We start from the raw sequence: 144,179 nt of genomic DNA on the forward strand, positions 1-144,179 counted from the left end.
TTCCCAATCATTGATCAAGTATCTCAGTATATAAATATATATATATGTATATTATAGCCCTATACATACATACATATTAAACTGTGGTAAATAAAACGGACTTGTTTGAACTTTAATGTTGGGGGGAAGTAGGTGATCTCTTTGGCCCTTTTTTTTTTAACTTTACTTATTGTAGTATCAAAACCTTGTATCTAAATCCAAAATTGTCCATTTTATTTATCTCATTCAAAATAACCATATAAAAATATTTATCCATTTGGGATAAGCCCCTTACCTTTCTTTATTTTCATTAAGAAAAAATTGAAATTTTTACAATCCTTTTTCCAGTTATTCAACCTAATTAATATTAATTGTTCTAAGTTTTTATTAGCATCTCTAAAACCATTGATGGGAAAGGAAAAACACAAATGTAGCTTTTCAAACCAGTTTTTTTTTTTTTAACTAAGTTCTTAGGTTAACCATTAGATATATTTTTCTCCTTTAAACTTGATTTTAATACGTACCAAGAAAAGAGCTGTTTATATTGAGAGCTCTTCAACTTTCACCAATTTAAAAGTTTTTCCAAATTAAAGGATCCAACATATGGCCATCAATTTATATATATATCTAAACCAAAAAGATGAAGAGGCTTTTCCACATGAGAGTGGGGGTGTTGCCTAAATAAAATTCAAAAGTTTACTCTCCAAAAGCTAAAGGCCTTTGTGGTCCAGGCTGATGCAAAAAAGGTTAAGATCGCAAAATGTCTGAAAAATTGTACAATCAAAGGATTGTTGAGAATCTCAATTTATTTGCATGGCCACCATATGTGCACAATACTTGTACCTTTTGCATGGCAGAGTCCAAGGTTTCCTTTAAAAAAAAAGGAAACATATATACATACATACACACACATAAAATACCCAGAGAAATATAAAACGTTTATATTACAAGGACACAGGAAGAGAAATCCAAGTTCCCCCTAAAGGGGTTTTGTTTTTATAAGTTCAGAATTCCAAAAAATGTTTTTATCAGGCCTGGTTAGTTACTTTCAGAGTGAGATTATTTTTTCTAGTTCCCAATTAAAGTTGTAAGTTTTCTAGGTATATAATCCTGGTTGGGATATTATTTGGAGGCTGGCAATCTGTCATTACTTTCTCTATTATTTTCTTTTTTTTTTTTTTAAAGTTCTATGACCCTTTCTAAGGCCGGGTTGTCAGAATAAAATTGCTAGTAAGATTTCCCGCAGGGACAACTCTGTGGCATGAAGTCTTTGCCTCTACCACTCCTGCAAATTTCTCTGTTACCCGAGAAAGCTGTTATCAGCCAGGAGGAGGGTCCCATTTTTGGAGTTGAAAGGTTCCTCATAAGAGTTTTACTTTTATCCCGAAAAATTCAATGGAGATAACCAAATTGAAGAAAGCATTAGGGCAGCCTCTTACCTAACCACTCAGTCCTGGACCCAGTGTCTTTCAACTTGGACCCAATCGGGAGGTCTCCACTGGGTGAGTATTTTCCAGGTGTCTTTCCCACCAGCCCCACCTCGGATGTCTCCTCAAGGTAGGTATTTCCTGTTACCTTTCAACAAGGCCTCACCCAGCATGTCTCCACTGGGTGGGTAATTCCCCCCAGTCTCTTTCAACTGGAGGGCCAGGTACCTGGATACACTGCCAAATAAAACTCAGGAACATCAATCAATATGGGAGATCCGAGAACCAGGAGAGACTCAACCAAATTCATCTGGACTCCCTGAGGAGACGGATGGTCACAAAGGGCCACGGATGGTACCAAGGCCCCAGTTACTCGGAGAGTCCAGGTGGAGAGAAGTCTGCTCTGGGTCCCTTCATGGTGTCCAAAACTGTTGACTGAAATACATGTTCAGCCTAAAAGTTAAGACTTATGTTTTATTTGGCGGGAGAACTCAAGCCGGGATGACAACCACTCAGATCGCTCTGACGGACAGCTCAGAAGAGGTTGAGAAGAGCTAGGATATATATGAGCTTTACAACAAAGACCAGGTAGTTGGAACAATAAAACATTGCTTGTTATCTAAAGAAAGCTAATTATCTCAAGTTCAAGAATTTAGTGCTTTTCAATATATGGGAGGAAGCAAACATTTGGGTTCACTGAATATATTCTTGAGACAAGCACCTAGCTATCTAGGGCCAGTAATCTGTCCTTTCTTACTCTGCGTCTGCTCAGAGGGCACCGTTGTGAGTGGCTGCAGGCCTGTCTTCACTGGGGGGTGGCGGCAGCGCTGATGACTTGGTTTCAGAATTCTATGTTTAGTGACATGGTTGCAGTAGTTTCATTCACATTGTAGTATTTTCGTTCACAGAAAATTATGATATTACCCTGATTATGGATAATCTGGAATCTTGGAAAGAACCGAGATGGAATTACTGCAGGTACCTTCTACATTAAAAAGCAGGGTGCAAACATAAACACGGAGGAAGCATACAAAAGGATTCGGTGGTGAATGGGAAGGGTTTCTGCACATTACAGGAGAAGGCAAGGCAAAATTCCTCTTCTTTGTGGGCAGGGACGTGAGTCCAACTTTCTTTTCTGAAGTGCTTTCTGAGAACTGTTTATGGTAATTAACGAACATTGACAAACGGTGGCACACATTGCATTTAAGAGCTGGACGGCTGCAAACTTGGGTATTGAACAGGTGGATTTCATAGGCAAGTGGTCAGGAGGATGGGAGAGAGATGGAGCCAAGGCCTGGACCCATATTCAGGTTGAAATCGCCATTTCCTCACCATAGGGCCTTGGACTAGAATGTAACCTCTCTTAATCTGTTGGTGAATCTGTGAAATGGGTATGATAATACTCGTTTCTTCCTCGGATTGTTGTAAGTTCTAAAGAGTATTATAGCACACATGAAGCACTTAATACACTGGCATTTAGCAGTGTTCACTTTGTGCGGCCACCACGCTTGGCGTGTGTCAGAGCCGTAAAGACAGTATTTATCTGTTGAGGATGCAATGGTAGCCCCTTGGCTAGGTTGTGAATTTGGTGATTTCCTTTAATCCTTGTAACTCTGTGTGCCATGGGTACTTATTTTCATGGACAGAAGAGGAATCTCAGGGTAAAGAAGACTGTGCAATTTGCCTAAAGTCAGACCATAATTTTGGGTGCAGGGGCCTCGGTTCAGCATGGGCCCCTGGGCCTTCTGGCCTCTCCGTTCAGCACCAGAGCCAAATGTGGGGTCGGCTGTTTCCCAGCCCAGAATATCCGGCAGGCCGCAAGACACACCTGGCCCTGCGCTGCTTGAGCAAAATCTCCGGAGGAGAGGCAGTTACAAAAGGGATAAACATAAAAACAGACGACTGCAAACTGTGATCAGCTCTGAGAAGGAAAGGAACACGTCTCGCCGTGCAGAGCTGGAAGCATTCCCGTCGGGGCTGCTCTGGGGGCGTTCATCTCAGCTAAACAAACTCTGCTGCTGCACCAAGGCAGGAAGGCAGGGCGCGTGTTGCCAGGTAGACTGGGCCTCGTTGATCATACTCATTCCCCATTAAGCGGCAGCTGTCACGGGCACTTTCCTAGTAAACAGATGTCGGCCATAATCATCACGTACATTTTTGGTTGTTTTATTGGCCCCAGCTTTGAGATGAGGTCATTGAAGCTGGGGAGTTTGCTGCATGCCCATTTATACCTTGGAAATACTCCCACTGGTCTTTCAACCTACACTGGTGTGTCTGTCATGTCCCAGCCCTTTGAATGTCATCCTGTAGCTTCTCCCAAGCAGCCCAAATGACTGACATTGATATTCTTAATTCATAGGAAATGGTATGTGACAATAAGAGAAAAAGGTAGTAAGAAATTGTTTGGAAAACTAGAAAAATATTCAATTCTTCCCCAGCTGGGGGAGCGTACCCTGTGTCACTCACCCACTCACTGCCTGTCACCTCCTCCCTGCCAACTCCGCGTTCAGAAGCCACTCTGAGCCTTTGAGGAACATTTTGCCTCATGACACTGTTGACTAGGACCTGCGACCTCTCTGTCCCTGGTTAACTCTCTCTTGAAAGCCATTTAAATTTTATGCAGGCTCCTCCGCTCTGATGTAAGAATAGCCTCCTTAATTTCTTGATGCAACTCGTTAATGAAGATCTTGCGAAGGAAACCTAGCCAAAACCTGGGAGGTGTGCACATAGTGACTGTAACCTCAGCACTTTGTGAAGTTCAGCATCAGAGTGGTGGGAGTCTCAGGAAAGGCTTTTTTAAGGTAACAAGGGGAAAGTGAAAGGACGCAGGCTGTGTGAGAAAGAAATATGTCGGTCCCAGCCAGCAGGGCACCCGCGTTCAGGATGGTGTGTGGAGAGTGCAGATTTCTCACAAAGAAAGAAGTGGTGGGACGGGAGGGAGGACAGTTGGGTACTTTACTGGGGAGGGGAAAAAGTGGGCTGAGCATTTCCTGGTTGAACAATAAGATTGTGGCATGTTGTGCTTGTATTTTGGAGAGAAGGGTTTTGTGGAGACAGGCCTAGGAGAAAGCTCTCTGGCTGGGGAGTCAGCACAACAGGGAACAACAGAGAACCGGGCAGACCCCAAGGCCCTTGCTGGGGGAGAGGCTGCCCGCCAATTGGAGCCCTGGAGGCTGCTTCTGTCCCTTAGCTGGGGCTTCGGAGCTCCCTTCACAACCCAGTCCTATTGATACAAGAAATAAAATGTTGGGCATGAGAAGGGCTGTGTCCCAGGCTTTGGTTGGGCCCCTGGGATTTGCCCCACTAGATTTTGTTCCTTGGCTTTATGCAGTAAAGAATTCAAGAGCAAGCCAGTGTTGAGTAAAGGTAGATTTATTCAGAGAGATACATTGAAAGGCAAGAGAAATGTTACGACGTGTGGGGGTTTGATGCTCAGATTAAAAGTAGGTACACACTCCACAGACTGAGTGTGGGCCTTCTCCGAAGAGGGAGAGAGAGTGGTGACCGCGAGGTGGCGCTGTGTTGGTGGTTTTCTTGGGCTTGGTGGTTTCATATGCTCATAAGTAGAAGGACCAGCCTTAGGGCAAGGGGCTGGGATTCCCAGGGAGTTGGCCATTTCCCACCCTGTGACCTTTTGTGGCTAGCCTTGGGACTGCCATGGTGCCTGGGGGCGTGTTATTCACCATGTTACTATTACAATGGGTGTTTAATGAAGCTCAAGATCTGCTAGGAGTAAAACATTTTCATCCTGAGCCTCAAGGCCTATAGGGAGTTGAATCCTTCACCATTTTGATGATAATTGCTGTGGCCTTCCTAGAATGGCTCTGCTCTGCCCCCTTCCATCCTGTCTCACTGTGATGACATAGAGAAAGCAAAGGCCGGGCTCTACCTGTGCTCCTGCATTTAACACCGGGAAGTGTAGGGTGGGCTGAGGATGACTCTGAGTGTTGAGAAGGATGTTTCAGATTTTCCCATTTGAGACATGGGGACCTGCCAGCAGCCACCGCAGATTTATTTCACGGGCATTACCGCTTGTGTTGTTACGGAAACAACAGGCCGGCCAAGAAACAAGCACCAGTCAAAGGGTGGGAGTACTGAGATTTATTACGCAGGCGGGCTCTGAGGGGCTTCTGTTCTGAAGCTCTGAGCACCTCCAAGACGTGCACATGAGGTTTTATAGGGTTAATTACAAGTATGGGGCTATTAGCCAATAAGGCTCAAACAACAAAAAGCAAGGAATCAGTACACTGAAGCTTATCAATTTGGGACAGATCACGTTACTGACAATTGTTGACCTTGGGTAATGAGTTAGCTTATTAGTCCAGTAAATTGACTCTAAACTTCAGATTTACCAGTTAGCCCAGCAAAACTTAGATAAGTAAACCGACAATTATCACACTTAGATATGTGACTCAGCTTGTTAGCCCAGCTGGGCTTTTCCTTCACAGTGTCACTTATCTTTTCTATTTTATTTTTAAGTATTTAATCCAAATTTAATATCAAGGTTTTTTGGGAAAGAAATTTCTCTTTTTCTTTTCTTTGGAGCTCTTTTGGGGGGGTAGGTAATTAGGTGTATTTATCTGTTAGTGGAGGCCCTGGGGCTTGAACCCAGGACCCCGTGCACGTTAAGCACACGCTCTACCACCCGCCCCATCGTCTTTTTCTTTTTGCTTTAGCTGCCAAGGATCTTACAGCTGAATTCCTAGTCGGCCTTTAACACTTGCCGTGACTTCATGGAATCCATTTTTATGACTTTATCTCCCCCTGGTTTCATTTAAATATTGAATCCCCATTTTCTCTTCACTCTCAGTTTTGCCTTTTTGTTGTTATTGTTGTTAAGCTGTATTGAAAAAAATTGTTTAATTTCTCTTTTAGCAGGAGGCTGAAAGTAAATAAATATGTAAACAAACAGCACAATTAAATGCTTTTATATATTCTAAGCTGTTTAGTAGTTAAAAACCGAATTGAATAGTAAAGTGATAACATTTTTAAATTATTTTTAAATATTTTATAAAGATATAACTGATATAAAATATGATATGTTTCCGATGTACAGTAGATGCTCCATTTATAGTTACTGTAAAACATTGGCTGTATTCCCTGTGTTGTAAGATACATCCCTCTAGCGTGTTTACATTACATGTTGCAGTTTGTATAAGAAAGTTGGTTAATGCAGAACCTGAGACGTGGCTATGTCTGACCCAGGTTCACGCAAACCCTGCCTGTCAAAGCTCAGGCCCTCACAACTGTCTGCAGGGGAGCGAGGGGAGGCAGCTCTCATCAGCGCTGGCACTGCCCTCTGAGTGGCAGTGACAGCAGTGACTGTGTGTGGACGTGCAAAGTGTTGTTCCAAGAGCTTTCCATGCATTTCTGCATTTAATAAATAAGCCCTCCAGTGAGGAAGCGTTTTATGTATTTAATGAATAATACATTTTATTTTGATATTGATAGACTTCAAACCTACGGAAAATTTACAGGAGTAGTACAATAAAAGCTTAGATACAGTTCACCTAAAAGGGCACTATTTGGCCTTTTGTGTCTGGCTTATTTTAGCATAAAGTTTCAAGGTCCATACATATTGTAGCCTCAATCAGTACTTTATTCTTTTTGTTTGATAATATCCTTTTTCTGTTTTTTCGTTTTTGGTCTATTTCAAAATATTTTCATTGAAGTCTAGTTAGTTTATAATGTTGTGTCAGTTTCTTGTGTACAGTATAACACTTCAGTTAAATCGGAATATACCTGTATTCATTTTCATGTTCTTTTTAAACATGTTACTATAAGATATTAAATATATTCTCCAGTGCTATACAGTGTAATCTAGCTGTTTATTCTCTACATACTCAGCATCTGCAAATCTTGAACTCCCAATTTATTGCTTCCCACACCCTCTCCCCTCTGGTAACCATAGTTTGGTTTCTATGTCTCTGTGTCTGCTTCTGTTCTGTACATAATTTTATCTTATTGTTTCTTTGCTTTCATTTTCTTTTTTTGAGATTCCATATGTGAGCGATCTCATATGGTATTTTCCTTTCTCTTTCTGGCTTACTTCACTTAGAATGACATTCTCCAGGTCCATTCATGTTGCTGCAAATGGCATTATTTTATTCTAATTTTACAGCTGAGTAGTAGTCTATCGGACAAATATACTGCAACCTCTTTATCCAGTCATCTGTCAGTGGACATTTAGGTTGTTTACATGTCTTGCTATTGTAAATAGTGCTGCTGGAACATTGGGGTGAATGTGTCTTTTTGAATTATAGATCCTTTTGGATATATGCCCAGGAGTGGTATTGCTGGGTCATATGGGAGGTCAATTTCTTGTCTTTTGAAGAACTTCTCTTCAGTTTTCCACAATGGCTCCACCAAACTGCATTCCCACCACAGTGTAGGAGGGTTCCAAATTCTCCAGAGACTTTCCAGTATTTATTGTCTGTGAACTTCTGAATGATGGCTATTCTGACTGGTGAGAGGTGATACTTGATTGCAGTTTTGATTTGCATTTCTCTGATAATGATATTGAACATTTTTTCATGTGCCTATTGGCCATATGTATGTCTTCATTGGAGAAATGTTTCTTTAGGACTTCTGCCCATTTTTGAATTGAATTGTTTGTTTTTCTTTCTTATTAAGTGTAAAAGCTGTTTACATATTCTGGGAATTAAGCCCTTGTCAGTCTCATTTATTGCAAATATTTTCTCCCATTCCATAGGTTGTCTTTTTGTTTTGTTACTGTTTCCTTCGCTCTGCAAAAGCTTGTAAGTTTAATTAGATCCCACTTTTATATTTTTGTTTGTATTTCTATTGCTTGAGTAGACTGCTCTAGGAAAACATTGCTGAGATGTATGACAGATATTTTGCCTATGGTTGCTTCTAAGAGGTTTATAGTGTCTTGTCTAAGTGTTTAAGTCTTTAACACATTTTGAATTCATTTTTGTGTATGCTGTGAGGAAGTAGACTAACTTCATTGATTTACATGCAGCTGTCCAGTTTTCCCTACACCATTTGCTGAAGAGGCTGTTTTTACTTCATTGTATGTTCTCACCTCCTTTGTCAAAGATTCAATGACCAAAAGTTTGTGGGCCTATTCTTGGTAATTTTGTTTACCCGTTCATTGATGGATGGATATTGTTAGTAACTTTTGGCTACTCTGAATGATACTGCTATGAATATTGATGTGCAAGTTTTTGTGAGAATACGTTTCCATTCTGTTGGCTGTACAGTTGGCCCGCCATATCTGTAGTTTCCACTACATGGATCCAGATGGCTGATTGTAAAGGGACTCGAACATCCTTGGATAATGGTATCCAGGGTGGGGTGTTCCTGAAACCAACCCCCCGAGGATACTGAGGGATGGCTTTATATGTAGGAGTGAAATTGCTGAGCCATATAATTCTAACCTTTTGAGGAAACACCAGGCTTTTCCAAAGAAGTTGCACCATTGCTCCTTTCCAACGGCTGCATAATAAGGGTTCCCATTTCTCTGCCTCCTGACCGACACTTGTTATTGTCCATGTTTTGATTATAACCATCCTGGTGGGTGTAAAATGAGATCACATTTTGATTTTGAATTGGCTAGTGATGCTGAGCATCTTTTCACTTGCTTATTGGCCAATTGTGTATCTATTTAAATTCGTGGCAAATTTAAAAATTGGGTCGACTTTCTTTGTATTGGTCAGTTGTAAGCATTTGTTTTACATCCTGGATACTATTCTGTTATTAGATCTATGCTTTGCAAAATTTTTCTCCTATTCTGCAGGTTGTCATTTCATTTTACATTTTTTTAAACGTTAAAAATTTTTTATATGGGAGGTAGTTAGAGTTATTCATTTTTTTCTTTTTTGCCAAGCATGCATTCTATCACATGAGCTACCCCCTTCCCCTTTCATTTCACTTTCTTAATGATGTCCTTTGTAACAAATGGTTTTAATTTTGATGAAGTCCATTTTATCTGCTTTTTTTTATCACTTATGCTCTTCGTATTGTATCTAGGAAGCCATAGCCTATCCTAGGACCAAAAAGATTTATACTATGTCTTCCTTTAGAAAGTTTATAATTTAGTTTTTACATTTCTGTCTGTGATCCATTTTGAATATTTATTTGTTATATAAAATACGGGGGTCCAGATTCCAGATTCATTCTTTTACCTGCAGATACCCAGGTGTCTCTGCACCATTTGATGAATAGACTACTCTTTAAATGGAGTGTTGTTGGCACATTTGTGGAAAACTGACTGTAAATGTATGTTTCCCCCTGAATTTTTTATTGTGTCTCATAGATTTATACATCCAAACTTATGCCAGTAACATTATCACTTGAGTACTATAGATTTGTAGCAACCTTTGAGTGAGTCCTCCAACTTTGCTCTTCTCTTTCAAGATTGTTTTGGCTGTCCTGGGCCACTTGCACTTCCATATGAATTTTGGGATCAATTTTTCAATTTTTCCAAAGAAGTCAGCTGGAATTTTGATAGGGATTCCATTAAATTTGTAGATCACTTTGGGGAGCCTTAACATTTTTAACAATATTGCCTACCATTCCATGAACATGTGATGCCTTCCATATTTGTAGATCTTTAAATTTTTTTTTTTTTTTGGTGATACTTCAAAATGTTCAATGTACAAATCTTGTAAATTTTTGTTAAATGTATCTCTCATTTTATTTATTTTTGGTGTTGTATATGGAAAGGCTGAGCTTCCTAAGGGTGGGACTATATATCAATTTATTTATTTCTAGGATTCCTACACAGCAAATACCCTAGGTTTATATTTGCTACATAAATCTATCCACAATTCTTCCCACCTCCGTGTTATAAGAAACCAAGACCCAGGTTAAGCTACCTGAACACCTATGTGGAAGTGAGAAATGAGGCCGTTGGGTAGGGCTTTGTGCAGATGATACTGAGAGCTTATTCAGGATGGTTTCATCTTAATTTCTTTCAAACAATCCTTCCAGTGTATAAAGTCAGATACATTAAGAACATGCCCTTTTGATGTGCGGAGGAAATAAGACTATAATTTTCAAATAATTTCTACTGAAAGTGTTGAACTTAAAGCCTAATTTGCATCAATCTTTGAAGATTTATGTTTCAGGAGCTTTGACTACATAATACCTGTCTTTATTCAATAACTACAAATAAATGCTCAAGCAACATGTAAGAGTTTGAGCAAACTGCCCCTGCCCCGTAGTGCTGGTTTGTTGCAGCTGTAACTGGAGTCCTCGCTTACCTCTCCCAGTATACTTGTGCTGATCTGCTCAAAGGGGTTCGTCCAACAGTTTGTCAGTGGTCTTTTGGACAAAGCCATAAAGCAGTGATTTAAGGTTGCTGGAATGGAATCTATTCTTATTAATATTAAGTAAGCACATATTGAGTGCTCACTGTATGTTGGGAATTGTCCCTCAGCCTCACATGAATATTATTTCTCTTAAAACCTCTCATATTTCCTTGTTATTCACACTTTACAGATAAGGAGACTGAGGATTAGGTCTTCTCCCTTTTGGGGGGAGCTCATTATCAATAACTTGAAGTTGTAAGGAAAAAGATATTGATTCATCCTGAGAAAACATTTTTCTGAGAGTCAGCATTGAAGAGGGTGACCACTGAAGAGGGTGATCATTGTTTGAGTGAGTCAAGCCCTGGGTTGTACTGAGTCAGCATCCCTGTCCTGGACACGGTACGTGTAGGGCTGCGTGGTGGGTGAGGCGGCTCGGCCGCGCAGGGAAAGCGGATGCCGGGCCGTTGGGCTGTGCTCAGGCCCGGTGGGGCTTTCTCCTAAGGGCAGTGGACCGTCATTGACAGATTTTAAGAAGGGGAGTGGGGTGCTCTCATAAATCACTTTTGTCTTGTAGAATGCTTAGAAACATTTAGAAGGCTCGGCGGGAAGTGATGTAATGAGTCAGATTTGGGTGGCTGCGAGGTGTAACAGTGTTCAATTTTCAAGTGACTTTCAGTCCCAGGTTTGCTGCTCAGTAGCCGTGTCACTTTGGATGACGCACTCAAGGAAGTGAAACAATTTATCTAATCAATTGAAGCAGTGACGTACCTACTTCCTAGGACTGCTGTGGAGATCCAGTGAGATAACGTGTGCATAGTGTGCAGCGTGGTCCCCAGCACAGAGTCAGTGCTGAGTGAGTGCCAGTGAGTACCTGGTAGGTCAGATGTGAGTGGTGGGGCTCGGTGACTGAGGAAATCTGGGCCCTGAAGGAGGGGTCCTGTCACATCTGTGAGTGATGGGCCTGAGCTGGGAGAGGCAGGGAGACCTTGCCCCCCGACCAGGGGCCGTGGGCAGGACGGCTATGGGAGGAGAACCGTGAAGTCAGCTCTTTGCAGGTGGAGCTGGAGGTGCCCTTGAGACATCTAAGTGCAGTGTCACAATCACAGAGGAGGTCTCAGCCCGGGCTGTGCATTTTCCTATAATCTTAATCCCTGAGGACGCCGAGGTATTGATCACTGAACGTGAAATTATACTTGACAGGACAAGTGAATAGTAGTATCATCTCTGTCATCAAAGCTCACGTCTCTTTATTCATCACTCACTTTGCTAATTGGGTACTTACAGAGCTCACTTCACCATCCTCCCGTGGGCTCAGGCTCCAAAGAAAAGAGCTGGTGATTCTCCCTCTTTTCCAGAAGAAGACACATTTAGCTGGTAGACTTCTATACCTCGCCAGACTTTGAATTTTAGTTTGTTGATTTAATTCTATTTTCTGTTGGCCATGTCCTGACAGGAGAGACATTTTACCTCATGGTCATGTTTCAATTAGCTGTTACTGAGAACTGCTGATCTGATCCATAGTGTATGTATTCTATTAACTTTGTAGAGTATTTATCATTTTTCTGTCTTTGCCCTTTAATTTTGTTTGCCCCTTCAATTTTCTATCCTATTTGGGGCCTTATTTTATTTTTTTAATTAAAAAATGTCTGTTAGTAGTTAAAACAAAAGCAAAGAAAAGATGCACATGATAGCTAAATTTAGAAAATATCTAGTATGTTTTCTGTCTCGGCAATGGAGTGTTCTAGAAACTCGTGAAAACCTTCATTACATAAGTTCCTTAAAATGCCGATTAAGAAATAAAACCTTCCTTTCTCATCTTTCAAGCTGCAAGGCTAATTTTCAAGAAAGTGAGGGGAAATCCTCAGAAGCCAAGACAAACCAGAAAGCAGGGATTCTGGGAGATATGTGAGCCTTAGAAGCCCTGGGGTGCCGGTTGGCTCCTGAACTGAGTTTCAGTTGCCCTGGCAGGAGGGCAGGAGGTGAGCCCGAGGCCTCTCACACTGGGTGTTGGATGGCTGTTGTTATGTTAGGCCAAGCACATCCTGAGAATCCTGCTTTACAAAAGGGTGAATTAGAAAGAAAAGAAAAAAAGCATTCCTCACGGCAAGACAGTAAGTTAAGTCAATTTTTTTGGAAGCGGGAAAAGTAACATATCCAAAGTAAGGATTTAGTTTAAAGCTGTACTGGCATGAGAGTGACCACAAACTCCTGGTAGAAAATCGTAGCTCCTCCCGGAAAGACAAGTTGTGTTTTGAATGAATCAGTGGACAGCCATTCCGAAACAGGCCCCCAGAGTCTTCTGGATCAAGATACTGTACCCAAACACTTCCCTTCCATGGTCTCATTCGAATAACCAGAAAGGTTTTAAAAGAAAGATGCCATAATCATAGTTCTATTTGTTTTTTTTTTTGATTTATAATCATTTTACAATGTTGTGTCAAATTCCAGTGTTCAGCACAATTTTTCAGTCATTCATGGTCATATACACACTCATTGTCACATTTTTTCTCTGTGAGTTATCATAACATTTTGTGTGTATTTCCCTGTGCTATACAGTGTAATCTTGTTTATCTATTCTACAATTTTGAAATCCCAGTCTATCCCTTCCCACCCTCCACCCCCCTGGCAACCACAAGTCTGTATTCTCTGTCTGTGAGTCTATTTCTGTCCTGTATTTATGCTTTGTTTTTGTTTTTTGTTTTTATTTTTGTTTTTTTAGATTCCACATATGAGTGATCTCATATGGTATTTCTCTTTCTCTTCCTGGCTTACTTCACCTAGAATGACATTCTCTAGGAGCATCCATGTTGCTGCAGATGGCATTATGTTGTCGGTTTTTATGGCTGAGTAGTATTCCATTGTATAAATATACCACATCTTCTTTATCCAGTCACCTGTTGATGGACATTTTGGTTGTTTCCTTGTTTTGGCTATTGTAAATAGTGCTGCTATGAACATTTGGGTGCAGGTGTCATCCTGAAGTAGATTTCCTTCTGGATACAAGCTCAGGAGTGGGATTCCTGGGTCATATGTTAAGTCTATTCCTAGTCTTTTGAGGAATCTCCACATTGTTTTCCATAGTGGCTGCACCAAACTGCATTCCCACCAGCAGTGTAGGAGGGTTCCCCTGTCTCCACAGCCCCTACAGCATTTGTCATTTGTGGATTTTTGAATGACGGCCATTCTGACTGGTGTGAGGTGATACCTCATTGTAGTTTTGATTTGCATTTCTGTGATAATTAGTGATATTGAACATTTTTTCATGTGTTTTTTCATCATTTGTATGTCTTCCTTGGAGAATTGCTTGTTTAGGTCTTCTGCCCATTTTTGGATTGGGTTGTTTATTTTTTTCTTATTGTGTCGTATGAGCTGCTTATATATTCTGGAGATCAAGCCTTTGTCGGTTTCACTTGCAAAAATTTTCTACCATTCTGTAGCTTTTCTTCTTGTTTTATTTCTGGTTTCCTTTGCTCTGCAGAAGCTTATAAGTTTCATTAGGTCCCATTTGTTTATTCTTGCTTTTATTTCTTCTAGGAGAAAATTTTTGAAATATATGTCAGATAATGTTTTGCCTAAGTTTTCCTCTAGGAGGTTTATTGTATCTTGCCTTATGTTTAAGTCTTTAATCCATTTGAGTTGATTTTTGTATATGGTGTAAGGGAGTGTTCTAGCTTCATTGTTATACATGCTGCTGTCCAGTTTTCCCAACACCATTTGCTGAAGAGACTGTCTTTATTCCATTGTATATTCTTGCCTCCTTTGTCGAAGATTAGTTGACCAAAAGTTTGTACGTTCATTTCTGGGCTCTCTATTATGTTCCATTGGTGCATATGTCTGTTTTGGTACCAATACCATGCTGTCTTTGAGACTGTAGCTCTATAGTATTGTCTGAAGTCTGGGAGAGTTATTCCTCCAGCTTCATTTTTTCTCTTCAGAAATGCTTTGGCAATTCTAGGTCTTTGATGGTTCCATATAAATTTTATTATGATTTGTTCTAGATCTGTGAAATATGTCCTGGGTAATTTGATAGGGATTGCATTAAATCTGTAGATTGCCTTGGGCAGTGTGACCATTTTAACAATATTGATTCTTCCAATCCAAGAGCATGGAATATCTTTCCATTTTTAAAAGTCTTCTTTAATTTTCTTCATCAGTGGTTTATAGTTTTCTGTGTATAATCTTTCACCTCCTTGGTTAGATTTATTCCCAGATATTTTATTACTTTGGGTGTTATTTTAAAGGGGATTGTTTCTTTACTTTCTTTTTCTGTTGATTTATCATTACTGTAAAGAAATGCAACTGATTTTTGAACATTAATTTTGTAACCTGCTACCTTGCTGAATTCTTCAATCAGCTCTAGTAGCTTTTGTGTGGACCTTTTAGGGTTTTCTATATATAGTAACATGTCATCAGCATATAATGACACTTTTACCTCTTTTCCAATTCGGATCCCTTTTATTTCTTTCTCTTGCCTGACTGCTGTGGCTAGGAATTCCACATAGTTCTATTTATTGACATTACTATATGCTAGGAATTCAGAGGTGACTATGGAGTTGTCTCCTCTTTTATGGACCTTACTTTGTATTTGACATAGTTGGGGAACTTGGTGGAGGGTGGTGTTTGTCTGTTGCAATTAGCCAGGAGAGGAGATTAAGAAAGCAGTGAAGGGTGGGTGACATTTTTTTCTGAGGATAGTCCTGTTCATTTGGCTTGTAATTGCAGGCTCGTTGAGTTGTCACTGGAGGGAATTGATCTTATGGAAGATGGACTTAACTCAGGCCTCTTCAGAATGGACAAGAGAAACTGGAGAAAGATAGTCAAATCTGTGCATATATTAAAGTCCACGTGAACGTGCTGTATCCCTGAGCCAAAGACAGGACAAGTAGGCAGCACTTCTTGAGGACAGAGGAGTGGCTTTTAAGGTTCTCCAAGAGTGAATCCCAGGGAACTGGGATGGCCAGTTGTCAAACTGTGACTTTGGCCTTTGGACGGTTTATCCACCAAGGGTGTTGGCCGTTTATAGGTTTTCATTTCTCTTTCAAACGTGTCAGGTGATTAGGGCGTGGGCATAAACGTTTGACACCTTGTCGAGGTGACTTTGGGTACCTGCCTAGAAGCGCTGGCACAGCTACGGCTGCGTCATACATCTTGCCGCCCATCCCGCTCCCCGGCTCCGTGATCACGGCAGAGTGGTTCCTTATTGAGCTGTCCGTCTCTGTGACATCATAACCAAACAAAAAACTGGAGCATATTAGCTTGGCTTTGCTCTTTTCCATCCTTCTCTTCGAATGATGATGACTGATAGTGGACCCAGTTACGTTTGCAGATGACTTACAAGTAGGGCTGTCAGTACAAACCTTGCAATCCCCATTGTGTGATCTAGAGAAAAAGTTACATTTTTTCCAAATTGTTTTGATGCACTTATGTGGGAAAATGATGTACGTTTGAATATGTATTTCCTCTCTGAATCATCATGGCTAGAGTTGAATATTTGTATACATGGAATGAGTTTTCAGTATTTGAACTGTATGGTCCCCTAAATTCTCCCCAGCTTTTTAAAGTCATCACTGGAGTGCTACCGCCACAGTGCCCCAAAGCATCCACCACTGCCTGTTCTTCGGACACTGTGAGTTTTCAAGTTGGAGAACGCTGCTGGCTGGTGAGGCATTCTCTGGCACATCTCTGGTTGGCTGATGTGAGCTTAGCACCCAAGACTTGGCAGACAGTAACTAACCACGACCACGTCCATTTCTGGAATACTCATGGAGGATTTTACACCTATGCTATTGGCATACATTATTTCATTTAGTTTTCCCAACAATCATAATTAGATTTTATCACCTATATTAAAAAGGAAACTGTAAAAGCGAGTGACGTGCAGACTTTAGACTGGAAAACGGATCTTTCTGATCCCTGTCTCTGTCCCCTCCCTGGTCTATCCTTCCAAATGGCCAGGACACTCTTCCTCAGTCTTGAGTTTCCCGCTGATGTTACCACTCTCTTTGTTTCTGGAGAGGAAAACAAGTCTAAACTTCCTTTCCAGTTGGAAATGGAACGGAGAGTTAGCGTTGGAAGCCGGGAGAGTCTGCCCTGTGATGAAGCGCTCTCCGAGCCACTTCCACTGGGACGTCACGTCACTGTCTGGGCCCCTTGCACAGCCTGTGCACAGGTGACAGTGCAGATGTGCCGAGCAGTCCTCCCGGACTGGGCAGTGGGTTGGAAATGAGTTTGGGGTTTGGTTTGGTTATATAGCTTCCTGAGGGTCTTGGCCTGGTCCTTCGAGTGGGAGCATTTCCTGTCCCACAGCCTTGTGCTCTGGGCCTGTGCAGACCTGACGTGGCCTCAGCCTGAGGCTCAGGGCCCGTGGTGATGAGGAGCATTTTAGTCTAGGGTCTGCCGGAGGCTCTGACACTTCTGGGCTGTGGGACTTTGTCCAGGATGATAATAATTCCTCCCCGAGTTTCAGAATTCCTTGTCTGTCAGCCGGGGTATTAATAGTTTCTGAGATGATTGTAATGATTCAGTAACGGGCGCAGCGTGTGCTGGCAGGCAGCTGGTGTTTAAGGAGAAGAAGTCGCAGTCACTCTGTCAGCCTCTCACTGTGTGCTCTGTGCTTTGAGAAGTTGTGTGTTTGGTGAAAGTCCCGCCCTGACCCTAGGGTCTAGATGAACTGTTGTTCCTTTACTTTCCCTTCCTGTTCCTCTTCCCCTTCTCTGTGTCCATGTTTAGGTAGCAGATTCCTCTATTTCAGGGAATAGGGGCATTTCTAGTAAAAGGACAGGCGGAACGCGGAGAGGTGGGGCCCGGAGGGGGTCTGGAGCGTCTGCACAGCGCTGCTTCCCTGCGTTTCTGCATCCGGTCCCGTCAGGGCACGAAGTCAGCCTTCCTCTTCCTTCCTGTGTCATCGGGTCTCTGTTTTAAGGGAAAACCTTTTTTACGGGTCTTTTTTCACTGACATGTTTCGTTCAGATGCTTGTTGCTTTTCTCCCTGTGCTTCAGCGTTCCGAGGAGAGAATTCAGCAGTGCAGCCTCCTCTCCGAGCTCTAAGAGTTGATCGGCTTCCACTGCAAGTCCGCCTCCTTCAAGCGGGCGGCCCCCGTGCAGCCCTGCCCCCGGCATCCCGGAGCCTGGCGGGAAGGCCTGCTAACAACTCCTCCTGCAGATGCTTCCTGGCTACAGTCTGTCCCTGGACCTGCAGGAATTCAGCAAAGGTGTTGGAACTAGAACATTGCTTCAGTCCCATTAGCCATGCCTGGTTTGGGCCCTGCTGTCCTATCTCATCAGGGTGAATTTTGATTCGTGTAGAACAGGGCTCAGCAGACTTTTTCTGTCAAGGGCTTGGGGGTAAATATTTCAGGGTCTGCAAACCTCCTGGTCTCTGGTGCAGCTGCTCAGCTCTGCTGTTCAGATGTCAGAGCAGCTGGACAGTCCACACACCCACAGAGCTTAATTAACAGTGGTGGCTGGGGCTGGATTGCGTGTATGAACTGCAGTTTGTCCCCACAGCCTCCTCACTATTGACACCTGCACCTGAGCGTGCATTTGTGACAATGGGTGAACCTACACAGACACGTCATCATCACCCAGAGCCCATACTTGACACTAGGATTTACACTTGGTGGTGTGCACTCTGTGGGTTTGGACAGATGTGCAATGACATGTATCCACCATCACAGCATCATACAGAGTAGTCTGTCTTAGTGACCTTAAAATGCTCCGTGCTGCACCTCATTCATTTCTCCTTCCCCTCTAGCCTCTGGCAGCCACTGATCTTTTAGTCTCTGTGGTTTTCCCTTTCCCAGAACACTATACAGTTGGAATCAGACAGTTTCAGAACCTTTCCAGTTTGGCTTCTTTCACTTAGTAATATGCATTTAAGATTCCACCGTGTCTTTCCATGCCCTGATAACTCATTTCATTTTAGCATCAAATAATAGTCCATTTTCTGGCTGGACCACAATTTATCCATTCACCAACTGAAGAACAGCTTAGTTGCTTCTGAGTTCTGGTGATTATGAATAAAGCTGCTATTAACATCTGTATGCAGATTTGTGTGAGGACATAAGTTTCCATTTCGTCGAGTAAACACCAAGGAGCACAGTTGCCGGATCATATGTTAGGAGTACGTTTAGTTTTGTAAAAAATTGCCAGACCGTCTTCCAAGGTATCTGGGCCATTTTTCATTCCCACCAACAATGCATGAGAATCCTGACACTCCACATCCTCACCAGCATTCGGTGCTGTAAGTGTTCTGTGTTTTGGCTGTTCTGACAGGTGTGCAGTGATACCTCGCTGTTTCAGTCTGCATCCCCTTGATGACAGATGCTGTGAAGCATCTTTCCATAGGCTTCTTTGGCATCTAGATTTCTTCTTTGATGAGGTGTGTGTTCAGGCATTTTGCTCATTTTTTTATCAGGTTATTCATACTTCTTGTTGAGTTTAAAGAAATTTTGGTATATTGTGGATATCAGCCCTTTATCAGTGTGTCCCTGCCCTTCACCTGCAGCAGCGGAGTTGTCCTTTGGGTCTCAGTGGAGTGTCAGCACTTCAAAGAGGTTCCCTGTTTTTCCTCAGCCTAAATACTGTCCTTGTATTTTTCACTTTCATTGACTCATTTTGTTCTTTTCAAATAGCATTTCCCATAAATTGTAAGTACATTAAAAAAAGGGCAATGATTGAACACCGCCTCCCCCACCAGGCTGTGTGCCCTGTGAGAGCAGAGGCCCTGTCCTCACTCACCGTTTCCCATGACAGCACATGGCAAATTTCCATGTAAAAGTGTGTAACGTGGGGCCAAACCTGATGAGCAGCTATGACGACATGTGTTGGCTACCATTTATTGAGTAGACTTTGTTTCTGACCTTAATTATTAAATCACATGATGAAACTTGTTTGTTTTGAAAAATAAAACAACAAAGCTCACCTCCATGTGATTGGTACTTTCTACTTAGCCTTCTGACCCAGGAGGGGATGTTCACCATCATTTTGTGGAGGAGGTTGGGGAGGTAAAGTAAGAGTGAGATCAAATAAAGTAAAAATGATAACTATCAGTTGGCTTTATTTTCACTAAGACATAAAAGTTACTTTAAACCCTATCTCAGCTGTTGTTCTGTTGTTTAAACATTTCTCATAGAATTAAATGGAAGCCCACTAAACCCTGAAAGGGAAATTGTGTGCTCAGGTCCTGAAAAGTGTTTATGTCTATTTCTTGAGATGCACATTTTCCCTGCTGGTTACAGAAAGTCGAGGCGGGAACACAGCCGTGCGCTGTGTGTGTCTGCCGGCTTCACGGGCTGCTCACAGTCATTTTCATTTCCTTGTGTTGCAGTTTACGAAGGTTTTCCATGAGAAATATTGCTCAGCCTTTTCCTGAATGAAGGACTGAATTTTCCACAGGAAATTTTATGAAAGAGAGTGACAAGGCACATGGGTTTCCCAAAAAAGAATAGTTGAGGTAATAAACTCTCACTATGGTGAACTTTTTAAATACAAGCCAGTTGAAAATTTTATCACTAGGTTATATGCCACAAATCTGTCTTAAGAATAAAAAGATTCAAATTTTATAGAAGAAGCAGTTTGAATTAAGTAGAAATTATGATTTGTACATTATTTGTTGTTAGAACTTATACTCAGTCTTATCATAATTGCCTGTGGTAGGAACTGGGTCATTATTTATTTGTTAAAAAAAAAATCCACTAGGTGCTATTTGCCCCATTCTTGATGCGGCAGGGCTGAGGTTAGTTAAGTTGGGCCATTTAGGATTCTTAGCTAGGTTTTCCGGACATTGATTTCAGCCTCTTTATCTTTTCTACAATCTCTTCTTTTGTGTCAGCCTTTGGTCTTTTGACAACGTGGAAATACTGCACGGGTCTGCCTTTCCCTTTTTTCCTGTCTTTGTGGGAAAAGATTTCTGTAAGACACACTACTAGGATATTAAGGATTTTGTGTGGGGTAAGTTTGATCAGTTTTAAGGGTTTCAATTAATATGTATTAATACTTGCTATTCAGCTAATGACAGTAAAATTATAAACTAACTTAAGTATACATCAGTAAGTATAGTACAATAAGCCCATCACCCAGGTTAAGGAATTCACAAACTTTTCCATATTTCCTTTATTCAGACCTTTGTTCTTTTATTTGTCCTTTGTTGAAGTATTTGACAGCAAATCCAAGGAGACATGTCATTTTACCCTATGTACTCAAGTAGGTATGTCTGAAAAATGAGGGCCTTTTCTTTGATCAGGTTTTTCCATTTGACCCATGTGCTCATTATGTACCAGCTGTATCAGGCATCTCACTAGGCATTAGGGATCCTTGGGGCAATGAGACAGTCCTGGCTCCCAAGGAAGTTAAGGGCTGATGGAAGAAACCAACACAGGAGCTTGGGTGCCTCACTTAAGGTCCCTGCTGGATGACACAAATTGGACAAAATTTGGGCACAATACAGTAGGATTCATAGAAGGGACTGGTCAGACTTGTAGGGCAGGCCGTGAGAGAGGCGGTCAGCATGGCTACAAGAGGTGGAATCATTTGATAAGAATCTGAAATCCTTACTGCCAACCTTTCTACCAAGCCCCCAGGGCCCATCACACACCACCCTGTGCTGTAACTTTTTGATTCCAGTTACCTCATCTCCTTCAGGAATAATTTTAAGGTGGAAAATATTTAAAATCCGTTGTTGTTGCCAGAAGGGACATAGAACAAGGAACATGGAAACAACACAAATGTCTATCAGCACATGACTGGATAAAGACAAGGTGATATATATATACAATGGAATACTACTCAGCCATAAAAGATGCCATTTGCAGCAACATGGATGGACCAGAAGACTGTCATTCTACGTGAAGTGGGGTGGAAAAAGAAAGAAAAATGCCATATGACTTCATTGATGGGGAATCTAAACTTAATAGCAATAATAATAAGACCAGAAATGAACTAAATATTATTTTGATTTCTTGAATATATGTAAGCACATCTGACTGTCCTTTGTGATTGGATGACCATATTCTGTTTATTATTCTTTTGTAGATGTCCTTATTCCTCTGGTAACTGTAATTTTAAAAATCTAAAGCTCTAATCTGTTCTTAGAAAGAATAATTAGTACATATATGTAAACGAAAAAATGCAGTACACTCTATACATGTATTTACATGCAATATGTGTATGTGAAGTTGAACTGTAATAATTCTACCTAATAAAACTGAAAAAGGAAAAAATAAAAAATTTATTTAAAAAAATCACCTCTCTTTAGATATTAAAATGTTCAGTTCTGAGATTCTGTGAAAGACAGCATGGAAGTAGTTTTTTAAGATTTTCTCCTTGCTCCTCAGTGACCAGCCTGGGCTGCAGATCTTGGCCGCCACAGGCACCCAGGACTTGCCGGCTTGCTCCTCACTTGTTGGGAGGAAGATTAGCTGCTTCAGGAATATTTATGCTCTTAGAACTTGCTGAAAACCCCACAGAGCTTCTGTTTACATGGAGAGTATCTGTCAATATACCCCATTTTAGAAATTAGAATAGAAAACTTAAACCGAAGAACTGAAAAGCACACCCTGTCCCAGCACATGGTCAAAGCAGTGCTGCCACGGTGACGTGTGTTGGTTCTAGAAAAAAATGCACCATACTCTCAAGAATGAGGGTGAAACCACAGATCTCATCTCAGCAATGCTATGAAGAGGTGGGACCCAAAGCCCCTAAAACAGTGCTGAAGTCCCCAGATGTCCCAGAACACACAGAGACATAGGACCAAGAATCCAATGTCTCATGGATCATCAGCCGTGGAGACCGCTTCCTGGGTCAGGAGGAGCGGAAGTTGGGAGAGCAGGCACACAGTCCTATTGACAGCAAAGCTTTAAAGTTTTTGAATTGACTGAAAGTTTGGCAAAGATTTGCATTTAGACTACTTCATTTCCTCTCCTGGAGAAGGATAACACTGATTAATAGAGGATGATTGTAATGGATTAATTATGATACTGATGACATGGTCTGCGAACACTAACCCTGCAATCAGTGTAGACTAAGCCTTTTATGTACACACTACATTAGGTCTCCACACCCCTGCAAGGTGGCATTAAGCACTCATACAACCATGAAACCAGTGACTATAATGCAGTCACAAGCCTTCCTCTCCAGCATGAGGTAGCAAAACCAGCAAGGATTTTCAATGACAAAAGCCAAAATCATATATTTTTGAGAAAGAAAGCAAATGAAACACTGAAGAACAATAAACCAAAAGAGCAGATGGAATGGAAAATTTTATTGAAGAAAGCAATGATTGATTCAATTAAAACAGCTAATTTCCCTGGTATAATTGAACCATCAATCCAAATTTTTGGAAAAGTGGGTTGTGAAATTACTGTCTCATTTAATATTGGAATTCCTATTTGGATCAATTTGATATGCATCACTGGTGTGAGGTTAGATATTTAGGCAAATAGCAACATTCCTATTTTTTAAGTTAACAGGAAACATAACACAGGACTCCAGATTTAGGGAGAGAATGCAAACAACTACTATCATACTCCATCCAGTAAGGACACGTGTCCCTGCGTCACCAAAACAATGAGAATTTGCACAAAGAAAACACAGTTCTCCAATTGTGACAAATACGAGACCGTGAGCCATGAATTATGACAACAAGCAACTGTTTAAATGCCATGGGCAAATTTTTTTTATCATCTTGAAAACATCACTGATGTTCTAGGTAAGAAAAAGAATTGTTTTACTAACAAATCCAACTGACACAGGGGTTTTTCCAAGTGACAAAGTGATTCCAAAAAGTGCAGTAAAATGAGTAAAGATGATCTGCGCAGTGAAGGAAATGGTCTTAGACTGACCAGCATCACGATTCCCGGTTTTGCACTTGCTCTCTGTTCGTCACCTCTGACACAAGAACTCATCAAATGATTGCTTTTTCTTTAGGGAAAAAAAGTTAAATAAAATCTAACTACAAGTTGTGGCATGTAAAGCGGTAATGAAGTTGTCTAACCTTATAATGCAGTCAGTGTAATGTAGCACTTATTCGGGCACTAGAATTTTTTAATCTATGATTTCTTTTATACCCTATTTCTATCCTAAAGGAGACACTAAAAGTTTTCTACTTTATTCAACATATCTTGTGAGGGTTGTGATATACACTGGTATGGCAGTTTTCAGAGATTTATAATCGCCTCTGTGGTTGTGGTCAGGAAAGGCAAGGCTCCCTCACAGCTGCGACGGAGAAGGAATCCCCGGAGTCCGCCTCCGGGCAGCTTCCGAACCGCATGTGTTTGCACTTGGCACAGGACACCATCAGCAAGTGTAACTCTGACAAGGAGATTTCCCCGGGGCCTGGAAGGTGCTCTAACATTTTGAAGCCACTTGTTTCCCAGTTAGGTAAGGCTTGGAAAAATAGTTTATTAGAAGTGACTCCCTTTGTATGTGCCTTTTGTCCTGAGAGGTCACTAATTAGCATAGAATATAAAATACCCCATAATATAAGAATTTAGGTACCACATCTTTCCATCTACCTGTCTATTTGTTTATCATATTTATAGTTACGTTACATTTTCTATGACGTTCACTTCCGGGTACCAGAAAAGAAAGGTTACAAAATATTTATTTTAAACAGGGGGGACTGGGTCTAAGGGTTAAAAACCACTACTGCTAACAATAAAAACCATATAATAATTTTAATCTCAGTTGCATCAGACCTTCCAGAATTACTCCCTCAATTTCACTGTTAAAACAGTAATGAAATCTCTGTTCTTCCAAGATTCGGGCCTGATCGCCACCCACCCAGATATCTGTCTGTGGGTCCCTACTTGTCCTCGAGGCTCCCAAACACACCTTACGGGGTGAACTTTCTTCAGTGTCCCTACTGTAGGGGAAACCTGGAAGTCCCAGGCACTGTCCAGGAGTCGTACCTACCTGCAAAAATCAAAGTCATGTGACTGAAATGGGACAACCCAGGTGGTGTGATATGGTTGAAAGCTCACCAAAAACAGGTTTGGGGGCCTTAAACAAGCCCTCCGGCTCCTCACATGAAGAAGGACAGGGAGGCTCAATTAGCCACCAGACTGGAGGGCTTCATTACTACATGAATAAAGGATTTGTGCCAGTGCCACCTTTAGACAGGGAACCCCAGAACCCATACTTGGAAGCACCCCTTCCCCTCCCCTCTGAACAAATATTCTCTCAAGACACGTAGTGAGAGATGGGAGGCCTGGTGAGCTCTGGAATAAGATGCAATCTGAAAGACTGCTGGTAACAAATGGTGTGGAGCTCGGGCAGCCCCCAGGGCCACCAGCCCTTCTGGTACCACTGATGCCCACACTTCCATCCACAACAGTTTCTTCAGGACACTTACGCACACATAACCATCACACAAAAATGATTGCTTAGATATATTTTAGGAGAAATAACATTATGAGAATGCCAAATTCATGACAAGTCAGAGTCAAGACCCCAGAGTATTTACTGAATGGGATCTCACGTGTGCTCCGCAGTGATCTTTAAACCCTTAGGACACAGTCATGGAACAGTAGGCATTTTCTTTCTTTCCTCCAAGTTGGCTTTACTGGAGAACTCTGTAGACACAGGACGACTCTGGATCCCACCTCTACTATTTACACAAAGGGCTCAAAACATGGAGAGGGATCAACGCTGGTGCCACCGGCTTCAATGTGCGCAGTTCCGTGTCCAGCTCCTCGAGGAGCAGAGCTCCCACCACAGGAGCAGAGCTGCCCCCACGGGCACTGCCGTGCCTGCAAGAATCAGGAGTCTGATGAGTGAGCCTGGTGCGGGCAAGACAGGAAGCAAGCACCGCTCCCTCAAGCTCTGCAGGTGATCTCTGTGTCATCTTGAATATATATAGTCAGCATTAAAGATGTTTGACAAGAGGGTAAAAGGTAAGGCCTCCCCAAATCTCCACGCCTTCCTTTAGTGGGAGTCCTGTTAGGACACATGGTGACAAGAGACGCTGGCTTTACATGCGCACGTTGCCCTCAAGTCTGCAGGGGAGGCCACAGTGCTGCCTCTGCCCCACCTCCTGCCTCATCCCCCAGACCTCACGGGGCCGATGACATGTTTCTCTGACTTTCTCCCCTTGGTATTGCTGCTCTTCCAGCTTTTAAGAGCTCATAAGAACCTCACCAGAAAATCTTTATCAATGAACCTAAATCAAATGAAATCAACTACAGAAACACACTGCCTTCATCATTACTTTACATTTTAGGAAGAAATTCTTGAAGACAACTCCCTGACCTGAAGGGATGGATGGAGGAGAAAAGAAAAGAAGACAAGCATTTTGGCCCCCAAAAAATGAGATGTAACCAGATGGTGGCTAGTTTTCATTGCACCTCTCTTCCCGCCCCAATTTCACATGCCCCTCCCAACTGAACTCATCAGAACTCGACTGAAGGAGACGGCTGTGCAAATTTATTGGAAGCTAAAGAAATCGCTCCTGAAGCAGTCTCCCAAACCCAGCGAGAACACTGAAAGATGACCAGTGCCATGATCTGAATACTAAAACACACAGATAAAAACTCCGCCTCTCTCCCTGGTGGGTGTACTTACAGTCGGGGTGTCACCGTGCAATTTGTCAGCATCCAACCTATAAAAATGAAAGGGACACCAGTTTTCAAAATCACAGTCCCTCTGAAACAACTGGTAGTCAATAAGCGTTTGTCGGCAGCAAAAGTCGATTTTCTCCCCTGCACGTGGAGGTCAACACACAGAAGAGACTGATGATCCCCGCTGCGAGTGTAGCTAAGTGTGTCTAAGCAAACTGGCTCCATCAGCCTCCTGATGAGCAGGGGAGTGTGTGAGCCGCGGGGCTCTGCAGACTAATGGCCAGGCAAGGAGGGCTCTTCCTTATTTTGGGGAGACAAACGTGGAAGCAACACTCGCTGGAAATAAATTCTAATTAAAATTTCAGGTGCGGTTCCTGCAGCGTAACCCAGACCAATAGATGGGGCTCCCTCCGTGCTGTCCGGTCATGTGAGCCAGGCTCATTATTATACCTGTGTGTTTGGTTTAGCAAGTGAATCATATCTCTTTTCTGGAAATTACTTGAGGGTGGAAAACCTTCCAAACATGTTCATTTATTTGCTGTGGAATTTGTTTAATCCTCTTAAGAGCATTTACAATGACAACCTCCTTAAATAAGCATCTTTGCCTGAGAGACCTTTCCAGGCACATGCGCCGAAACCTAGGACAACCCAGAAGCAAGATCAAAACCGTTTCAGCTGCACAGCACTGCAGAATGTGTCCAGTTTGAGAATCAAGGATTTTTTTCTCCACACCCTTTTACTCTTCTGCCCAAATTAATCAGACTCTGCTGCTCTTGTATACTGAGTAACATATGACTCATCTTCTCTGCCTGTAAAATGGAAATGGGAGATATTTCTACCCAATAAAATGTCATAGAACTAACCACCAAAATTATATATATTAAAAAAAAAAAGCCAGGGCTTTATGCTGTCCAGCGTTATGAATCATTTATTTAATGTGTCAATTGATACAAGAATAAACTTTTCTAAATGTAAAACCTCCTCAGAAATCTTCAACTACTATTCAAGAAAAATATCACAGAAAATTTATGAAAAGTATTTAAAGGAAAATCATTTTTAACTGAATCATATTCTAGGCACACTAAATAAATTCTCTTTAGAGAACCCCTAGTTTTTTTTAATAAATGACCTATAAAAAGACACCCAGCATTAATCAGTAAATCTTCATTCCTTATTTTTAAAATTCTTAAGGCATGCTATTTTTCTTAAATCAAATGAGGAGGAATTCGCAAGCCAATGGACAACGGAATTACCTAAGAAGACATTATAAAGCAACAAGAGCAACTAGCACTTTGCCAAGCATTCTGCCTGATAGTCACTTATACCATCTCATTTTGACCTGACCGCTTGGAGGTGAGTTCCATCAGCCCATTTAACACTTGAAGAAACTGAGGCTCTGGGTGGTCATGTTTCCAGTACTTGATGGAGCCAGGATCCAAGCCCAGGTCTTTGTCTATAGAGCCTGTGCCTTTACCAGATCACACTTACATTTCTCACACTTCAAATGCACTCAGTCCCCGGGGTAACACACCTTCCTTGCGTTTCTGAGAGTTTTAGGAAGTACTGAATTACAAGGACTAAGCAGACATTTGTGTGGGCTAATTTTTTTATTTTCTGATTTTCCTGAATCAGTTCAGGCTGAATTCAAACTACTTACGAGGAGAAGTCCTGAGGCAGAGGAGAGAGGGGAAGATAAGCCAGACATAAAGAATTTCAAGAGATCAACTTCATTAACGAAGCTAAGTATTAAATAAAACACTTCAGCAACATGCTTGTCAATAAACCTTGGTGTCTCTGTCTCAGCCTGAAGGAGGGTAAGCCCTACAGCCCATCTGCCTTCCTGCCACCTACCCTGGATGATCCTGGTTCCCTCACCTGTGACACGTGTGTTCTCCAGGGAGTCTTTGTAGAGATTAAGCGATAAAAATATATGCAAAGGGGATACTTATTTGCTAGACAGAAGGCACTAAACAAAAAATAAAATTATTTTATTTCATGAAAATGGGAGGTAGGTCTCCCAAATAAACATTCCTGATAGAATCCCAACAAGGACTTTAATTTATATGCCAGAAATTGTAAAATAACCTTTCTTTTTTATAGGCTGTATCCATTCTCCATACTTTTTACAAATCCTGGCTGTTATCCTGAAAATCTATTCCCAGAACTTGGCATCCATCTCCCATATTTAAATCCTTTAAGTTTGAAATTATGATGAAGCCTGGGCACAAAAAGATTCACACCATAATTCACAGAATAAACAAAGACCACAGGAACAGGGCCACCTCCAGACCCCATTAGCTCAGGACAGGCTCCAAACTTCATAAAATCTGATGCATGCTGTTTGAACAGAAAGAAAATTGAATGTGATCAAGGAGGCTGACACAGAACACTGGCCGGCTCAAGAGACGACTCCTTCACCCTCTCGTCTGACTTAAGTCATCTAACAGTTGTCAGTTGATCTCTAACTAAAAGTAAAATAGGGGTAGGGTTGGAAAGTAACATTTTTTCCTACAATATATACATATTGTCAAGTAAAAATTGGCACTTGTCATCTGCCTCTAATTTGATTAAGTCATGAGCCACTGCAGCTGCTGACCTTCAACACCCTCTGAAAGTAGTTCAGGGAGATCAGAAATGGGGCGCTCTGTGCTGTGGGAAAATGGGCAGAAAAGCCTTCAGATAGTTAGACATTTTCAGGAAATTTTAAGATCCCAAATTCTTGCATCTCCTCCTATCTAGAAAAGCACTAAAATCATTAACAGAGACACCTGCTCCTCGACTAGCAGCAGCCTCTGCCTTAACGTATACTTGACTGCACGTCCCCCTTCAATGAAATCTCATATACTGCTGAGCTCCCCCTCATCTTCAGAGCAGTTCCTCCGAGCTCTCTGAGATGCTGACACCTGGGCTCTGGTCCTCATTTTGCCCCAGATAAAACTTAACCCACAAATCTCACGTTGTGTGGTTTATTGACAGTACCACAAAAATGAAGCTTACATACATGAACTCACAGTAAACATCCAGTGTCAAACATTTCTTGACTTAAATTACTTTTTAAAAGTAAATAATTATTCCATTTCTTAGATATAGCACCTTTAAATATAAGTTAGCAGATATTTGTGAATCTTAGGAAAATATATTCTGGAAAAACTTTTAGCTAATTAATAAAAAAGCTATTGTGTGGAGTTATAGAAATTCAGATGTGGAAAAGAATAGTATTGTAACTGAAGTTCTTGTAATTGCAGAGATCCTGAGGCCACAAAAGACATATAAATTTGCCTGATTTTACACACTGTATTTTAACAGAAAGCTTAGAACTAAGATCCTGGTCTTTGAGAGAAAAAGACTTGCTCTGCTGGTGCAGGGTGAAATTTATGAAAATGGGTGGTGAGAAAGAACCAGAATGTGGGGGCCTGGGTGAGGCAGCAGAGGAAAGGAGGGTCTCACCTGGTCGTGGGTGAGAAATAGGCTCCCACAGTGCTGGTGTGATGGGCATCCCTCAAGTGCATGAAATTTACTATTTAGCACACCTGCCACCGAAATGCACTCAAGCTGTTTAACTGGAAGGCTGACCGGGAGGCTTTCTCAGTGACACAACAAGCTATTTTCACGTTAACTCTACAACTACAGGAAGAGAAAGAATAGAAAGCTGATATTAATTATTAATAATTTACACCAAGAACCAAGGGATTTCCAGGAGAAATGTAAAGACTTATTGGAAGTTTTATTATGTGAACATACTACCAATTCAATTGTCTTAAAAGTTGTTCTATAAAATATATAGTCCTTTGTTGTTCCAAATCACATTTGAAAGAAATAATGTTTCTTAAGGGTGTTTCTGGAATTTTCTTCTATTTACTAATACCAAATCTCAGAGCTTTAAAGAAATGGAGGGTTGGAATTTCATCCACTCTTCTCTAGGCAATTTGTAGTTCCTTCAAAGAACAAGGGGGGAATCACACAGAAAAGCATTTGAGCATCAGGCTGCTTACATTTCCTCCAGAAGTCTTGGGAAATAATGTGGAAATGAACAGCAGGACAGAAACCTGGCGGGAGGGTCACTGGCTACAAGGTAAGAATAACTGTGTTCTCCAACATACTCTGGTAGCCACTAGTTTAAATGAACTGAGCAATTGTTCCAGCATACACGCAGCTCTTCATGAAAATCTCAACTGTTACCTGCCGCTCAGTGCAGTCCGAAGCAATGGACGGACTGCAGAGGACCCCGGTGGCTCATCGTGGTGTCTTACACCACATGCAGGATGATCGGTTCCTCCGCGCCCACTCCCTCCCCTCCCCTCGAGGGAGATGGCTGGTCCTGTGTTGAGCTTACCTCATAGCAAGCTGTCTCTCAGCCCTCTGTCTAAAGCAAGATAAAAGCAGGAAAGCTACCTGAGACTTTACAGAACCATCCCAAAAGGGAAGTGAAGCACCTTTCTTCCCTCCTCTCTGCTGCCTGGAATGTGGACCTGATGGTTGACCCTCTGGCAGCCACTTTGGGCCATCAGGTTGATGGGCTGAAGATAACAGGCAACTTGTTCTCTGACTCAGGGGCCATCATGCAAACCAGCCCTGGGCTACCGATTGCTTGACTTCTTTATGTAACAGGGAAATACAATTTTAGCATGTTTAAGCCACTGCTGTTATCTGGGGAACTAGGTGTTGTACATTGCCATGGTAAGACCTAATAATAAAGTTAAATATTCACCAAAAGCTATTTACCAAATAGTTAATAAATGATAAAGAGATCTTGATTTTTGTTTTAATGCTATGAAATGTAAATCAAGTTTCAGCATATGCCAATAAAACAAGACACTGTGGAGATAAAGCAAAACAGAGTTTGTTGAACAGGGACCCAAAGCATCCTCCTCTCCAAGGCACAGAAGGACAGCCCTGACTCTACGTGCCAAGGCTGGAGTCACATGGTCTCCCTGTTTTCCTTGTCTTGGGTTGTGTTTTGTTTCCAGCCTTGGGAAAAATGGATAAGACTGCTGGTCAAATGATTTCAGGAGCAGCTTCCATCGTGTAGAACCTCTGTGTCTTCTTTCATCTGCCTCCTGGAATGTTCTGACACAATTAATCAGTCCAGCCTTCTAAATTGAGCAAATGGAGCTCAATCAATTTGCTTTCAGACGGAGTTAAAAATAGACATTAAAAAGCATAACTAGGAAATTTTATCTTCCAGAGGTCATTGCACAGATGAAATAGGAGAATATCTGTGAATCACTCTGTAAACACTAAGTACAATACAAACAATATTAGTACTGATTCTATGTTACATTCATCAATAAAGGAATACAGAACCCTTTCTTACCAGAAGGAAAAGGTGCTTTGTTATTTTCTGTCACTTTAATTCTTCAAAATTTCTATAAAATTGATGTCTTTAAAAAAGTCAATGCACATTAGGAACTAATTTTAATTCCTTCATCTCCCCCGGTTTAACACATATCAAGAATGTTACCATTTCTAGATATTTTATTTAGGAAAGCCTTTGGTATACATGAGGCACAGAGCACAGCAAATTGTCAGTATCACTCAGGATAGGAAAACCATGTTTGATACCGGAACTTGAAGACATGAAGAAGATGCCTGACATGTCCCACTGACCTTTCAAGCTATTCTTTTTCAAACACTTGTTTCTTCTTCACCCAGAACAGACACGCATTTGTTGATGTGAGACTCTTTAAGTGAAAATGTCAGCCCATCATTACCACTTTAGAGACTGAAATCTTACCCTCCTCATCCATGTGGACATAGCATCCTTACGGATTCCTAACATGAAAAATGACCATCGATGACATCTCAGGATGCTCCAATGCAGAGGTTCTCTGCTGCAGTGAGGAAGAAAGAGCCGTGTGCTTCAAGATGCACTTACTGTCTGTAGCTCACTTGGCAAGACATTGCAACTTGTCTAAGCTAAAGCTTAAAAGTGGACAATAGAGAAAACGTCCATGGCAAAGCGCATTTGGAGGCTAATTCCTTGGCCCCACTTCATCGCTTCTCAAGAGCCGTGGGCAATACCTCGAGAAAGGCAGCAACATGGTACCCAAATATTCAAAAACCTGCACCTTCTGCTAGTTGACAGTAAAGAAAGTGTCATCTGGCTCAACAGATCTCCCTGTGTCTCTACAGTTTACGGCAAAATTTTCTTTATTTTCTCGGTTGGGGGACACTCCATTTTTGAAAATCCCCCTCCCTGCAGTAGAAGTTCTTAGTTTCTGAATCACAATGCAGGCTTGAAGGGGGGATAACAGAGCTGACAAAACATAGATCACTATTTATTCCTTGATATATTTTTGGCACATGGACTAAAAATCTTTGGTCAGCTGGACATCAAGATCATATCTAATTTACACAATTGGGAACTGTCATTTTACTACCAGCTCCTGAAACAGTCATGTGGTCACTAGGTCATTTTTCCTTCCCTTCACCCATGGATTTGATGATTTCTAACCAGACACAATACATTTTTGAAAAGAAATCTGTTTCACCTTTTGCTTTTAAACTAAATTTGTGTACCTGACCCTGACTTCACTCTAACATTCACAAAAAGCTATCCAGGGACACCCCCTTTTGACATCATCTCTAGCTGTCTTGAATACACTGCTGAGCTGATTCTTCCAAATCATTAAAATATATATGCACATTATGCTGTGGTCGTCTTAAATTTGTGGCATTTTCAGTAATCATTACCTCTTTGGATACTTTATTACACATTTAGCATTTCTTTATCCAATTCAGTTACATTAGTATATAAGATTTCAAAAGAACTGCTTTCTCAAAACGATGATATTTAACATCTATGGCCTTTTCTTAATCAAGTAATTCCATAAGGCTGTCAAGGACAGCAGTGAAAGTTGTGTGTGGTGATTGCTGCTTCAGAGTCTCTGGTCCTGCCCCATGATCTTGCATGTGTTTACGCATCCTTGTGAATGTCAACACATCAGTCTAATAGGAGCTGAAATTAAACTACCTGGATGCTAATTTTTCTTTTTAAAAACAATAAACTCAATTTCCCCTACAAATTCTTTATTGTTTCTCATACTGAGGCTCTTCACTTTTCCTAATATGTATATTAGGTGGGGAGGGGGGCACAGCCCTGAAAGCCTGCAGACAGCACCAACTCTATAAGATTAACCAGAGGTGGCCGTGGATGTTGCGTGACTTCAGCCACTGAGCACGAGCACCTGCTGTCCCTCCAACTGTTCTGCCTCCATTGTTGACAGCCCTGAAGGTCACTGCACCTTGTAAAATTCTACAACATTACAGTTCATATATTTTTAAAAGGTATCAAATTGTGAAAGTCGTCTGTTGTTTGTGTAAAATGGGGGTTACTTGCCTTTGCTCATTTCAGGCTAAACTAAGTCCAGAAGGACACACACACACACACACACACACACACAGTTCTGAGTGCCCCCAAAGAAATGTTTGAAAGGCTTCGGGACAGAGGTGGCACTCAAACCTTTGGAAATTTGAGCTCTATGAAGGTATCACTTATTCAGAAATTAAGGATTATAATTCTAGACCAAGAGAATCAGAATCCCCCACAAGTTACTTACCAGAATTTTTTTAAAGAAACTATCCTCCCTAAAATCCAATGATAAATCAAATATCCATGGAAAGAATATAGATCAGTAATATCCAGCAACAATTTCTACACTAATGCTGATTAGCCATCAGCCCAAACCAAAGGGCATAGAAATAAGATACCTGGAGATAAAGAGATGGAAGAGAGGTATTAAAAAGCAAGAATATAAAAGAAGTAATGGCCCTATGGAAACCTGCTCATTTTTTTGAAATAATTACTTGATTAAAGGAACTCACTCTTGAGGATTGGAAATGCACCAAGAGGAAATCTAGCAGGGAAAAATGTAGAAGTAGGTCTCAGTTTTCTCCGAGGCTAATCCTAAATGAAAATAATTTCCTTGGCTTCCACAATACACAACCTGCATTGATGTCTAAGCAGAAGAGTGAGGAGGAGAGAAAACCGAATGTGTGTGGAAGCCATCCTTCACCAACACTGCTGGAAACACAGAATTGTGGTGTTGGGACACTGCCTGACCAATATATATAACAGCAGGAATAAGCTCTACCATGTTTCTGAGCAAAAAATGCTTTTAGCTTTAAATCTACTCAAGTAAACATGCAGAGAAATCATGGTAAGTGCTTGAGATGTAGCCTTGATGTTTAGGTGAGCTAAAGAATGCTTCTACACTTGTTCCATTTTGGAAACATATGTGAGTGGAAGCCAACCTTCACCTACGTTTTTAAGAACCCAGAATTTCTGGCCTCGGGGAATTACGGTACTTACTTATATAAGGGGAGGCACAAGCTCCAGGTGGCTTTTCCATTCCAAAGAGCTTTTACTTGAAACCGGCTTTCAGAATCATGCTGAGAAATCAGAGTTAGTGTTTCTATATGTCACTCCACCTTTTCTGCTGTATGAAAGAACTCCACAACATATGCTCAATTTTCAGATATGTATGAGTTTGGAAGCCGTCCTTCAACTAGCTAATTGGGAACCCACAGTTTCTGGGGTAGGGAAACTACGCTACATACATATCTATGGGGATGCCCTAGTACCAAAACAGTTTTTCACTGCAAACCGCGTTTACTTGCAACCGGCTCTGAAAAACATACTGAGAAAACAAAGTGTTTCTGTGTCACTTAACCTTCAATGCTGGATGAAAGAACGCCTCTCCACATGATAACTTCTGACATTTGAATGTGTGTTGGAGCTGCCCTTCACCTAACTTGTTGGAAACCCAGAGTTTCTGGTCTAGGGGAACTATGCTACTTACATATCTAACCGGAGGCAGTCGCTCCAACGTGGTTTTCCTAAGCAAACCGCTTTTACTTTGAAACCGGCGTTAGTAAACACACTGAGAAATCAGAGAATGTGTTTCTACATGTCACTCTGCCTTTTATGATGGATGAAAGAACGCCACTCCACATGCTCTATTTTCAAATCTGTATATGTATGGAAGCCGTCTTTCACCTATCTTGTTGGAAACCAGAGTTTCAAGACTAGGGGAGCTACGCTGCTTTCTTATATTTGGGGACGTCCAAGCACCAACTTGCATTTCCACTGCAAACCGCTTTACTTGAAACCGGCTTTGAGAAACATGCTGAGAAATCAAGAAAGTGTTTCAGTATGTCAGTTAACCTTCAATGCTGGATGAAACAACGCCTCTTCACATGCTCACTTATGACAGCTGGGTGAGTGTTGGAGACGTCCTTCATTTAAAATGTAGGAAAACAAGTGTTTCTGGTCTAGGGGAACTACGCTGCATACGTATCTAAGGGGAGGCACTCGCTCCAACGCAGTTTTCCACACAAACAGCTTTTACTTTGAAATCGGCGTTAGTAAACATGCTGAGAAATCAGAGAATGTATTTCTACATGTTACTCTGCTTTTAATGCTGGATGAAAGAACGCCACTCCACATACTCTATTTTCAGATCTGTATAAGTGTTGGGGCCGTCCTTCACCAAGCTTGTTCGGAACCCAGAATTTCTGGACTAGGGAAACTACGCTGCTTTCATATATATGGCAACATACGAGCACCAACTCGGTTTTCCTATGTAAACCACTTTTACTTGAAACCGGCTTTGCGAAACATTCTGAGAAATCAGAGTAAATGTTTCTGTATGTCACTTAACCTTCAATGCTGGATGAAAGAACGCATCTCCACATGCTCACGTCTGACAGCTGAATGTGTGTTGGAACTGTCCTTCACCTAACTTGCAGTAAACGCAGTGTTTCTGGTCTTGGGGAACTACGCTACTAACATGTCTAGGGGGAGGCACTCGCTTCAACGCGGTTTTCCACAGCTAACCACTTTTACTTTGAAACTGGCGTTAGTAAATATGCTGAGAAATCAGAGAATGTGTTTCTACATGTCACTCTGCCTTTTATGCTGGGTGAAATAAGGCCTCTCCACATGCTCTATTTTCAAATCTGTATATGTATGGAAGCCGTCCTTCAACTAGCTCGTTGGGAACCAACACTTTCTGGACTAGGGAAATAACGCTGCTTTCGTATATATGCGGACGAAATAGCACCAACTCGCATTTCCACTGCAAAATGTTTTTACTTGAAACGGATTTCAGAAACATGCTAAGAAATCAGAGTGTTTCAGTATATCACTTAACCTTCAATGGTGGAAGAAGGAATGCCTCCCAACATGCTCACTTCTGGCATCTAAACGTGAGTTGGAGCCATTCTTCACATAACTTCTTCGAAAACAAGGGTTTCTGGTCTAGGGGAACTACGCTGCTTACATATCTAAGCAGAGGCTCTCGCTCCAAAGCGGTTTTCCACAGCAAACCGCTCTTCCTTAGAAACTGGCATTAGGAAACCTGCTGAGAATTCAGAGTAAGTATTTCTGTATGTCACTTAACCTTCAATGCTGGATGAAAGGACGCCTCTCCACAAGATCACTTCTGACATTTGAATTTGTGTTGGAGACGTCCTTCTAACATGCTGGAAAACCAGAGTTTCTGGAATACGGTAACTACCCAATTTACATATCAAAGCGGAGGAACTCGATTCAAAGCAGTTTACCAAAGCAAAGTGATTTTTCTTTGAAACCAGCATTTTACAGTAAACATAAAAGGCAGAGTGAGATGTACAAACACGTTCTCTGATTTCTCAATATGTTTCTTAAATCCGGTTTCAAGTAAAAGCGGTTTGCAGTGAAAAACTGAGTTGGTGCTAGGACGTCTCCATATATATGAAAGAAGCAAAGTTTACCTTGGACTGAACATCTGGGTTTCCAACAAGCTAGGTGAAAGGCGGTTTCCACACTCCTACATTCCTGAGAATTGAGCATGTGGAGAGACGTTCCTTCATCCAGTATAAAAGGCAGAGGGACTTCTAGACACATATTCTCTGATTTCTGAGCATGTTTCTTACGCTGGTTTCAATGTAAAAGCGGTTTGATCTGGAAAACGAAGTTGGAGCAAGTGCCCCACCTTACATATGGAAGTAGTGCAGTTCCACTATACCAGAAACTCTGGTTTTCCAACAAGTTAGGTGAAGGACGTCTCCAAAACAAATCCAGATGTCAGAAGTAAGCCTGTGGAGAGGCGTTTTTTCATCCAGCATTGAAGGTTAAGTGATAAACAGAAACACTTTCTCTGAGTTGTCAGCATGTTTCTCAAAGTTGGTTTCAAATAAAAGCGGTTTGCAGTGTAAAACCGAGTCCGTGCTTGTAAGTCCCTACATATATGAAAGGAGCGTAGTTTCCACTGGACTGAAACTCTGGGTTTCCAACAAGGTAGGTGAAGGATGGCTTCAGCACTCATTCAGTTCTGAATATTGAGAATGTGGAGAGACATTCATTTGTCTAGCATAAAGGGAATGATTTGTAGTAGAAACACCTACACTGGATTCTCGGTATGCTTCCTAGTGCTGATTTGAAGTTCATGCAGTTTTCATTGTAAATCCGAGTTGGAACTAGTACCTCCACATTTATACAAATGTAGTGAATTTACCGACTCATAAGAAACTGTGTGTTCCCAACAAGCTAGCTGATTGAAGACTTTCACACACACTTAACTCTCAGAATTGTGCAAGTGGAGAGACTTTCGTTCATCTAGCATGAAGGGTATGGGTTGCAGTAGAAACACATGCTCTGGTTTCTCAGTATGTTTTCCTAGTGCCGGTTGAAGATTCATGCAGTTCTCACAGAAAAAATGAGTTGTAGCTCATACCTCCCAAAATATATTTATTTAGCGTAGTTTCCCACACAAAAGAAACTGTGCGTTCCCAACAAGCTACATGATTGACGGCTTTCATACACATTTAAATGTCAGAATTGGGAATGTTAAGAGACATTCGATCATCTAGCGTAAAAGAATGGGTTTGTAGAAACACGTACTCGGGATTCTCAGTAAGTTTTCTACTGTTGGTTTGAAGTTCATGTAGTCTTCACTCAACAATCGAGTTTGAGCTAGTACATCCATATATATATATGTAAGTAGTTTAGTGCCCACGTAAAAGAAACTGTGTGTTACCAACAAGCTAGGAGACAGATGGCTTCACAATTAAATCTCATAAATGAGGATGGGGAGAGACGTGCGTTCAACTAGCATAAATGGAATGGTTTCTAATAGAAAGACTTCTACTGGGTTTTCAGGAGGTTTTCCTCGTGCCAGAATGAAGTTCATGAAGTTTTCACTGTAACACCGAATTGGAGGTAGTACCTCCCATTATATATGTAAGTAGAGAAATTCCCGACTCTAAAGGAACCGTGTGATCACAAGTTAGGTGATGGAAGGTTTACCACACACTTAACTCACAGAATTGAGCAAGTGGAGAGACATTCGCTCATCTACAATAAAGAAAAGTTTTGAAATAGAAACACTTACCGGGGACTCACAGTTTGTTTCCTAGTGCCACTTTGAAGTACATGTAGTTTTCACCGTAAAACAGAGTTGGAGCTAATACCTCCCCATATATATGTATGTAGTGTAGATACACACTGAAAACAAACTGTGTTCCCAACAAGTTAGGTTTTTGATGGCTTGAACAAACATTTATCTCTCAGAATAGAGCATATGGTGTGACGTTAGTTCATCTAGCATAAATGGAAAGGATTTACTAGAAAAAACTAATCTGGATTCTCAGTATCTATTCCTAGTGCCGGTTAGAATTCCATGAAGTTTTCCCTGTAAACCCGAGTTGGAGCTAATAACTCCACATAAATATGTATGTAGTGAAGTTACCTACTGAAAAAAAAAATGTGTTTCCAACAACCTACATGATTGAACACTTCACACACACTTAAAAATCAGTATTCAACACACAGAGACACGTACGTTCATCTACCTTAAAGGGAGTGGTTTCTAGTAGAAAGACTTATTCTGGTTTCTGAATCTGTTTCCAAGTGCCAGTTAGAAATTCGTGCACTTATCACTGAAAAACCGAGTTGGAGCTAAAACCTCCCCATATATATGTATGTAGTGGAGTTACCAACTGAAAAGAAAGTTTGTGTTCCCGACAAGCTAGATGAAGGACGGCTTTCACACACACAGATCTCTCAGAACTGAGCATGTGGAGAGACGTTCGTTCATCTAGCACAAAGGGAACGGGTTGCAGGAGAAACAATTAATCTTGTTCTCAGTCTGATTCCTAGTGCCGGTTTGAAGTTCCTGCAGTTTTCAATGTAAAATTATGTTGGGTCTTGTACCTCCCCATATATATCTAAGTAGTAGAGTTACAAACTGTAAAGACACTTTGTGTTCACAACAAGCTAGGTGAACTAAGGCTTTCAAACACAATTAACTCTCAGAACTGAGCAAATGGAGAGACGTTCGTTCATCAAGCAAAACGCGAACGTGTTGCAGTAGAAACAATTACTCTTGTTTCTCAGTCTGTTTAATAGTGCAGGTTTGAATTTCCTGCCGTTTTCACTGAAAAACAGAGCTGGAGATAGTACATCCCCATATATATGTATGTAGTGGAGATTCCAACTGAAAAGAAACTTTGTGTTCCAAAAAGCTAGGTGAATGACGGCATTCACACACACTTATCCCTCAGAACTAAGCTTGTAGAGACACGTTCTTTCATCTAGCACAAAGGGAAAGGGTTTCAGGAGAAACACTATCTCTGGTTTCACAGTCGGTTACCTAGTGACGGTGTGACGTTCCAGCAGTTTTCAGTGTGAAACAGATTTGGAGCTAGTACTTCCCTATATATATGTGTGTAGTGGAGTTTCCAACTGCAAACAAACTATGAGTTCCGAGCAAGTTGTTGAAAGACGGCTTTCACACACACTTATCTGTCAGAATTGAGCATATGGAGAGACGTTCGTTCACCTAGCACAAAGGGAACGGGTTGAAGGAGAAACAGTTACTGTGGTTTCTCAGTCTGTTTACAAGTGCCGATTTGAAGTTCCTGCAGATTTCACTGTAAAACCTAGTTGGAGCAAGTCCCTCCCCATATATATGTATGAACTGGTGTTCCAATTTGAAAAGAAACTATGTGTTCCCAACAAGCTAGGTGTAGGACGGCTTTCACACACACTTACCTCTCATAACTCAGTATGTGGAGAGATGTTCGTTTATCTAGCACAAAGGGAACGGGTTGCAGGAGAGATAATTACTCTGGTTTCTCAGTCTGTTTCCTACTGCTACTTTGAATTTCCTTCAGATTTCACTGTAAACCCGATTTGGAGCCTGTACCTCCCCAAATATACGAATGTACTTGTGTTACAATCTGAAAAGAATCTTTGCGTTCCCAGCAAGCTAGGTGCTGTACGGCTTTCAGACACACTTATCTCTCAGAACTGAGCATGTGGAGAGACGTTCGTTCATCCAGCACAAAGGGAACGGGTTGCAGGAGAAACACTTACTCTGGTTTCTCATCTGATTCCTAGTGCCGGTTTGAAGCTCCTGCAGTTTTCACTGTAAAAACGAGTTGGGGCCAGTACCTCCCCATATATATATATATATGTGGTGGAATTTCCAAGTGAAAAGAAACTTTGCGATCCCAAAAAGCTAGCTGAAGTACGGCTTTCACACACTCTTATCCCTCATAAATGAGCATGTGGTGAGACGTTCGTTCGTCTAGCACAAAGGGAACGGGTTGCAGGAGAAACACTTACTCTGGTTTCCCAGTCTGTTTCTTTGTGCCGGTTTAAAGTTCCTGCGATTTTCTCTGAAAAACCCCGTTGGAGTTTTCACCTCCCCATATGTATATATGTAGTGGAGTTTGCAACTGAAAAGAAACTTTGTGTTCCCAACAAGGTAGGTGAAGGACGGCTTTCACTCACACTTAACTCTCAGAAGTTAGTATGTGGAGAGACTTTTGATCATCTAGCACAAATGGAACGGGTTGCAGGAGAGACAATTACTCTGGTTTCTCAGTCTATTTCCTAGTCCCTGTTTGAAGTCCCTGCAGTTTTCACTGTAAATCCGAGTTGGAGCTTGTATCTCCCCCATATATATGTATGTGCTGGTGTATTCAACTGAAAAGAACTTTGTGTTCCCAACAAGCTAGGTGAAGGACGGCTTACACACACACATAGCTCTCAGAACTGAGCATGTGGTGAGACGCTTATTCGTCTAACACAACGCGAACTGGTTGCAAGAGAATCACGTACTCTGTTTCTCAGTCAATTTCCTAGTGCTGGTTTGAAGTTCCTGCCGTTTTCACTGTAAAACCGTGTTGGAGCTTGTACCTCCCCATATATATGTATGGAGTGGAGTTTGCAACTGAAGAGAAACTTTGTGTTCCCTTCAAGCTAGGTGAAGGACGGCTTTCACACACACTTATCTCTCAGAACTGAGCATGTGGAGAGACGTTCGTTCATCCAGCACAAAGGGAACGGGTTACAGGAGAAACCCTTACTCTGGTTTCTCAGTCTGTTTCCTAGTGCCGGTTTGAAGTGCCTGCCGTTTTCACTGTAAATCCGAGCTGGAGCTTGTACCTACCCATATATATGTATGCAGTGGGGTTTCCAACTGAAAAGAAACTTTGTGTTGTCAACAAGAAAACTGAAGCTCGGCTTTCACACACACTTATCTCTCAGAAATGAGCATATGTAAAGACGTTCGTTAATCCTTCACAAATGGAATGTATAGTAGGAGAAACATTTACTCCGGTTTCTCTGTTTCTTAATGCCGGTTTGAATTTCTTGCAATTTTCACTGTGAAACAAATTTGGAGTTTGTAACTGCCCATATATATGTATGTAGTTGAGTTTCCAACTGAAAAGAAACTATGTGTTCCCAACAAGCCAAATGAAGGACGGCTTTCACACTTACATCTCAGAACTGACCATGTGGTGAGACGTTCGTTCATCTAGCATAAATTTGCGTGTTGCATGAGAAACACTTATTCTCGTTTCTCAGTCGGTTTCCTAATTCCGGTTTGAATTTCCTGCAGTTTTCACCGTGAAACCGGTTTGGAGCTAGTATCTGGCCATATACATATTTCTGTGTAGATTCCAACTGAAAAGAATCTTTGTGTTCCAAACAAACTGTGTGTAAGGCGGATTAAACACTTATCTCTCAGAACATAGTATGTGCAGAGACGTTCGTTTATAGAGCACAAATTTAACGGTTTGCAGGAGAAAGAATTACTCTGGTTTCTCAGTCTGTTTCCTAGTGCCGATTAGAATTTCCTGTAGTTTTCACTCTAAAACTGAGTGGGAGCTTGTTTCTCCCCATATATTTGTATGAATTGTATTACCCAATTGAAAATAATCTTTGAGTCCCCAACAAACTGGGTGAAGTACGCCTTTTACATATACTTATCTCTCAGAAATGAGCATATTGAGAGATTCATTCATCTATCACAGAGGGAACGGGTTGCAGGAGAAACAGTTTCTCAGGTTCCTCAGTCTGTTTCCTAGTGCTGGTTTGAAGTTCCTACATTTTTCACTCTAAAACAGACTTCAAGCTTGTAGCTCCGAATATATATGTATATTCTGTAGTTTCCAACTCAAAAGAAACTTTGTGTTCCCAAGAAGTTATGTAAAGGGCGGCTTTCACTCACAATTATCTCTCAGAATTTAGCATGTGCATAGATATTCTTTCATATAGCACCAAGGGAACCTGTTACAGTGGAACACTTTTTTTTCTCAAACTTTTTTCTTGTTCCGGTTTGAAGGACCTGCACTTTTAAGTGTTAAAACTATTTGGAGCTAGCACCTCCCCATAAATATGTATGCAGTCTAGTTTCCCACTGAAAAGTAATCTTTGTGTTCCCAACAAGCTAGATGAAGGACGGCTCTCACACACATTTATCTCTGAGTACTGAATATTTCGGGAGACTTTCCTTCATGTAGCACATAAGGAACATGTTGCAGGGGAAACAATTTCTCTGGTTTCTTAGCCTATTCCCTAGTGTCCTTTTGAAGTTCCTCCAGTTTTCACTGTTAAATGGATTTGGGACAGTAACCCTCCACATTTATGTATTTAATGTAGTTTCCAACTGAAAAGAAACTATGTTTTCCCAACAAAATGTGTGAAGGACGGCTTTTACAGACACTTATCTTTCACAAATGAGCATTTGGAGAGACATTCATTCATCAAGCACAGACGAAACGGGTTGCAGGAGAAACACTTACTCTGTTATCTCAGTCTGTTTCCTATTTCCGGTGTGATATTCCAGCAGGTTTCACCGTAAAACCGAGTTGGAGCTATTACCTACCAAAATATATGTATGTATTACAGTTTCCAACTTAAAGAAACATTGTGCTCCCAAAAAGTTAAGTGACGCACTGCTTTCACACACACTTATCTCTATGAACAGGGCATGTGGAGAGACGTTCGTTCATCTGGCACAAAGGGAACGAGTTGCAGGAGAAACACTTTTGTTTCTCATTCTGTTTCCTAGTTCCGTTTTGAAGTTCCTGTAGTTTTTTCTGTTAAAAATATTTGGAGCAAGTACCTCCCCTAAATATGAATGTAGTGTTGTTTCCCACTGAAAGGAAACTTTGTATTCCCATCAAGCTAGGTGATGGACGGCTTTAACGCACAATTATCTCTCAGAATTGAGCATTTTGAGAGACTTTGGTTCATCTAGCACAAAGGGAACTTGTTGCAGGGGAAACACTATATCTTTTTTCTCATTCTGTTTCTTTGTTCTGGTTTGAAGTTCCTGAAATTTTAACTTTTAAACCCAGTTGGAGCTAGTAACATCCCATAAGTATTTATTTAGTGCAGTTTCCAACTGAAAAGAAATTTTTTGTTACCAACAAGCTAGGTGAAGGAAGGCTTTCACACAGATTTATCACTCAGAATTCAAAATGTGGATAGATATTCTTTCATATAGTACAAAGGGAATTCGTTGCAGGAGAAACACGTACTCTAGTTTCTCAGTCTGTTTCCTAGTACCGGTTTAAAGTTCCTGCAGTTTTCACTGTAAAACCGAATTGGAGAAAGTTCCTTCCCATATATATGCATTTAGTGTAATTCCCAACTGAAAAGAATCTTTGTGTTCCCAAGAAACTGGGTGAAGGACGGCTTTCACACACACTTATCTCTCAGAACTGTGCATGTGTAGAGACTTTCGGTCATCTAGCACAAAGGGAAATATTTGCTGGAGTAACAATTTCTCTAGGTTCCTTGAGTGTTTCGTAGTGCCGTTGTGAAGTTCCTGCAGTTTTCACTGTAAATCAGATTTGGAGCTAGTACTTCCTTATATATATATATGTAGTGTAGTTTCCAACTGAAAAGATACACTGTGTTCCCAACAAGCTTAGTGAAGGACGGCTTTCACACACAATTATCTCTCAGAACTCAGCATGTAGAGAGACGTTCGTTCATCTAGCACAAATGGAAATATTTGTTGGATAAACACTTGTATTCTCAATCTCTTTCCTAGTTCCGGTTTGAAGTTCCTGCAATTTTCACTGTAAAATTGAGTTGGACCTTGTAATTCCCCATATATATGTATTTACTGTAGCTTCAAACTGAAAAGTAACTTTGTGTTCCCTTCAAGCTATGTGAAGGACGGCTTTCACACACACTTATCTCTCAGAACCGAGCATGTGGAGAGACGTAGCTTCATGTAGCAAATGGAACATATTGCAGTATAAACACTTATTCTATTTTCTCAGTCTGTTTCCTAGTGCCGGTTTCACGTTCCTGCAGTGTTCAATGTAAAACTGAGTTGGAGCTAGTTCCTCCTCATATATATGTATGTATTGTTGTTTCCAACTGAAAAGTAACTTTGTGTTCCCATTAAGCTAGCTGATGGACGGCTTTCACACACACTTATCTCTCAGAACTGAGCATGTGGAGAGACTTTCGTTCATCCAGCACAAAGGGAACGGGTTGCAGTAGAAACATTTACTGTGGTTTCTCAGTCTGTTTCCTAGTGCCGGTTAGAAGTTCCTGCAGTTTTCACTGTACATTTACTTTGAAATAATACCTCCGCATATAATTGCATATAGTGTAGTTTCCCACTGAGAAGAATTGTGTGTTCCCAACAAGCTAGGTGATTGACAGCTTTCACACACATTCAACCCTCCGAAGTGTGCGTGTGTTGAGTCATTCATTCATGTAGTATAAAGAGAATGGGTAGCAGTAGAAACATTTACTGTGATTTCTCAATATGTTTCCTAGTGCCAGGTTGCAGTTCATGCAGTTTTCACTGTAGAACCTATTTGTAGTTAGTACCACCGCATATATATTTATGATCTGTATTTCTCCACCTAAAAGAAACTGTTTTTTCCTGACAAGCTACGTGATTGACGGGTATCACACACGTTCACGTTTCCGAACTAGGAATATTCAGAAGAGTTCCTTCATCTGGCATACAGTTCATGGTTAACAGTGGAAAGAATTACTGTGATTTCTCAGTATGTTTCCTGGTGCGGGTATGAAATCATGCAGTTTTCTCTGTAAAACCGTTTGTAGCTAGTATCTCCACATATAAATGTATGTATTGTATTTTTCCACTGAAAAGAGACTGTGTGTTCCCAACAAGCTTGGTGATTGACGGCTTTCACATACACTTATCTCTCAGAATTAAGCATGTGTAGAGGCGTTCGTTCATCTAGCATAAAGAGAATGTGAAAGCGGTGATCATGGCCTATCCTGGTAGGAAAACAGTAAAGGGAACATTTATTTAGAGACTTTATAGTTATGGCTATGCGACATGACAGAATTTCATTTTCAGCAGTAGATTTCTTTTTTTTAAAGTTCAGAAATCTTAATTGTTTCCTGTATCTGGATATATATAGTGAATGTCTTAAAATCTTTGAGCAACTGCTTTAAAGTAGAATAATTACTTTGCTTTTGGTCTTTAACCTAAGGGAATATCCAGAATTCCAGTGGCAGTTCATAAGCAAGGGCCTGTATCTTGCCTATTACATTTTTTAAGTACAGTAAGAATAATTGTAGACTAGGGTACTGTGGATAACTGAAGAGCTGCTTGGATATGTTATATGTAAGTTATATTTTTCAAAAATTATAAATATCATAATAATCAATCAACCTTGGAGATCTATTTGGTATAATTTAATCTTTAATAATGTAGATTTAGATAGCCATTTTGTTTATGTAACAATTATGAAAAGAGGTTGGCTTTATATAACTCCTTTGTAGATAAATGATTTAAAAATGGGTTTTTTATCATTTGCTTGTTAAAAATAGGATATTAATTGCACAATGTGTGTTTACCTTCAAGTTCATACTTTTTTCGCTATACTATCTTGATTTGTTTAGATAAGCTAACCCATTGTCTTATTTATTTTAAACACTCAGTATGTGCTTCTGTCTGTTGCTTTATTAGAGAGCAAGAATTCTTTATTATTTTTAATAAAATATAATAGCAGGGAACTATACTGGGATTATTTCATTCACAGAGTCAAGCAATGATACCTGCTTTGTTAGATCAAGTGTCTAAGCCTCTCAACTTCCAAAGATTACATGGACAAAGTTAAAAATGTCATAAATGATCAACTAACAAAGTTTATTGTGTTCCTTGATTAAAAGTGTAAATATGGGTCAATCTTAAATTCGGATGTAAAGCTCTTATGAATTACATGAGTCTTCTCCAAAATTCTTTAATTTTGGCTTTACAACCTCCAGTAAACTACTGGTTTGAATGAAGAAGAAAGTCGAGAATAGATTCAATCCAAATTCTATGGGAATAAACAAAGCTAAATGTTTCAGTCATTTTTTGAAGCAGAACAGATATGTTTCCTGCAACATTTTATTTTAATAGTTTTCATCTGTACATACAGTTTTGACACCATGAGACCACAAGCCAACAAACAAGATCTCAGGCAAAGCAAGAAAAACAACTGAGGGGAATTTCTACTGCAAAATTTCCCCTAACTAGAACTGTAATAGAGAACAAATCTGATGCCATATTGGATCTGTTCCTTCTGTTTGAAGCACTGTGCCCTGTTTTCCAGGCTTAATCTTGCTGGCTCTGCACCTTTTGTAAAACAACGTTGCCTTTCGCCTAAAACCTACAGGAAAGCCTATTCTTGGGGATCTGATCTTTAAGGATGTTAGCACTTCTGCACTTATGCAGAGATGGCAAGTTGCAAAATAGAGAGTAACCTTTGTTTTGTTCAAGGTTTATAGGGACACCATAGCCTGACCCACATGGATGACTGCAAGAACAAAGAATGCCTGCAGCAAGAAGTTTGCACAGCCAACCACACCCACTCCCCTTTTTAGTTTAAAAGGAGCTTGATTTCTGACTTTGGCAAGATGATTCTCCAGGACATTAGTCCCCCATCTTCTTGGTCTGCCAGCTTTCTGAATAGTTACTATTCCTTGCCCAAAAACCCTGTCTCCTGATTTATTTATTTATCACTGTTGTGCAGTGAGCAGAACAAGTTTGGCCTCGGTAACAGAACCAGCTTTGTCATTCCCTCTGATGTGAAATCTCTCTGGGTGTACACGTGCTTGCCTGATGGTGGTGGTAGTGGTAGGCAAAAATATTTCACTATTCCTGATTTCAATAGGCTAAAATTTCCTGCTATTTAAGTCAACTCTAGACTTTTACAGAATCACCTGCAGATGTGCTTCTGGAAGCGACAAAAATTCCAACAATGAAAATAATTCTATTGTCTCCAGACAAGATAATTTGAGCAGCTCTGAGACACACCAGGAGTACAGATAAATGCAGTGTGCTTCATTTCCCATGCTGTTCTGACACAATTTTCCACTTATATCAAAGTAAATTAAAATCTGTCTTCAATAGCAGATGCTCTGACATGATACAACAATGTCAATTCCACTTATATATTGAGCCAGAGCAGCTTTAGAATAAATTATTTTATATCAAACTCCTGCGTGATGTCTTGTCTTCTCCCTGGTGGCTAATTCCTACTTCTTTCTTCCTAAAAGTTCTCCTGTTATGGGAAGTTAGCCTTTACTGTTCACATTCAATTGGGAAGGCAAAATTAAATATGTGAGGGGATGACATGCATATTTAATTCTTACTTATACATATATACAAGTACACAGGACCGGTGTCTTGGGAGACGTCACTTCCTAATGTGGGCAAGAGGACGGTCTATTGTTCAATCAATGATCTAGAAGCATTTTTCTAGGATATAATAAAGCAATGCTTGAGTTATAAGACAGAACAACCCCTGGATATGAATCAGTGGCAAGAATCAGTGGGGGCACATGTGTGCACACACACGCCCATGCACACGGAGCAGCCTTGGAGACACTGCATCTGTGCTGATGGATCAAAGTCATGCTGGGGAGATGAGGAAAAAGTGCCTAATACAATCAAACCACGACACCTGAGGAATGGGTCCTAGGAGTCAATTGAATTTTCTGGTTAGCTGAAGGTCAAACAAAAACACTTTTAGTTTCAAACATCATTACTAAAAATTTCCTTAAAGCACAGGAGCCTGTTTTCCTGTCTTGCTTAGTGTCATATGCCATATTAAACATGACAGATTCATGCTTCCCTGACTGTGGAACGGGAAAGGCATTGCTGTCATATTCTGAACATTAGTCTATGTTTTGCAGCACAGTGGATACTGAAAATGGGGCAAATTGAGTGAATGGGAATGGACATAACCTAGCAGTCATTGACTGTGTGTGATTTGCCAACTTTCTCCAAAAAGTAGGGGTAGGAAGCAAATCAGATAAATTGAGGGTTCTTGAGGTGGGGAGTCGGGTGGGCTGACAGCTGGGTGGTCCCAGGTAGCTTGTTTTACTGTGTAAAATTGTGATTATGATCCAGACAGTGACACACTGTCAAATTCTTGTGCCTGTAGCTTTGATACCTGGCCAAGTCTGTGCAGCCAATTTTATCGATGGTGCATAATGAGGTTAACAAACATTCCCTGAGGACCAGGATGTGTGATTTCCATGCATTGACTCACTGAATTCCCTAAGCATCCTTTGTGGTACATCGCAGTCTTAAAATATGCAGCAGGGAATTATTCTGTCTGCAGGTGATAAAATGAAGCTCTGAACTGTTGAAGCCTGGCCCAAAATCATGCAGATGGGAAGACGCCGTGCTGGGAACTAAGCTCGGGCCAGACTACAGAACCTGAATGGCCCAGCAAGTCCCCTCACCCAGGAACCTGTCCCGCAGCCACTGCCAGGCCCTGTTCTGTTTCTATGAGTGCTCATAGGTAAATGCCAGGTACTCAGGGTCAATGTGACTTGATTAAGAAATTCAAACTGGGATAGCCTTTTGTTGGGGACTGTAACCTGGGAGTGAAACTGGCAGTGAAGTAAGGGAGGAAACATCCCTGGTTGTAAGAATATTTCTAGGAAAGAAGGTTCCCTGATGGGCTGGCATGGGAATCGCTGTGGTTGCGAGCCCCCTGTTGCCCTGTGGGGGTGTGGGCAGGGAAAGAGAGAGACTGTTCAGACTGGTCATAGTCACTACAGTTTGTAAACAGCAGAATTCTCTTCCCTCACAGCTCAGATACATGCAGGACATGAGGATGCTTAGCTAATGACCAACAGTGGGTAGCAAAGGCCAAGAGTGGGGTGGGGTGGAGAGATGGGACCACCTTCTGGAAGAACCTCTGCCCCAGGGGACCAGGAAGTTAATGGGGATGCACAAAGGGTTTATATGGCCTCATCAGGTAGTTCCTACTTTAAACTGATAGTCTGGAATATATGGTCAAATACGGTGGAATGACTGCTTTTATTTTAGTTTCTACAAACTCTTAAATGGATAGATTTCTATCTCTATTACACAAGCACTGCTGGGTAACCTTTGTAGTCATGTGAGGATCAAGAGAGTGATTACTTATTAATACTATTACCATGCGTCTAATGAATTAACACTTCAGCAACAGTATAACGGCCACGCTTCTTAACAACTGCCTCTGTAAGAGTTCTTGTAAGTCACAAATAATAATTATAAAGAAAATATATTAAAAATAATAACAATTACAGTTGCAACAACTATGTTGTTTATAATGATGATAGTGTTAGCATCTCCCTCTCATATTAAACAATACCCATCACTGGATTCCTTAGGAAGCAACACCAATGCATTTTTGGACTCTTCAAGGTCTTCACCCCATGAAGCCTTTTTACTCACATTGGTCCACCACAGCCAGAATTGCTGTTCCTTGCATGGTGGGCTGCCACGCTGCGATGTCCTGGGCTTTTTCTTGCACCATGCGTCTATACTGGGTAGTCAAGTTTCCACATACCCACTCTGATTTGCAATATATTGTTCTCCAGAGCCAACAGAGGGGCCACTGGAAAGAGGCCACAAATAAGGTGGTGAACCCAAACTGAATACCTGTTGAAGGAATGGACACACAATATGGAGTGCTGGATGAATGGAAGGACAACATAAATTCCTTTACTCCTGTAAAGAGAGAGGCACAAATGGTGAACTAAATCCCAAAGAGAAAAGACATTCATGGTAATAATAATGTTCAACAGTGAAAGAATCCAAACAAAAGGCAAATATAAAATCTCTGGGAAGAAGACTAATTATAACCTGTTTATTTCACGTGTATACTCTTAGTAGGAATAACATACTTAAAAATCCTTAACCAACCATAGTTATTTGCTGATAATAAACTTGGGAATCTTGAAGCATATTATTCACTCTCAGTGTTGAAATAATACAATCTTGGATGATGATTTTTAATTGAGGATTAAAAAAAGAATATTGTGGATGTATCTAACAATTTAAATAGAAATAAGAAATGTACTTTTGGGAAAGCTATGCGTAGAGGATGTTGGAAGGAATACACTGAAAACAGGCAAGTGAGCAGGCTCCCTTGAGTCTAGGAAGGTGAGTGAAGCACATTCAGAGAGTCTATGATGTTATTACAAGTCAAAGAAAGGTATGCAATTAAGGTGTCTTCATAAGCAAAATATCCTTCTTCAGGAATTTTTATCTTGATATTTCTATGGTCTGTGTGGTCACAGGAAGTCGAAGTTATGGTGGTGGCTTAGAATTTCTTTTCTCTCTGTAATTTACAGGGCATTGCTACAGACGGGGCAGCAGAGATCTGCAGTAAGCTGTTCCATGGGGTGGGAGAGCGGTTAGAAATGATAAGGCCAGAGATCTAAAAGACTTTTAGACCCTCCCCTCCTAACTGGCAGACCTTTAAAGTAAACTAGCAAAGGTATGTAACTAAGACATTGGATGAGAGGCAAATTTATAGTGCCTTTAGTGTTACTGCTCAGTCAAGGGGTAGGGACCACTCTGACCAGGAACTCCAAGACGGTGGATGGGTTGGATGGGTAGGAGGAGCTGACATTTGCTTCTGACCTGAGAGGCAGGGGTGTGTTGCAGAAAAGCCAGCAGTGCTGGAAAGATGCAGCAGGTCCACAGCCCAAAAGGAGCTGTCATATTCAGGGAAGTCAGAGAGCAAGAACCAGAGTTAGTGACACCACAGAGTCAGCAGCGTGGCAGCAGTGATGTCAGTATCTGTGTCCATAACACACCTAACACTACATGAACTCATCTGCCTACAGGGGGCAGGTAAGTAGCAGAAATGTGTGGAGTGGGTGCAGCCACTGGCAAATTGGCAAGTGGACATCCTAATGAAATGCACTGCTCACAGTCACCATATTGGAAAGTGGGCCCCACACTGTCAGATCCCCTTCTTATTCAAGAGAAGCCAGAAATTAAGAGTTTATTAGCAATCAACCCAGCTCAAAACCCAGAAAAGATATCATTTATAATGACAAAAAAGGCACAGACTACTCAGAAATAAATTAGTGAAAAATATTAAGATGATTCTGATAAATGATTTAAAAAAAAGAAAAATAAATGATGATTGAATGAACAGTTGAATGCACCATCCTCTTCAGTGGGCAGACTCAAATTTGGGTGACATAGAACATTTTTTCTCCAAAATAAATTTAATATCTGAATGTAAATTTAGTTAATAATCCCAAATGGATTTAAGAAAAAAATCTGAAAGGTGATCCTAAATTTATTACAGAAATATACCCATATATACAAATAAAATAATGTGGAGGGATATTTGAATTTGTAGTATTAGGGACATTCTGGAAAAGATAAAATAGGACCAACTCTAGGAGGTATTAATCTATAGTCATTGAAACAGTATAGAAATAGTGCACTGAGAGTATGAATGAAATAGATTACATTTCAATAATACATGTGGATATTTATGAGATTCTTGTAATATTATAAAACTGACACTTCAAATTAGTGGATTCAAGTAGTGGAGTAATTAGCTACATCATTATAAGACCTGGTACAGTGTCCTCATTTTTAACATTAAAATAAATTTCAGATAATTTTTTAATTAAAAAATAAAACACCAGAAATAACCCAACATGATTTAATCTGTTCAGATTTTCAAGTGAGAAGAACTTTCTAAAAAGCTTTTGGAATAAAGACCAAAACAGCAGAGGCCTAGCAACTCAGCAAGGCCAGAAACGCCCACTGTAAAACAAAACTAACCCTCGCCCAACCCTCTCTCCCGGCCCTGTATTGCTCTCTGATACGTTCTACACTTTCTCCTTCCCTTTAAATTCCAGTTTCTTGGAGAAGTGCTTGCGCTGATGACTCCTCCAGGGCTCAGAGCCCTGCAGCCCCCACGGCCCTCACCGCCGCACTGAGGCAGGAGTTGCACTGCCGGTGGCTGCGTGTTTCAAACCAGTCGGCATTTTCAGCTCCTGTTTATTTGATTACCAGTTAGCTTTTGCCGTGGACAAATATTTTCCTCTCAGTGGAATGTTTTCTCCCCTTAATATTTGTTTTACTTAAATAAATTTAAATGCCCAGGCAGAAAAATATGTGTGGACATGGGCACACACACAGATACACAGAGATCTGTTTTTTAAAGTCTACCTAAGTATAGTCCTCCTCCTCCTTTTCCCCAGTCTTGTCAATTTAAAGTGGGCTTTAGCCCTTGCTTTTATGCCCCACACACCCCCCTTTCTCACTATGCTCCTTTTAGTCATTGTTCAAATCCCTCTTAAGCCAGGTTACAGACTCTCTGTGTTGCCTCAACTAGTTTCTCCCAACTGCTCTGCTATTCTTCTTTCTCTTGGTGGATTTCTCGTCTCCCATTTGCCATGTACGTGGCCCTTTTACCCAGGGCCTTGTCTTCAATCCTCCGCCTGGCAGGACTGAATCGCCCCCACGGCCTCACCCACAGCCCCTCTGAGCTCTTGACTGGTGAATCCAGCTTAACAACGGACATCACCCCTCAGATGTCCCATAGACACTTCGCACTCAAAATGCCACACACAGAACCATCTCCTCGAAACCAGCTCCTCCCCTTACACTCCCCCTGCAGATCCGCTCTCCGGATGGGTCACTGGAAAGTCACCTCAGCAGCTCTGTGGCCCGCCGCCCCAGCCCTGCTGTCCCCTCTGCAGCAGTCACCAATTCTGCCGCCCATGTCTCTCTCCCTCTGCCCAGGGCCTCTCTGCAGGCGTGTGCCACTTGTTGTCTGGGTTACCTGGGGTGGTCCCTGAAATATCCTTTCACCCCAAAATATGGGTCTCCCCCCAAAAATAGTATCTTCCATTCTGCTGCCAGAATAACCAGATCTTCTTCAAGATAATCATTATGCAATTCCCTTGCTTACATATATTCCAATATATCCCTGTTTCTTTAAGGATATATTCAAGTCTAAGCGCACACAAGACCCATCGTGACAGAGGCCTTGTGCACCAGATACTCCCACCTGGGATACTTTTTCTAACCCTACTTGATGTTCTTCAGTCTGGCCAAGCCGCTTCATGCCGTGTACCCTTATATGTCTCTACCTCTCTGCATGAAGTGTCCACTCCCTCTACAACATATTAGAGAGCTAACTTCCTTTCACCTTTCAAAATTCAGTTCAAATATTTCCAGCTCTAGGAAGTCCAATTTGTGTTCACCTGCTTAGCATTCCATCAACTACTCACCAAGTCTCGCCTGGCCTGGGGAGTGCAGACACCAAGACTTACCTGTCTTGGTCTCCCCAGCAGTTAATACAGTGTTTGGCATAGCAGGTGCTCAATGTTTTTTGGATAGATAAACGAACAAATCGGTAAAGAGATGAGAGATCTACATTCCCCCCCCCCAGTTACTCAGCTGCCATTTTGGTAAGTTCATTCTGCGGAGTTGAGGAAATTTCAGTGCAGGTGGTGGGCAGACAGAACAGAGGTGAGGGTGTGGGGGAGACAGGCCTGGTCCTGGAGAGCGCAGAAGAGGCGTGGGTGGGATAGCACTGGAGAGAGAGGGAATGGAGGGGGCGGGTGCAAGGAGATGTTGAAGAACAACTGATATTAACTGCAGTAAAATAAATGGAGAACATAATATATGAAGGGAAGATCAAGTTAACACATCAAGGGTGGAAAAGGCAGTACCAGAGACAAAGAGCTCTCACTTCATCACTCACTGCATGTCACTTATGGCACCCGCCCTCTGGGAAGGCAGAGCCAAATTCCTGAGAGACTGGTGTTTGTGCTGTGGGTGCTCTAAGTACAAAACGGTATCTTATGTCTTCCTGATTTTAAGACTGATAGAATATTTCTCTTATGTCCCATGTCTGAGTTCTCAGACAGCAGGATCTTTGGCTGGTGGGGGGAGAGCTATTGTGGTTAACAACTCAGGGTTACTCTAATAATCTCAAAGGACAGTGGGGAATTCACTAAAACAAATAAAAGAGAAATTTCACTGAGAAAAAAACATATGCCATTGTGGGGGCCTTGGGGGCAATGTTACCGCCAACTCATCTAACAGCTGTATGTGAGTGTGCTGAAACTCCAAGCTCAAGTCACTCAAACACGTAGGAGAACCAGGGTCCAGGCTGTGGTGCTCCAGACATGGACGGTAAGATGAAAAGCCTGACTACTGCCTCTGACAGGATCAGTCCAGCCGGGGAGAACAATGGACACAGACACGATCACGCATCATCAAGACAAGAATCAAGTGCAATTCATGCCTGGAGAGGAGAGCAGAAAATCTCTAAAATGTGGAGGGTTTCCTTCCAAGGCTTGGCAAGAGTCCTTCCAGGAAGAAAAGTAGAGAAAGGTACTTCAGGCGAAGGAGACTAGTGTTCATGGCTGGGTGCAACGCCTAATGAAGCACGGGTGGAGGGCTCCAGGGTCATCTGTCAGTAGCTCTCCCCCTTCAGCAGCTAAGAGGCATAACTAAAAATGCAGGTGGGGTGTCATTAATGATCATGGGGAAAACAGGTAGGAGGAAACTGAGGACAGGAGATCATCACCAAAGGCACTTAATTTTAGAGGAACAAAAATAATTCAAAAGCACTTGGAAATTCTATCTCCAATGAACGAAAAGAACACAAAATAAGTTTCCCTTCAGCATTGAATACAGAAAAACAGACTGCCTACTCTCAGAAATGGATTGAATTTTCTAATTCATTAGGGATTATTTAGATAATAGGAAAACGAATAAATCTGAACAATCTCTCTAGAATAGTTTTTACTCCATCCTGTTATGTAGGGTAGAGATAGGCTGAATTATTTAATTGGTATTTTAATCAGACTATAAAGTTCTAAAAGTCCTATCAATTTCTCCTATAAGCGTACAACTTTTCCTTTCAATGACTTTTATTTGACTTAATTAGAACAATAACTTTTTTCCAAGGCTTTTTTCGTGTGTGTTAAAATACCAAAGGATATGCTGCCCCCAGAATGTTGTTGTTATTATTAATGCTGATAATAGCCCCAATAAGACATATTTACATTTATGCCTCATTTTGGAGTAACAGGTCATTGGCTTAAAGTCATTTTGAAAATAAGCAGAATAAACGAACATAATTTCTACACCAGGGACAGCAGCTGCACCCTTAATGGAACCTGGACACTAAATACAACAAAAGCAAAGATGAAACTCAAATCAGACACCAGGCCACAAATCAAAGCTGACTGAAGATGCCACAAGATGAGCTTTCACTCACCGAGGGAACCAGATGTGATTCCATATATATAATACATATTTTTAAAACCAATTATTTTATATATTGAATGTAATTTAGGAAAAAGAAAGCTCCCTCTATCTGTAGACTTATAAACAGGAAGCACAAATGGGTGCCTTTGCAGACATGAACCCACATGCATAAATGCAAAGCCTATTGACCAAAATCCTTTCCTGTCTCCTAAGCTTAAAATAAATAAATAAATAAAACTAATTCAAGGCAGTTTAGCTGAAAGGGCTCAGATACAAAACATGCACATCATCAGCCTTCTAGTAGATAAATGTGCGCCATGCATAATAGAAAAGATGACGTTTCCTATGGAAATCTATTTTGAGATGCAACAATTTAAAGGGAACTGAGAGCTCAAAACCAAGTTCAACCAAAGAGAAACAAAGCCCAAGCAAATGTACAGAAATGGACAAAGACATTGGAAAAGGAGGGGATCTGTGTTCTACCGATACTCCAGATCAGCAAATTCATCCTGAATTCAAGACAGTGATGTTCCATGAGGTCACTCAAGGAACCAGGCAGAAACCATCGGCCAGAAGAAATAGGAACAATGTGAAAAGCAGGTGTGAGATGTGGAAGGGTGACACTGTGAACCTTGCTGCCATGAGGCAGGATGCTCTTGCAGGCTTTCTGCACAGGCTGGCTGGCTCACATGACTCTGTTTAGAAGGATATCAGCCAACAGCTGTGCCACACAGGCTACAGCCTGAGCTGAGTCACATCTAGTAACGGTTCTGAGTTCATCCTTAGACGACATGACCAGAAGGATCTGAGAATCAATGGTGGAGATGTACCTGAATGAATATTCCATTTCATTCCTTGGCAGTAAATCTTCAGCTTTCTACAACATAAATATTGACAAAGATACACACAGGCACCCTATTTGAAAGCCTGACTGCATAATTGCATCTAATGGAGAAAAGCGGGCTCCGTTTCGGTATGCTAGGTCATTGTTTGGCTCGGTAACCGATGCTTCTGAGACCCAAAACATACTCTAGTATAACCAACAACACCGAAATCTCCACTGATGACTTGCTCATTTCAAGGTATTCATAAAATAACCCCAGTGTGCCCATGGGATACAGATGGTTATCCCGTTCCCATCGTGGGGTGGTCTGTTCTGCTCCCGACACTGTGGCACCATTAGATTCATGACCCAGCTGCTAAACAGATCAAATTATAAAGCAGGATATTATCAGACCAAGGTCATAAAAGTATTACTGACATTTCAAGCTGAACACATCATCTTCCCAAGAATTTAATTTCTTGTTTTCAGGATAAATTTCTTTTTATTGCTGCCTCCCTACCCTCAAATATTGTGAAAACTAGTCCTGACTACGTACCTTGGGTTTACCAAAATTGTAACGACTACTATTACTTTATCTCCTAACTCCTTTCCAGGTGGGCATTTTAGCTTTTAGAAGATGCCTTCCCTCATTTGTCTTTTTTACAGTCATTTCTCTGCTATTATCCACCATGGCCTTTCCAGTCTGAAAATCGTCAGAGAAAATAAGTAAAAGAAAGAAATACAGGGTCTGTGAGTTGGTGATAAGTGCTGCGGGGAAAATAAAGGAGGGTGAGGAATGTGTGGTAGGGAGGAGTGGGGCTGGGGCAGTGACCTTTGGATAAGGCAAAGACGGAGGCTAAGGGGTGGGCAGAGGAGGGGCAGAGGGAACAGTGATCACAGGCCTGGAGGTTCCTCACGCTGGACAGACAGCATGGAGACTGGTGTGGGCCACAGTGAATAGGAAATAAGTGGTGGTTTTGGGGGTGGAGCCTTAGAGGCTGCCGTGAATCGGATGTGGGCATTTTTCCCTCTAAAGGAATTGAGGAGCCATGGAGGGTCACCGAGCAAAAAAGTGATACTCTAACGTTGGATAGAACAGGTCCAACAACCTAATTTAAGCTGAACAAATCAAGGGCCAAAGAAGTGACATGCCACCTCAAATTCAGTGCAGAGCTTGAAAGAAACACAGCCTCGACTCGTAGCCCAGGGCTCTACGCCCTCCTGGATGCTGTCCAACAGAGCTGTCTCTAAGGTTATGTTTTTTCCTCACTCAGAGGCTTGTGGGCCAACTAAATGCTTCCCCCTTTTGCAAATGGCAATTTGTCCTGAAAGGAAATCAGAGTTGGCCGTGAAACAACGCATGGACCTGTAGCCTACGGAGCTGTTGTCCCTGAAAGCAACAGCTGGCGCGTTTACTCATGGAGTTCAGCAGAAGAGACAGAGCAACAACAGACAACTTAGCGTCTGGCTGAGCTTCGGCTGACTGCACTGCACGTTTGGATGGATTTCAAATTTGGACAGTGAGGCGGCTTCACACGAAAAGCAGGGGTATACATCATACATGCCCACACGTCTGTATGCACACACACATGGACACACACAGAGTATATGATGTGACTTGTAAAGAGCTGCCCCTGCTTTGTTTCCCATGGCCTCTAATCTCAGCGTTAACCTTTCACTGGCCATGCTCCCAGGTTTGCTATGAGATTTCTTTGCAATGGAACATGCCCTTCGCTTCACAAACTTTCCCCACCTCTTTCAATGACATAAGGGGAAGAGCAGGGAGCTCTGGGAAGTGGTGGGGATATGGACTCGAGATACCCCTGAATCTGAATCCACACTTCATGACTTATTTGTTATTTAACTTTATTTACATTCAAATTGCAATTGTTGCAGATCTCAGAAGGTGATTTACACTCACTGCTATGGCAGAATGTTGCAGTTAAAACACCCACCACTGGATCCTCTTATTCAACATGTTCTTCCAATAATTCAGATATGACTGTATCACAAATGCCCATTTCTATATTTTGATATCTGCTTTTCAGTATAATTATCTTCCTTCTTTATTCTCTAAATCTTATGATTTTAAAACTTTTTTCTGAGAAGTATTCCACAGGCACTTTACATATGATAAATTGATAAAGAAATCCTGGAGATCAAAACCACATTTAAATCCTGAGATAAACTTAACTGTGTCATATACATGGCTAGGTTTAGTCTGCTTACTTTGTTACTTTGTTTAGTAATTTTTGTTTCAAACAACAGGATCCTACTGTATAGCACAGGGAACTACATTCAATAACTTTTAATAGCCTATAGTGGAAAAGTATATGACAAGGAATATATATATGTTTGTATGTATCAGTGAATCACTATGCTGTACACCAAGAATTAACACAATATTGTAAACCAACTATACTTTCAACAAAAAAGTTGAAATAAAATTGGGAGATGAAACTTCCACTGCCCAGGCTGCTGTCAGGATCAAATGATTCAAAACACGCCAGGTATTAGCAACCCCCCTGACACAGCAAAACCCCATGTGGGATCTTCCTTTTGAGCAGCACAGGCTAACCGGCTGTGGTCACCTGTAAATAGGGTTGAAGTCACTTAGACCCTTGTCTTGGGAAAACCGTGGCCACAGGGGTGGAGGTCACTGCAGCACCTACGAGAATGAAGGGGCAAGCCTGCTGCTGAAGCCGCTCCTCAGGCCGCAGCCCGGAGCGCTGCAGGCAGGTCTGAGGTCCGGCCGGGGCCGCGCAGCTCCACAGCCCCTCAGAGCCCTGCGGTGCGGGTGGGGCTGGGACCGCGCTCGGCCATCACCCTTCCTGGCACCCAGACTCGGGAGTCTCCTGGGGGAATTTTTATCTGCCTCATACTTCCTGTCTCAGCCTCTTGTGGAATCCGGTCCATGCCCCAGGGAAGCAAGGCTTTTACCCCCCTGGACCCAAATCCATCACGGTATGGATCCAGGATGAAACTTCCATGTTAACTCATCTGGCGCTCCCTTCTTGTGCTGAACTGCCCTCCCCCGTCGGTGGCATTAGGTCATATTAGAAGTCCCGACTTGCTTGTCTTTAGCTAAGACTCTGAGCCTCTTGCTCAGTCTTCCTGAGTGGAACCACTCATCTGTGGCAGAAAAGCTTGGGCTGTCGTCTACCCATCACTGTCCTCGGTCTTTTGGGTTTTCTGTTGGTTTAAGGTTCTTGTGAAGTGATATCAATTTGCACATGAGAAGCACCTGTAGACATTTTAAAAAATACAGACACTGGATCCTCCCCCATTTCCAGCCAAGGCTGGAAGATTTCTCCCTCTAGCAGGGGTTACACAATCACTTGCTTGGGAATTGACCACACATTGGCGTAATCATAGTAAATTGCCCTTTACTCTGTGCTTGCCACGTGGCATTTTCTACTTCATGTTGTCTTTGTACCTTCATTATCACATTTAATCCCTGAATTATAGATTATCATCATTTCAGTTGAGGCCACTCCTACTTGCTAATCTTGAATACAAGTATCTTTGATTCTCTTAATCTATTTCATTCCTGAGTTTCCTATTCCTGAATTTAAAGAGTGAATTATGGACACATGTATTTAAGATTCTCTTATTATATGTATCTGGCTCATCCTCTAACCAAATCATATCTGGAGAAGAGAGATTTTCTCTTTTAAAAATTTGCTTTTTCTTATTATATAGTAGTGCATACACACAGTGGAAAATGTAGAAAACATATAAAGTAAGAAAATTACAGCCATACATTCTCTAAACACCAAAGGACAATGCTATGTCATTTTGGGCATTTAATTTTTTTCTTAATATTTTATCATAAAATTTCCATAGGGTGAGTTACTTAACCCTGGAATTGTACTAGCCTTTTGTCAATACAGGATAACTTTCCCAGAAATGACCCCATATTCAAAATAGTATGTGAGGCTGAGAAGGCCAGAGGGCACTCAGCTTATTCTCTGAGTCCTACAAAGAATGCTGTTAATTCACTGATGTTACACATTCAATGCCTGTGAGCCACTAACTCAGCTGGCTCGGATTGAGACCTACTTTATACCAGGTGCCGATCCAAGTGCTGGGGAGACCCCAGAGGGAGCCTGGATTACGGCATCAATATCCTTCTTCATTTGCTCCCAGAATCCTACTCAAGAAACCCACATGGAATTGGGGGGGTGGAGGCAGGTGAGATATGGTGAAATTCATTTCATTATGTTCCTTTAGACATATTTAAATAGCATGAAAATACTCGCTATCTTTAATAAGTTTTCTTTTCCCTTCCTATGTATTTTTGAGGATGGGTATAGTTTTGGTGCAGCAAGTGTAATTGATAGATCTTTGGCATGTTAGGATTTTATATGAAAAATTAAGAAGGAAACTGCACCTTATACAAAGAGAAGAGGCAGTGAGGAAAACACAAGCCACCCTCGATCTTGGCTACAATTCAGGATTCCTGGTTATCAAAGAAAGGAAACATAATTCAAAATAAATTCCCTAAATATTTTAGCCCATAGTAGAAATATATGGAGGCAAAGTTCAGCTCACTGGAACCTACAACAATGTGCTTACTTAAGTGAAGGTATAAACAGACCACAAATACTATAATGCATCCTTTACTTTAAACTAGCTCATGTGAGCAAGTTTGATTTCACATGAATTGCTCAGTAACAATTTAGGAAATATATCCTTCTCTTTGATTGGTAAAAATAGCTCACTGATAACCAGATTCAACAAAATTTAGTGTTAAATAATTTACCTATTTCCTTCAGGAAATGCTTTTGAGTAATCTGAGTTAAGTATTTCCTCTATCTGATCTATTCCTTTTCACAGAGAAAAGTAGTATTATTTGCACATGAGCTACTTTTACTCGTCTGGAAATATCTGACTGTGAGCTCAGGGTAAGAGTTATCTACTGCACAGTATGGAAAAAAAAAGATTAATTTCACAGCAAAGATCAGAATCTTGTTTTTTTTTGAGGGGCGTGGTGAGCTGGGGGACAAGGGAAATGCTTTGTTTAGAGACAGACCCCAGGAATCCATACTGAAGCTGAAAGATGAAGCCCTTGTGAAGAAATGTGGAAGGACACACTGACACGCAAAGGTGTTCACTCGGCAAAAACAGAAAGAAAGAAAGAAAAAATAATTTAACTGCCCTATAAAGAGATTGTACAAAAACTTGGTAAGAAGGGAGAGAGAAGGAAGGTTAAGGAATGGAGGAGAAACAATGAAAGGGAACTTGGATGCGGTGGGCAGAATAGCAGGTTTCTGGAGCCTACAATGAAGGATGATAAGAAAAAAAGTAAAGTTTAAAAAATTAACAAAGTTTAAAATAGTTTAAAAATTAAAAGTGATGTTAAAAAATAAATTTTTTTATAGTGGCATGGAAGATTTTAAAATGATGGATGTTTCTTATTTCAAAGTTCAAGTTGCTTGAGTTTCTCCTACATGCTCCAAAAAACAGAATGGCCTGCTTGTGTAAGTGGTTTTGGGGGACACCACAGAGAGGGGTGAGCTCTGCAGTTAGGTTGGCCAGGAGTAGAATGCTGGTGTGGAAGGCAACACAGAAGAGAGATCAAGAGTTTCATGAGAACAGAAACTCAAAGCCAGAAATTATCTTAAAAACGTTATTGTGGTAGGCAGAAAAATGTTCCCACCCAATATGTCTATGTCCTTATCCCCAGAACATAGGAAAAGGTCAGATTCCCTGGCAAAGGGGGCCTATGGTTGCAGATGTGGTTAAGGTTGCTAACCAGCTGACTGTAAGAAAGACGAGCTGGATTATAGTTGTGGGCTCAGTGTAATCACCAGGGTCGTTAAAGGAGGAAGAGGGAGGCAGAAGAGGGGAGAGAGGAGAGGAGATGTGACCACAGGATCAGAGTCAGAGGCACACAACCATGCTGACCTTGAGAGAGAGAAAAGAGGTCACAGGCCAAGAGATGCAGGTGGCCTCTGGAAGCCAGAAAAGTCAAAGACACAGGTTCCCCTGAGGCCTTCAGAAACAGCCCTGCCAATACTTTGACTTCAGCAGGCTTCTGCGTTCAAGAACCCTACGAGGTTAAATTTGTGTTGTTTAGTGGAGACTTTTTCTTTTTTCTTCTTACTACCATGACGTTTGGGGATACTTGTTACAACAGCAACATAAAGCGAATACAGTAAGCTCCTCGAAATGTTCAGAAATTGCAGATAACACTGGACTGTCCACTTTGATATGGGATCGGGCCTATGTGAAAATCAAAAGGACAGTGTGACCTTTGCTAACATCTGCTTTTCTCATTTTTAGGAAGAGAACAGCAAGTCAAAACCTCTGTAGTTATTATTTTAGACAAGTATCTCTTAAAACATTATGTAACCCTGTGCCTTAGGACCCTAATAGAGTCTCTGTTCTTTGAAGAACATGGATTCCGTGAGATAGGGTCTTACATCTGAGTCCCACAGTGGTCTCTTATTGGCAATGAGAGCTTGGGCAAATCATTTACCCTCTTTAAGCCACAAGATCTTCATTTGCAAAAGGAAGATAAGAATAAGGATTGTTTGGGTGATTAAACTGTACACACACACACACACGCACACACACACATATATGCACAAAATTTACTACAATGACTAGCACATACTAGGCACTCAACAAATTCCTGTTATGGATTTTTAAATGCATGTATAAAAGGAGGAGAATTTTGCGGGAAGTTGTGGGAAAACTTAGTTCACGGCCCCAAAAAGGGCCATCTCTCAAAGGGCTCTGATCAGTCAGTCCCCAGTGATGGGCTAATAAGCAGAGACTATAGCACTTTAGGATTTAAGTTAAACATGAAAAGGAAGGTATTTAAACATAATTATTAAACAGCAGGTACATTTACACTGTTGGCTGGATCATCTTATCTGGAGAGCTTTAATAAGCAGAGAGTCTCCCCTGTTCTAGAGATGGGCACGCAGGAAAATGACGTGGATGGGTGGGCTGTTCTCACCCCAAGATCACATGACTGAGTACTCACGGAAGTAACACCTCTTGTATGTTATTCCAGATTGACTGTCCTCCCATGATTATTGTCAGCTGTGTCTTCAGTTCAAGGAGACAGCCACCTGGGTCACACTGGAATATTAGAAAGAAAATCTCATTTAAATTTTAGATAGCTCTAACATGAAATAAAGTCATTATTTTATGCCTAAAAAAACCTAAGGAACAGAGAGTAAAGACACTCTTCATTGGGCAACTAAAAGAAAACATGAAAGAGGTTAGACTGTCAGAACACAAAGCAGTAGTCACAACTCTTCATTTATGTATTTTCACAGCCAATACACCAGATCTCCCGGCTAAGTCACAAATCTGCCCTTAAACAATGTGATGTAGAAACACGAGGAGAAGTAGTTGAGAAACTGGAACAAGAACACCTTCATGGCTGGGTTGTTCTCATAGTCAGTCTGGTCCTTGGGAGCTCTGCAGCTAGAATAAAGAAAAGTTAAGTCTGCAAAACTGTGAACGGCTTTGAGACCCTAATCAAAGCCACGGACACATGAGTTAACACGCTAAATATATGTGTGTGTGTGTGTATATATATATATATGTATATATATATATACACACAATTCACACTTTTTTCATATAAGCAGTTTTGAATTTCTTAACATAGCTACTAAGTTAATTCCAACTGTACACACTGTTACAAGGGTTTCTCCCACTATGAACACACTATCACAGAAGGCAAAAAAAAAAAGTTATCCATTCCTTAAAATTTATAAGCACAACAGTATCCAATGGGCAAGAACTGTCCTCTGTCAGCTGTAAGTTGACAGAAAGCTACTTCTATACACCCTGCTAAATGATATTTCTCTTGTCTCCCTGAATGGCAGTAAGGTAGGACTACTGAAGAAAATAAACAAAACACGGGTCAACTTGCTAGAAGTATTTGGGGAACATAAAACGGGTCATCCTCCTAGTTCAGAATTTGAATTGGTCTTGGTGTTTTCAGAAGATGACCACTGAGCAGACCACTGGGAGAACCACCCAGCCACATGCAGCATGTGGGAAGCACTTAACTTGGGCCGCTAAGCCGCTCGCTGGGATATAAACCAGAGAGAAGAAACATTTATTATAGAAGCCACAGCTGATGAGAATGGAGCTACACTAACAGGAACAATATGGGGGGAAGACACATAACAGTGTGATTACTTGTCCTCTCCGTAATGCACAAGCAAATCTGCCACTGGAACCACGACCCTCTACCACTTGTTTGCAATACAGAGACTATTTACTTTCAACAATAGGGTACATGATCTAATGTAATTGAAATTACTATTAAGCACTGACCAGTTTACACAGAGCTTGGACATTCTAATGCTTCCTTTGTCCCTTTTACAAATGCAAAGTTGCAGCTAATTCACTTCTCACATAGGCTAGAGAAAATACGTTTCCACTTGAAGTTTTCTAAAGACTGTAATGTACTGGAATTGAAGTGCCTAAAAGATAGTCTCTGTTATGACCTGGTTCTAAAACTGGTGTAGAAATGACCTCAGCTGCAGGAGGAGCTTACCAGATTCAGTCATCATGATTGCCACTTTCTCATATATGGCGTTCAGGGTCACCATGATGATAAAACTGATGAGGGAAGCAGTGATGGGCGTGGCCCACCTGCACAGTCAGGTACTTCTGGATTGGGTCTCTTCCATTCAGGTTCTTGGGAAGTTTTGCAGAAAATACAATGAACACTGAAAGTCCATAGGCAATGATCCCAATAACTGAAGCAATGGTCAACAGGTCCTGACAAGCCCAAACCAAGCAGCATGAGACTCACTAATGATTGTATATTTACACAGAAAATTGCCCCCAACCCACGCTTAAACAGAAAGCATGCATGTGCTATAAACCTAACATAAATGTGAGAAGTGATATAAATTGCACGTAAATGCCACAAGAGACGTGACTATCAGGCATGTTAAATTTTAGGGGAGGAGGAATGAAAGATGTCAAAAAGAATAAGTGCATCCACTAATGTAACATGCTGACAGCAGGAGCAGCTGTGTGCAGGGCATAGGGAATATATGGGAACTCCACTTTTTGTGAATTTTTCTGTAAACCTAAAACTACACTAAAGAAAGAAGCCTGTTATGTATATCTTTAAATGGCTGAAAATGGAGTAACTGGTGGCATGTTCTTTTGGAGAGAAGTCTGTGATAGCAGAACCAATGAAAGTATCCCTTCTACATCTATAGAATTACTTAGATTATGAACTAGTTGTAACCAATGAAGGGGATATGCTTCCTTTCAAGGGAGAATCTATCACTGATTCAGGGGTCAGCAGGTGCTAGCTGTCGTCTTCATTCTGAATAGGACCAGTGAGGCTGTGGGCATGCCCTGAGGGAAATAGTGGAAGTGACAGCAGGTCTCTGCTGATGAAAGCTTCACATGCTTTTCATACTCCTTGAGATCTTAAAATGGCAGGTTTTCACACTCCCTGCATTTGCACAGGTTTCATGTCCTTGATCCATTGTAGTTCTGACTGTGTGGACCCAAGGGCAACCAGGATTTCTGAAGTCTAATTTGCACGTGGCTGATAGGGTTTCAGTTCCTCACTAGGAGGTATTTTTCTGGCCACTGAAAAATGCACATTAAAGACCCCATTGTTAAACTGTTTTCCTTCCATCTACCTTCTTGGTCATAGTCCAGAAGCATGTACTCAGTGTCCCTGGCTGCTCCTGATGGCTGCCCCAGAGAGAAAGCTACAACGAATGTGAATTTCAAGACTAAGTGAACCACATCATGTTATTTACAGTAACAGCGGGCGGCTGGCTTACACCTGCAGGGGAGAGCAGAGGGAGTGTTTACAAGCCCCTCCTGGAGCCACACTCCTGCATCTGGATCCCAGATCCGATGCTAGCTGTCGGGCCTTGTGCAAATTTCTTAACCTCTAGGGGCTTCAATCTCCTCACCCATATAATGGGGGGGATAATAATAGCAATTTATAGGACTATTGTGATGAGTCAATTATTTACTAATTGTGAAAACATTTAGAACATTAACCACAGGCATGTGAATAACTCTACCTAAGTATTAGCTATGAATATGGTGACCAAAGTCTTAAAAAGGTGTTTTTCTTAGTTTTTAAGCCTTCAGTTTGTAGAGAAAGCATTTTATTTCCTCCTCTACACTCTTTCATCATCCTTTTCTTCACAGTTAATTCTTCATGCTTCTGAAAGGAATAACTTTTTGGTGTGTGTGTGATTAAATGTGAAAATTAGTTAAGGCTGAGAAAAATGTATTATAGAAGGTATATTAAGTCTTCCTCTCTTGTACAGCATATAGGCCATTTAAATAGTATGCATTTTTTAAAAGTCTGCATAAATTTTTTAAATTATGTATTAAGTAATCATAATAGTTAAGATTCCTTAACTGCTTACTATTGCTTCAGCACACATCTATTTTTCTAAATCCTCACAATCACCCTGTGGGGAAGGTAATAGTATATCTCTTTTACAGATGAGGAAATAGAGCCACGTGGAGATGATGCAATTTGCCCCAAATGAAGCAACTATTAAGTGAAAGTACTGAAATACTCAAAGAGCCCAAAGACACACTAACTGTATAGCACTGTCTCCTACATGGTCTGTGAAATCAATTCTAATTCATTTCAGAAAGTTTACAAACTTGACACATTTCCATTTTTCTTCCAAGCACTTAATGGGTTCAATATTTCTTAAGAAACAGGAAAGGTTTCCATTCTCCGTTCTCAAGTTTCTTCTTATTTATCATCTTTTCTGATCATAAATTTAACATTTGCTCATTAAAGAAAATTTGAAAGTACTCAGTAGTGGACAGAACTACTGTCCCGGATCTGTCCCCAGTCTTAGAAGAGGACACAGAATTTGCTTTAGGATAAATAACCTCCCTTTTGTTTATAGTCCTGTGATTTAAGCTCGATTGACCCACACTTTCTGAAGCACCAGAGGTAGATCTCAGTTAGTTTAAGACAAATAATACCCCTCATTGTATTGGCATTGCACATGATTGGAGAATTGGCAAATAACCCAGGAAGAGCCACTATTATGTGAGGAGATACGTGCTGGTGCCCATGTGAATCATAAGCTTCCTCTATCAAGAGAGGAAGCTGCCAAAAGAGACCTCCCTTTGTTTGGATGGATGTGTGATCTGGGATACTGAGTACCTAGAAGCAGCATGCTGAGACATCCTTGGACACAGAATGAAGATAGGACAAAAGCTGCCCTTGACATCATCTGGGCTAAAGTATCTCTCCTTGACTGAAGCCAGACTTCAGACATTAGGTTTTCATTTACAGGAATCAATAAATCCCATGCATCCCCATTTTTTGGTTGTTGTTTAAACACATTGGAGACTGATTGTGTCACCTACAATCAAAAGAATCCAACTCTGAAAATGAATAAAAAATAAAATAAGAAAAATGCTTCTACCTATAGACATAATTCCTTCAGAATGGTGAATTGTTTGTATATTACAAATCATTTTATATATTAATTTTATTCTCAAGCCTATCTTAAGCATAACACTTTGACATGTCATCAAATATTTTCATGGACACACTTTTCATGGCTGCATACTATTTTACTTTGTGAAGGGTTGGAAGAATATTTTGGCTGAGATTTTATATATTTATATACACATATAAAAGTATGTCTCTGACTTGCACCCATACTGAATTTTCCCTGCCAATTTGAAATAATTCCTGATTAAAAGTTTTTCAAAGCTGAATTAGTGGATTAAAGCATATGAATATTTTTGACTCTTGATATCAACTGCCAGACTGCTTTCTAAGAAGGCTTGAGGAGTACACCAGAAATTAACATAGCATTGTAAATCAACCATACTTCACAAAAAGTATCCAGTAACCTAGGCATGGGATTGGTGATCACTGGCATTTCATCCTCATAAACAGAGCTGTGTCGCTTGAGAGGTTGAAAACTATTTCATTTTGATGTGCACTGAGTGAGTTACCATTGGAGTGTGACATCTATTTTTTCCTTTGTGAATGTGTGTTCATTTTCTCTGCCTTCTACGCTCCCGAGATTTTTTGATGTTACCTTTGAAGTGATCTGAACTCTCTATGTATTGAAGGAATTAGCCCCTTGTCGGATTTGTAAACAAATAACATCCTCTGGTGTTTTGTTCAAAATTAGGATGCTTCTGACGCATGGAAATCTTTGTATACTTTCCTCTGAAATTTACTGTTCATCTAGAGGTTGTATACTCATCCATATTTATTTTTAGTTTTTTTCTAATTGTGTTACTTTTTAAATGTTTCTGGAATTTATCACAATATATGGTTCACTGTATGATTTCAATGTTTTCTTTTCCCTCAAGCAGCTAACAAGTGTTCCATTCACTGAATAACCTTTATTTATCTTCCTGATTTGTAATGCCTTCCATCTCATATTAAATTATTATTGATATCAGAGCACATATCTGGACTTCCTGTCCTATTTTTTAATCTGGCTATTCTTGAACTAGTAAAACTCTCATTATCTTATTAATTATTATATTACTAATATAATTTTTTTCACAAACCCCAAATGAATTTTATAACTTCTGATATTTTGGAGATATGATCTTTTAATCTAGAATCATGTGATTAAAGCATCTTTTATACCTTTCAGTAGTTTTTACTTTTATTTTTTGATAGTTCCTGCTATCCTTCTGTTAGGCTATTCTTAGGCATTTTACCTAGGTTGTTACTCTTGGAAAATTTTAGAAATCTTAATGCCTCCATCTGGTCTCTTAATCAGACCCTGGAGAATCCTAAACCACTGATCTGATTTGAACAAATGAGGTGAAAAGAATTGGGGGAAGCACTGTGAGCAGAAGAGACTGTGGAACCTCCAGAGTGGCGGCATGCGTTGGCTCAGATGTTCTCTGGAAAAAGTTTTCTCTATGAGACTACATAGTTCCCCGCTTGACTTTCAGTTTTCTCAGCATTTCACATTAGATTTTTAAAAGTCTGTGTCAGGTTCTTCCCCAGAAAAAGAGCACTTGCACAAAGGGTTATATGTATACACTTTCCCCAGGTGGTAAATGGAACACACTCTTCTTCCTAATTAAAAAAACAAGTTTAGTTATTCAAGGGATTACACCAATGAAATGATTTTTCTCCTAACTGGTCACTAAATCCTAAACATAATTTAAAGAAATAATAATTTTCAGACATAGCCTCCTTATTTGTAAATGCATGGGTTTTTTTCCTTTTTTTTTCTTTTCTTTTCTGTTAACAATGTCAAACACACAACAAAATACGTACAGTTTTCATTTTAATACTATTTTTTGAAAATGCACATGTGAACAGTAAACAGTTTCCCTGCCATGGTCTGAGCACCTGACGAGGCCAAACTTTAAAGCTCTATTCCTTAGCCTTTGATTTCAGAAGTGACGGTAGTGGCAGCTTAGAGTCTATGCAGGACAGAAAGTATCACAGGGGTCTGCAGCTAACTGGTCTCCACTGTTTCTTGGTTGAGCTTTATGTGTTAATTAGATACAACTATGAAGTTTTAGAGTTTCCATTTTAGAGTTTATATCTAGAATTTTTTAAGGGATGAAATCAGTAAAACTCAAGATTTACCTGGATTATAAAACCAGATATAGTATAAAAATAGCTGTAACTAAGTACATGGCCCTTCCTCTGTGCCAGGAAGCCTTCCAAGTAGATTCTGTACATTACTTCGACCCGTCCTTACCACAGTCATGAAGAAGCAACTCTCTTATTCTTATTTTATAGGAAACCATAGCACAGAGAAGTTAAGTTGTCCAAGATCACTCAGGAAGTAAGCTGCTGTGTTCAAATATGAATTTAGGCAAATTCATTCCCAAGATCTCACTCCCACAACGCTGGCCACTTTAAACAATGGAGCATGTTTTCGCAAGTAAAGTAAAATGCTTCAATTAAAAAAAAAAGTAGCCAATTTTTTAAATAAGGAACAACGATCAAGTGAAATGAGTCTTTATCTTCAATTTTTCAACAAGCATGTTCCAATGAAAATTTAAACTTATTAGCTGGCAATTTTAAATTTAAACTTGGCAGTTTAAATGACCAAAAAACTTTTCTTCAGTATTTTTTGTATGCTGCCAATATGATAAGTTTTCATTTTTCAGGACTCAAAAGCATTTTGAACATCTAATTTTGTCTAAGTTTCAGCTTTCATCTCTGAATGTACAGTCTTTCACCAACATACGCTTTGACCCACATCTTCAGTTGTAAACAATGGGAACTATTCATAATGGGGACTATTAGAAGCTTATTACATTGTAAAAGACAAATGTCACTTTCTACTGGTAGCTGAACCTCATTTTTTTCCATTTATAAAAAGAGGAGTTTGACCTGCTCCCTCCATACGTTTTCAGTGCCAACATTCTATAGATCTGTGATTCAATTTATTAAATCTGTATTTGGAGACATTTTCAGATACTCCTAATAAAAGCATTTTCTTTCCAAGAGTTATTCATGCTCACAACCCACTGTCCTGCTGCTGCTGCTGACTGCAATCACCATCAGCTCTAAATTATCTCAGCTGATGGAAAGAAGCAATATTACAAATGACTCAAAAAATCATCTTTTCATAGCTCTGGAATGTTGATACAAAGATATACAGTTTTATTTTTTTAATTTTGCAGCAGGAGTGGCAGCAATAAATTTACATTTCCAATTATGTAAATTGCCTAGTTCAAACACTGCTCAAACACTGATGGCACCTCAACAAATGTTTCCCTGCTTCTTTTACCCTTTCTCTGACTTTAGGATGAGAGCCATGCTGCTTTGTGCACATCCCAACCGTAAGGGGGAGCAGTGACCGGGACTTAGTTCAAGACAAAGGGGCACCTAGTCTACGATGAAAAGGAGGCCGCAATAATGAAGGCACATGTGAAAAAATGGGAGTCAACTATAAAAACGAATGTGTCTTTCCTTCTACATCTATGTCATAGCAGCTAATTTATATTTTGCATTTATTTTTTGGTGTTATGAAAGGATACAAATCAATGCCTCTTATACACTTATACCAGTATTTTTCTTTTCCCATTTTTACTGTTATTATGAAGGAAGGACCACACTTCTCTTCTGTGTCCACCATTCCAGGCAGTGCTCCTTCACCTTGGTTGCACATTAGAATAACCAGAGGAGCTTTATAAACTTCCCTATGCCAGAATGCACCCCAGGCCACTAAATACCATCAGAGTTTGCATTGATGGAATCCAGGGACCAACATTTTTTAAGGTCCCCTAGTGATTCCAACATGCAGCCAAGGCTGACATGTCCAGAAGTAAACAGACTAAACTGCATCTAAACAGCGCCCGCTTTTCCTGGGTAATCTCACCTATCTCCACGTGGGGACACCGCGCCTCCTATTTTGCCCGGACATGTTCTTCCTGCTCAGCCATGTCCCATTTGTACTCAAGTTCTGCCTGGGGCCGCTTCCAGAACTCCAGAAGTAAGGTGACTAACAGAGAGGGAGAACAGCAGAATGTGGATCTTCAGTGATGACTGATGCTTCAGAAATCTGTACTTAATATTTATTACCCTTAAAACTTTGGTAAATAGTTAATAAAATCACATTTTATTTATAGGAGATACTAAAGAGAAAAATGAGTTAATACCTTTTTTTTAAGAAAAAAGAAAATGTAGATAATTTATTGAACTTTTGGAAACAGACTAGCTCTCTAGCTCAGGGGAAAGGTATTAACGTGATGGTCAGAGGCAGGTGACTGTGTCTGATGCTGAAGTACCAGCTACCAGCACATTATGCTCACTAAAAACTCAAATATTGGGGGGAAGGGTGGGTATAGCTCAGTGGTAGAGCACGTGCTAAGCATGTACAAGGTCCTGGGTTCAAGCCCCATTACCTCCATTAAAAAAGAAAGTAAAAAAAAGCACAAGTAACTGTCACAATTTTAAAGCACTGCACAGTCCACCCTCCAAGTCTTCCCCTCACATCCCTCTGTCTCTTCTGTCCAAAGGACTTGAGGGTGGGGAAGGGGATGAGAATGCTTTAGTAATCCCTGCATTTCTATTTTCCACCACCCCAGTCACACAAAATTAAAATAATATTCTTAAATATGGAAAACTGCCATTTTCCTCAATCTTCAGTAAACTAATTTTTAGAAATCGTCATTCTGTTTTAAGACTCGTAACTTCAAATTGTAGAGAAAAACAACATGAAATGTTAATTGAAAATGTGGCTTCAGGGTAAATCCCCTAAGCCCTTCTTCCAACGAGACTGTTACCCCTAGGCCCCAACTCTAGAGAAATTGCAGAATAACTACTGTTCCCTCCACCATTTACCTGAGTCCCTACCATGCTCTGAGAATAAAGAGAAAAAAGACACAGTCCCTGCTTCCGGGAGCTCCTAGGTGCACAGGAGACATCGTGAAATGATGGCTGAGGAGGCGTGTTAAGAGGGCTTGGATAACAGTTAGCAGAGGGTGCTCAGGACAGAGAGCCGGAACTGTAGCCAAGGCTCTCCCAGAGGAGGGAACCACTGTGCTGAGTTCTGAGATGCCCTAGAAGTGATTAGGTGAAGGCATAATGTTAAGGCCATTTCTCCCTGGGGAGCGGCACATGCAAAGGAGGGAGGCCAAAGAGAGCCAGGTCCCTTCCAGGAACTGCAAATACTCTAGAAGTGAGCACAGGGTGTGGGAGGCAGGTGAGGCAACCAGGTGGAGAGATCACAGGTGCATATTACGAAGGACTCTGTGTGCCTCCAACGAAGAGGTAACATGCAAAGTGATCTAGAAAGAGATAAGATAGAGGAAGGGAGACCTATTGGTTGGTTCATGTGAAGGCCTGCTGAGACCCCGCAAGGAGGAGAGAGAAGAAAACATTTCATCAGGTGGACAGATTGGCCACAGGTGTGATGGAAGAGCAGGAAGAGGTGAAAGATGTCAGCCAGCTTTCTGGCTTTGGCAGTGTCCTAAATTATAGTGCCATTCCCTGAAATAAAAAGGGCAGGAAGAGGAGCAAGTCATGAGAGGAGACAACTGATTCAGTTCTGGCTGGGTGCCTGTGGGCTACAGGAGAGATGTCCAGTAGGCAAATAAAAGTCTAGAAATCGGGAGAAAGTTCTAGGCTGAGCCAAGTAGTTTTCCTGTTTCAAGAGGCTAATGGGTGTGAGTGGACAAGCTCAAAAGAAAAGGTGTATAGGAGTAGCTCTCACCCTTCTGCACATGGGAAGCATCTGGGAGCCTTTAAAACATAGTGCGTCCCAGCCTGGAGTGGGGCCTTTGTACTGTTAATTGTTTTTTAAATACTTCTTTCCTTTTTGTGGGGGATAGTTAGCTTTATTTATTTTAATGCAGGTACTGGGAATTGAACCCAGGACGTCTTGCATGCTAAGTACGTGCTCTACCACTGAGCCATAACGGCCCCACCTTTTTTTGTTTTTAGATATTAGCTCTACTGAGCAGTCAGGGTTGAGAATCAACCTGCAGAGAGAAGAGAGCCTTGGGGTAGAGATCAAGGAGAAGCTGCCCAGAGCCCTGCAGACCCCACCAGGGGCAGCCGGAGACGCAGGGAGCCTGGGAAGTTCTGTGAGGAACGTGAACTCAACACTCCCCAATGGCCAAGACGAAAAACATGTTTCAAGCTCCTACTTCCCAACAGTGTTTGTTCTGGCTTTACTAGTTTTCCAGTGATACTGAGTGAGAATAGAAATTATCTGGACACAGGGATCATATTCAAATGCTGGTTCTGACCCTTCTTGGCTGTGTGATTACTGACTCAAAGGTTACCCGTCTGCCACGTGTAAAATGGGGGACCTAGAACCGTCCTCGTGGGCTGCTGAGAGCATAATGAAATGACATCTATAAAGGCCCTCCTGACTCTCAGAGGTAATTGCTACTATTGTCCCCATTTGGGACACCAAGAAACAGAGGCACAGAAAGCTTCAAACATTTGCCCAAGATGAGGGTTGGGGTCAGGAATCAAGTGAATGACTTTGTGGATCCAGAGACCAGGATTTTCTTATGAACAACACGGCATTGCCCAGGTTCCCTGCTCCAAAACCTTCCTCCCTTTGGCTCAGCTCCATGGCGCCTGCACTGCACAGATGCCCTCATTGCCTGCCTGCCCGCCCGGTGTCTGACCCCGGCACTCCTCCCTCTGTCCCACACAGCGCTTCCTTGGGCACACCAACCCTCATGAGGCCATTGCTGTGGCTACTCGGATGTTTACACGGAAACGCAGGGGCAGCCCAGCTTTCTGCTATAGATGCTACTGTCAGTGGAGGCAAGGAGCTCACAGTTGGTCAGGGAGGCAACTTCTGGTTTCCTCCTTGGCTGGAGAGCTGCATGGAATCCAGTTTCCCTCTGCAACTTAGACATCCAGCATGAGAGATATGTAAGGCCATCTGGCCTCTCAGCGTAGAAATGATGCCCACACAGTCGTACTTATCATTGTAACCTCCTGGCCCCACCAGGGAGCAGAGGCCATGGCCTGTTGTCCACCAGGTTTTGTTTCCTTGCACGACAGCTACAATGGGGTGAGTTAACACCGGACCAGAAAATCTACAAAGCCCTCGTGTACTATTTCCTGACACTTGCAGGTCACCCAAATACCCAGAACCTCCAAGTAAACAACTAGTAAGAGGAACTGAGCTGGCTCGTCAGTCAGACCCCTGATGGCAGGACTGATTTGGCCTCTCCTGCTCTCAGTATGATCCGTTCTCCTTCTGTGTGCCCTTCCCCGAGTGGAAGAGAGTGTTCTTTGTTTATGGGCTAGGGAGTATTTGTGGCTCTCTGATCGGAACCTTCAAAAGTAGAGCTCTTGGTGAGAATGGAAGCATGGAACCCACATCTCATGAGCTCAGCTACCCAACAGCCTCAACTAGCAAAGACTGTGGCCAACACCAGGGGTCAATGCTGTTGAGTGTTGGGTCTGCACAGCAATGCCTCCACCACTGAGAAGCTGCCCCACACCTTGTGCCCTTGTCCCCATCCAGAGGGAGGTGACGCATCCATGGAATGAAAGCCTTGAGGGCACTAGGTGACTGTGGACCAAGCTGAGACTGGCGGAACCTACTCCCCATGTGACCCATGTTAGCCTCACATACAGAAAATCCCCAAAGAGACCCCTGCTTGAGTGAATGGGTCACCTATAAGCCAACTGTCCTCGGGCCGCCTAAGAAGCAACACAGTATACACAGTGAGCCACCCACTCACTGATGTCCCCAAGGCTCACAGCTCCCTAATGTGACACCAGGTACCCCCAGCAAACAGAAGACCCTTACTTTACAATTGACTTGAGAATTCTACTGCCAACACTGCCTTCCACCTTCCACTTATGAAGTTCTTTCCACTATGTCCCCTGCTCTGCAATTGTGCAATCAGTCCAGAGCTCCTTCATGAGACAGGAGGGAAGGGCACAGCCATTAAAAGAATGGCACAGCCATTAGCACAAAGACGGTGGAAAAGTCAACTCCCAGTAGATCTTGAGCTTCTATACACACTCACAGAAATACAGCAGGATGCTAGATGGCACGCCTGCAGGTGCCAGGACAGGTTCAAGGCTGACCATAAAAGGTCAAAGGGTGAGTGGTGACCCAATTTCTGGGAATCTCAACACCTTCCCCAAAGCGGTTGGAATATTCCTCCCACTTATTAGCATATGAAGATACTGAGTTCATAAAAACTAACCCCACACCTCGTGGCTGCTCTCTCTGCTGAGGGAGACAGTCCACACTCTGTCTGTGGAGTGTGCATCTACTTTTACTTTAAACTGGAGCACCCAAACCCCACATCTCATGGCCTTTCTCTTGCCTTCTGAAACAGCCCACTCTGTCTATGGAGTATATATCTCTCTGAATAAATCTACCTTTACTGAAATGTGGCTCTCTCTTGGATTAGTTCCTGTACAAACCAAGGACCCACACTTGGCAAGGTGCATCCCAGGGACCTAAATAAGACCTGGGATACGGCCATCCTCTCCCCCACATTTTCCTGTATCATACATTCCTTCCCAAAGGATCCCACCTTTTGCACTCCAAAATAGACAGCACTCATGTGTCCTGACCTGGATCTGCTTCTGCGTGTATCATTTCTCATGTCCACTAGAACATCACCTTCATGAGGACAGGGATTTGGTTCTGTTCACAACGGAAGCACCAGCACATCATAGGTGCTGGAGAAGTGTTAGCTGAATGAATGAGCTGTGGGAAGTCCTGGGAATTCCACCTGGAACTCTTAACCACTTGGGCCCCAGCTGAATCCAGGTGCTCCCTGCTACTCATGGCTGACCTCTTGCCACCACTCTCTGCTCTGCCATCACCTGAGCCGGGATGAGCTGAGATGAGCACACACCCCGGAGAGCACGGCGGCTGGTTTATGAGGTTGCAACACACTTGCCCTCTGACTGCCAGGGGTTACTTAGGATGGACAAACTGAAGGCAGAACCATGTGCACCACCATACCCCACAACTCACTTGAAGCACCAGGACTGCACACAGGGGAAACGCTGGCCCTTTGCAACCTAAGGAGAAGGACAATGGGTGAGAAGAGGGTCTCTGTCAACTAACAGTCTTTTTACAAGCCCAGTCTTAGAAAAGCTCTTTAAAGACACTTTGGTGTCTTCCTTGTGTTTCTGTAATCCCTCTAGATTTTTTGATTTTAATCTACACATCAGAAATACAGATGCTCTTGAAATCTCTATTGACTTTCAATGAAGAAAATCCTCAATTACCTTCTCTGCTAAGAAAATTACTGCACTTTATATAAAAACAGTCAGCTTCCTTTCATGAGTTTCTATCTTCAAACACCTAATTTCACAAGAATCAGTGAAGCAGGACATGAACATCATGCTGTGCTTTATCACCTACAGGTGGGCAGGGATGAAATGAATGAGTACTGATCTCATGAGACGGGAAGGCTGGGGCTGTCTTATTCCTGCTACAGATGGAAGGGTCCTTATCTGTGAGGGGGAGGAAGGACCAAGGATGAGAAACCAACATTTTCTAACCCATTTCTCTTTTTCAGAGTCCCAGACAAAACAGTGTGATTGTATCAACAAAACAAGAACATCTGCACCCTTTTGAAAGCACGCTACAACTTTACTACTACACACGGCACTCTGTCACTGACCTAAAGGCTGATGACAGCCAAGAAATTTGCAGGGATCTTATTCTGTGCTCATCCCTTTTTGTCTTTGGAACCTCAGGAAATTTTTCTCCTCCCCCTGAGTGTCATTTTCCTCATCCTTCAAATGGGAGTGTAACAGTCATTCATTTGCTCAGTGTCTATTCGACAACAGGAGACGGCTTATGAAAACAACAACAAAAAAAAGCAAAACAGCAATTCTGATCTGTGCTGTCTTCCTCCTCCTCCCTGAACATGAACGTACAGGGTAAAATGGCATCTTTCACTAAATCCCGAACTTAAGGAGCAGTTCTGATAATGAAATGACAGTTCTGCCGAGAAATGACCTGGTGAAAAAGAATGAGTTGCCAGCAAATCCTCAAAACCAGTAAGGGTACAAACCCTGGGAGCTACAGGCATGGGTGGGAGTTCCTTAGTTCCCCATTTCACAAGCCGAGAATTCTGCAGGGTCCATGAAAGACACAGCCCAGTACAACCACGCCATGTTTTGGAGTACACCGAGGCCACATCGCTGCTGACCTGCACTTCTGTGTATCCCAGAGCAAGAGCCCTGGGCGGGGGTGACTGTGTTTGAGGCTGAACAAGAACTTTCTGTTCTGTCTCTTTTGCTCTCTCTCTTCCTGCAATAAAACAACTGGTAGGACTCTGGTGGGGAGCACTGCACCCACATTCTCTGGCAAAACACACACCAGGCAGCTCTAGCTGATCTGAGAGAGGACACGTCAATGAACATATATACACCAAAGTCAGGCAGAAGGCTGCCTGTGACCTTGGGAATCCAAACCAGCATGTCCTGTTAATCAGGATATTACACATCTAAAGAAAGTGTGCACCAGATGAAGACGATGACTTAGACAGCGTTGGTGGTAATGTCCAGTAGTGTCAAAGGACAAGTCATGCTCTGGTAGATGGGAGTATTTTGGTTGCTTTAAGTTTGCTACTGAAGGGCTGGGACATTTCATTAGGCTTTGAAACTCCAGAACTCTTTACTCACAAAGGTAGACAAATTAGGTGAGCCAGCTCAGCCTTTATTCCAACTTCCTAACCAAAAGGCTGTAAGGTTGAAAATATATTTCTCAGACTCTTCTGCAACAAGGGTTCCAGATGTGGCTTTAAAAATGCCCATCAGAGGTTGAGATTTGCAAATATTAACTACTATATATAAAAATAGCTAAAAAAATAAATTTCTTCTGTATAGCACAGGGAACTATATTTAATATCTTGTAATAACCTTTAATGAAAAATAATATGAAAAGGTATTCATACATAAATACGTGTATTTGAATGACTGGAACATTTGTGCTGTACATCAGAAATTGACACATTGTAACTGACTATACTTCAATTAAAATATATATATATATATATGTAGTGACCATCAGCAGCATCTGAGTGTCACTGAAAGCAGAAACACAGATGAATGGAGGCAGAGGTGGCTGGAGGAGCTACTTTATTTTGCTGGAGTGGATGCAGGCTGCATGGCAGAGATCTAGAAGGAACGCTCACAACAGCCACTCACTGATCTGCAAGTGAGATAGGGTAACAGATTCTGAAATCCTCCCCGCCCCTCCTGATGAGCCAGGTGTCTGGCGTTTCTCTGGAAATCACTAGGCGCAGCCTGGAACTCAAAGGTAAAAATTAAAAACTGCAGTCAGGCAGCGAAGAGACTGGCAGGATGCGTTGGACAAAAGTAGGTCAGAATCAACAAGGAATGGGGAGGAGATAGAACGTGTGCTGGGGACCCTGACTTCAGCGGCAGATTGTCTGTGTTGTGGACTCTGAGTCAGTATGAGTAGATGGATTGCTGTGGACTAAAATATTGGCCATTGTTCAGATAAGTGTGTGATTTGGACTATATTTATTAGACGAGGGTTTTTTTTTCCCTTCAACATTGATCATTTCTAGGGAGCAGAAAAATACTCTGCCACACAAAATCTAAGTGCAAAAGAGATACTAGGGGATGATGGTGGTATGAAAAATTTCAGTTCTGCAGTTCCAAGATTTCCTTAATGAGGTTCACAGCAGTAGGTACTCAAAACAAATTAAGGTACTTAAAATAAAGATATCATCATATGTACATATCCTTAAATATACACATATGGTTCTATAAGTGGGCCTGAAATGTGTTCTGCATTCTAAAATACGATGAAATAAAATCAGTAGCTCCATATGCCTGTCGGCTCTATAAACATGATGTAGCTAATGATCACAGAAAGCAAGGTCAGCTAGGAAATTTGAGATTTGTCTTTTCCAGTGTCAAAGTTAATATTTTTTGCTTTATTTAAAAAGCATTTTCTTAATTAGTGCTGTCAGCATCCATTGGTATACGGGGTTCAGTAGATGTGTTCAGATGTTCTAGACAGTGAGTCAGAGCAAAGACTGAGGTTTAGACAGTAGTTAAATGCCTCACCCGTGTGATCAGCATCCACAAACTGCTATACTGAAAATTCTTAAAAGTGACAACTTCATTAAAGCAACAAAAAGTGAAGGGAAAACATAGCCACAGACTAGTGGAAGTTTTGTAACGTGTAAATATGACAAAGGGCTATTCATGAGCAGATTTTTAAAAACCCCTACATTTTAATAAGAAAAACAACAAACTGACAACACGTTGCACACTGCTCCCTTTAGGAGAAGCCATGCAGATGGACACTTATGTGAATGGGGCTGGAGCTGTAGAATTAGTTAGTCTTGCAAGTAACTCAGTTAAAAACAAATGAAAATGGGATACACTTCTAGAATATCTGAGTAAAAATCTTGGAAAACTTACTCCTCTATGAAGCAATGACAATGGCAAAATTTGTCAAAATTAACCTCTGTAGAACTCTGGAAATTAAATCAAGGCTTCCATCAATCCGGAGAATGTTTATTTGAGAAAAAAAAACAGTTAAATCTCCATAAAGATAGTGAGTTTTGTGGCATTGTAACTTGATCTACCCCATCCCTGTATCCTCACCTAAATGGTGGCCTTTAAAAGCAATAGTCTCACAATCAAGGTAGGGGTAGAAGTGATTTAAAGTTACCCAAAAAATCCACCCCCAGAGAGCTGTCACTATTTGACCTATCTCAAACTCATGCTGTGCAAACAGTCTGTCCCCAGAGTGTGTGTGGAAAACAATCAGCAGTGAGTATTTAACATTACAACTGGTTGAGGCAGTGGTACCAGTAGAGGCTAACTAGATGCTGACTAGGAAACTTAGAAGGAAAAATTGAGTAATGAGATATTCTAGGGGTGAAGGTAGGGTTAAAAAGCTCCAAAAAATTCTGAGAATTGTAGAAGGCCGTACACATGTGTGGCACATGGCAAGGAAAGATCTGAGAAAATCTTAAGCCTTCAACTTTGACTGAACTTGAGGTTCTGCCTAAGCAAGAACTAAAGGCTACAGAAGAGCTGCAGACTGCCTGCCGGTGCTGAGGGCCTCCCTCAGCACGCGGACACACGGCCACCTGGCAACAGCTCAAATGATTGGCTCCAGGCATTGAAAGAAATCACTATCCAATCATTATTACAGTGATGACAACTAGGCTTTCTACACACACACTGATCTCATGGCCATGCATGATAAAGAATACAGACTTTATAGAATTTGTTCTGGAAAGTAAATAAATAGCTGCAGCAGCAACGACAATGGAAGCAATGATAAACCCTGGAGATGAGGAAAATCTGGCTTTCAGATCTGCCACATTGTAATATTTTAAATGTCCAGTTTTCAACAGAAAATTACAAGGTGTACAAAGAAACAGAAAAGTTTGGCCATAACAGATGGGGAAAAAGTAGTCAATAGAAACTCCCTGAGGAAGCCCAGACACTGGACTTACTAGACAAAGACATAAATAAGCAATTACACATATGTTCAAAAAACTAACAGAAACCATGCCTAAAGAATTAAATTATGTGAACATCTAATTGTACAGAGAATATCAATAAATTAAATTTATATTAAAAACCAACTAGAAATTCTAGAGATACAAATATAATGGCTAAATTGAAAACTTCAATAAGAGGTTTCTCTGTAGATATGAACTTGTTGAAGAAAAAGTCAGTTAACTTAAAACTACTGAGATTATCCAGTCTGTGGAACAGAAAGAAAAAGGAATAAAAAAAAATGAACACTGTGTCAGAGATAGGTGGGACACCATCAACAATACGAATACACACATAATGGGAGCGCCAGAAAGAAGGAGAGAAAAAAAAGGGGCAGAAAGAATATATAAAGAAATAATGGCTGAAATCTTCCCAAATTTGATGAACACATTAATTAGTACATCCCAGCAGCTCAACAAACTCCACAGTATAAACTTAGAGACATCTAAAATAGGCACATCAGACTCAGTGTGTCAAAAGACAAGAACAAAGGATCTTGACAGCAGAAAGAGAAAAGTGGCCCAACATATAGAAAGGCTCCTCAGTAAGACAGTTGATTTCTCATCAAAAACCATGGAGACCAGAAGGCATTGGGATGGTGTCATCAAAATGATAAAAGGAAAAGACTATCACCAAGTATTTTATAGCCAGCAAAATGATCCTTCAAAAAACTTAAAGGAGAAATTAAGACACCCTTACAAAAACAAAATCTGAAAGAATCCATTGCTAGCAGGCCTGCCCTACAAGAAATACAAAGGATAGTCCAGCAGGTGTAAATGAAAGGACACTCGCCTGAAAAATAAAAAGCACTACTACATGAGTAAAAAAATAAAACAGTATAAATAGAGTATTACATGTAAATGATTTGTTCTATTTGATGTAAAGGACAACTGCATAAAACAATACTTATGAAACTGTGTAGGTGTGCTTATAAATGCATAAAGGTGTAATTTGTATGACAGTGACAGCATAAGGAGGGGGAGGGAAAAGATTGATACCAAAGCAAAGTTTTGGTGTACTATTGAAATTAAGCTGGCATTCATGTGAACTAGATTGCTTTAAAACAAGATGTTAATTATAACCTTCAGGGCAATGGAGGAGAAGTAAGAAGGAGGAAGAGGAGGAGAAAAAATAAAATAAACAACAAATTAAAATGGCATACTTGAAAACGTCTAGTTTGTACAAAAAAGTGTAGTAATAGAGGAATGGGGAAAAAAAAGACATATAGAACGCAGATAGCAGATGTAACTTCAACCTGACAATTACATTAATGTAAATAAATTAAACATTCTAATCAAAATAATAAATGCAGAAATAAACGGAATAGAGAATAGATGAACAACAGAGAAAAATCAACAAAAAGAAAAGCTGGTTCTTTGAAAAGATCAACAAAATTAATTTTTAGCTAGTATTAAAAAAAAGAGAGAAGATTCAAATTACTAAAATGAGAAATGAAAGGAAAGATGTCACTACTGCCGTTACAAAAATAACACGGAATATAAGGAATACCATGGATAATTATATAGCCAATAAATGAGATAATCTAGATGAAATGGATAAATTCCTAGAAGGACATAAATGACTGAAGCCAATTCAAGGAGAAATAGAAAACTCAAATAATCCTACAGTAAGTAGTGACGGAAATAGTAATCCAAAACATTCCCACAAGGAAATGCTAGGCCCGTATGGCTTTGCCGGTGAATTCCATTAACTACTTAAAGAAAAATGAAAAACAGAAACAAACAAAAAAAGAAAACATTGCTTCACAAACTCGTCTAAAAATAAAGAGGAGGGAACACTTCCCAATTCATTCAATGAGACTAGTATCACACTGATACCAAAACCAGACAAAGGCATCACAAGAAAATTAAGACTACCTCTTATGAATATAAATGCAAAAATCTTTAACAGAATACAAGCAAATCCAATCCAGAAACATATAAAATAGACCACAATTGAGTGGGATGTGTCCAGGTATGCAAAGGCAGTTCAACATACAAAAGTCAATTCATGTAATACACCATATTAATAGAAAAATGGATAAATACTAGGAATAGAAGAGAACTTCCTCAACTTGACAGAGAACATCTATGAAAAACCTGGAGCAAATATCATATATAATGTTGAAAGACTGAATTATTTCCTCCCACAATCAACATTGTACTAGAGGCTCTAGTTAAAGCAACCAGACAAAGAAAATAAAGCCTCTAGATTAGAAAGAAAGAAATAAAACTGTTTTGATTCCAGATGACATGATATTATATATTGAAATCACAAGGAATCCACAAAGGAAACAAAAGAGAGAAATGAAAAAAAAAACCTATTAAAATTAATAACCCAGTCTGACCAAAATTGTAAGACACAAATCAATATATAAAAAAGTAATTATATTTCTATACAACAGCAGTGAATAATCTAAAAATAAAATGAAGGAATCATTTTCATTTATAATAGCATCAAAAAGAATAAAATACTTAGTAATATTAACAAAAATATGTGGAATACTGAGAAAAATGTCTGAAACTTGCATATAGAAAACTAAAATACTACTGATAGAAGTTAAAAATGACCTAAGATAAATGGAAAGCTCTTCTGTTTTCATGGATCAGAAGCCTTATTTTTGTTAGGATGGCAATTGTCCTCAAAATGACCTATAGATGCAATGCAATTCTGGCTTTTTGGCAGAAGTGAACAAGCTGATCCTAAAACTAATATGGAAATGCAAGATACCCAGAATAGTCAAAACAATCTTGAAAAAGAACAAAGTTTTGAAGTTTCCAAATTCAAAACTCACTAACAAAACTGTGATCCATACAGTGTGGTACTTGCATAAAGGACAGGCAAATAGATTGAGAGAAAAGAACTGAGAGTCCATAAACAAACTCTTACATGTAGCCAGTTAATTTTTGACAAAGGTGCCATGACAATCCAATGGAGAAAAAATAATCTTTACAAAAATGATTCTGGGACACCTGAACATACACCTGGAAAGAAAGAAAACTGAACTTTAATCTTAACACCATTTATGAAAATTAATTCAAGATAAATCACAGACCTGAAACTATAAACCTTTTAGAAAATGAACAATGAAAAAATCTTCAGGATTTTGGTTTACAAATACTTCTAAGATATGACAGTAAAAGCACAAACAACAAAAGAAAAAAATCAAGCAAACTGGACTTCAGTAAAATTAAAAACTTCTGTGCTTCAAAGGACTTCATCAAGAAAATAAGAAGACAATCCACAGAATGGGTGAAAATATTTCCAATATTTTCCCTGATAAGGGACTTTTATCCAGAATAGACAAAGAAGACTTAAAAGGTGACAATACAAAGACAAATACAATTAAAATGGGCAAAGAATTTGAATAGATGTTTCCCCAAAGAAGACATACGAATAGGAAATAAGCACATAAAAAGGTGTTCAACATCAGTAGGCATTGGGGAAACAGAAATCTAAAGCACAATGACATGCCACTTCATACCAACTAGGATGACAAATATATATGATATATGAAATATAAATATGTATCTATAAACCTGGTAATAAAAAGTGTTGATGAGGATGTGGAGAAACTGGACTCCTCATACATTACTACTGGAAATATAAAATGGTGCAGTCACTTCAAAAACAACTTTAGCAATTCCTCAAAATGTTAAAAGTAGAATACATCCCAGCAATTCCATTTTTGATATATCCTCAAGAGAACTGAAAATATGAGTTCATACAAAAACTTGCCCATGAGCATTTACAGCAGAATTATTCATCATCAACTGATGGATGGATAAGCAATGTGGTGTACTTATACCGATGGCATATTATTTGAACACAAAAAGGAATTTGGGTACTGATATATGCTACACCATTGATGAGCCTTGACAACGTCACACTAAATGAAAGACGACAATCAAAAAAGGCAGAATACTGTATGGTTCTACTTATATGAAATGCCCAGAACAGGCAAATCCGTAGAGGCAGAAAGTAGAGTGGTGGCTGCTAGGGGCTAAAGGAAAGGAAGGTTAGGGAGTGACTTACTAAAGGGTACTGGTTCCTTTTGGGAGTGATCGCTACACAACCCTGAAATGTACTTAAAACCCTAATGCACACTTTCAAAGGCTGCATTTTATGGTATGTGAATTATATCTCCATAAACCTGTTATTCTTGAAGCTGAGCCCACCTATGGAGCAACTGGCACAGCACTGACTGCGGCATCCAGAGTGGGAGAGACCCACCCGCCCACCGTGAAGGAGAGCAGCACCTGACCCAGTGTTGGAGGGGCATGATCTTCTTGCCGACAGACACTGTGAGCAGCACAGATGAGGGGGCCAACAGAGCAAGCTGAGTTCATGAAACAGGGCGAAGACACAAAGACCTCTCAATAAAACCATTAAGAGCGCACAGTCTCTAGGAGAAACCATCTTTGTTTTTTAAATCTTTTTATGTCTGTTTTGTTTTCTATTACCTTTCCAATCTTTACTTTTTAAACAGTTCTATATGTTTACAGTTCTCATTTCATTTTTAATACTCTTGGTTTTGATCTGTTATTGATTATTCACAGATTTCAAATATTGTGTTTTGATTTTTTTCTTCTTTTCATCAAGGTTTTTAAAAGACATCTCAACTCAATTCCTAATCTGCTTCAATTTGCTCTTCTATTATTGATTATACACTGTTTTCAAACCTTCTTTTCCTCCATTCTTTTAAAATTCTCTCTATCTCATTTTAAAGTTTTATTCCCACATAGGCTTCAGAGAGATAAATAAACTCCTTTAAGGACCACAATAGATAACTGATACTCCTTAAGCCACAGTGCCAGAGAAATATGAGCAGTATGAAGAAACAGAAGCAGTACTCCCAATTAAAAGAGCAAGAGAAATCCCCTGAAAGAACCATCAATGAAATAGATATTGATGGCATGCTAGATCAAGATTTCAAAAAAGAAGTGATCAAATTACTGATGGAACTAAAAGAGATAGTGTTTAGAGACATAAAATATGTCAAAAACAAAATAGAACCTATAAAGAAGAACCAAGTAGAATTCATAAATTCATTGGCTGAAATGAGATCTGACCTAAAGGCTGTACAAAGCAGGCTAGATAATACAGAGGAATGAATAAGTGACCTAGAATACAGGACAACAGAAAGCACCCAATCAGAACAGCTGAGAGAAAAACAAATAAAAAACAATGAAAACAATATAAGGAACCTATGAGATAATATAAAGCATGCCAATCTATGTATAATAGGGGTTCCAGAAGGGGAAGAAAGAACAAAGGGGATGGAAAAGGTATTTAAAGAAATCATGACTGAAAACTTCCCAAACCTAAAGGAGGAATCAGACACCCAAGTACAGGAGGCTCAGAGGTTCCCAAACCGGAAGAGCCCAAAAAGACCTACACCAAGACATAACATAATCAAGATGGCCAGACTGAGGGATAAAGAAATGATCCTAAAAGCAGGAAGAGAAAAACAAAGAGTGATTTACAAGAGAAGGCTCTCAGCTGATTTCTCTACAGAAACACTACAGGCCAGAAGGGAGTGGCAAGATATATTCAAAGTCCTGTATGAAAAAAAAGATGCAGCCTAGGATACTTTCTCCAGCAAGGCTATTCTTTAGAATAGAAGGAGAGATACAGAATTTCACAGAGAAGCAAAAACTAAAAGACTTTAGCAACACTAAACCCATGCTAAAAGAAATATTGAAAGGTCTATTCTAAATAGAAAAGAAGCACGATGCTACAGAAATGAGAACTCATAACTGGAAAGGTGATAACTACCATGAATTACAAATAGAATAAAAATGAAATTGTAAAAGAAGACATCTAAATCATTGAGTGGGGGAGGGAAGCAAGAAAATAAAGAGTATTATTTTGTTTCTTCTTTTTTTAAAATTTTTTGTTCTCGGTAGGATGGGTTTGAGATTATATTACTATCTGTTTAGTACACACAGTTACAGTAATTGGTTAACAGACTTACAAAAAAGTGTAACTACAAGCCAAAAACTTACAAGTGAGTCACAGAAACTAAATACAATCCAAGATGATAGAAAGGAAAATTACCATACCACAAAAGGAAGAAGAAATGAACAAAGAAGAAATACCAAATCAACTGCAAAAATAAGTTCAAAATAACAATAAACACTCATCTATCATTAACTACTCTAAATGTTAATGGACTAACTGCTCCAGTGAAAAGACAGAGTGGCAGATTGGATAATAAAGCAAGAACCTTCAATACACTGCATACAAGAGACACACTTTAGGGAGAAGGACACATATAGATTGAGAGTGAATGGACGGAAAAGGATATTCCATGAAAATGGAAATGCCAAAAAAGCAGGTGTAGCAGTTCTGATTTCAGACAAAATAGACTTTAAAACAAGGGCCACAAAGAAAGATAAATAAAGACATTTTATAATAATTAAAGGAGCAATACAAGATGAGAATATTACAATCATTAATATATATGCATCCAACATGAACACCTAAGTACATAAAACAACTACTAACAGAGATAAAGGGGGAGATTGATGGGAATACAATCATTGTCAGAAATTTAAACACCACATTAACATCACTAGACAGGTCTTCCAGACAGAAAATAAAGAAGGCAACAGAGAAATTAAATGATACAAGAGAAAAATTAGATTTAGTGGATATTTTCAGAGCATTACAACCCCCCAAAATAGGATATACATTCTTTTCAAGTGCACATGGAACATTTTCTAGGATTGACCATGTACTTGGTCACAAAAGAACCCTCAACAATTTTAAGAAGGTAGAAATTATCTCAAGCATTTTTACTGACCACAATGCCATTGAAACTAGAAATCAACTACAGAAAAACAAAGGAGAAAAAAAAGGAAAGCATAGAGATTAAACAACATGATATTAAAAAGCCAATGGGTCAATGATGAATTCAAAGTTGAAATTAAATACCTTGAGACAAATGAAAATGAAAACGCAACCACACAAAAATTATGGGAGGCAGCAAAAGCAGTGCTAAGAGGAAAGTTTAGGGCGATACAGGCTTTCCTCAAAAAAGAAGAACAATATCAAATAAACAATCTAACCCACCAGCTAAAGGAACTAGAAATAGAAGAGCAAAAACACCCAAAGTCAGCAGAAGGAAGAAAATAAAAAAGATCAAGGAGGACATAAATAAAATAGAGACAAAAAAATAAAGAAAATAATCAATGAAACCAAAAGCTAGATTTTTGAAAGAATAAATAAAATCGACAAACCTCTGGCCAAACTCACAAAGAAAAAAGAGAGAGTACAAATTTGCAAAATAAGAAGGAGAAATTACAGCAAATAACATAGAAATACAGAATATCGTATGAGGATATCATGAAAAACTACATGAAAAAACATGGATAACCTAGAGAAGACGGACAAGTTTCTGGAAACATACAGTCCACCAAGACTAAATCAAGAAGAAACTGACCACTTGAACAAACTGATCACTAGGATTGAAATTGAATTAACAATATAAAAAACCTCCCTAGAAATAAAAGTCCACGATTGGACAGCTTCACCAGGGAATTCTACCACACATACAAAGAAGAATACATACCAGTCCTTCTCAAACTCTTCCAGAATTGAAAAGAAGGAATATTCCCAAACTCATTCTATGAAGCCACCATCACCCTGATACCCAAACCAGGCAAAGACACCACCAAAAAAGAGAATTACAGACCAATATCACTGATGAACACATATGCAAAAAGTCCTTACCAAAATACTAGCAAATAGAATCCAACAGCACATAAAAAAGATTATACATCATGCTCAAATGGGGTTCATCTCAGAGACACAAGGGTGGTTCACCATATGCAAATCAATCAATGTAATACTTCACGTCAACAAGAGAAAGGACAAAAACCACATGATCATCTCAATAGATGCATAAAAGCTTTTGATAAAATTCAACACCCATTTATGATAAAAATTCTCACCAAAGTGGGTATTGAGGGAACATAACTCAACATCATGAAAGCTATATATGACAAACCTACAGCCAGCATAGCACTAAACGGTGAAAAACTCAAAAGCTTCCCACTAAAATCTGGGACAAGACAAGGATGCCCACTATCACCACTCCTATTCCTCATATACATGGAAGTCCTGTCCACAACAATCAGGCAAGTAAGAGAAGTAAAAGGGGTCTAAATTGGAAAAGAAGAGGTAAAAGTGTCACTATATGCAGATGACACGATACTATATATAGAAAACCCTAAAAGGGCCACACAAAAACTACTAAAGCTGATTGAAGAATTTAGCAAAGTAGCAGGTTACAAGATTAATCTTCAAAAATCAGTTGCATTTCTTTACACTAATGATGAATCAACAGAAAAAGAAAGTAAAGAAACAATCCACTTTAAAATAGCACCCAAAGTAATAAAATATCTAGGAATAAATCTAACCACAGAGGTGAGAGAATTATACACAGAAAACTATAAACCATTGGTGAAGGAAATTAAAGATTTTAAGAAATGGAAAGGTATCCCATGCTCTTGGATTGCAAGAATCAATATTCTTAAAATGGTCACACTGCCCAAGGCAATCTAAAGATTTAATGCAATCCCTATCAAATTACCCCGGACATATTTCATAGAACTAGAACAAATCACAATAAAATTTATATGGAACCATCAGAGACATAGAATTTCCAGGGTATTACTGAAGAAAAAAAGAAAGAGGCTGGAGGAATAACTCTCCCAGACTTGAGACAATACTATAGAGTTACGGTCATCAAGACAGCATGGTATTGGTACAAAAACAGACATATAGACCAATGGAACAGATTAGAGAGCCCAGAAATGAACCCACAAACTTTTGGTCAACTAATCTTCAACAAAGGAGGCAAGAATATACAATGGAATAAAGACAGTCTCTTCAGCAAGATAAACATAAAACAAGATACAATTAACCTCCTAGAAGAAAATACAGCCAAAATATCTGACATACATGTCAGAAATGCTTCCCTAGGGCAGTCTACCCAAGCAATAGAAATAAAAGCAAGAATAAACAAATGGGACCTAATGAAACTTACAAGCTTCTGCACAGCAAAGGACACCATAAGTAAAACAAAAAGACAACCTAGAGTATGGGAGAACATTTTTGCTAATGAAACTGACAAAGGCTTGATCTCCAGAATATATAAGCAGCTCATATGACTTAATAAGAAACAACCAAATAACCCATTCCCAAAATGGGCAGAAGACCTAAACAAGCAATTCTCCAAGGAAGACATACAAATGATCAATGGGCACATGAAAAAATGCTCAGTATCACTAATTATCAGAGAAATGCAAATCAAAACTACAATGAGGTATCACCTCAAACCAGTCAGAATGGCCATCATTCAAAAATTCACAAATGACAAACGCTGGAGAGGCTGTGGAGAAAGGGGAAACTCCTACACTTCTGGTGGGAATGAAGTTTGGTTCACGCACTGTGGAAAACAGTATTGAGTTTCCTCAAAAGACTAGGAATTGACTTGCCATATGACCCAGGAATCCCACTCCTGGGTATATATCCTGAAGGAACCCTACTTCAGGATGACACCTGGACCCCAATGTTCATAGCAGCACTATTTACAATAGCCAAGATATGGAGACAGCCTAAATGTCCATCAATGGATGACTGGCTAAAGAAGTGGTATATTAATACAATGGAATACTACTAGGCTATAAATACTGACAATATAGGGCCATTTGCAGCAACATGGATGTTCCTGGAGAATGTCATTCTAAGTTAAGTAAGCTCAGTAACAAGGAATAAAGAGAAGTTACCTCCAGGTACAGTTATTTTGATTAAAATATCCATACAGAAAGCAAGTCACCCGCACGACTGCTGCCAGGAGGAGCATCTGAGTGTAATAGCCCAGCCAAGCAAAGAAGATTCTGACCTTCTCTCCGTAGAATTTCCTGCAGAAAGACAGAAGGTAGTTTCAGAAGACACACATAATCACTCTGTAGCTTCATCCTCATGTTAATTTCTTTTTTCTTTGTTTTTTAGGGGGCATAATTAGGCTTATATATTTGTTTTTTAAATGGAGGCATTGGGGATTGAACCCAGGACTTCATGCATGCTAGGCACGCACTCTACCACTGAGCTATACCCTCCCTCCATCATATTAATTTCTGATTCTAAATCAAGGGTGTTTTAAGCTTAAACCTCTGACTCAATTCACACTTAAAACATATGCGTTTCCATAGCAGCCCCCAAATTCTACCGTGAAATAAGAAGTATTTTACGTATCATAGAAGTAGAGATCACTGGTTCACCTGCTGAAGAGAGATAAATGAGAACAGAGAAAAGGAGGGGACGAGGCCAACTCTGGAGCAGATGCAGGGGATCATCACCACTCACTGAACAGTCTGGCACATTCAACAAATCCCCCCAAACATCATTCTTAACAGGCTTGACATAAGTGGACATCAACAACTGGCTCAGTCATTTGCTCCTGCCTTACCTCGGGAACTTCCCTGGAGCAAATGCATCATAAACCACAGATAATAAGGAAATGGCTGATAATGATAACCACTGGGAGTGCAATGTCTCTCTGGCAAAATATTTATAAAACTCATTGTGCGAATGGGAGAGGTTAGGAGGGATGTGACTGAGGAAGGTACTGCCCTGTATTCTTTGTATCAAGCACGTCTGTTCCTAGGATTTAAAAACTCTTCAGTGTTTCTCAGTTAATCTGGAGTAGATGGAATAGGCCAGGGAGGCAAGATTAGAAGAAAGGAGGCAGGGCATGAAGTGGTGCCAGGCTGGTCCTGAAAGAGCGACAGACACCGACAGGCAGACACAGAGGATTTAGAGATGAGGCGGAACAATGAGACAGCGGCTCAGGTGTGTCTTGCTGTTGCTGATACTTCCCTCAACTGGCTCACTGCTGACTCGAGAGTGCTGGGTAAAACCTGTGGATTTCCTCAGCTCTGAGTTCCCTCTGAGGCTTCCGGCTTGGTCTAGAGCTGAGATGAGCTCCGTGGGTTTAGCCTAGGGGGGACTCAGCTCTGAGAACAGCCTGCAGTCCTGGGAAATTTCACGCAGGTGCCCCTTTGGGCTGGACAAGCGCTCACAGGGCTGCTGTGGGACCAGCTCCATCGTCAGAGACCTGGGCGTGGACCATTCCATGGGGAAAAGGGCTGAGCCCGATGCCAAATCAGATAGGAGGGACAAAGTGTGTTCATTCTCATGTGATTGGGCTTTGTGGCCTGGCTCACGGATGGCAGGCTCAAGATGGTGTCTGGCAGAGAAAACCCTGGCAATAGGTTTGAGATGTCTTGGACTCTTTCTTGTTAAGCTTTCTGTAATACATTCTTATCAACTATCCGTCCTGAAAATGCCACATTCAAAACTTAAAGAATGTTAGAAGTTGCCTGCTCCAACTGGCCAATGGTAAACACAACCTGCTACAGTTAGAGACCTGGGCAGGCAGCCTCTGCCTGCATATTTACAGTGACGGGGAGTTCATTACTTCCAAAGGTTACATGTCGGCAAGAAGGTCAGAAAGAATTTTTGAACCTTAAACAGATGTCTGCCTCCTAGTCCTTGCTGAAAGGCTAGGAATAATGAGGATCCCTTCAAATGTAGTTTTGTCTGATTGTTATCTCTGTCAAAAACACCCCAATTCTTAACATCAATTTTTCAAAATTCAGCTTTGATTTCTTTTTATCAAAGTTATACCATACATTTATTAAAGAGACAAACAGTTCTCGAACACCAATTGTAAAAAGGAGCAGTTCCCAGCCACCGCCCCATTTCCTGGCCAGAAGCAACCACGTTCAGCTCCTACTGCTGACTCGTGGAATAATTACTCCCTTTCTCTGAGTAAAATCCTTGTAACGCAGCCTACTGACTTTTTCAGCTTTATGTATCACCTATTTAACTATCTATTTTGGAAAATGAGGATTAAGCTCTCTTTCAAACCCCATCTCATCTACACACCCAAACCTTCATTCTTCCAACCTTTTGATACAATTTCATTATAATTTTGATCAGATCAGTAGCCTTGCTTTACATTATTAGGACCCTGTACAGACTGTCCGCAGCTGTAGCAAGTTGTCTGCTAGGCTTACTTTTTTCTTCCCTACTTTGTGTTTCCTGGAGTTAAAAATTGTCCTGGTGGTTCATAGCTTAGATTTCTGTGCACTTAACAATTCAACCTCAGACCTTCTCCTAATGAATAACTTTCTCAACACTTTCCAATACATTGTCTACAAATTTCATCTCCTTGAATAAATCTCTTCAGATCTCCTTCAACCTGGATTAACGACATGCTAGTCTTGTCACAGAGCTCAAGGGGCCACTAGTGGGAAGCAACAAAGGGAACACATGTACCAAGGGCAGGGAACAGATCAACATATTTTCCTTAGCAAAACATACTTAAAATAGTGGGAAAATTGTTTTCTTTACAAACACAAACACACACACACAAACCCGAAAAGCCCATAAAGAATGATTAAAGAGCTGTCAAACTCATTGCCCTGCCATCAAATACTGTATAACATAAAACAAAAATAACAGAAGGAAAATATAGTATAAATATGAATATCAAGGGGGATGGGGTACACTCAGTGGCAGAGTGTGTGCTCAGCATGCATAATGTCCTAGATTCAATCTTTAGTACCTCCATTAGAAAAAAAAATTAAAAAGAAAAGAAAAATGTATCAACTTTAAATATTTACATATGTACAAGCATCCTCTTTTAAAACTGTGTTCTACAGGATAACCCGGGTTAATGAGAAAGTGCCTCTTCATGACTGTGATCCTGCTGATAATTGAGGAAAGAAATTAGAGTATGACCACATGAAATAAAATCCCTTATGAAATAATGATCTCGGGTGACAGTCATTATTGACTGCTGTCATCACAAAAAAGAGAGTCAACTGGACATTATGTACCTTATGACAGGAGTACAAAACTTCACACAAGTATTCTTGCACACAGTTGAACCTCAATCAGATCAAGGTTTTATGGGAGGATCAAATCAATTAGCTAAAGCAAATACATAGGATGGAGAAACAAGTCTAACTCCACAGGGGAGAATGAAATCAGCCAAACAGGAAATTGAGAAACCCCTCAGCAATTTCAAGGAAAATGAGAAACAGGAAAATTATAGATTAGAACCCACTTGAGGGATATGCTGGCTGCAATGTCTGAACCTAGTCTGGATCCTGATTTCAACCCCAAAACTACTTAAAAGTGTATTTTTGTGACAATCAGGGAATTATTTTCTAACCCTAAAAAAAAAAAGGAATATTCCAATTGTATTTGAAAGAGACCTTGTCATTTCACTGATGAAAGGTTAAGCTATGTAGGATCGTCTTCAAAATGATCCCGTGGTAGGGGAGGGGAGGAGGTGGAGATGAAAGATGCAACAACAGTGACTCTGAGTTTATTATCTTGGAGCTGGGTGGCTGATACAAGCAGGCTGGCTGTGCTGTTCTCTCTACTTCTGTACATGTTTGAATCTTTCCATAAAATGTGAAACAAAAAAACTTCCGTGTTTTAAAACCCTCAATTTGAAGGTTAAGAAGTTTGCCCAATTAGGTGGGCACCTGCATGGGGCACTGAGATTAGAAAGAACAGGCACCTGGCTCCAGGCCGACGTGGGGCTACCTTGACCCTCCTCTTCTCCTCACCATCCACAGCCAGCCCATAACTGCATCCTGTCAGCTCCACTCCCCAAACGCATTCTTCCCTGGCTCCAACCATCTCTCATCTGGCCCAATCCAAGAGCCTTCGACCAGGCCTCCCTGCTTCCTGGGTCCCTGCAATTCATTCTCCACATTATCTTTGCAAAATATAAGTGAGAGAAAATTACTTTAGTGTTTAAACTATCATGACTGCTTCTCACTGCACTTAGATCCTACACTCCTTTCTATGCTCCTGATGCCCTTCTAAACCTCGCGTCTCATCACTCTCACCAACGCTGGCTCCAGTATCTCCTCAAACCTGCTAAGCACATTTGTGCCTTGGGGCCAATGGACAAGCTGCCTCTATTCCTGGGGTGACTTTTCCCAGATCCTCAAAGTCCAGCCTCCTTATCACCATCTCAGCTCACATGTAACCTACGCAAATATAGCTTTCTTTACTCACTTCCCCCCAAGTCTCCCATCTCAACACTGTGTTATTTCCTTCATTTCAATCTGACATTGTTTCCTTATTCTCCCGATCATTTTTGTTTGCTAGGTTGTCCTTGGCCTCCCTCCCCCCAGCAGCCTTGCCCAAACAGCATAAGTTCGTGGGGAGCAGCCGGCACTGGTGCTCTGAGAAGACACATGCTGAACACGACATTACAGTCACGTGGTGTAGTGAAACGGTGTCGAACAGCAGATACAGCAAAGCAGTGAGAATTTCTCTCTTATTTTATAATTTAAGTGAAACCTAACATTTCCTCCTGTTTAATGTAGAATTTGGTAGGTCTTTGGTCCCAGTTCCTGGACGGCAACCACTAAAGCCTTGAAATTTCCCAAGATAGGAATGTCTTTGCTATTCATGGTGGACCCTTGGTTGGCTTGAGTTCATGGGATAACTCAGGATGGGGACTGGCCAGCCAGAGACACCAACCATGTGATTAGAGGAGTGGGGCTTTGAGCTTTGTGACAAGTGAGTGACCACCAGGAGAGGAAGGGGCTCAGCGGTTAGGGCTAAGGGAAGGTTTGACTTACAGATAGGGTTTGGGTTAGCCATGTCGGTAGTGACCCAATAACTCATGTCTTTGTTATAAAGCCTCCAGTAAAAACTTGGGGCAACAAAGCTCAGAGCTCCTGTGAGCTTCCTGGTTGGTAACACTCTTGGAGGACTGTCACCGTCAGATGCCATGAGGGCAACCCTGAGCCCTTCCCACTGAAGTGCTCTCCACAACAGCTCACCTGATGAGATCTAAGGGCTGCTTCTCGTCTATGCTTTGAGGAGGAGCCCATTCCCTGTACAGAAGGCCCTGTTCGCTGGGGCAGCTGAGGTCCTCTGACTGAGGCTGAAGTTGCACTGGGAAGCAGAAGCAAACAGGTGAGCATCACTGTCACCACGTGATCACATGTTCTGTTGATAAAATGTGGTGCTAACACTTCGTGGTCATTTGTAAATAAGGGGCCCTCACTTGCAAGAAGGGATGGAGGTACTATATAATTTTTCATAATTCTCACCCAGGATTAATACTAACCCCTTGAGGGTCATTTGCAAACGTGGGTGGAAAGTAATGCTTGGATTTTACAGTCCTGGGACCACCGTGGGTACCTGGTGAGAGCCTTGCAGATGCTTAATATCCTACAACCGGGCCAGTCTTCCACAGAAAAAACACTAGGCCACCCAAGTGCCCAAACTGCTGCAGTGGAGGGACACCTGACGGTCCAGCCCCCTCCTTGGACACCCAGAGGAAACTGGACTCTGGCTGGTTAGGGGTAGGGTCAATTCTGAAACCCAGGCTTTTTTGCTCCCACAATTCAGTAGTTATTCGGTGACAGCACATGGAATATAAACAACAAAGAAACTTGACATGATGTTATATATTTAGCTTACTCAAGAAACAAAATTTAAATCCAGTCATTCTCCTTCCCACCTGACCTACTTTCCTTTCTCCTGTACTAGAACCAGATTATCGCCCACCAAGCCTTAACATGGGTCCTGACTCCACTTACCTCCCTCCCAAACACCACATGAGATGATTCCTCAGCCTGGATCTGGGACCAGCAATTACAACAGGCGTTAGTGGAAAAGCACTGGTTGTGCACAGATGCCAACTAAACACTGTAGAATTCTGGTGTCCCACATTAGTAATCATGACAGCTGTTTGCCAGCATCCCCAAAGTTCATTTCAGACTCTCACTGCTAATTTTGCTGGGACATAAATATAAAACAGGTGGACTGCTGGGCTGGACTGCTATGCTGGGTCTCTGATCCAGGAAGCTCAGTGTCTGCTCCCTGCACCCAGCTCCCTGTTCTGTTCATGCATTTGCATCAAGCAGCTGTTTAGTGTCCATTTTAATATCTTAAACAGTGCATTTCAGTATTGTCTTCATCTACAAATACGTGTACCTCATAGTACTAATGATCAATCTCAGTCTTTGCTTTCTTTGGTCTTAGAGAGTAAGATAAATGGATAGCAAAGATAACAAAGTCATAGAGTGCTATAATATAGTATTTCCTTTATTTCAATGACAGGATTTATTTAAAGAGCTTAGATATAACATCCTCGCATTTATGGAATCATTAAGCGTCTGAAGCTCTTATATTTTAAAAACTTCATTTCATGAGAGATGTTATCAGTTAGAGAAGTGCTCCTGAATTTAAGGGGTTACTGTCATCTCAGATGGAGTCCCTAAAAATTGTCAACACTCTGCAGTATTGCCATCATGACAAGAACCCGGACAGATGAACTTTGGAAAGCCCTGTGGCTTTCAAGTGCACAGACACAAAATGGTATTTCAGAGGGAAAAAGCCTGAATTACAGAAAATGATAAATGAAATGGTCTAATATGTATTACTCTTACAAAGAACTAATACTTCTTTGGTTGATAATAACATCTGTCAGTAATTATGAAAAGAGCTGACAGATGCATAGTACTTAATATTAGCCAGGGCTGTTCTAACATTGACACAGATTCATTAATCCCCATAGCAACTCTATGAGGTGGGTATTATTATTATCCCTATTTTATTGATGAGGAACTTGATAAACACAGAGGCTAAAAGACTTTTACAAGGTCGACAGCGAAAAACCAGCAGAGGTGTTCCAGCCTGCGTCTACGCTCCTGGCCGCTTCTCTTTTTTATTGTTTGTTTGGTTTTTTTTTTTTTTGGTGGCGGGGAGATAATAAGGTAATTCTGGTGGGGGGTGGGGAGGTAATTAGGATAATTTGTCTATTTTAGAGGAGGTGCTGGGGGCTGAACCCAGGACCCTGTGCGGGCTAAGTATGCGCTCCATCACTTGAGCTCTACCCTCCCCTCTCGAGTCTATGTTTTTAGCTGCTAATCCGCACTGCCCCACACGGTAACTCTGGGGGAACTACAGTTCATTCATTCACTCACTCATCTAAACTCAGCCTTCCCGGTGCCTGAGATTCAGCAGTGAACAACATGGTTCCTGCCCTAAATGAGCTCGTAGCCTCCTGACATATTATCTTCATTTTACCCAGGAAGAAATAAGGTCAAGAAGATTAGCCCTTTCCTGTTAACACAGGAGGAGACATGAGGTGCTTTATTTCATCTTTGCCATTTGACTTACACCATGGGGAGGGAGAGCTGCCTTGCAGATCCCGGAGCTCACAAGCCTGTTAACCCCGAATTTTTTAACGTTGTGCCTTACCTGATACTTGATCTGAGAAAGGATGAAGTAAACCTAAAAAGATTCTAAAAGAGAGTGTGTGGTTTATACAGGGTAACTAACCAGCCACTGTATAAACCACACGCTCTCTTTTAGAATTCTCTTTTAGAATCCTAACAGGAATCTGAAGGCATATTTCTTTTCTTTCTCTTTTTTCCCTTTTATGGGCAGCTTTAAAAAACCAAACCAAACCAACCAAACCAAATCACTGATAATTCAACAGCAGGTTCTAAATCACCCCCAAGACAGCAGCTAAACTCGGTTTAGACTTACAACGTGGCTTCCGGTGGCTAGGTTGAAGAACATATCTCTATCTTGAATATAAAAGTCATTCACGCAGCTCTTCTCAAATAAAGCAGTGAAAAACTCTTGCTCTGGCTTGATGAGACTTTCATTCACTTGGAAGACTTTCATAAAATAGCTGAAATTATCGAAGGCTGAGGGCCGGGTTTTCAGATCATTGGGCTTCAGAGGCAATTTGATGTGCAATATCTCAGCGTATGTACAGAGCAATTCCCACAGGGTGTGTACTTTTGCAAATACAAGCTTGTCATCCAAAACCTACACTGGGAGAATGAAAACACAAACCAGGTAACTATTTTCACATTTTTAGTACACAGATTTTTCTTATGTTGCTGGTAGTTAAAGCATGTGTGCAAACACACACACATATGACACTGGTAAAAGTGAAGATATAATAAAGACAGTTTTGCAAACCATCATATATTTTGCCTTAAAGATAATTTCTTTGTTGAAATTACTGAAAAGTTATTTAAAATCCTTACAGTTCATTCATAAAATTACCAATGTTTTAGATGAAGAAATGCACACTTGTTAATTTTTAGTCCAAATTAGTGACTAAAAATAAAAACACTAAAATATTCTTTGAAGTGGTATTGTAATGACAGATTTTTAAATTTCTCAAACCTAGGACTATTTACATATCTGTTCAATATAGTGTTAAATAGCCATTAAAAAAGATTTGAAAGAATTATATTTATTGATATGGAATATATAATAAAAGGAAAAAGCAAAAAATGTGAAATAATAATTTTCCTTTTTGGAAGGGAAAATGCCTACATTTGAGAAAAAAATGTTTAGAAGGATTTTAAGATTATTTATGACTTTTAATTCCACTATTCTTACATTTAAATTTTGGGGGGTAAATGTTTATAATAAAAAATCTTTAAAAATGTTCTTGCATAAACACATTAATAGACGTATTTATGGCTACATTCTCTGGCTATTAAAAAAGATCTCCTAGCTTTGAATCTGGAACATACATTCCATAATGCAGATTCTGACTGACTCGCCTCCCAGCCCACAGCGAACGCATGGCTGGGGTGACATGTTTCACATGCCATTCCAGCATTCCGGGTAAAATGCAGGCTCCCAGCCAATGGCTGCAAAGGGACTGACCCTGATCTGATTGCTTTCAGCTGCAGACCATCACAGATGAGGTTAGATTCATAGGCTCATGTTTTTCTATGTCAAAAGAAATCAGAAAATGTTAGGTTTTTACTTTCACCAAGGGAACAAGAAGTTGTTTCATTTTTTTCTATGCAAAAATATAACAACAACCCAATTTGAACCTGAGGAAAAGACATTTGCTCAAAACAGCACAGTAGCAGTGAAGGTGCTCTGGCAGACAGGGACTTGTTGGATTACTGTGGGTGCTGGACTCCTCATATGGATTTCCCTTGGCACTCCAGAAGGCCTGTGGTTGTCCCCATGGGTTTGTGGCCATTTGTGGTGCACAAAAGTCTCTGGCTCTGCCACAATTTCAAAGCCTTTTTGGCTTATGAAAGGTTTTGCACTCAAATGGAGCTTTCATGAGTCCCATTCACTGATGTCATTTACCAGACTTATAGTCCAGATCTGACATTCTAGACTTTTAAATTCTTGCAGACATTCAAATGGTTCAAGTTTGGATGTGTATTCACCTCTGCAGGCCTGGAACAAATTCGATAGCACTAACCAGACAAGTTCAGTAAAATGCAAAGAAATTTTTCTCTCTGCAAGACTGAAATGTCTGTGAAGTTATAAAAACTTCTACATCTACAAAAATAGGGAACAAACTCATCAGTAACTTATCTGTCCATATTGCATGGCCATTTAAAAAATACTGTATTTACTGCTATTAAATTCTATCTGGCTTTTGCCAAGTACTGTCCTAAACTGTAAGGAAAGTATATGAAGGTAGAGACTATTTGATCTTTTCAGAGAAAAAGGAACCCTCCTACACGGTTGGTGGGAATGTAAATTGGTGCAACTATGGAGGACAGTATAGAGGTTCCTTAAAAAACTAAAATTAGACTTCCGTCTGATCCAGCAATCCGATTCATGGGCATATGTCTGGAGAAAAATATAATTCAAAAAGACACATGCACCCCAATATTCACAGAAGCACTATTTACTATAGCCAAGAAATGGAAACAACCCAAATGTTCACTGACAGATGACTGGATAAAGAAGGTGTGGTATATTTTTTATATATATACACACACATACATATACACACATGCACACACATAAAATGGAATACTGCTTAGCCATAAAAAATAAAATAATGCCATTTGCAATAACATTGGTGGACCTACAAGGTATTATGCTAAGTGAAGTAAGTCAGAGAAAGAAAAACAAATACTCTATGTATTAACTTATATGTATATCTAAAAAAATAAAACAAATTAATGACTATAATAAAACAAAAATAGACTCACAGGTGCACAGAACAGACTGGTGGTTGCCAGCTGGGAGAAGGAGGAGAGGGGAGGCAGGATGGGGGTAGGGGATTGAGAGGTACAAAGCACTAAGTATAAAATAGATAGGTTACAGGGATGTATCATACAGCACAAGGAAATATAGTCATTATTTTATGGTGACTTTAAATGGAATATAATCTATAAAAATTTTGAGCCTGTGTGTTGTACACCTGAAACTAACATGATGTGAATCAACTACTCGATTACAAAATTTTAATCCAAGTTTTCTTTTCATATTATTTGAAATAAGTTAGAAGCCAGCACTGTCCAACAGAAACACAATGCAAGTCACAATTTTCCAGAAATCCCATTTAGAAAATAAAAAGGAACAAGTGAAATTAATTTCAGTAATAATTAGATTTATCACAAAATATCCAATATACTATCATTTCAAAAATGTGATTAACATTTTTAAAATTTATTAATAAATATTTTACATTATTTTTGTTGTACTAAGTCTTGAAAATCTAGTATGTATTTTCCACTTATAGAACATCTCAACTCACAATAGCCACATATGGCTGGTGGCTACCATACTAGACAGAGCAGATTACACCATTCACACTTCTGATAAATTAACTTCTCTCTTACTTATTTAAAAAATCTGCAGAGAAGGATTTAGATATTCCCTATATCCAACAAAGCAATCTTGAAGGGTGGGGAATATCTTCATTATAAAGTAAAAAAAAAAAAGGTAAGAGAGCCACAGTTACATGTATGTTAATGTAACAATACCTTATTAATTCATTCAGGAAGTTACAATCTTTCCTCATACGCCAAGGATTCACTGTCACTGGGAAGTATTTTTCATTATTATCATCTTTGGAATTGAGAGGCTTCTGATGACCCTGCTTTGTGAATCTGTACATAAGAGAAAATAACAAAACAAAGAAAAATACTTTATTAAAAATAATTTAGGGGGTAGGGCATAGTTCAAGTGAAAGAGCATATTCTTAGAATGCACAAGGGCCTGGGTTCAATCCCCACTAATTCTTCTAAAAATAAAATAAATAAATAAAAACCTAATTACCACTCCTCTGCAAAAAATTAATTAATTACTTTAATTAAAAGTTAAAAAAAAGATAATTTAGTGCAGGCTTATCAGGCTACAAGAGCTACAATGAATGTCCCACCCACCCATTCATTTAGAGGAAGTCTCACAGTATTTCCCAACATAAAGGTTAAAATATAACTCAGAACACTTTCTGATGGTCAGCATGACTTTAACAAAAAAGTAGGTAATTACCTCCCTGGTGTCAAAGCTCTGTCAGAGATGAGCACAGATAATTTAGTAAAAATGGTTTTGCAACTGCCTTCAAAAGAAATGTTGAGAAATGACTTTCTCTGTTGAAAATTAGCCTGCTTTTACACTCTGCAGTAGGCATACATGTTTACAAACCAGGCAGGAACTGGATCATATTTTACACATACTTTAGAAACTTAGAAACTGATTTGAATTTTGCTTTCTGCCTGCAAGACTATTTTTCAGGTAATAACATAAGCTGGCCACGATAATAAATTTTGTTTCCCTGTTTGCTTAATCTTCACAACAACTCTGTAAGCTGGTATTATTACCCCCACATAGCAGATAAAGAGCTTGAGGCAGAAAAGAATTTGGGTAACTTGGTAAATGGTAGAGCTGGGTAAGACGGCAGCCAGTCTGACACTCAAGTCCATTCTTCTCACTGATGTCTAATACTGCTAGTTACATTCAGCAACGACAGTTGATTTCATATTTAAGTGTGTCATTTCTAAAAGTGCAAAGCTATATTAGTACTGCTGTGTAAATTCTTTTGAGATGTGGTTGCCAAAAAAACCTCAAAACAAATAAAATCAGGGTGCCACCGGGGTGAGGGATAACTGCATATGGACGGACACAAGGGGACTTTTGAGGACACAGTTGTGCAACTCTAGAAATAGCTAAAATGACTGACTTGTACAATTACAATGTGTGAATTTTATGGCCTGTAAATTATACCTTAATATAGCTATTAAATTAAGAAACTGGGATACCAAATTAAGCCTAAAACTCATATATATATCACACAAAGAACAACAGGCAAATATCATTATTTACGACACCATTTTCCTTCATGCAGCTTCCTTTCCTCACCAGTTTCTGAAAGGATGATTCATTTTTAAAATAGTCTTTTAATTTATTCAGCAAATAAATTTTGACTGCCTACTATGTATCCAGGACTAGTCTAGGCACTTGGAATAGATCAATAAACAAAACAAAAGCCCTGTGCTCACAGAGCTTGGTTGGAGTCTAGCTGGGGTGGGGGGTGGAGATGAAAATTCACACAACAGAGCAGCAGAGGAGGTGGCATGTGAAGAAAGAGGAACCATGGAAAAAAGAAAAAAGGGCAAGGTAAAGAGAGTTGAGAGTATGGGATGAGGGTGATGTTTTATTAAATACCAGAGAAGGCCACAATGAGGACTGAGGTTAGAACTAGGACTAGGAGGTGAGAAGGCCCAGGGGGACAGAATAACCATCACCAAGGCCAGCACGTACCTCGCATGTTCCAGAATGGGGGCACGGCTGGAGCTGCGGAGAAGGGTCAGTGCAGATCCTGTACGGCCTTGGAGGACGTTGTAAGGACTGTGGCTTTTACCCGGAGTGAAATGGGGAGGCACTGCAGAAGGACGACACAATCCAACTTAGTTTTTCAAGGCTCACTTGACTGCCTGGTGAGAATAGTCAAAACGGGTGAGAGATGAAAGGAGGGAAGCCACTGAGAAGGGCTGTGCAGGAGGAGAGGACAGTGGCTCAGGGCAGGGAAGCAGCAGTGGAGGCAGGAGCCATGGTGAGAAGTGGCTGGGCTCTGAATATGTTTTAAAGGCAGTGTTAAACCAGATCTATTGACAGAATTCACGTAGTATGTCAGTGAAAGTCAGAATAACTCCAAGTTTTTTGGCCCAAGCAGCTGGAAGGATTAAGTTTCCACTAACTGAATGGGGGAGGCTGCAGAAAGGACCAGTTTGGGGGGTAGGAGGACCAAGAGCTCAGTTTTTGCACATGTTGGTTTTAAGATATCAGAGTTCCAAGTGAAGATGTCAAATCAGCAGAAGATTGAAAAGGTCCAGAGTTGGAGGAAAGAAGCCTAGCGGGAGACAGAAATGTGGGAATCATGGGTCACACAGGCACTACAGGACGCTATGAAACCCAGGTACTCAAACATTAAGATAACCTGGCATTAACCATAGAAGTTAACCTTGCTCATGTCCCCAGGCCTAGAATCAACAATAATTGAGAGACACCTGATCCCCTGAGGGCCTGCCTACTAGGTGTGGATATCAGTCTTGTTTCCCAACCACTCGAGTTTTTAAAGGGAACTTACAAATGAATTCGTGCAAGACACTGCCTCCAGTGGGTGGGTCCAGAGCTGGAGTGGGAGAACGGGATGGTGCACTCTACTCCCTACGGCCGAGTGAGTGTGTGTGTGTGTGTGTGTGTGTGTGTGTGCATTCATGTGTGTGTGCGCAGGGGGATGAGTTACATCTGGCTTAAGAAAAAGAGCTAGTTAAGTCTAGAAGCCGAAAGATGAAAGAACATCCAGATCTGGTAGAGGGAACAGGGGAAACACTGTGTACTGTAAGACATATCCCCATAATGCCATTTCCCACCATCCTTTCATCAGGAACACAACTGGAAAGGGTGTAATTATGTAGATACATGCAACGTACACAATCTTTCTAACCATTTAACACTGAACATCTTCATATGTAACAAGTTAATGATATTTATATCTGCTTCAAGTTTAATAACAAGTTCACAACAGAGGGAAAATAAAATATTGAGGACTAGTAGAAGTATCAAAGAAGGCCTTTCAATGCTCAGAATGGAAGCAAAAGCAGCTCTGCCCTACAAAGAATGTCATTAAGAGTCAAGAATGTTTATATTTGTTTAAGAAATTGAGAGTTACAACTTTCTGCTTTAAAGAATTAACTTTAGGACAGATACCGTACAATAAGCAACGTCTATACTGGTGCTTTCTTAAAGCTATTTTTAGTTTCTATTTTTCTGATATACTCCAGAAACTCTGCAAAGAAAAGCTTCTATTCAAATGCTTAAACGAATAAAGAAGAAATAACACTGCACTCTTTTAAGTGTTCTCTGTACTGAGAGTCAATTGCAAATGCAGCACCCTGCCACAGGTCTACATTTTTAACAATAAAGTCCTTTGTACAATTTTTCAATTGTTATGTGACTTTATGTCAGTCTGTCACTCAGAAGCAGAATGGAGTACCAGAAAATGACACATCATGTATAAAACTACAGATGTGGAAGATGAATGTACACCAGGAAACAGCCAAGTGGGAGGGTAAGGTTTATCTTTTAAGTTATCATAAGTGAAGTTACACATTCTCCCTGTTTCTTTTGTGAAGAGTTAGTCTTATGCAGAAAAGCTCTCATTCTGAGAACTGTCTTCATTAAAATATTTGGAGATTCTTTTTTAATATTTTTTTTATTTATTATTGTATTACTTAATCATTTTTATTTTGGCAGGGCATAGGTAATTAAGTTTATTTATTTTTGGAAGATGTAAGGTACTGGGGCTAGAACCCAGGACCTTGTGCATGCTAAGCTTGAGCTCTACCACTTGAACTATAACCTCCCCAGATTCTTTTTTAAGGTTCTTTTACTTTTAAGTCTTTCTCAACTCTACATCCCATAACCAGTATTAAAATTATCCAGTAGCCTATTGTTACAGGACATACTCTACAAGAGCTCAGGTTTCCCAGGGTTGGGATCCCAGAACTCTGATACCAGATAATCCTAAAGCCTTCCTTCCATAACTGACTCTTCTGCCAATTCACAGCTGCGGGCAAGGTCGGCTTCTCAGGCCACGTAACTTTCTAACTCTGCCTACAAACACTCTACTGCCAGGAAAGGAACTCTCAGACAGGAAGCACACAAAGCCCCTAATGAGGGCTGCCTCCTTCAATCAAGATGCCTTCTCCAAGCAGATTTAAACCTACTGCAAAACTTCTGAAGACATCTTAGAAATAACATAGTTTCTATAGCAACATACTGTTTGCTCTGGAATAGTGATTTCCAATGAAGGGAACAAAAGACAACATGACCCAAGCAATTTTTTAAAACTACACGTAACGATCCTTCTTCACGTGAGGATTCAGGCAAGCCCGTCTTACAGGTCTAGTGTAACAGAATGACAGCACCTCTAGGAGTAGGGTGAAAAGCAGCGAGGTAGACTTTTAGTGAAAGGGGGTGATGTAATAGGCCCCATCGCCCACGTACCTCCCACCACAGGACAATCATCTCAGATCGAGAATAAATACTTTAGGAAACAGAGGTTATGTTTTTATGGTTTTCTGGTGGAAATAATGCCCTGAGTCATGTGAAGTTGTGGCTGCAAAATTGAACAGGGGACCAGACATTTTCACATTCAGAACACAAATACTCAGCCCCCGGGAGGCCACCACATCTGCTCTCCCATTTTCCTGTTCACCCCAAAAGCTGCAGGGCTCCCCTGCTTGCAGTGAGTCACCCACCACTTCTCACAAATTCCTGCCAAGTTCATGTCAGCAGCTAGTGCTGTCAAAGTCACCATTTGTACTGCTATGAAGCCCCTCCATTACTTTATTTCCCTTCTATTTTCTCTGTTGTCTTCCTAGCTACACTTCCATTCAGAAGCTGGTTACCGCACTAACATTGCCTCTGTAATGAGTCCGGGATATAGGAAGTAGAGATTTAACTGTAACCAGTCCCAGAATACTTGTCATGCCACTCTATTTTCCCAACAAAATACTCTGCATCCCTCATCTCTTCCAAAGAACCACCGCATTACTTAGAGGTTGTAAAAGTACAGGGCTTTCTCTCCTGGGAAACACTGTGGCTTGTGGTAGAGTTGTGCTTTCAGTTTCTGCAACTAGTTACAGGCAAAAAGACATGTTCCGCAAATTTTCTTCAAGTGTTTGGAATTTAAACTTTAATTAGATACAGTGCCAGCAGACTAACTGTAATCTATGAACATATGGTCATATTATCAAATAATGTTCATGTCTGCTCTACAGACATGTAAGAACTTGAATTACACCTGCAGTCTTTAGGCTTTTAGAATTGGATGTGAAGCATCCTGTGAGATAAAAAAATCTATCCAGTCACATAACGCCTTACAGACAACATCACATTAATGCTACTGCATACATTAGTATAGTCCATGCATGGATAATTACACTTCCAATTTCTCAGAGCTGGAAAGGAGATGTCTATAAAAGCTGGAAATGCCCAATTAGCAAAATGGCTCAACAGTTAAAGCAGACTCCTGCACCTCCCAGAGCAGAGGGTGGAGGGGGCATTGCCCACCACCCTGTCCTCCCCCAGGACGTGGCATGTGGGGAAGCAAGCAGGAGGGGGTGGCTGGGACTCGGAGGTGGAGAGGTGATGAAAGCAGAAGTGGAACTGCTCTGGTCCCAGAACAACAGAGCTGTAAAAAGCTCGGCTTCAGTTCAGCCCGCTCTCTCTCCCACTTTCCCTCCCACCTACGTGACAAAGAACACAGTCAGGCACTTTATGTCCCTGACGGTGACTACTAGCCGGAAAGAGACCAGGATAAAAGCGTGTCCTATAAAAAAGCAGTCTGATTTTAAAGACTATGTCATAAACAATGAACAGCACGGTCAGAGTGGGACACTTGTGAGGCGCTTAAACAGGGAGGAGGAGGCTGAGGATCCATTTCCAGCACTTCCATGTCTTTTATCACTCCTATTTCTGACCTTTCCTTTGCCACTTTTCGTAGCACTGCCATCACTGGCAGGTAAGGGGGCAGCAAAATGACTTGGCCAAGTGGCTGATGGGGCTACATTTCCCAGCACTGGCATGAAAAGGTACTGGAAGAGGAGCAGCTGGAAGATGTGAACCGTGGTCCTGGCCTGTGCCAAACACTAACCCGGTGACCCTGGTTTAGGCTTTTAGTCTCTCTGGGCTTCCAGCTGTGTACTTATAAAAGAAGGTTTTGTCATTCCACAAATATGTCCAATATGAAATGTAACGTGAATGTCAAACATAATGACATCTCACCTGCTTGCATCAGGGAACTGTACAAGCACTGAACACTATGTGAATGTAAAAACAGAGTTAAGAAAACTGTTGAGGTAAAGCGCTAAACTGAACATGGAGATAAAGTTTTATGGATTTTCTTACCTTCCTTTTTTAATTGCAACACTGAATTAGAAGTTATTAGCTATAATCCACACCACCACCCCTGTGAATAAATAAAGTAGGTAAGCACTGCCTGGATGCCTGCTATTGCCCGATGCTAAGCAGGGTGAGGGGTATAAAGGAGGCTGAACAAGGGAGTCTTCCCCAGTTACCAGCTAAGCGAGGAGGCACATTGGAAACCACCCGGGAATTGTACCAAGTCAGTATTCAAAGCCAAGATTACGGGCTACCGATCATAAACAGTGCAGAAATACAAAGGGGAGCTAGAAGTAGTTCAGATAAATAGGTAAGACTCTATGAAGGGGATGGGGCTCTAACTAGTTTTCAGGGCAATTCTAATCTGTTTTAACTGAGGACTGGATAGGAAAAGGCTGGAGACTCCTGGCTTTTGATATAGCACAGGTTACACTAGGAGGCTAAGACACATAAAGATTGGAACACATGAGGTAAGGCCAAAATGATGGAGGGCCGAGACTACCTCGCTGAGAGATCTGCTCATGGTAAGTTTTTGACTTGACTCTACATGGTGGAGGGTCAAAACTGTAGGTGGATTGAAAGGTGGAGAGAGAATAACCAAGAGCTCAACAGAAGGAAACATTCAAGTGTCAGGGATGAAAGCTTTTCATCAGAATATCAGCAATCAGAATAGACACTTGAAACCAAAATCATATAGTTCCAGAAGCTGACAAAATGTGGAGGGTGGAGAGAGGAAGATAAATTAAAGACCATTTCAAGCCTTTGGGTATTCAAGACCGGAAGAATGATTATCCCACTGAATAAGTGGAGACGCTGCAAGAAAAAATTATGAAACCAGCTTTAGACATGTTGAATCTGACATATGAGCTAAGAGCTGGTGTTCTCTAAGAAGCTCAAATTTCAAAACTGAAGCACAGATCTAGAGTACAGGCTTAAGATATACATGGACAAGACACAATAAATCTCCTAAAAGGAAACATAGGCAAAACATTCTCTGACATAAATCTTACCAATGTTCTCCTAGGGCAATATACCCAGGCTATGGGAATGAGAGCAAAAATAAACAAATGGGACATAATTAAACTCATATTTTTCTGCATAGCAAAGGCAACCATAAGTAAAACAAAACAACAACCTACAAATGGGAGAAAATATTTGCAAATTATACGACTAACACAGGCTTAATTTCCAGAATATAGAAACAGCTCATACAACTTAATAATAAAAAACCCAAACAACTCAATCCAAAAATGGCAGAAGACCTAATCAAACATTTCTCCAATGAAAACATACAAATGGCCAATAGACGCATGAAAAAATGCTCAATATCACTAATTAACAGAGAAATGGAAATCAAAACTACAGTGAGGTATCAGCTCACACCAGTCCGAATGGCCATCACTCAGAAGTTCATAAATGATAAATGCTGGAGAGGCTGTGGAGAAAAGGGAACCCTCTTATACTGCAGGTGGGAATGCAGTTTGGTTTAGTCATTATGAAAAACATGGAAATCCCTCAAAAAACTAAAAGTAGACTTACCCTATGACCCAGAAATCCCACTTCTGGGTATATAACTGGAAGGAACTCCAATGTGAAGAGATACCGGCACCCCAGTATTCATAGCACCATTGTATACAATAGCTGAGATATGGAGGCAAGCTAAATGTAGCAACAGATGACTGGATAAAGAAGTTGTGGTATGTTCATACACTGGAATAGTACTCTACCATGAAAAGGACAAAATAACACCATTTCCAGCAACATGGATGGACCTAGAGAACGTCATTCTAAATGAAGGGAGCCAGAAACAAAAAAATACCAAATGATATCACTCATATGTGCAACCTAAAAAAAGAAAGAAAAAGACACTGTGAACTCATCTACAAAACAGAAACAGACTTGCAGACTTAGTAAACAATCTTAAGGTTACCAGGGAAATGGGGTGGTAAGGGATAAATTTGGGAGTTTGAGATTTACAAATGTTAGCCACTATATATAAAAAGAGATTTTAAATAATGTTTCTTCTATATAGCACAGAAACCTATGTTCATTATCCAGCAATAACCTATAATGAAAAAGCCGATACAGCCACCAACTGAGGAAGCAAGAGAAGAAAGGAGAGTTAGTTATGCTGGGCTAGAGCCCACTTCTAAAGTCCTTGTCATCCACTGAGTCTGCCCCGAGCACACTGAGCCCTCCTCCCAGGAACAGGCTGACATGACAAGCATCCTGTGAACTTGGGGCAACAGAGGCCATCACCAGGACTGGCCCTGGGGGAGATGGGAGCAAGTCCACCTGCTCCCCCTGGAGCAGCACCCCTCCCCGCAGCCCCCGCCTCCTGACCGCACCGCGCCTGCCTCCCAGGAACCCACTGACTTGAAAACAAGTGATCCCGCGAACCTGCGGTAGGGGCGGAGAGATGGGCAGTGACCTGGCAAGCTGGTAGATTTGCCCCCATCTCCCCCAGGGCCTGTCCAGGGCTCGGCCTCTGCTGCCCCAGGCACAATCCCCAGGTCAGCCTGCTCCCGGGAGGAGGGCGCGGTGTGGTCAAAGGCAGTGGCGGGTTATGGTGTCTGCCCATGGGAGCCTGTGGATTTGCTTCAAACTCCCCAGCGCATGGTCTGGGCTTGACCTCTGCTGCACCAGCTTTGTGGGACTCAGGTCACAGGTCAGCCTGCTCCTGGAAGGCGGGCTCTGTGCTGTCAGCAGAATGGCGGTGGCTGCGATGGCGGGATTGGGGCTTCCTTGTGAGAGCGCGGGGGTTTGCTACCATTTCCCGCTGTTGCTGCAGCCATCCCAGCACACTGATCGCACTGCACCCACCTCCCAGGAGCAGCCTGACCTGTAACCTGAGTCACAAGAACCTGGGGCTTTTGAGGCCGCCCCCAAGGTCAGGCCATGGGGAAGATGGAAGCAAATCCAGGGACTCACACGGGGCAGCCCGCATCCCATCCAAGGCCCCGCGACCGCACCTCACCGGCCTCCCGGGAGCAGGCCATGGTCTGAGGGCCAGTCGGAGATGCTCCGGAGCCATCCAGGCCTGTTCGGCGCCGTCCAGCACCCTCCCAACTCCTGGGGCTGTACCTGCTCTCCTAAACCCGTGCATAAGCGGCGGCAAAATCGCGGGGTTCAGGAACTATTAATGGGGGAACACCACAAACCACTGCAGCAGCTGGGACCCGCCTCAGGGTCCTAACGGGACAAGTGGACTGGACCTCACCTCCGCACCCCTCCCTGGGCGCCTCCCCAGCCGCACAGCCCAGGCGTCACCCGCCGGCTCCAGGAGCAGCGCGCCCCCACCAGCACCCCCTTGATTGCCCGGCAGCGGCAGCAGAGTCGAGGGTAAGCGGCGTCCGAGACCCCAGTTCGTGTTCCTCTTCCAGGAGCTGGTCCAGGAGCAACCGGCTCCCGCCGGCTTCCACGCGTTCTGGGCGGGTTCCGGTGTCCGCGCTTCTGTCCATCTGTGCGTGCGCGCCCCTCCTCCTCCCGCCCGCAGCGCAAACTGCTCGGGTGGGTCTCCTGCTTTACCGGCCCTGGCCACTGGGGCCGGGAGGAGCCAGGTGGGGCCCCTCCTGCTCGTCCCGATGGGTCTCCATCCCCAGAGCCTTCACCCAGCCACCGACTGTGTCCTGGCACTGAACTAGCACCACGACTTCCCTGGGCCAGGCCACACCCCGCCATCCCCACTTCCCCTGCTCCCCTTCCCCTCCCTGTTACTACCCTCCCACCCCTGGCCAGGCCCAGTCTCCCACCAGACCTTGAAGACAGGGCTCCTTCTCCTCACACCGAGGTCCCTGCCCTGACACTCCATACTGCTAGGTCCTAACCTATGGCCCTTACACCCACAAGCTTACCCCTCATGCCTCAGCACAGGACACCCAACATCCTGAAATTGTCCCCCTCACCTCTCAGCCAGGTCAGTTCCACTCTGAGTGGGCCCCACCCCTCTCAACCTGTACCCCCTCACCATGGGATACCTTCACTCTGAGTGCATCCCTACCCTGAGCTCACTCCCTCACCCCTCACCCTGTGGTTGGGGTGGGGAAATCCGGGCTCCAGTAATGATGACTACTGCCACCAGTGGGGGATCCAGCCTAGTGTGCACCTTCATAGTTAATGTCTGAGGCTACAGGGCGAGGCAGGCTGGGTTGAAGGCAGTTCCAATTCCCGCCCTGGCACCCTGATCCCCGCACCCTGTGCCTCAACTGATCCGATGGGTCAGGGTGATCCCAGGATGCCGCCACTGGCCTGTGGGCCTTGGGTGGTTGATGGTCCTGATGGTGATCTGGACCCCTAGGGCGGAGGCATTGGGCACACGGACCTTTGGGGTCGGGGAGATCAGAGGGTGCACTTGAGCCCAGTAGACAGCAGATGGTGGGCTGTGTGCATGGGACTGTGTGTGTGGCCTGGGCTCAGCCCAGGTGGGTTCAGTGAACTTGTTCATTCACACCAGGCCAGAAGGAAGAGGGACGGGAGCTTTGAAAGTGTCAACGTTAGAAAGCCAATGCTGGAGAGCAAAGTAGGCAGGTACTGGCCAGGCCACCTTGGAGCCCGCCGCGACGCTGGTCCCTTGCATCAGGGGAGACTGGTAGTTGACTGGCCAATGAGACATTCCCTGACGTGGTTTACTTTACAGGCAATTGAAGGGAATTTGACAGGTAATTTTAATCCAATAATTGTCACTTTCTCTGCGGGAGATCATGTCCAAAGTCATGGTGAATCTGGCAGGGCTTCAGCCTGAACTCCAGCCTGGGACAGTGGGGACCCACCTAGGAATCATCCTCTTAGCTCTCACCAAAAGGCACTCTAATAGAAAAGAACAAATCTGACTCCGTATTAGATTTGTTCCTTTTCCTTTGACACTCTGCCCTGGTTTCTAGGCTTAGTCTTGCTATCTCTGCACCTTTTGTAAAACAATGTTGCCTTTAGCCTGAAATAAACAGAAGAGCCTATTCTCAAAGCTCTGACCTTTAAGGATATTAACACTTTTGTACTCCTATAAAGATAACAAGTTGCAGAATAGAAATAGTTTGTTTTGTTGCAGGTTTTACAGGAATACCATGATCTGACCCACGTGGACAGCTGCAAAGGATTCCAAGAACAAAGAAATCCTACACCAAGAAGTTTGCAACAACCAACCACAGCCCCTCCCCTTTTTAGTAGAAAAGGAGCCTGAAGTCTGACTTGGGCAAGATGGTTCTCCAAGATATTAGTCTGCCATTATCTTGGTCTGCAGCTGTCTATGTGGATCAGGTCATAGTGCCCCTGTAAAACCTCTAACAAAAGTTATTTTCTATTCTGCAACTTGTTGTCTTTATATAAGGGCAAGAGTGTTAATATCCTTTAAAGATCAGAGCTTTGAAAATAGGCTCTCCTGTATAGTTCAGGCTAAAGGCAACATTGTTTTACAAAAGGCACAGAGCTAGTAAGACTAAGCCTAGAAAAGAGGGCACTGGGTTAAAGCCAAAACAGATCTTATATGGAGTCAGATTTTTTCTTTTCTATTATAGTATATTCTATTTTTATGTTTTAAGTTTATAAAAATAAACGTTAGCCTTTTCCCATTTTAAATTGTGCAATTTTAAGGAGAATTAAGTGCATTCACAATGCTGTGAGACCAACACCACTGGTTTCAGACTATTTCCTTCCTCAAAATAAAACCTTGTATCCAATGCGCACCCCACGTCCTCCCTCCCCCAGCCCATGACAAGCCCTAATCCCCTTTCTCTCTCTATGTCTTTACCTATCCTGGAGGTTCCCTATCAATGAAATTATATAAAAGGTGGCTTTTCTTTTTTTTTTTCTTTTTTTGTCTACCCACATATCTTAACCAGAGACAGGTGAATTGTTTTGTTTGTTTTACGTGAATTAGCATTTTTGTATTTTGAGAGGAAAATCTAGATGGATTAAAGGTGAGACGTACCAAATGAAGCCCTTTTACTAACTATGCGCATAATCTCGGGGTAGGCACAGCTGTTCTAAGTGTGAAACCAAAGCCAGAAGGAAGATGCTTAGCTCTTTCTGTGGCAAAATGAAACCAAGCAAAACCAGAAAACAAAGGCCAAGAAAGACAGCTGGAAAGACAAACCACAACCTGGAAAAAGCGTTCCTCATGGCCCAAGGTCAGACAAAGACTTCACATCCCTGTGGCCCAAAAACCTCTTGAAACCCAGTATTCTGAAAAGAAACAAAACACCCACAGACAGTTCCAATAAGAGGTAGTGCAGGTGGCCAGTGTGTGTCAGGTGAGGACACAGACGGACACACTGTGGAGACAGCATTGGCCACCATCACACTGGCAGGTCTTTAGCCTGGTGACAATGTGAGGAGGCAGAGGACCCAGCAGACTGCCTGGAAGGAAGAGCAAATGGACTCTCCTCTCTGGGAGAACAGGGTACAGGACACATACAAGTGCCACAGGTGCATCCCTTCCCCATTAGTGCTGATCCTTAGGGCTGATCCCACCAAAGTTCTTGCACAACTTTCAAAGATGATTTTTCTTCAGTAACATGAATTCAAAGTAATAAATATGTCATCAAGGCATTTTCAGAAGTGACATTCCCTGGGCCCTAACAATACACACACATAAATACACACATATACCCATAAATATATACACACATAGACACATAAATATATACACACATACATCCAGGAAAAGAGACAGACAGACTGAAACACAGAGAGGCAGAGGGAGAGACAGGAACAGAGAGAGAGAGAGACAAGACAGAGAGAGAGGCACTGAGAGACAGACAGAGAAAATGAACACTGGAGCTGGGAAGGAGTGGAACTCACACACATCTTCACAAGTCAGTCCACATGTCAGAAGCTGGTCCCAATGTCCATCCACCATGCAGGGGAGGGTGTGGGGATCACACAAGGACTTATGACCAGAAGGAAAAAACAGGAAGCCATTGTGGGGCAGCCCACCACAGAGGCCGAGATGGGACACTGGGCCTGTATGTCAACATGACACAATGACCTAGGAGGTTGTATGCCAGAGCGGACGATGTCAGAGTTGTATTTAATTTCAGTCGCACGACTGGGAGCTGGGAAGCAAGCAGCAAGGAAAGTGACTTTCTCCAGACCCCAGGGCAGACCCCGGCCTGTGTGGCATGTGCTCTGCGCTCCGCCAGCCCTCTGTGGGGTCCTTCCTTTGCTGAGTCTGTGCACGAGCTCCCTGTGATGCCAGCCCGTGGGGGTGACAGGTGCAGTAGGTGTTTCTTGGTCTAGAGACAGGATGGTTTCTCTAGGAATCAGGGGCTAGAATGATCCCCACTGGGCCGATGGGGGACTGGGGAGACCATGAGAGGCACGTGGCTTGTACAGGGTGACAGCACTGCTGAGTAGGGGGAGCCAGGTCTGAACCCAGCTGTGTCTTCAGAGCTGTGGCACTGGCTGCATCCTGGCCTCCCAAGGGCTATGGGGGGCGACTGAATTGGTGTCACTGTGTGAGGACATGGCATGGGGTGGAAAGTGAGCCATTGGCAGCCCAGAAAGTCCCTTGGGGAGCTTTGTTTAAGGGGGAAGCTTGGTTAAGTGGACCTCAGGAAGTGACTTCAATTCCCTGGCAATAGAGCACAACAACTTGGAACCGAAGTCACCAGACATACACTCTGTAGAGAAGCCCCTACTCAGCTCACTCGGTTGGAGACAGAGGCATGTTCTGCTGCATCCCAACATAACGAGGCCGCGGCCCCCGGAAAGCCCGCAGCGAGGGGCTGTACCAACGCTACCGGCGCTGGGTCAGGTCTCACCCAAGGCGCCTCTGGCCTTTTGGCCAGAGAGACCCAAAGGTAACACAGGGAGGCCCAGGGCAGGCCCGCCCAAGCCGGGCCACCACTCAGATCCCACCCAGGTAGCCCCTCGGCCCCGTCCTGGCTGGTGGAGGTGGAGCAGTCATGTTGGGGATGGGTTTCTGCCTCAAGCAAGAGCAGGTCAGAGGCCTGGGTGGCCCGGTCACATAGACAGCCCAGGACAAAGCTGTCTGGCTGGGATGTGGAGAGCCGGGGAAGGGTCCTGCTGCCCGAGGTGGAGCCCATGCTCTCTGGGTATGTCTTTTCCCTCCCGGGTGTCTGAGCTGAACAAGGTCCCGGTCTGATCTGGCAGCAGAGGGTCGAGTGGACAGAAGCAGGGGTGGTCCTGGCCGAGAAGGGCTCTGAGACTTCCAGGCCAGACCGGCTGCTGGTCACTGTCATTGCAGAGATGGACACCACAGGAGCCGGGGGATCAGGACGCCCATGCCACCTCCCCAAGTGAGGGGATGGTGTGCCACACTTCTGAGGGCCAGTGCAGGCTCCAAGTGACTCTGGATATGGAGGGGTCCCCACCACCACAGCCCAGGAATAAACTAGGCAGACTTCTGGCCTAGACATCACCCAGACCTCGCCCCTAGGACTTGCCCAAGGCTGACGGGCAGCTCAGCACACCCAGCTCCGACCTGGAGAACCGTGCTCACCTCGCTGCAAGTCAGGTGGACAACCAGGTGTTCCCTGAAGCAGAGCCCGAAGGTGAGAAGGGCGGGGCCGGTGCCTGTGTGTAGGTTAGGAAGAGGCAAGGGCTGGGCCACACAGGGAGGCATTCCCAGGGGCTGCTGCTTGGACCAGAGCAAAGACTGGCCTCAGACAACCTGTTTAGAAGAATTCAGTCAGAGAACACATCCTGTGGCACTTTCTGGGTGGGAGCTATCTGGAAAGCTCTGGGAAGATTTCTGTCCTTGAAGAGGCACATGGAAAGGGAGGCACGTGGGTAAATTTTTTCTCTCTCACAGCATGAGCACTTCCACAAGACTTAAAACTCTCCCCACTTCCAACAGTTCAGGCAGGGCCAGGGGAAGTTGTCAGAGACAAAAAAAAGGATGATCTGGATCCAGCAGGAGACTCCGAGCTCCCTCCTGCAGCTCCTGCAGCTCCTCCTGAACCTGCATCTGCACCTGGCCTGCTGGGCAACGGAGAACCAGTTCAGGCATCACCACCCCCTGGGGCAAAGCCCCCTCTGCACCCACCCACACCTTCTTCTCCAAAATGTTCTCCAAAACCCCACCATCAGTCCCCTCCCCCTCCCAAACTTGACTTCCCTTCCTCTGGAGATGTTTTTGTTTGGTTTTTCTTTACTTTACTTTGTTTGCTTCACATTTTCTTTTTCTTTTTAAAGTTTCCTGTAATAAAATATAGACTTTTCCCCTTTTAAATTGTGCAATTCAGGAGCATTAGGTGCATTCACATGATGTGCGACCATCACTACCATCTAGTTTCACACTATTTTTTCCTCAAAGTAAAACCCTGGATCCCGTGTGCGCACTCCGCTTTCTCCTTCCCCTAGCCCCTGACAACCCCGAGTCCTCTTTCTCTCTGGATGTCTTTACCTCTCCTGGGTGTTCCCTGTCAATGAAACTTTATGAAAGTTGGCTTTTTGTGCCGGCCCACATGTTTTAAGCTGGGGATGGTGATTTTTTTTGCTTGTTTGTTTTCACTTGAAATAGCATTTTCATTATTTGACAGGGAAATCCAGGGGGATTAAAGATGTGATGTACAAAATTAAGCCTTTTAGTAACTCTGTGCATAATCTCAGGGTAGACAATGCCGTTCCCCCTGTGATACCACAGCCAGAAGACAGAAAGGAGATTCTTAGCTCTTCCTGTGGCAAAACCAAAACCAAACAAGTCAAAAAACAAGCAAAAGCCCAGAAAAACAGCTGGAAAGACAAACCACAACCTGGAAAAACATTCTTCATAACCCAAGTTTGGAGAAAGTTTTCACATCCCTGTAGCCCCAAAACCTCTCGAAACCCAGTGTTCTAAACAGAAACAGAACAGACTTGGGCAGTTCCAATGAGAGGCAGTGGGGTGGCCAGTGTGTGTCAGAGATGCTTGATCTCTCAGATTAGGACACAGGCAGATGGAAACAACACTTGTCACCATCACACTGACAGGTCTTTAGTCACGTGACAACCAGCCCTGGTGACAATGTGAGCAGGCAGAGGCTCCAGCAGATTCCCTGGAGGGAAGAGTGGATGAACACCTCTCCGGGGGAACAGAGTGCAGCACTCATCAAAGGGCCACAGGTGCACCCCTTCCCCAGGATCCTTAGAGATCATCCCACTAAAGTCCTTGCACACCTATTCAAAGATGTCTTTTCAAGGGTGTTCATCACAGCATTGGTCAAAACAGTTGGAATTAAAGCAACACTAAAGTAAATGGAGAGGGGATGGGATCCATTCGTTCTGGTTCATGTAGATGAATGAATGCTGTGCAGTTGGAAAAGTGGGTGCCTGGTCTCTGCCCAATGTCAAGGGAGGCCTCAGGGTGGAAGTATTCAGACCCACTGTCTGCACCCAGAGTCCCATCTGCACGACCACATATGTGTGAAATCAACATAGATGGAAATGAATCTGATTGTGAGTGTGCGAGAGACAGAGATGGAGAGAGACAGACTGAGAGACACAGAGACTGAGAGATGAGCACCAAACCATTCATGACAGTCACCTCCATGGGTGGGGTTTACAAATCTCTTCTCTTCTCTTTTAGGTAATATTTCAATTTTTTCTAATGTGTCTATGTTGCTCTACTAATTCTAAAAGGATTAAAATAGTATGTTAATGTGACCCATTCATTACTCATCTATGGAGTAACTAAACTACATTAATCCTATTTTTAAAAGATTTATTATGAGAACAATAAGCATTTATGAGAGTAAAATATGAATTCTACAGGAGTAAAGAATCCTTAAAGAACAAAGCTTTCTCAGGACTCAGTTGCATGTCAGCTCAGTGGCAGTAGAGGTTCTCCAGGAGGTCATATCTGTTCTGGATCAGTATCCAATAGAGGTGAGGAAGAAGTACCAGACTTGGACACTGAAGATTACAATAGATGAGAGATTTTGTTGAGAGGAATTAAGACCTACTTTCACAGAAATAATCTCATATTCATGGAACAGAAGTCTTAAATCTACTAAGATGACAGTAGTCCATGAATAGATCTAAGGATTCAAAGAATGCCTAATCAAATCCCAGGTGGTGCTTTGCAGGAATTGACAGTCAATCTAAAATTCACGTAGAAAATCCAGGGGCTCAGAATAGGTGACTGAATCTTGAAAAAGAAGAACAAAGTTCAAGGAATGGAAAGCCAGATGGAACCCACGGTTGATACAAAGGCACTTTAAGCTGAAGATACCTGAGATTCAATATGTAGAAGAAAATCTGTCATGTAAGCCAATTCTCTCCTCTCCCTTTGCCCTATTAAGTTAGGTTGATAAAAAGCCTTTAACTTTCACCATTTAACATGGTAGTTACTCTTCTTGTTGGCTCCTGCGTGTGTATAAATAAACCGTTTCTCTCGTTCATCTCCTCTTTACTTCTGTGGGCTCTTTGTGAGGGACTCTGGATTATGGGGATGTGCTCTTTTCTCACCTTTAGTGACATCTTTTGTCCATGGTGAAGTGATTAAAAAAAGGCTCATTGGTTTTGGGTCAGATTTGGAACATGTATACCTTTGGAGACCCCCTGGAGGAACAAGGGGGTTCAATACTGCTGGGAGAGTTTACTGATTGTCTTGGCCAAATGCCCAATAAGATGCTATTTGCAAGGATCTTTTCAAAGGTTCTTACCCTAAAACAAATATCCGATCTAAACCTCTTGGATGACCAAATAGAAAGAAAGACAAAGGTGAACCATGGCTAGCCTAAGAACACTTCCTCAACAAAACGGAAGGATAGAATCAGATTCAGAGTAAAACTTAAAATCCATTTACACCATCAACCCTCCCACCCTTTTGTAGATTGTCCTCATGTAATCTTCCAGATAGCTCCCTGGAGAAAGCCCTCCCCAAGATCGCACATGGCCAGCTCCTTTGCCTGGACTCATGCTTGCTTTCAGGGCTTGGCCCAGTGGAAGGCTGGTCCCAAGGGCATGAGAGGGGCTATTTGTGAAGAATTCTCTGCCAAGACCCACCGGGCTGAAGGGGACTTGTGTTCTCTGAGGGAGAGAGAGCACACCGAGCCTCTGTGGAGGCAACTCTGAGATCATCCCAAAGGCACACAGCTCTAACTTTGGACACGGGAATTTTTGATTGGCACCTTAGTTGGAAACCTCCTCCTAGATAGAAGGAAGCAGATTCAAGATGTTGCAGTTGGATCGGCAGGTCGGCTTCTCAATGTTACTGAGGATAATACGCAATTCTCCGCAGAAGTAGGAACACCCATCCCTGCTCTGCTGACCTCACCAACAGAGAAACAGAGCCACAGCTCTAGGGGGAATTCAATGCCCACCAAACCTTCTTACCGACGTCAACGTCCCCACTTTCTTCTCCTGACAGGGCCCTGGACACAAATTGTCACTCAACCCCAGATATCACATACCCATCACCCTGAACTCCTCTGTGTCTCTCTGTGTCCAAATCCAGCACAAAGGCCTGTGACTGTTACTGTCAAGTCATGTCCCCCTTTCAGCCCATCTCCCACCATCATCCCAGCCCAACCTCGGTGTCTCTTTCCAGGCCAGCAGCGCTCTTCCCACTGGCTTCTCATCAGCTTACCTTGCTCTGCTTCAATTGCTTATTCCCCATAAATCACCCACAATGGTCTTATTAAAGGATGAATCAGATCAAGTTGCTCCCCTGTACAAAATACTCTCGTGACTTTCCATTCTATTCAAAAGAAAACCCAGGCTCCCTACCATGAATCCCAAGGCCCTATGTGATCCGGTCCCTCACCCGTCTCTGCAGCCTCAATTCTCACCGTTCTGCTCCAGCCCATCTTCACCGCCCAGATGGTCCCCACCAGGACAGCTGTGTTTGTAACTCCAAGTCTCGTACTTACACTTCTCCCGGCCTGGGAGGCTTTTCTTGTCTGTTACCTACGTGGCTTATTCTCTTACTTCATTCAGGACATTGTTCAAATTATTTTACCCTCAAAGAGGACTTATCTGACCACACTATTTAAAACAGAATGGCACATTTATCCTACTCATTCATTTTCTCTCCTAATATGCTTTATGTTTCTTTGTGGTAATTATTAGTACCTGGCAGTACATAATATATTTATTTACTTACTGGTTTATTGTCTGTCTTTACTAGACCTATATTCATGGAACCACAAATGACGGGTTTAATCAGTAACTTTTAAACCACATTTAAATGAATGCTTTTATAAGATGAGAATTACAGAGGATTCCATGGGTTGCTTAGGGGGAAAAAGAGAAAGGATTCAGGTTGAACTAGGTTATTAAGGACCTGGGAGCCTGGGAGTTGATGTTTATGTATTTTATACATAGTAGTGTGTATCAGTTAACCCCAAAACTCCTCATCTAGCAAAAGACCAAGCTGATTACTTTAAAAACTTTTTTTTTAAAGTTGGGTTATTTGAGATCTCTTTTCTTCTTTGTTCTTTTTCTCTTTTAAAAGATTTTTTCTTACTATTTTTTTACATTGAGGTACTGGGAACTGAACACAGCACGTAATCTACCCCTGTAAATATACCCTCCAAAGCCGATTACTTTTATACTTAAACAATACCACATTGAATTACGCTTTTTTATTCCATTTTCTCTTCAGAAACTTTATAACTGAGGGAGAGAGAGTCAGAGGAAGCCCTGGGCCATCCCTTCCTTCTCAGCGGGTTACTACACAGCAGAGGGGCTTGGCTGTCATCAGGCCCAGCTCACCTTTCTGCTCTGAGGGCCGACTCAGGCTCTTCTCTAAACAGAGGCATGTTAGAGGCAGCAGAAAGACAACTAGTGAGCAAAAATGACAAAACTGACCCACCTGCAGTTGGACAGCCTCTGCTCTGAAATGAAACTCTTAAATCTCTTCTTTCCATTAGTGGATGCTTTTCAGAAATGTTCCCAGGAGATGAATCTGGCTCTTTATTTTTCTGGGTTTCTTGGGCCTTCTATGACTTTAACTGCAATCTTGATTTTCTGCAGAACGTCTGCAGGGAAGCCACAGAACACGTGAAAAGACCCTACAGGTCAGAGCTGAGGCCTCTGGTCCAAGCATCATTGTTGTACAGAGCCTATGTTCATGGTACTGTTTTTATTACTCCTGTAATTAGTACTTATCCAAGTGTCCCACAGAGAATGAGGTTTCTAGATGGAAGATGGTCAGACGCAGGTGAGCGGTGGGGATGTGGGATGCAGATGGTGGACAGGCTGGAAGGAGAGACGGGAAATATTTATTCAGGCTTCAAGTTGGAACATTTCCAATTTTTATATGGACATTAAACTTGGTCAGGCTGAAGCGCCGTTTGCTTTCAGACAGGGTGAGGAATACATATCCCTATAAATACTACAGAGTATGTTGAAGCTGTACGTGACAGCCCAGGGAACAGACAGCTTAGAGTGACACCTACGTTCCAGGGTGCCTATGATCTCGGGCTCACAAAGAGGAAACGAATATACGTATTTTGCCTGTGTAGTTCTATGTGAAATTATTTTGACCCTTGCCAGATGACGTAAGATCAGAGATCATGTAGTCTCTCTTACATTGCAAGGACGACAGTTTTTCTTGATGAGTCAGCAGACTGTTTCTGATGGCCCAGGGTCTGTGCCAGACATTAGCTGTCTAGACAAATATCACACAGCCCCCATCCCTCAAGAAGATCACAGTGTGTCGTGGAAGAGACAAATATAAATAGGTTTTCAAAACAATGTGGTAAGAGTCACTTGGCATCATGTATACTGTATGTTCAGAGGGGCTCTTGCACTGCCTGGGGCGGGTTCTAGAAGGTAGGGAAGGTGTCAGAGAGGAAATGCTTTCTGCACTGACATCTGAAGGATTCCAGAAAATCTCTAGACCAGGAGAGTGTGTGGTGGGGATGGGATCTTCGGCAGCTTGCGTGTCTAGTGCAGAGGTCTGGCCATGTCCAAGAGCACTTTGCACTTAAGGAAGGAAGGTCACTGAGGCTAGAGGCTGTGAGGAACTAACAGAAGCTGAGGGTGAAAAAAAGCAGAGGCTAGGTGACAAGACGTTGTGACGTTAAATCAGGGAGCATGGAATTCCTCACACACGTAGCGGGGGATTATTTGGCATTTTGAGGAGGAGAGTGGCACAGATTAGTCATTAAAAGTGAGAAAAGTGGATTGTTCACTCTAAAGAACAACACTGGGGTGAACACAAAGTGGTGTGAATTAATGCAGTGGGGCACGAGGGGCGGGGACTTAGTTGGGGGACATTAAGGAATAGAATTGTAGTACTGATGGGGGTGAGGGAGTGGAAAAGTAAAGAAAAACCTCCAGATGTATGGCACGGAATACAGATGGGATAGTGATGCCATTGTTTGACGAAGTAAATCTAGTTCTGAGCGAGTGTATATTCAAACATAAAGAGCTTGAGATTTTTCTGGGCTAATCAAGTGGGAATGTCTACTTGTCAATCATAAGTGTATTTCTGGGACTGAAATGAGATGTTCTCGCTGGAAAATATTTGACAGTTAATCAGTGGACATAGAGCGGTTGAAGCCACGGGAATAAATTCCACCCACAGACAGTTTATCAAAGGAAATTGAAGGAGGGCACTTCTTATTCAGAAAATAAGGCGGACCAGAAACTTGAAGACCCACTCACTGAAAACACATAAAAACATAGGACACAATGCAGCCAATCTATTTTTTAAAAAACCTTTATTGTGGTACGATTTCTGTTCCGTATATTACACATATCTCACATGTACTACTAGATGAATTTTAATAGCTGTCCACACCCAGAAAACCATCACCACAATCAAGAAAGCTAACATTTCAATCATTCCAAAAGAGGGGCAATATTCCAGTTCCCAAATTTATGCCTTCCCACCCCTTCACTCCCTGGTAACCATAAGTTTGTTTCTCTGTCTCTGGGTCTGTTTCTCATTTGCAGTTAAGTTCATTTCTGTCTTTTCTTAGTTTTCACATGTAAGTGGAATCATATGGCATTTTAGGCTAATCTTGCTTACTTCACTCAGAATTATTCAATACATGTCCAAAAATGTTGCCCCAAATAGCATTGTTTTATTATTTTAATGGCTGAGTAGTATTCCATGACATAAACAGACCATTATTTATTATCCAGACACCACTCGATAAACGTTTCAATTGGTTTCATGTCCTGCCTATTAAAAATAGCACTCCTGTGAGCGTTGAGCTCCATGTGAATTTTTGAATTAGAGTTTTCTCCTGACATATACCAAGGCGTGGGAAGGATGCATTTTTAGTTTTCAAGGAATTTCCATTCAGATTTCTGAAGAAGTAATGCAGCTCGTCTTATAAAAGCAGAGTCATATCCAGAAAGTAACGGGTATTAATAAGGTCAGACATGAAGTGCAGTGAGCTTGGCCTATTCCAAAAGAAAAGGGCAGTCTGGCAGGGCTGGAGGAGAGTGACCAGGGGAGTGTGGTACAGGCAGGATTCAGAACACGTGGGAACATAACAAACTGGGATAAGCACCCTGGACTTCCAGTCATTCCTTGGTAACTATGGGGAAATGGATCTAGAACTCCCCACAGATGCCAACATCCATGGATGCTAAAGCCTCTTGTAGAAAATGAAATAAGACTTACATGGAATTACATGCATCTAACTGTATACTTTATTTTTAACATAAAAACATTTTTTTTCGAGTTATGGTCATTTTAAATGCTGTGTAGACTTCCAGTCAAGAGCAAAATTTTTCACTCATGCATGAACATACGTATACATTCATTGTCACATTCTCTATGCTGTGTCTTCCATTTATACATTCCCTTTTGCTGTGTCCTCCTGTGTACTTCAAATCATCTCAAGATGACACGTGGTATGTAAGGAAAAGTGAATGCACTGAAAGCAGGTGCCGGTGTGTGGCAATACAAGTTTTGTTTTTAGAAACTTAACGCTTATTCCCGAATAATTTCAACCCACATTTCGTTGAATCGGCTGGATCGGGAGCCCCTACATACGGAGAACCCCCAAGCCATTCGCACCTACCATATTTGCACTGTCAGCGCTGAAAGGGCCCAAAGACAGGAGAAGAGCGGCCCCTAGTAGCTGGAAACTGAGGCACTCCTTCACACTACGCAGCAAGGGAGAGAAGGTTTCACGAAGACTAGCGCAAAAGGAGGGCCCACCTGGACAGGTAGGAGGAAGGACGGCAGTGGAAGCCAGATGGCATCCATCCTGGAGCGAGCTGATAACAGTGAGGAATGCCGAGGAAATGCGGACAGGTCGCCTGGGGGGCAAACCTAGCCGCCAGATGCAGGGTTCACACAGCTGGCACCCAGTTTGCACGATCAAAATGACAAGGAGAGGGGGTGGGGGGAAGGGGCTGCCTCAGCACCGGGATCCTGACAAGGGCCATAGCGCCGCGACCTCAGCTAATGCGGCTCCCCTGCTAAGCCAGAAAAAGGAAACTGTGAGGCAAGATACTGCAGATTCCACCGCAGCCACACGGATGACTAGATCTCTAACCTGACAAAATGGAACCCTCGGAAACAGGAATCTTCCCTTTCTTCTACACTTTGACCTTGGGACAGGGAGCCACACTTCTCTGACGGGAACCGTCTTTACTCCGGCAGAGAGCTCAGTTTTCCAGGAATAAGTATGGAGAAAAAGTGTGCCGTGATGGTTTAGCAGTTCAAAGCGGAAGCCCGTCTTAGAAACGGGAAAAACATGCTTCTCAATGAAGTCGAGTTATGGCACGAAGCAGGAGGAAGTTTAAGGAAATCTCTCTTAATATCCATTCACCAGACAAGACTAGCCAGTCCTAAAAAGGCAGCCCGTTAAATCAAGGAAGATTCTTGCTTCCTTTTTGGGGCGGGAGGGGGGCGGGGGGACATGAGAAACAATGCCGCATTTTAAAACAAGCCTTGGGGCCCTAGATACGGAGAGTGTTGTTGGGTGTTGAGGCTGAGAGGTGTTGCTGAGGAGAACATAAAGCTGCGTATAGACTGGTATGGGTTCCAAGTCTACCGCTGGAAAAAAATTAGCCAATCATGGGTCCATTTGATTGGGAAAGAAGTAAATAACTCAAAAATGGGAAAGACATGGGATTAAATAGCGGTAGCGAGCAATTAAATCCAAGATGTTTATACCTATATTTTCATTGCGAATGCAACAAACTGAAAGCAACTGTCTAAAAAGCAGTAACTGTAGCCCGCGCACGCGCACACACGCACACAATGGGGAACAGCAGAGAGGTAAAATATGCTAAATGTATCATGATTGAGAAACAAGATCTAATAGATTATCCCGTTTTTGAGACTGTTATAGCAATACTGGTCCAATTATATATATAGTTATGAACTTAGAGATGACTTATTAAAACTTAGAGGGAATTTTAATTGGAAGACAATATAGCTTCCAAATCATTGAAGAGAAAACTAACCTCAAAAAAATTAATCAATGCAGCTAAGATGGAGTAACGGAGACCGTATTTACCATCGTAGGATAGACCCCAATGTGGATAAAATCTATGAAGCAATGCTTTTTAAGCCATGTGAAAACGATCATCCACTAGGACCTCGTCCTGCCGCCTCCATACCCAGGCTGCTAGGCCTCCTACTGCCACTACCAAGGATGTCCACCAGGTGGCGACATTGCCCCCCTCTGCTCCTGCTGCAGAGCCAGTCCTGAGCAGCCCTGCTCCAGGTTTTGGCAGGCCGCTCCCAGAAGCGCGCTCGTGGGCCTTGCTCCCTTTTAGCCACCAGCAAAGGGATCGAGGATGAGCACTGAGCCTCCTTACTCATCGAAGATCTAGGAACCTATCTGATTTCTGAGCAGTCCTTTACCCTCGTCTGCCGTCAGGTACTCTCCACCCGACTTGCAGAGTCCGCGGCTTGGGCAGCCTGCACGCTGGCCCCGGCCCGTCAGGATCTCTTCCCCCCACCCCCACCCCACCCCCACCCCCCACACCCCCCCGGCCAAGAGGCCACGCGCGGTCGTGAGCAGGGCTCCAGGCCTCTGGAGCCGCGCCGCTTGGACTGCGTCCTGGCCCTGGGCTCGCGAGCTCCATGCCCTGGGCTGAGCCACTTAACATCTCTAAGCTAGTTTCCTCATCAGTACAATGAGGGCATAATCGGTATGGGGGGGAAAAAATCAGAATCTGGGGGGGACTACATTTCTGGTGATTGAAGATTATTTTCAGTTTGAATTATACAGTGAGGGACACCATACAATTTTTACTACTGCAGACTTCTGAAGGACAGCTTCTAGTATTCTTAAAACTAATGCATGCACGTACACACAAACACACGTGCACACACACTGACTCTGCTCCGCCTACATCCCCACGCACACACACACGGAGTCATGGACCACACACACCCCCACAACATACACACAACCACACACGTCCTCAGGCGCGCGCACACACACGCAAAGTCACTGCCACGTGCCACACACGTCCAGGCTCAACTTTAGAATTCCCAGACTCAGGGGAGTCCTGCGAAGAAAGCGACAGTGCGGGGAGAGCCGATTCCCAGTCTCTGACCGCCAGCCTGACCCTTTTCTGCCCAATGCTGGGTCCATCCCATGCCCCAAGGGGCCTTGGATGTGCACAGGGGGACACTCAGACCTCACATCCGGGCTCTGTCCGTAACCTCCATGCCAACAGCTGCCCGTTGGCCTCTCTGTGAGTCCTGGGATGCTGAACTCCGGGGAGAGCCGGTGCAGAAACTACAAGCGGGTCAGGGGCTGCTGGGGCAGGGCATTCGGGGTCCTGGGATTCCAGAGCACGGGGTGGAGCCAATGGGCGTGTCCCCTTGGCCCTGCTGACTCCACCCCGTAGAGGGCGTGGCCAGAGGGAGTGTCAGGGCCAGAGGGACCCTCTGTAGTTCAGGACCCAGGACAGCGCGGGGGTGTCGGGGGTGGGGGTTGGGGGGCCGCCCCTTGCCGTGGTCTAAGGGCAGAAGCCCTAAGGAAGGGCCGGAGGAGGCTGTAAGGTATCCTCACTGCCATCAATTAAAAAAACAAAAGCCCGCCGCAGGCGAGGGTGGGGAGGGTTTTGCTAGAACAAGGGAAAGACGCTCGCAGAGGTCTGGCCGCAGAGGGCTGGGGGGCTTGCCAGGCTGATGAGGAACCGAGAGGCCGTCGGCCTCTAAACTCCACACGAATTCCTCCGGGTGACCCTGAGATGCAGGGAGACACGGAAAGCACGGTAAACACAGGCCGGAAGCTCAGCAGCCTGTTGCTTGCTTCACCGTCCGTCTGGCGTCCCCTCTGCTAGCAAGCAGCCTTTACCGCATCACCCACGGCTGACCCGGCTCAGGATTCCAGCTGATTTTCCACGGGTGGCATCACTTGCTGGTGACACGAAGCAGGCACGTTAGCCACCTCCCAAACCCTGAGGCTCCTCCTGGGAGGAGCCTGCGGGCCCCCAGTCCAGCCTCTGCGCCACGATGCTCCTTAGTGCCGCTCCCGGTTCGCTGCCCCGGCCTCTAGCTCTGGCCGGAACCTCGCTGGATTGGCGATAAATGGCACCCATGCACCACGTGTAAGCTTGGGGTCCAGATGTGACCATGGCTCGTCTCTTCTTCCCATCGATTGGGGGATTGTTCGGGCTTCATGTCATCGTGTTGGCAGGAAGGCCAGCACCGCCCCCCTGAGACCTCCCTGAAGACACATAGAAACATAGGACACAATGCAGCCCATCTCTTTGTTTTAAAACACCTTTACAGGGCTACGAGTTCTGTTCCGTCAATTAGACACATCTCACGTGTAGTATTTGATCAATTTTCATACATGTCTACACCCAGAAAGCCATCGCCACAATCAAGAGAGCTAACATGTCCACCACTCCCCAAGACGGGCAATTTTCCGATTCCCATATTTACCCCTTCCCACCGCCGTCCCTCCCTGGTAACCATAAGTTTGTTTCTCTATGTCTGTGGCTCTATTTGTCTTTTGCAGTTAAGATCATTTCTGTCTTTTTTTCTTAGATTTCACATGGAAGTTGTGTCATGCGGCATTTTTCTCTCTTCTGGCTTACTTCACTCAGAATGACTATCTCTGTGTCCAACCATGTTGCCGCAAATGGCATGGTTCCATCCTTTTTCGCGGCTGTGTAGTATTCCGCGGCATAAAAAGACAACGACTTCTTTATCCAGTCACCAGTCGTTAGATGTTGGGGTTAGTTCCACGTCCTGGCTAATACAAACAGGGCTGCTGTGAGCATTGAGGTGCATGGGACTTTTTGAGTTAGAGTTTTCTCTTGACATATCCCCAGGCGTGGGAAGGCTGGATCATCAGGTAAGTCCATTTGTAGGTTTTTAAGGAACCTCCATCCCGTCTTCTCTAGTGACAATGCAGCCCGTCTTCCTGAAGCAGAGCCATGCTCACAAAGTAACGGATATTCCTAGAGGTCAGACATGACGTGCATTCAGCTTGGCCTGTTCCAGAAGAAGAGGGCAGTCTGGCAGGGCTGGAGGAGAGTGACCAGGGGAGTGTGGGACAGGCAGGATTCACACCACGTGGGGACATGACAGGCTGGGATAAGGAGCCTGGGCTTCCAGTCATGCCTTGGTAAGCATGGGGCACTGGTTCCAGGACTCCCCACAGATGCCAAAATCCATGGATGCTGATGCCTCTTATACAAAATGACATAGGACTTTATTTTTTACATACAAACATACTTTTCTTCCACGTTGTTGTCGTTTTTACAATGTTGTGTCGAATTCCAGTCTAGAGCACAATTTTCCACTTATGCATAAACATACCCATACAGTCATTGTCACATTCTCTTTCGCTGTGTCCTCCTGTGTACTTTAAATCATCTCTAGGTGACGCGCGGCATGCAAGGCAACGTGAATGCTATGTAAGCGGTTGCCGGTGTGTGGCAAGTTCAATTGTCGCTTTTCGAAACTTTCCGTTTTTTCCCGAATATTTTCAACCCACAGTTAGTTGAATCGGCTGGATCGGGAGCCCCTAGATACAGAGAACCCCCAAGCCCTTCCCACCTCGGAAATTTCCACTGGAAGCGCTGAAGGGGCCCAAAGAGAGGAGAAGAGCGCCCTCTAGCGGCTGCAAACGCTGAGGCATTCCTTCAGCCTATGCAGCGCGGGAGAGAAGGTTTCGGGCCGACTAGCGCAAAAGGAGGGCCCGCCTGGACAGGAAGGAGGAAGGACGACAGCGGAAGCCAGCTCGCACCCTTCCTGGAGCTAGCTGGTTGCAGTGAGGGACGCCGAGGAACTGGGGACACGTCGCGTGGGGAGGGGGGGGGCAATCCTGGCGGCCAGGAGCAGGGTTCACACAGCTGGCACCCAGTTTGCACGATCAAAATGACAAGGAGAGGGGGTGGGGGGAAGGGGCTGCCTCAGCACCGGGATCCTGACAAGGGCCATAGCGCCGCGACCTCAGCTAATGCGGCTCCCCTGCTAAGCCAGAAAAAGGAAACTGTGAGGCAAGATACTGCAGATTCCACCGCAGCCACACGGATGACTAGATCTCTAACCTGACAAAATGGAACCCTCGGAAACAGGAATCTTCCCTTTCTTCTACACTTTGACCTTGGGACAGGGAGCCACACTTCTCTGACGGGAACCGTCTTTACTCCGGCAGAGAGCTCAGTTTTCCAGGAATAAGTATGGAGAAAAAGTGTGCCGTGATGGTTTAGCAGTTCAAAGCGGAAGCCCGTCTTAGAAACGGGAAAAACATGCTTCTCAATGAAGTCGAGTTATGGCACGAAGCAGGAGGAAGTTTAAGGAAATCTCTCTTAATATCCATTCACCAGACAAGACTAGCCAGTCCTAAAAAGGCAGCCCGTTAAATCAAGGAAGATTCTTGCTTCCTTTTTGGGGCGGGAGGGGGGCGGGGGGACATGAGAAACAATGCCGCATTTTAAAACAAGCCTTGGGGCCCTAGATACGGAGAGTGTTGTTGGGTGTTGAGGCTGAGAGGTGTTGCTGAGGAGAACATAAAGCTGCGTATAGACTGGTATGGGTTCCAAGTCTACCGCTGGAAAAAAATTAGCCAATCATGAGTCCATTTGATTGGGAAAGAAGTAAATAACTCAAAAATGGGAAAGACATGGGATTAAATAGCGGTAGCGAGCAATTAAATCCAAGATGTTTATACCTATATTTTCATTGCGAATGCAACAAACTGAAAGCAACTGTCTAAAAAGCAGTAACTGTAGCCCGCGCACGCGCACACACGCACACAATGGGGAACAGCAGAGAGGTAAAATATGCTAAATGTATCATGATTGAGAAACAAGATCTAATAGATTATCCCGTTTTTGAGACTGTTATAGCAATACTGGTCCAATTATATATATAGTTATGAACTTAGAGATGACTTATTAAAACTTAGAGGGAATTTTAATTGGAAGACAATATAGCTTCCAAATCATTGAAGAGAAAACTAACCTCAAAAAAATTAATCAATGCAGCTAAGATGGAGTAACGGAGACCGTATTTACCATCGTAGGATAGACCCCAATGTGGATAAAATCTATGAAGCAATGCTTTTTAAGCCATGTGAAAACGATCATCCACTAGGACCTCGTCCTGCCGCCTCCATACCCAGGCTGCTAGGCCTCCTACTGCCACTACCAAGGATGTCCACCAGGTGGCGACATTGCCCCCCTCTGCTCCTGCTGCAGAGCCAGTCCTGAGCAGCCCTGCTCCAGGTTTTGGCAGGCCGCTCCCAGAAGCGCGCTCGTGGGCCTTGCTCCCTTTTAGCCACCAGCAAAGGGATCGAGGATGAGCACTGAGCCTCCTTACTCATCGAAGATCTAGGAACCTATCTGATTTCTGAGCAGTCCTTTACCCTCGTCTGCCGTCAGGTACTCTCCACCCGACTTGCAGAGTCCGCGGCTTGGGCAGCCTGCACGCTGGCCCCGGCCCGTCAGGATCTCTTCCCCCCACCCCCACCCCACCCCCACCCCCCACACCCCCCCGGCCAAGAGGCCACGCGCGGTCGTGAGCAGGGCTCCAGGCCTCTGGAGCCGCGCCGCTTGGACTGCGTCCTGGCCCTGGGCTCGCGAGCTCCATGCCCTGGGCTGAGCCACTTAACATCTCTAAGCTAGTTTCCTCATCAGTACAATGAGGGCATAATCGGTATGGGGGGGAAAAAATCAGAATCTGGGGGGGACTACATTTCTGGTGATTGAAGATTATTTTCAGTTTGAATTATACAGTGAGGGACACCATACAATTTTTACTACTGCAGACTTCTGAAGGACAGCTTCTAGTATTCTTAAAACTAATGCATGCACGTACACACAAACACACGTGCACACACACTGACTCTGCTCCGCCTACATCCCCACGCACACACACACGGAGTCATGGACCACACACACCCCCACAACATACACACAACCACACACGTCCTCAGGCGCGCGCACACACACGCAAAGTCACTGCCACGTGCCACACACGTCCAGGCTCAACTTTAGAATTCCCAGACTCAGGGGAGTCCTGCGAAGAAAGCGACAGTGCGGGGAGAGCCGATTCCCAGTCTCTGACCGCCAGCCTGACCCTTTTCTGCCCAATGCTGGGTCCATCCCATGCCCCAAGGGGCCTTGGATGTGCACAGGGGGACACTCAGACCTCACATCCGGGCTCTGTCCGTAACCTCCATGCCAACAGCTGCCCGTTGGCCTCTCTGTGAGTCCTGGGATGCTGAACTCCGGGGAGAGCCGGTGCAGAAACTACAAGCGGGACAGGGGCTGCTGGGGCAGGGCATTCGGGGTCCTGGGATTCCAGAGCACGGGGTGGAGCCAATGGGCGTGTCCCCTTGGCCCTGCTGACTCCACCCCGTAGAGGGCGTGGCCAGAGGGAGTGTCAGGGCCAGAGGGACCCTCTGTAGTTCAGGACCCAGGACAGCGCGGGGGTGTCGGGGGTGGGGGTTGGGGGGCCGCCCCTTGCCGTGCTCTAAGGGCAGAAGCCCTAAGGAAGGGCCGGAGGAGGCTGTAAGGTATCCTCACTGCCATCAATTAAAAAAACAAAAGCCCGCCGCAGGCGAGGGTGGGGAGGGTTTTGCTAGAACAAGGGAAAGACGCTCGCAGAGGTCTGGCCGCAGAGGGCTGGGGGGCTTGCCAGGCTGATGAGGAACCGAGAGGCCGTCGGCCTCTAAACTCCACACGAATTCCTCCGGGTGACCCTGAGATGCAGGGAGACACGGAAAGCACGGTAAACACAGGCCGGAAGCTCAGCAGCCTGTTGCTTGCTTCACCGTCCGTCTGGCGTCCCCTCTGCTAGCAAGCAGCCTTTACCGCATCACCCACGGCTGACCCGGCTCAGGATTCCAGCTGATTTTCCACGGGTGGCATCACTTGCTGGTGACACGAAGCAGGCACGTTAGCCACCTCCCAAACCCTGAGGCTCCTCCTGGGAGGAGCCTGCGGGCCCCCAGTCCAGCCTCTGCGCCACGATGCTCCTTAGTGCCGCTCCCGGTTCGCTGCCCCGGCCTCTAGCTCTGGCCGGAACCTCGCTGGATTGGCGATAAATGGCACCCATGCACCACGTGTAAGCTTGGGGTCCAGATGTGACCATGGCTCGTCTCTTCTTCCCATCGATTGGGGGATTGTTCGGGCTTCATGTCATCGTGTTGGCAGGAAGGCCAGCACCGCCCCCCTGAGACCTCCCTGAAGACACATAGAAACATAGGACACAATGCAGCCCATCTCTTTGTTTTAAAACACCTTTACAGGGCTACGAGTTCTGTTCCGTCAATTAGACACATCTCACGTGTAGTATTTGATCAATTTTCATACATGTCTACACCCAGAAAGCCATCGCCACAATCAAGAGAGCTAACATGTCCACCACTCCCCAAGACGGGCAATTTTCCGATTCCCATATTTACCCCTTCCCACCGCCGTCCCTCCCTGGTAACCATAAGTTTGTTTCTCTATGTCTGTGGCTCTATTTGTCTTTTGCAGTTAAGATCATTTCTGTCTTTTTTTCTTAGATTTCACATGGAAGTTGTGTCATGCGGCATTTTTCTCTCTTCTGGCTTACTTCACTCAGAATGACTATCTCTGTGTCCAACCATGTTGCCGCAAATGGCATGGTTCCATCCTTTTTCGCGGCTGTGTAGTATTCCGCGGCATAAAAAGACAACGACTTCTTTATCCAGTCACCAGTCGTTAGATGTTGGGGTTAGTTCCACGTCCTGGCTAATACAAACAGGGCTGCTGTGAGCATTGAGGTGCATGGGACTTTTTGAGTTAGAGTTTTCTCTTGACATATCCCCAGGCGTGGGAAGGCTGGATCATCAGGTAAGTCCATTTGTAGGTTTTTAAGGAACCTCCATCCCGTCTTCTCTAGTGACAATGCAGCCCGTCTTCCTGAAGCAGAGCCATGCTCACAAAGTAACGGATATTCCTAGAGGTCAGACATGACGTGCATTCAGCTTGGCCTGTTCCAGAAGAAGAGGGCAGTCTGGCAGGGCTGGAGGAGAGTGACCAGGGGAGTGTGGGACAGGCAGGATTCACACCACGTGGGGACATGACAGGCTGGGATAAGGAGCCTGGGCTTCCAGTCATGCCTTGGTAAGCATGGGGCACTGGTTCCAGGACTCCCCACAGATGCCAAAATCCATGGATGCTGATGCCTCTTATACAAAATGACATAGGACTTTATTTTTTACATACAAACATACTTTTCTTCCACGTTGTTGTCGTTTTTACAATGTTGTGTCGAATTCCAGTCTAGAGCACAATTTTCCACTTATGCATAAACATACCCATACAGTCATTGTCACATTCTCTTTCGCTGTGTCCTCCTGTGTACTTTAAATCATCTCTAGGTGACGCGCGGCATGCAAGGCAACGTGAATGCTATGTAAGCGGTTGCCGGTGTGTGGCAAGTTCAATTGTCGCTTTTCGAAACTTTCCGTTTTTTCCCGAATATTTTCAACCCACAGTTAGTTGAATCGGCTGGATCGGGAGCCCCTAGATACAGAGAACCCCCAAGCCCTTCCCACCTCGGAAATTTCCACTGGAAGCGCTGAAGGGGCCCAAAGAGAGGAGAAGAGCGCCCTCTAGCGGCTGCAAACGCTGAGGCATTCCTTCAGCCTATGCAGCGCGGGAGAGAAGGTTTCGGGCCGACTAGCGCAAAAGGAGGGCCCGCCTGGACAGGAAGGAGGAAGGACGACAGCGGAAGCCAGCTCGCACCCTTCCTGGAGCTAGCTGGTTGCAGTGAGGGACGCCGAGGAACTGGGGACACGTCGCGTGGGGAGGGGGGGGCAATCCTGGCGGCCAGGAGCAGGGTTCACACAGCTGGCACCCAGTTTGCACGATCAAAATGACAAGGAGAGGGGGTGGGGGGAAGGGGCTGCCTCAGCACCGGGATCCTGACAAGGGCCATAGCGCCGCGACCTCAGCTAATGCGGCTCCCCTGCTAAGCCAGAAAAAGGAAACTGTGAGGCAAGATACTGCAGATTCCACCGCAGCCACACGGATGACTAGATCTCTAACCTGACAAAATGGAACCCTCGGAAACAGGAATCTTCCCTTTCTTCTACACTTTGACCTTGGGACAGGGAGCCACACTTCTCTGACGGGAACCGTCTTTACTCCGGCAGAGAGCTCAGTTTTCCAGGAATAAGTATGGAGAAAAAGTGTGCCGTGATGGTTTAGCAGTTCAAAGCGGAAGCCCGTCTTAGAAACGGGAAAAACATGCTTCTCAATGAAGTCGAGTTATGGCACGAAGCAGGAGGAAGTTTAAGGAAATCTCTCTTAATATCCATTCACCAGACAAGACTAGCCAGTCCTAAAAAGGCAGCCCGTTAAATCAAGGAAGATTCTTGCTTCCTTTTTGGGGCGGGACGGGGGCGGGGGGACATGAGAAACAATGCCGCATTTTAAAACAAGCCTTGGGGCCCTAGATACGGAGAGTGTTGTTGGGTGTTGAGGCTGAGAGGTGTTGCTGAGGAGAACATAAAGCTGCGTATAGACTGGTATGGGTTCCAAGTCTACCGCTGGAAAAAAATTAGCCAATCATGGGTCCATTTGATTGGGAAAGAAGTAAATAACTCAAAAATGGGAAAGACATGGGATTAAATAGCGGTAGCGAGCAATTAAATCCAAGATGTTTATACCTATATTTTCATTGCGAATGCAACAAACTGAAAGCAACTGTCTAAAAAGCAGTAACTGTAGCCCGCGCACGCGCACACACGCACACAATGGGGAACAGCAGAGAGGTAAAATATGCTAAATGTATCATGATTGAGAAACAAGATCTAATAGATTATCCCGTTTTTGAGACTGTTATAGCAATACTGGTCCAATTATATATATAGTTATGAACTTAGAGATGACTTATTAAAACTTAGAGGGAATTTTAATTGGAAGACAATATAGCTTCCAAATCATTGAAGAGAAAACTAACCTCAAAAAAATTAATCAATGCAGCTAAGATGGAGTAACGGAGACCGTATTTACCATCGTAGGATAGACCCCAATGTGGATAAAATCTATGAAGCAATGCTTTTTAAGCCATGTGAAAACGATCATCCACTAGGACCTCGTCCTGCCGCCTCCATACCCAGGCTGCTAGGCCTCCTACTGCCACTACCAAGGATGTCCACCAGGTGGCGACATTGCCCCCCTCTGCTCCTGCTGCAGAGCCAGTCCTGAGCAGCCCTGCTCCAGGTTTTGGCAGGCCGCTCCCAGAAGCGCGCTCGTGGGCCTTGCTCCCTTTTAGCCACCAGCAAAGGGATCGAGGATGAGCACTGAGCCTCCTTACTCATCGAAGATCTAGGAACCTATCTGATTTCTGAGCAGTCCTTTACCCTCGTCTGCCGTCAGGTACTCTCCACCCGACTTGCAGAGTCCGCGGCTTGGGCAGCCTGCACGCTGGCCCCGGCCCGTCAGGATCTCTTCCCCCCACCCCCACCCCACCCCCACCCCCCGCACCCCCCCGGCCAAGAGGCCACGCGCGGTCGTGAGCAGGGCTCCAGGCCTCTGGAGCCGCGCCGCTTGGACTGCGTCCTGGCCCTGGGCTCGCGAGCTCCATGCCCTGGGCTGAGCCACTTAACATCTCTAAGCTAGTTTCCTCATCAGTACAATGAGGGCATAATCAGTATGGGAGGGGGGATCAGAATCTGGGGGGGACTACATTTCTGGTGATTGAAGATTATTTTCAGTTTGAATTATACAGTGAGGGACACCATACAATTTTTACTACTGCAGACTTCTGAAGGACAGCTTCAAGTATTCTTAAAACTAATGCATGCACGTACACACAAACACACGTGCACACACACTGACTCTGCTCCGCCTACATCCCCACGCACACACACACGGAGTCATGGACCACACACACCCCCACAACATACACACAACCACACACGTCCTCAGGCGCGCGCACACACACGCAAAGTCACTGCCACGTGCCACACACGTCCAGGCTCAACTTTAGAATTCCCAGACTCAGGGGAGTCCTGCGAAGAAAGCGACAGTGCGGGGAGAGCCGATTCCCAGTCTCTGACCGCCAGCCTGACCCTTTTCTGCCCAATGCTGGGTCCATCCCATGCCCCAAGGGGCCTTGGATGTGCACAGGGGGACACTCAGACCTCACATCCGGGCTCTGTCCGTAACCTCCATGCCAACAGCTGCCCGTTGGCCTCTCTGTGAGTCCTGGGATGCTGAACTCCGGGGAGAGCCGGTGCAGAAACTACAAGCGGGACAGGGGCTGCTGGGGCAGGGCATTCGGGGTCCTGGGATTCCAGAGCACGGGGTGGAGCCAATGGGCGTGTCCCCTTGGCCCTGCTGACTCCACCCCGTAGAGGGCGTGGCCAGAGGGAGTGTCAGGGCCAGAGGGACCCTCTGTAGTTCAGGACCCAGGACAGCGCGGGGGTGTCGGGGGTGGGGGTTGGGGGGCCGCCCCTTGCCGTGCTCTAAGGGCAGAAGCCCTAAGGAAGGGCCGGAGGAGGCTGTAAGGTATCCTCACTGCCATCAATTAAAAAAACAAAAGCCCGCCGCAGGCGAGGGTGGGGAGGGTTTTGCTAGAACAAGGGAAAGACGCTCGCAGAGGTCTGGCCGCAGAGGGCTGGGGGGCTTGCCAGGCTGATGAGGAACCGAGAGGCCGTCGGCCTCTAAACTCCACACGAATTCCTCCGGGTGACCCTGAGATGCAGGGAGACACGGAAAGCACGGTAAACACAGGCCGGAAGCTCAGCAGCCTGTTGCTTGCTTCACCGTCCGTCTGGCGTCCCCTCTGCTAGCAAGCAGCCTTTACCGCATCACCCACGGCTGACCCGGCTCAGGATTCCAGCTGATTTTCCACGGGTGGCATCACTTGCTGGTGACACGAAGCAGGCACGTTAGCCACCTCCCAAACCCTGAGGCTCCTCCTGGGAGGAGCCTGCGGGCCCCCAGTCCAGCCTCTGCGCCACGATGCTCCTTAGTGCCGCTCCCGGTTCGCTGCCCCGGCCTCTAGCTCTGGCCGGAACCTCGCTGGATTGGCGATAAATGGCACCCATGCACCACGTGTAAGCTTGGGGTCCAGATGTGACCATGGCTCGTCTCTTCTTCCCATCGATTGGGGGATTGTTCGGGCTTCATGTCATCGTGTTGGCAGGAAGGCCAGCACCGCCCCCCTGAGACCTCCCTGAAGACACATAGAAACATAGGACACAATGCAGCCCATCTCTTTGTTTTAAAACACCTTTACAGGGCTACGAGTTCTGTTCCGTCAATTAGACACATCTCACGTGTAGTATTTGATCAATTTTCATACATGTCTACACCCAGAAAGCCATCGCCACAATCAAGAGAGCTAACATGTCCACCACTCCCCAAGACGGGCAATTTTCCGATTCCCATATTTACCCCTTCCCACCGCCGTCCCTCCCTGGTAACCATAAGTTTGTTTCTCTATGTCTGTGGCTCTATTTGTCTTTTGCAGTTAAGATCATTTCTGTCTTTTTTTCTTAGATTTCACATGGAAGTTGTGTCATGCGGCATTTTTCTCTCTTCTGGCTTACTTCACTCAGAATGACTATCTCTGTGTCCAACCATGTTGCCGCAAATGGCATGGTTCCATCCTTTTTCGCGGCTGTGTAGTATTCCGCGGCATAAAAAGACAACGACTTCTTTATCCAGTCACCAGTCGTTAGATGTTGGGGTTAGTTCCACGTCCTGGCTAATACAAACAGGGCTGCTGTGAGCATTGAGGTGCATGGGACTTTTTGAGTTAGAGTTTTCTCTTGACATATCCCCAGGCGTGGGAAGGCTGGATCATCAGGTAAGTCCATTTGTAGGTTTTTAAGGAACCTCCATCCCGTCTTCTCTAGTGACAATGCAGCCCGTCTTCCTGAAGCAGAGCCATGCTCACAAAGTAACGGATATTCCTAGAGGTCAGACATGACGTGCATTCAGCTTGGCCTGTTCCAGAAGAAGAGGGCAGTCTGGCAGGGCTGGAGGAGAGTGACCAGGGGAGTGTGGGACAGGCAGGATTCACACCACGTGGGGACATGACAGGCTGGGATAAGGAGCCTGGGCTTCCAGTCATGCCTTGGTAAGCATGGGGCACTGGTTCCAGGACTCCCCACAGATGCCAAAATCCATGGATGCTGATGCCTCTTATACAAAATGACATAGGACTTTATTTTTTACATACAAACATACTTTTCTTCCACGTTGTTGTCGTTTTTACAATGTTGTGTCGAATTCCAGTCTAGAGCACAATTTTCCACTTATGCATAAACATACCCATACAGTCATTGTCACATTCTCTTTCGCTGTGTCCTCCTGTGTACTTTAAATCATCTCTAGGTGACGCGCGGCATGCAAGGCAACGTGAATGCTATGTAAGCGGTTGCCGGTGTGTGGCAAGTTCAATTGTCGCTTTTCGAAACTTTCCGTTTTTTCCCGAATATTTTCAACCCACAGTTAGTTGAATCGGCTGGATCGGGAGCCCCTAGATACAGAGAACCCCCAAGCCCTTCCCACCTCGGAAATTTCCACTGGAAGCGCTGAAGGGGCCCAAAGAGAGGAGAAGAGCGCCCTCTAGCGGCTGCAAACGCTGAGGCATTCCTTCAGCCTATGCAGCGCGGGAGAGAAGGTTTCGGGCCGACTAGCGCAAAAGGAGGGCCCGCCTGGACAGGAAGGAGGAAGGACGACAGCGGAAGCCAGCTCGCACCCTTCCTGGAGCTAGCTGGTTGCAGTGAGGGACGCCGAGGAACTGGGGACACGTCGCGTGGGGAGGGGGGGGGCAATCCTGGCGGCCAGGAGCAGGGTTCACACAGCTGGCACCCAGTTTGCACGATCAAAATGACAAGGAGAGGGGGTGGGGGGAAGGGGCTGCCTCAGCACCGGGATCCTGACAAGGGCCATAGCGCCGCGACCTCAGCTAATGCGGCTCCCCTGCTAAGCCAGAAAAAGGAAACTGTGAGGCAAGATACTGCAGATTCCACCGCAGCCACACGGATGACTAGATCTCTAACCTGACAAAATGGAACCCTCGGAAACAGGAATCTTCCCTTTCTTCTACACTTTGACCTTGGGACAGGGAGCCACACTTCTCTGACGGGAACCGTCTTTACTCCGGCAGAGAGCTCAGTTTTCCAGGAATAAGTATGGAGAAAAAGTGTGCCGTGATGGTTTAGCAGTTCAAAGCGGAAGCCCGTCTTAGAAACGGGAAAAACATGCTTCTCAATGAAGTCGAGTTATGGCACGAAGCAGGAGGAAGTTTAAGGAAATCTCTCTTAATATCCATTCACCAGACAAGACTAGCCAGTCCTAAAAAGGCAGCCCGTTAAATCAAGGAAGATTCTTGCTTCCTTTTTGGGGCGGGACGGGGGCGGGGGGACATGAGAAACAATGCCGCATTTTAAAACAAGCCTTGGGGCCCTAGATACGGAGAGTGTTGTTGGGTGTTGAGGCTGAGAGGTGTTGCTGAGGAGAACATAAAGCTGCGTATAGACTGGTATGGGTTCCAAGTCTACCGCTGGAAAAAAATTAGCCAATCATGGGTCCATTTGATTGGGAAAGAAGTAAATAACTCAAAAATGGGAAAGACATGGGATTAAATAGCGGTAGCGAGCAATTAAATCCAAGATGTTTATACCTATATTTTCATTGCGAATGCAACAAACTGAAAGCAACTGTCTAAAAAGCAGTAACTGTAGCCCGCGCACGCGCACACACGCACACAATGGGGAACAGCAGAGAGGTAAAATATGCTAAATGTATCATGATTGAGAAACAAGATCTAATAGATTATCCCGTTTTTGAGACTGTTATAGCAATACTGGTCCAATTATATATATAGTTATGAACTTAGAGATGACTTATTAAAACTTAGAGGGAATTTTAATTGGAAGACAATATAGCTTCCAAATCATTGAAGAGAAAACTAACCTCAAAAAAATTAATCAATGCAGCTAAGATGGAGTAACGGAGACCGTATTTACCATCGTAGGATAGACCCCAATGTGGATAAAATCTATGAAGCAATGCTTTTTAAGCCATGTGAAAACGATCATCCACTAGGACCTCGTCCTGCCGCCTCCATACCCAGGCTGCTAGGCCTCCTACTGCCACTACCAAGGATGTCCACCAGGTGGCGACATTGCCCCCCTCTGCTCCTGCTGCAGAGCCAGTCCTGAGCAGCCCTGCTCCAGGTTTTGGCAGGCCGCTCCCAGAAGCGCGCTCGTGGGCCTTGCTCCCTTTTAGCCACCAGCAAAGGGATCGAGGATGAGCACTGAGCCTCCTTACTCATCGAAGATCTAGGAACCTATCTGATTTCTGAGCAGTCCTTTACCCTCGTCTGCCGTCAGGTACTCTCCACCCGACTTGCAGAGTCCGCGGCTTGGGCAGCTTGCACGCTGGCCCCGGCCCGTCAGAAACTCTTCCCCCCACCCCCACCCCACCCCACCCCCACCACCCCGGCCAAGAGGCCACGCGCGGTCGTGAGCAGGGCTCCAGGCCTCTGGAGCCGCGCCGCTTGGACTGCGTCCTGGCCCTGGGCTCGCGAGCTCCATGCCCTGGGCTGAGCCACTTAACATCTCTAAGCTAGTTTCCTCATCAGTACAATGAGGGCATAATCGGTATGGGGGGGAAAAAATCAGAATCTGGGGGGGACTACATTTCTGGTGATTGAAGATTATTTTCAGTTTGAATTATACAGTGAGGGACACCATACAATTTTTACTACTGCAGACTTCTGAAGGACAGCTTCTAGTATTCTTAAAACTAATGCATGCACGTACACACAAACACACGTGCACACACACTGACTCTGCTCCGCCTACATCCCCACGCACACACACACGGAGTCATGGACCACACACACCCCCACAACATACACACAACCACACACGTCCTCAGGCGCGCGCACACACACGCAAAGTCACTGCCACGTTCCACACACGTCCAGGCTCAACTTTAGAATTCCCAGACTCAGGGGAGTCCTGCGAAGAAAGCGACAGTGCGGGGAGAGCCGATTCCCAGTCTCTGACCGCCAGCCTGACCCTTTTCTTCCCAATGCTGGGTCCATCCCATGCCCCAAGGGGCCTTGGATGTGCACAGGGGGACACTCAGACCTCACATCCGGGCTCTGTCCGTAACCTCCATGCCAACAGCTGCCCGTTGGCCTCTCTGTGAGTCCTGGGATGCTGAACTCCGGGGAGAGCCGGTGCAGAAACTACAAGCGGGACAGGGGCTGCTGGGGCAGGGCATTCGGGGTCCTGGGATTCCAGAGCACGGGGTGGAGCCAATGGGCGTGTCCCCTTGGCCCTGCTGACTCCACCCCGTAGAGGGCGTGGCCAGAGGGAGTGTCAGGGCCAGAGGGACCCTCTGTAGTTCAGGACCCAGGACAGCGCGGGGGTGTCGGGGGTGGGGGTTGGGGGGCCGCCCCTTGCCGTGCTCTAAGGGCAGAAGCCCTAAGGAAGGGCCGGAGGAGGCTGTAAGGTATCCTCACTGCCATCAATTAAAAAAACAAAAGCCCGCCGCAGGCGAGGGTGGGGAGGGTTTTGCTAGAACAAGGGAAAGACGCTCGCAGAGGTCTGGCCGCAGAGGGCTGGGGGGCTTGCCAGGCTGATGAGGAACCGAGAGGCCGTCGGCCTCTAAACTCCACACGAATTCCTCCGGGTGACCCTGAGATGCAGGGAGACACGGAAAGCACGGTAAACACAGGCCGGAAGCTCAGCAGCCTGTTGCTTGCTTCACCGTCCGTCTGGCG

The 144,179-nt window shown here is 43.0% G+C and overlaps 1 long non-coding RNA gene across 1 annotated transcript; it reads right to left on the minus strand.

The window, feature by feature from the left end:
- Positions 1 to 25,405: 25,405 nt before the first annotated feature.
- Positions 25,406 to 99,695, minus strand: LOC140694652 (uncharacterized). The gene is made up of 5 exons (XR_012070234.1): positions 99,449 to 99,695; positions 91,633 to 91,767; positions 63,872 to 63,969; positions 26,240 to 26,276; positions 25,406 to 25,428 (listed from the first exon to the last, which is right to left on the minus strand). It is a non-coding gene; the product is annotated as an uncharacterized lncRNA (long non-coding RNA).
- Positions 99,696 to 144,179: the final 44,484 nt, after the last annotated feature.

Source organism: Vicugna pacos, unplaced genomic scaffold (assembly GCF_048564905.1).
Source record: "Vicugna pacos unplaced genomic scaffold, VicPac4 scaffold_77, whole genome shotgun sequence".
In the NCBI taxonomy this organism is placed as follows: domain Eukaryota; kingdom Metazoa; phylum Chordata; class Mammalia; order Artiodactyla; family Camelidae; genus Vicugna; species Vicugna pacos.